This window comes from Taudactylus pleione, unplaced genomic scaffold (genome assembly GCF_031769625.1).
Source record: "Taudactylus pleione unplaced genomic scaffold, aTauple2 ptg000707l, whole genome shotgun sequence".
Classification (NCBI taxonomy): domain Eukaryota; kingdom Metazoa; phylum Chordata; class Amphibia; order Anura; family Myobatrachidae; genus Taudactylus; species Taudactylus pleione.
Window position 1 is genome coordinate 15,847,620 of NW_028285109.1, and position 125,902 is coordinate 15,973,521.

At 44.1% G+C, this 125,902-nt stretch overlaps 2 protein-coding genes across 2 annotated transcripts; one reads left to right on the top strand and one right to left on the bottom strand.

Moving 5' to 3' along the window:
- Nucleotides 1-8,150: 8,150 nt before the first annotated feature.
- SUSD6 (sushi domain containing 6) lies at nt 8,151-57,502 on the bottom strand. Its single transcript, XM_088456575.1, has 6 exons — nt 57,295-57,502; nt 33,234-33,402; nt 14,644-14,847; nt 14,393-14,531; nt 11,587-12,011; nt 8,151-11,360 (listed from the first exon to the last, which is right to left on the bottom strand). The coding sequence occupies exons 2-6, from the start codon at nt 33,343-33,345 to the stop codon at nt 11,335-11,337; spliced, it is 906 nt and encodes a 301-aa protein (XP_088312701.1). The 5' UTR covers nt 33,346-33,402; nt 57,295-57,502; the 3' UTR covers nt 8,151-11,334.
- A 62,606-nt stretch (nt 57,503-120,108) lies between these two features.
- Nucleotides 120,109-123,537, top strand: CCDC177 (coiled-coil domain containing 177). The gene has a single exon (XM_088456565.1). It carries the CDS (start codon nt 120,109-120,111, stop codon nt 122,131-122,133), a length of 2,025 nt encoding a protein of 674 aa, XP_088312691.1. The 3' UTR covers nt 122,134-123,537.
- Nucleotides 123,538-125,902: the final 2,365 nt, after the last annotated feature.

The window sequence follows — 125,902 nt, forward strand, 5'->3', positions numbered from 1 at the left end:
GAGATGTAGTCAAGAACAAGCCAGTTCATACATAGGTAACCATAGTAATAAGCAAGGCGATATCACAGACACACAAAATATTTGATCCTGTGGTTACTTTCCTGCTGCTCATGTTCCTCAGGTAGATCTTGTTCAGGTCATGGAATGTCACATTTGTGGACCTACTGATGTGGGCTAATCTGTGGTACAGGGTTCAATGAGAACTCGAGTTTGTTTGTTTTCCCTGCCCGAGAGTGATGAACTTCAACGGTGGCTAATACTATATACTGGTGAGAACCCCCAGACCAATAACCCTGTGGATATAAGCCAAGGGCAGGGCAGGCAGTACATGTTATAAATTAGAACCCTAATCAAGTTTAGGGGATGAGAGCAAAGATACAAAAAAGAACAAGGGAGAGGAGCAGGGTCATTAGAAGTCAAACGTAGTAAAGGGAAACAGGTTTGTACATAATTCAGTATGATTTGAGGTGGGGGGTGTTGACACAACTCTCCACCTTTATTGTGTGTCGTGTCAATGGTTCGCCTAGAGAAGTGTAAGCTCCCACATGTTTTCCAACCAGTCTCGACATGGATGACCAGCAGAAGAGAGGCTCCTCCAACCAATATGTCATTACACTCAAAGGACTGATCATTCATTGTTGCCTAACCCACTCCCCAGATGGGGAGTTCCATCGGTACAAACACCTGCTCAAGTACCCCTAAGGGGTGTCAAACTCGTGGCCATCTAGCTGCTGTGGGACTACATATCCCAGCATGCCCTGCCAGTTTTAGTATGCCCTAATAGCAAAACTGTGGCAGTGCATGCTGGGATGTGTAGTTCCACAGCAGCTGGAGGGCTGCAAGTTTGACACCACTGCCCCAACAGCACAACCCATGAGGTAAATTTACACCCATTGCCAGTCAGAAATGCATCACAGCAAGTGATAGTATTGTCTAGGGCAAGGCATCACGGATCATCAACAGATACCATGCTGGTTGTGTAATACCCTTTTCACACTGCCAGCAAATAACCCGGATTATTGCACATGAACAGGCAGCAACTGTGCAGTGTGAAAGGGCCCAGTTGAAATTAACCCAGGTCGAGCGACTCAGCATTTCAACTCGGGTAACGAGACAGGTTGAACACGAGTTCAACCAGCCTGGCAGTGCAGTGTGAACGGGTAACCCAGGCCCCGTTCACTGCATAGGAAAAGCCGGCGCTTGGAGATTATGGCGGCGACGTCATCGACACGGCATTATTGCAGGCTTTGGGCCGCCAGTCTGAAAGGGGTCTCAGCCGAGATCAAAGCCTGTACAAATCCCGGATGAGTCCCAGCAGTTGCAATGTGAAAGGGGCCTAAGTGTCTTGTACAAACAGCAATTTAAAAATCAATGAAATTGATAAAAACATTCACTTGATATTTTAATGGTGTTGCTTTCAAAAAATATGAGATATGGTAAGAACTTACCCTTGTTATCTCTATTTCTACGAAGTCCATAGGGTTCCACAGGATACCTTGGGGTATAGGTGTGACGTCAGTCGCAGGGCACCAAAGAGTTAAGCTTTCAGCCTCCCAGGATGCACTGGGTCCCCCTCCTATACCCCGCCCCTGAGCAAGGCACCTCAGTTAGTTACCAAGCCATAGGCCGGAGGAGGAGAAGGAAGAGAGAGAACAAAGATCTGGACACATACAAGAATCACATTCTCACCAGAGGGAGACGGAAAACCGGTGACCAGAGCAAAGCTCATCTGCAGCACAGGTGCGACAGGGCGGGAGTCCTGTGGAACCCTATGGACTTCGTAGAAATAGAGATAACAAGGGTAAGTTCTTACCATATCTCATTTTCTACTTCAGGGTCCATAGGGTATCCACAGGATACCTTGGGGATGTCCCAAAGCAGTATCCTTTAAGGGTGGGGACGCTCCTGTGCTGAAAAGAGAACCCGCCGCCCGAAGGAAGCATCCTGAGAGGCGAAGGTGTCAAACCTGTAATACCTCACGAAGGTATGGACAGAGGACCACGTAGCAGCCTTGCAGATCTGGACTGCAGAGGCACCACGTCGAGCTGCCCGCGAAGGACCCACAGACCTAGTGGAATCAGCCTTCACAGAAGGAGGAACCGGCAGGCCTTCATGAAGAGAAGCTTCAGAAATAGCCATACGGATCCAGGCTGCCAAAGTTTGCTTTGAAGCAGGCCAACCCTTTTTACGGAAGCCATAGAGGACAAACAAAGCGTCCGACTTCCTAAACGAAGAAGTGCGGTCAACATAAGTCCTTAAGGCCCGCACAACATCCAAAGAGGCCTCACCCACGGAAAGACCCGGTGAGTTAAAGGCCGGAACAACGATTTCCTCGTTAACATTAAACTGGGAAACAACTTTGGGAAGAAACTCGGGCAGAGTGCGGAGCACTGCCCTGTTCCCATGAAAAACCAAGAAAGGGGGTCTACAAGAAAGAGCCCCTAACTCAGAAACACGTCTGGCCGAAGCAATAGCCAGAAGGAAAACAGTCTTAGCTGTTAGCCATTTAAGATCCACTGAGCCCAGTGGTTCAAACGGCGGTCCTTGGAGAGCCCTCAGGACCACAGCCAAATCCCAAGGCGCCACAGGTGGAACAAAGGGCGGCTGAATGCGGACAACACCTTGCATAAAGGTGCGCACATCCGGGATTGTAGCAATCCTACGGTGAAACCAGACAGACAGGGCCGAAACCTGTACCTTCAAAGAAGCAAGGCGAAGCCCATGATCTAGTCCCGCTTGCAGGAAGGCGAGAATCCGAGACAGACGAAACTCCAGCGGTGCATAACCTCTCGGTCGACACCACTGGAAGAACGTATGCCACACGCGATGGTATATCCTCGCGGAAGACGGTTTCCGAGCTCGCAACATGGTACGCACCACAGAGCTGGAAAACTCCCGGGACCTCAGCATGGCCGTCTCAACAGCCACGCCGTCAAAGACAGCCGAGTCAGGTCCGGGTGACGACAAGGACCCTGAGACAAGAGGTCCGGTCGTAGCGGCAACCGCAGAGGACTGTCCACGGACAGACCCTGAAGGTCTGAGAACTAGTGCCGTCTGGGCCACGCGGGAGCTATCAACAGGAGCGTCCCTCCTTCCTGTTTGAATTTCCGGATTACCCGTGGAAGAAGGGAGACCGGAGGGAACAGATATGCGAACCGGAACGTCCACCGGACGGACAGAGCATCCACCAGAGACGCCCCTTCGTCTCTTGTGCGAGACCCGTACACCGGCAACTTGTTGTTGTGCCGGGACGCCATGAGGTCGATCTCTGGAAGACCCCATCTGTCCACAAGTAGTTGAAAAACGTCCGGGTGCAGGGACCATTCCCCCGGATGAACGTCCTGGCGACTTAGAAAGTCCGATCCCAATTGAGCACTCCCGGGATGAAGACCGCTGATATGGCCGGAAGATTGCGCTCCGTCCAAACCAGGATCCGAGACACCTCTACGAGAGCCGCCCGGCTTCGGGTTCCTCCTTGCCTGTTTATGTAGGCCACGGTGGTAGCGTTGTCCGACTGGACCTGTACCGGGTGACCCTGGAGAAACCGTTGTGCCTGCTGGAGAGCATTGAAGACCGCACGGAGTTCCAAGATATTGATTGGAAGCTCCGCTTCTGTCGGAGTCCACCTGCCCTGGAACAGATGTGGACCCGAAACTGCTCCCCAGCCCCGAAGACTGGCGTCCGTTGTCAACAGGACCCAATTTGGAATCCAGAACGGACGTTCCTCGCTGAGGTGGGTCGTCTGTAACCACCAAGCAAGGGACAGGCGAACCTCCGGGGTGAACACAATCGTCTGGGACTTCAGAGACTGAGGCAGCCCGTTCCACTTTGACAGGATCAGGTGCTGCAGAGGTCTGGAGTGAAACTGGGCATATTCCACCATGTCGAACACCGACACCATGGAGCCCAGTAACCTCATCGCCGAGTGTAGAGACACCTGGCGGCTGTGCAGACAACTGCGCACCCTTGACTGTAAAGCAGAGATCTTGTCCTCCGTCACGAAGATCTTTTGCTGTCCCGAGTCCAATAAGGCTCCAAGATGCAGAATCCTCCGAGACGGGATTAGAGTGGACTTCTGCCAGTTGATTAACCAGCCGTGCCGTTGCAGCAGGGCAATGGTCAGGTCTAAGTAGCGTAACAGGAGCTCTGGAGATCCCGCCACCAATAACAGGTCGTCCAAGTACGGCAACATGCGGACTCCCTGCAGCCGCAGAGAAGCCGCCATGACCGCCATCACCTTGGTGAAAACACGTGGTGCTGTCGCCAGGCCAAAAGGTAACGCCCGAAACTGGAAGTGGTCGCTGCGGATTGCAAACCTGAGGAACTGTTGATGGCGCAAAAGAATAGGGACATGCAGGTAAGCGTCCTGTATGTCCAATGACACCATGTAGTCCCCCGGTTCCAGCGCCAGAATGATGGACCGTAGGGTCTCCATCCGAAACTTTGGTACCCGCAAAGACTTGTTGAGTGCTTTGAGGTTGAGAATCGGACGATACGACCCATTGGGTTTCTGTACCAAAAAAAGATTTGAATAGAAACCCTGGCCCCTCTGGGAGAATGGAACAGGCACTATAACTCCAGCCTGGAGCATAGTGTGCAATACCTTCCGCAGCTCCGTAGCCTTGTTCCGGTCTGATGGTAGACCCGTGGTGAAGAATCGAGCCGGGGGTCTGTGCCGGAAGGAGAGGGCGTACCCGTGGGAGACCACCTCCAGAACCCAAGTGTCTGTCATAGTGACCGACCAACACTGGGCGAACTGCAGCAGGCGGCCTCCCACCCTGGGATCCCCCAAAGGGAGGCCCGGACCGTCAGGCCGCAGGCTTGTCATCTGGCTTGGGGGCCGGACGTCTGGTACTCCATGCCTGCTTCCAGGGCTTGACCGATTTCCTAGGGCCAGCCTGATGAGGAAACGACTGTGGTTTGGGCCTGCCCTGGGCCCTAGATGACCGAAAGGACGATGGTCCAGAACCAGAAGGAGCAGCGGCCGACGGGAGACAAGCCGATTTGGCTGCCGCCAGCGCGGCCACAATCTTATCCAGATCCGGACCGAAGAGAACTTCTCCGGTAAACGGCAAGGCTTCCAGACCCTTCTTGGAATCTGCGTCCGCCTTCCAGGATCGCAGCCACAAGGTGCGACGAGCAGCTACCGCTGCTGAAGAAATTCTAGACACCAGAGTACTAATGTCTAGAGCCGCCTCGTTGATGTAAGTGGCCGAATCAAGGAGATTGCCAATCAACTCCGCCTGTTCGGCCGGACAGTTGGAATCAAAAGAAGCCTCTAATGAATCCGCCCAGCGCTCCATCGCTCTGGCAACCAAGCAAATGGCCATAGCCGGCCGAGCTGCCCCCCCCCCCCCCCCCTGCAAGGGAATAAGCAGACTTCAGGCAGATTTCCACCTTGCGGTCCGTAGCATCCTTAAGGGAGGACATGGATGGCATAGGCAATGTGGCACTACGGACAAGACGGGTCACGTGAGAATCCCCCTGTGGAGGGGATTCCCACTTAGCAAAATAATTATCCGCGAACGGATAAGCCACCGCCAGGCGTCTCTGCGGCTGTATCTTTTGCCAGGCTGTTTCCACGCCTCCTCTAAATGGTCCACCAACTGACCCGAAAGAGGAAAGACTGGCATCGCCCTTCACATCTTTGAAAAAGGCATATTTAGACAGCCGCTGGGGGAACTTCGTCCTCAATCACCAAGGCTGTGCGGACCGCCCCAATAAGTCCAGGAATATATACTTTGGACTTAGCATCAGCGTCCTTAGTATGGAGAGGTTCCTGATCGTAAGGATCCAGAATCTCCCCATCATCAGACGTCCCTTCGTCATCCTCATAAGGAGCGGACAGAGACGCCACCGGCCGTTTATGAGGCCGCATCACAGACTCCCCTTGCAATACATCCGACAAGTGCTGTACAGAACTCGTCAGGGAGTTAACCCACGCTGGCTCCTGAGAAACCGGGAGCGGGGAAATATTGAGACTGTGGGGTACCACCAATTGTCGTGGGAAACCCTGCATGGGTGACGACACCACAGACTGCTGGGACAAACCCATCGGAGTAAACACGGGCTGCGTAGCTAACTGGCCCACTAAAGCTGTTAGCGCCTGAGCGAAACAAGCCCAGGGCGGCTCCTGCACCGGTGCTGTAACCGTAAGAGGCCGCGCCATGGACAAACACTGCCGGCAAAGGCCCTCCGCGCTACCCTCCCCCTCCGCTAACGGTACTTTACACGTGGTACACTGTAGCCGGAGGGGAAAATCACTTTCAGACATGATGGCACCACGTATGTGACCCCTCTCACCAATTATATATTAAATAGGCGAGAGACCACCCTGCAGCACCGCACCGCAAGGGCTTAGCAGAAAGAACAGGGACAGTAAATAAAGCTGACAGTTTAGAGAAGAAAAGTTACAGGCAGCGCTAGCACAGTCACATACAATGCAAAGAAAATCAATTCCTGCACTAACAGCGCTGATCACTCAACTACACAGACACAGGGCCTGGTAGGACACAGCGCTGCATACACAGACCTGACCACAGCGGAGGAGAGGTATGCGGGGGGACACAGACCACGATGCTTCCGTCCAGTGCTTCCAGCAGCGTTCACCATGCGTTGGAGAAGATGGCCGCCGAGGAGCAGAGAGGAGGCTGGCCTGGGGGAGGAGCGCTGACACAGGGCCAGTCAGCACAGTGCAGAGAGGGCTGTGTGCAGCGGGGGAGGCGCCGGCTGTGAGACAGGGAAGGCGCGCTCCCCTGGCATGCATTTAACCCCTGGGACGCCGCAGCGCTACCGCCCTGCTGCGGTCCGCTGTCCCAGGGGGTAGTGGAAGCGCAGGTTGGTCGCCTGGCTCCACGCTGCAGCCAGTCCCCAGGGAGCCCCCTGCCTGGGGACTTAGGACCATGTGATCAGCGGGGACCCACCGCGGGACCCTGCTGCTTACCTCTGTCCCCCTTGAATCCGGCCATGGTCCGGAACATCTGGGGTCACCGCTAGCTGTGACCCCAGATGCCCACCAGCATCCCCGGATCAGTACCGGCGTTCTGGTACCGGCGGGGTGTAGGGAAGACAGCATGGACGTCAGGACTGACTGTCCATGCTGTTCATCCAGATGTGCAGCCACAGCTGCATGAAGAAAAAGCTTCAGGGGCTCTTCTAGCCCCCACTCCAACAGGTGCACCCGATTCCGGCCGGGCACCAAACTAAACTGAGGTGCCTTGGCTCGGGGGCGGGGTATAGGAGGGGGACCCAGTGCATCCTGGGTGGCTGAAAGCTTAACTCTTTGGTGCCCTGCGACTGACGTCACACCTATACCCCAAGGTATCCTGTGGATACCCTATGGACCCTGAAGTAGAAACTGCAGTTTATCTGCACTTAAAAACAAATGGCCTGATTCAGAGTTGCACGCAATGCCGGTGTTTTGGCAAATGAAGAGATGTTTTGCCACTGCGCATACGCCAAGGAACATTACCATAGTCGCTCACTGCGACGCTTTATTCTCAGTGTGATTGACAGGTAGGGAGCGTTTGGGGGAGGCAACGGGTGGGGGCAGCTAAAAACGCAGGCGAGTCACATCCTGCGTCTGATCTCCGTTACGGCGGCCATTCTGAGTGACCATATACACACTCGAAGTCTATGTTTGCCTGATCTGTGTCGAGGCTGCGTATGTGAACGTAGTTCCGGACAGCTGCGATGGCTCTGGTGGGTGTCTCACTACAAGCCCCGGACGCTGCTGCATTAGCATATATTCGCACATCCACAGCTACGCAAATCGCAGTTGCGGGAGCATTAGCGTACAACTCCCAATCAGGTGCCTACATGATCGTGCCTTTGCATAGGTCTTAACCACTTAACTTAGTCACATGGGGACTGTGCTTCAGCTGACAAGGTGCGACCGCACCGCCCCGCTGTGTGTTTGAAGAGGAAATCTATTCTATACATGTGCAGAACGGATCCCCTCTGACTCACTGAACGCTACTACAGGCCCGCTGCTGGAGAAAACAAGCAAATCAGATTTTTCTTTTCAACCAATTCAGTTGCATGTAAACAAACGTTTATGATATATATTTAAAAAAAAAATTATAACGGGACAAAATAATTCAAGTAGTTTAATAAAAGAAACACCACATAATTTAACTTTAAAACAAACTTTTTTTTTATTATTTAGAAATGCAGTTATATACATAGAACAATTAAATTTAAATTACTTTGTACAAATATTAAAATATTATCTTCAGCCCCACAGCAATGTCCAGGGTGACAGTCAGAGCATAGGGAATAAAGCTGTGATTTATTTATAATGTATCATTCTGGCACCAGAGGGGTTAACCAGCCCTGTACACGTGCATGCAGTGCCCCATACTATACAACATTTGGTGACCGCGACACTGCCTCTAACACCTGGAAGACAGTATAGGAGGTTAGATTACCACTGTAGTGGTGATCTATTGTCATCTCTCATGCAACGTCCAGGGCAGTAACCATATTCAAACTCTAGAATAGTGGGTATAACTTCAAATCACCTGATATATGTTTGAGGGCTGCATTTACCGCCCCTATAGAAATTACAAAAAGAAAATGTTAAGACCCCACAATGTAAAGCAAAGCCTTGGTTATAGTTGCAGAGGAGTCTGTAGGTCGGTATTTACAAGGTGGTGAACGGCTGCAGGTCACACATACTTGTAATGGTACTGACAATATTGCACATCTGATTGTGGGAAAGAGGTCTAGAGACAGGTGACCAAAACAACTGTGTAAAAGGAAAGTGAATGTGGCACAATGAAAACCAGCACTTAAACTGGATGTCTCACCTACAAACAGCTGAGGCAGCCATTTTGTGTGCTACCATCAGTCTATAAATTCACTAGGTACCAGTTACATCACTGATTCATGAGGTACATTGTCAGTAGTTCTTAGTGGACAGATAGGCTGCAGTAACAGGAGTACTGATTTCTTACAAAATGGCCGACTCCGCTGTGTGTGGGTGACGTGATCACATTAACTACAGTAGTGCATCTCGTTGGTGACTTGATACATTTTGGCATAAACAATAAAACTGGTCGCTGTTGCACAACTGGATACTGGTCTGCTATGCAACAGAGCTGTCTCCGAAATGTAAACCTTTCATTTGTACATTTGTGACACACAAGAAAAACAACAAAGTCCCCCAATATACAGACAGACACAAAACATGTACACTTACATATATACACACACACTCACAAGTATACACACCTTTAGAATGTAAGCTCGTACGAGCAGGGCCCTCTACCCTCTTGTGCTTCACCTTACTTTACTTTCACCTACTTCTTACACCCACCAGGGCACCTAACACTTGGTTGCTTACGCTCTGTTGCATATCTAGATGTTATGGTCACTAATCTAGCAATGTATATTATCCATATCCCTGTCCTATATTATACTGTAAGTCACTTGTCAAATTATTTGTTTATGTACTATGTAAGGCGCTGCGGAACACTTGTGGCGCCATATAAATTAAGGATATTAATAATAATACACTCATACACAAGCACACTTGTGTAAGTGTGCATGTGACATTTGACTGATGTAGTAAATGGTATATACACACACACAAACACTAGCAAGAATCCAGTCTCCCTCCTCAGTTCCTGTTTTATATAATCCCCTTCCTCTCAACAATGGCCGCCTCTCCGCTGTTACCATTCTGCACAACTCATGGTTTCACCTATGGATTTTATGCTTAGTTCAATGACCATAAAAAGGACATTATGTTAATATTTAGGGCTAAACTTCCATATGTTTATTACCCATATTTACCACACAAACCTATACCCATTACCTGCTCCATTGCTCCCCACCTGGCATAATCCCCACATCACTTTTTCTGTATACGGCATCTCCTCTGGGTCCCTGACTACATAAAACATGGCTACAACTAAGAACAAGGATTGGGAGTTACAATCCGCAAACGGTAGGATACATTTAAGGGCTACTTGCCTAAACGATTTCCAGGCCGTAAAGGCTGAAACTGTACGTTTGTGGCTTAAAAGGTAAAAGTATATGTTTTTTTTAATTCTAAATCAAAATGGAAAGCATTTTGACAGTGATAAAACGCCACAAGCAGCAATACCGAATGATTGTAAATACAGATTTGACGCAACAGAACATTGTACAAACTATAGCCAAAACAATCTATCTAATGGTGCAAAACTACAATGTTCAATTTTTCAACTGGAAAAGTAAGGAAACATAGAATACAGGATCAGGCAGAATACTGATTTCCGGCAAAGGTTCAGGTAAACCCCTGGGAGATGGCCAGCTACATCAAAGTGTGTTCCTTGGGATTTAAGACAAAAAGTTATAACGAAAAATGACATATATGACTATATTCTTTATACCACCCCGACATTATCTAAATGAAAATCAGATTTTGGTTCATTAGGTGGCAGAATTATTTGTAAATAGAATTTAGTATCTGGGCGAATCCTACGACATGTCTGGTGCATCCTTAATAAGTGTCACAGTTTTAAGATACTTTCCCTTTAAAACTGCATTTCACAGCTTGGTATATTTAATAGAGATCATTGTTTCAAAACCTCAGTGAATCAGCATCTTTGAAAAAATAATCTTTATTAAATATACCCCTTTATTAGCAGGAACTGTAAATCCAAAGAGGAGGCTGGTCTATTTGCACAGGCTGCCCGAGCGTAGTGGCGGAACCACACACATCCAAAAAACAGTTACCATGCTACAAAGCCTCATCTCTCATCTTTCAGCCCAACAATGATAAATGGTTTTCTATATGATACCAAACGTAAAGCCATTAAGGTGACATAAGATTCCTCGTCTTGTGCGCTGTAAAGGGAGGGAATATTGCACTGGACTCCAGCTTTGTGGATCAGAGCACTTAATCTGGGGCTATCCTGAGACAAAGGTCCTCTCTTGGGGACCCTATATATTTCTGCACATAGCAGTGTAGACCTTATGGAAGCCAAGGTTTACATGTGCAAGTTGCTAAACTCACTGGAAAGAACAAGAGGCATTAATATATTTAGTAAGGAGAAGTGCCAGGCAAATTAAAATCCAACTCCCATCACTGGGATATTCATAATAGCTGTATATAGCCTATAGTATAACACATACATATTAAATATAGTTGTGCACCTCTGCAAGCAAGGCTCAGACCATCTGCTCCCAGTGCTCTGCAGATAGGCAACAGACAGTCTGTGCTCATTGGGCTGGTGGGGTTGGGGGAGGCACAATTTGTCGGCTCCAGAGCTCCCGTGAATACAGGAAGTGCAGAGCAGGAAGATTGTGGAGATCCTGCAGAGCTGAGTGAGGAGATACAAGTGTTCAAGCTTCTTTCAGCAGCGGGATATCTGAAGAGAAAATACAAAAAGGCCAAATCAGACCAGAAATGCAGTAAGCATGTGCCACTGGGGTGTGTAGGACTGAAAGAGCACATCATGTAAGGAATGGCTCCAAAATGATCAAAGTAAGAAAAGAGCAACAACTGCATAAATGCATTAGACGAAGCAGAGAAAGCAACATCCATTCTTTGTACTGTATTAGTATAGTGAAAGTATCCGAATCGTATCTACTCACCATCTGTGTAATCATCGGATGAAAGTGACAAAAGACTCTGCACATCACTGTTTTCAGAATCCACTCCTTCCCTTCCCAGAGTCCTGCCCTCTGCTCCAGACACCCACTGGGAAGAAGGCTGATGAACCAGTACAGTCTCTGAGCGCTGTGAGCTGCCGGCAGTGTATTGTGTAGGATGTGCTATAATTTGGCCGGTAACATGAGTAGTCACTATGGATTGTCCTGGGATGTCAGAGCCAGACACCTCCTGCTGGATGTCCTGCTCCTCTCCTGGTCCTTCAGACAACACAATCTGCACGCGAGAGCTGGCAGATGGAATACAGTTTCCTGCACTGCCATATACTGCTTCCTCATAGGAAGGAAGGGCAACCTGTACGCCATCAACCATGATGGACACCTGCTCCCCTGGTGCGCATGTTTCACGCCTGTAAGAGACAGAACATATCTAAAGAACTTCACAGACAGATTGGGCTATCAGGAAACGCTCATAAAGAGTTTCCATTTTCTAACAGAAAAAAATATGGTAACACATAAGCATTTATTACATTAATCAATATTACCGTAAATTAAATGTACAAAAAAATTAGGTTTCCAAAACTTAAAACGGTTTATTTGAGTAGGGTAAGGCACTCGCAGACTTCATGGATCAGGGCACTCAAGTAGTATTCTGCAAGAGCCAAACTTTACCTATAGGGGGGGCTCTACTCTCTTGCCAGTACAGCTCTTTTATTCAGAGAATTATTCTGGTTGCCCACTAAGGGACTGATTCAGATCTAAATACAGAGATTTGCCTGTATGTAGAGATCTATGCACCTATGTGGCTGCATTGCTCTAATGCTGGGGTGGGGAACCTTTTTTCTGCCGGGGACCATTTTTATACATATAACATTATTTGGTACAGACCACGCCCTTCTCCGTATGATGTCACAAGGGGCGGGGTCACAATCACCGGTGATTGCAGCAATGACCATAGCATCCTGAGGATGCTTCGGGGAGCTGTAAGGGCTGTGACCGTCTGAAGCGTCCAGATGGCACTGCTGCATAGATTCTGGCTGCAGGGTGCAATTCTAGGCACCCTGCTAGCCAGATGAGGCTAGCAGAAAAAAGCTCAGAGGGCCAGACCAAATGACTCTGAGGGCCTTATACGGCACGAGGGCCTGAGGTTCCCCATCCCTGCTCTAATATATAATTTTATTATCATGGCTGTACTGTAACAGGATTTTCTCCAAATGGGGACCTACATGATTATGAATTGCAAAGGCAGACAAAGCAAGCTAGATCCATCTTTCTGTAAAGTGCTGACACATCTGTAGATTTATGGAAGACGTTATTCACAACACTTTATTATCAGTGGAACGGGCACTGCGCTACCTATTCACGAGAATTTAGAATCAATAAAAATAAATCTATGAAACACACATCTCAAATATCAACAGATATACTGGAGGTCTCTCATGGTGGTTTCAAATAGATGTATGTACATATATCCGTCTCTGTATTTTCTTCTATATTAACACTAAGCTTCCTTTCTGTAAATGTTTATTATTTTTTGTCCTAAGAACAGCTCAGACTAACCCCATCCTCTGCCTGTTGGCGGGCAGAATGATGACAGACAGTCCTGGTATCACGGCACAAAGAAGAGTATAGGATAGTATCTTCCACTCTATATACATGCATTCTCTGTGTCTGGAGGGACAATTAATATGAATAAAAGGGATACTACAAAACAACGACAGACTCCTCAATAGGCTGTGCAGCTTTGGATTTTGGGTTGGATAATCGTAAATATTTAAGCAGTTCCTTTTCTATTCCCATAATCAAGGGATAAGATTAAATATAAAGGAGATTTCTTTTTTGCCCCCACATTAATTAGCAACACTAATGATACTTTTCCTATGGGCTGTGACACTTACACATCGGTGGCAATGAGGAGACAGCTATTACAGCAGGACAGATTTGGTTTCTGTTGTACATCAGCTGCGGCATGTGTTTGTCGCAGATCTGGATTTAATACTACTGAAGCAATTTTACTGAAACATTTGTATCTCATTTAATACATATATCACTGAAGCTCTGCCTGCCTATTGAAACACTACTTGCAACTATTTACTTTACTATAGGTAGCCTACAATGCACGTGTTTTGTGATTCAGCTCCTTGTGTCGCTCTGGGTGAACTATCTGTAGAGGTGCAACCTTAACTTACCAGTTTAGTTTAACCTATCCACTATATATAGTGTTATCCAAAAGTGGACAACCAAAAACAAACATGACCGTTTATATTATGATTTAATGATGCTAGACAACTAAAAATCTATTTTAGTGCTGGTTTAGCTAGGACTATATTCACCATTTAAGGATCTGTATCATCTCCCTATCCATCAGTCATTGAATGTTTGTGTCTCCCAGTGTTATCCCAGTTTCTAACCTTCAATATATTTATATTATAAAACCCTAATTAATGGTTCTTTATATAATAAAAATGTAAAAAAAATGAATATGAATTTCATTCCAGCTTGTCTATGAAAAAATGGTCCATAGTGTGCGTATGTATGATTATATATTATCTATACAGCGTCACGTAATATGACCGGCGCTATATAAAATAAACCAGTACTAAAAACTATAAATCACTGCCTTTGGTATTTCTGGTCTTCCAAAAACCATTAATAAACCTGGGACAAATATCCCCCGCCCCCTCCCCCCATAACTTCTGCAGGATTAACATCAATCTGTTCAAATAGAAAATTCCAAAATGATGAGAAAGTGAGAAGTTGTGAGAGTATAAGGTCCCAGTCTGGCTCTTACCTGCTGTGGTGAAATGATTTGATTTTGGGCTGTAGTAGCACAAAGAGGACAATGAGCAGCAGTATCAAGGCCACAGAGCTAGCAGTTGAGGCAACAATGGATAGTGTTGGGACCCCAATATTGGTATTTTTGTTGGTATCTGAAAGAAAATGAAAGAATTAGAACTGCACTGCTAAGCAATGCACTGGACAGAGGAATGACGCATTAGCCAGACATCCTGTCTATAAGCTCAGATCTTAGTCAGCACTCACCTTGGCTCAGTCTGCAGCTAACACCCATGGGTGGGTTCCAAGCCCTGTTCTTGCATGTTAGGAATTTGTAGTCCCCTTTCAGCATGTACCCCTCAGCACAGAAGTACTCTATGACACTGCCAGAGGTGAAGGGCTTCTCACAATGTGGGGGGTGACACATGAATCCTCCATTCTCTGGCTCCGGGGGAGGAGGACACACGGAGTCTTAGAGGGAAAAAAAAGAAAGCAATATTACATTTATGCACAAAAGGTTTGAAATGAAATATACAAATACTGCAATCCTATAGTAACTGTGTGGAGTTTGTATATTCTCCCTGTGCTTGCGTGGGTTTCCCCCGGGTACTCCGGTTTCCTCCCACACCCCAAAAATATATTAGGTTAATTGGGTCCCAACAAAATTAAGTGTGTGAGCATGTGGTAGGGAACATAGATTGTAAGCTCCACTGGGGCAGGGAGTGATGTGAATGGACAAATATTCTATGTAAAGCGCTGCGGAATATGTGTGCGCTATATAAATAACTGGAAATAAATAAATATAGGCTCTACAATATAAAATCACCTTATATCCAAAGCAAAAATCAACATTACATTTCTGTATCATTTTATTAGAAAAAAAGGGATTACATAGTCAGCAGTCACAGGATTTCCTGCCATGGGTGCTGTGAGATGGGACACTTCGAGGTCACTCTTGGGTCTGATATACTGGTCTGCATTACTATACGCTTAACTTATTGAAGGTGCCAGGACATTTTGCCTTTTCTTGCTGTGCATATTATATTGCATTACAATCTGCATCTGAGTGTTTGTTGAGATAGATGTACATGTCAACGGAAGTGTACAAACGTCTGGTATGTGTCTGAGGTGGGACACGTCTATATTACCCAAGGGCAGGAGAGATGGCCGGGCATTAGGCTGTGGCATGTTAGGTCGACAGTTATCTCCACATGCATTAGGTCGATCTGAGAATGTCGACATGGTTGGCATGTCACTGTGCTTAGTATATCGACAGTGGCCATGCCGACATTCATCATGTCTATGCAGATGACATGTCGACATGATAAAGCGTTGTCCTCAACGTCTCCAGTGGCCCAGCGGTCACTTACCTGACCCCGATGGCTGCAGTGGCTCCAGCGCAGCTTCCGGCGGTAATGTGACCGTTACTTCTGGTGCAGACATCTGATGGAGCGGCGGTTTAGGGGATTATTTTCTGCCTATCCCTAATCCCCCCTCCTAATACACCTATCTCTTACCTATGAAGTGTAACCCTAAACCTCCTGGAGGCACCACCATTTAACTGCCGGCATTCTGAAAATGTCAACATTATACATGGCGACATTTCAGATCTCCACATCGTGAACATGTCGACATTCTGAGGATGTCGATATGGTAACTGTCGACAATGTTACTGGATCCCGAGCAATAGCTGGAATTACAAGAAATACCCATCCTTATAACATGCAACATACTTCCCGGCACAAGGTGTACAGTCGTTGCTGTGAAACAGGATAAAATGATCTCTAAGAAGGCTGCATAGATGAGGAATTGTATAGTAATAAAAGGATGTGAGCAAGTCAAGACAGGAAGACTGCAACAAATCTCTCTCATTTCTCACAGCAGATGGTCTGTTCCCTCAGGACTCCATATTTAGAGTAACTGTCCACGTGGCTGAGACAACTGAAAACAGTGATCTCTACTAGAGGCTGCACAGGGCCACAGCTTCTCAGGAGAACATTTATGTGGTTCCAGCAGCTGAGGCAGAACATCAATAACGGCAGGAAACCACACATACGAAAACAAACCAGCTGAGGGGGCAGGGAGCGAGAGGCTGACAAGCTGTATGAACAGTCATATCCACCAGACATGACAGAAAGGAAGGGGGGGGATGATGTCTACATGGTGCCACAGAAGACAGTAGTCATACCAACAGCAAAAATGTACTTTCATTGCCAAACAAAAGTGTCTATGTCCTAGCCAGATTCTTGTGGTAAAAAGTGCCAGAAGTAGTGATCTTATTGCAGACTGCTCATCAGCACATGATATATAGAGGAACCTTCATTATAACCCATGCACAATTTCTATGGCCTGGAAGACAAACCGTTATCATTGTTTCGGTCCTCAAATGTGAAGGGGGAGATCTATAAAAGCTTATGCAGGGTACACGCATGAGCGACCAACAATTGTGCTGATGTCCAGGGACACCCTGCACATCAAACAAAAAGTATGGTGGTCGCTCACATCAGCTTAATGACTTTGCACAGGTGCTTGTAAAGTGCGGGGTTTACACTGAACTACAGAGAAAAAAGGGATTTGCCCTCCAGCACACTGCAGCAATATCAACAAAAATACTTGAATCCTACATAATAATAGAGATTCAGAGGTATAACTTACATACATTAGCAAATATATGAATAAGCGCCAGGCCAGCGTCAAGGCTCCTCTATACCGGCATCCATAACATTATGGGGTTCACGTCTGAGGCGCAGGGAACCCCAAAAGAATCTAGCCAAGGACCATCCCCAGGGCATCACACGAAAAAAGGTGATAGTGAAGTGTAAAGTATAGATGTGTAAAGATAAATCAATAAGTGTTAATATAATGAGAGTTAAAATTACATAAATAATAGACAAACAAATATTTAAGTGATGAAAAAATATCTGTGTGAATTAAGTGGTGATGCCCTGAAAAAAGGCCCAGCCAGAGCAACTCCGGGGGCCCCACGCCCAAACGCTCACCCCAAAATAAGTATTGCTACCAAATAGTAGCACCCACTCTTGGTCATATAAATACAAATTAATGTACTGCATGATAACAGCACATACATAAGCTGAGAACTGACTCACCTAGGAGGTACCCCAGAAACCTCCAAATGGCACTATACGGACCAGCACATCCTCCCAATGCTGGCTCCTTTCATGCCTCACAGAACTGCAAACAAAAAGTATGGTGGTCGCTCACATCAGCTTAATGACTTTGCACAGGTGCTTGTAAAGGGCGGGGTTTACACTGAACTACAGAAAAAAAAAAGGTAGCAACAATTATTTTGGGGTGAGCATTTCGGCATGGGGCCCCCGGAGTTGCTCTGGCTGGGCCTTTTTCAGGGCATCACCACTTAATTCACATGGATATTTTTTTATCACTTAAATATTTGTTTGTCTATTAGTTATGTAATTTTAACTCTCTCATTATATTAACACTTATTGATTTATATTTACACAGCTATACTTTACACTTCACTATCACCTTTTTTCGTGTGATGCCCTGGGGATGGTCCTTGGCTAGATTCTTTTGGGGTTCCCTGCGCCTCAGACGTGAACCCCATAATGTTAGGGATGCCAGTATAGAAGAGCCTTGACGCTGGCCTGGCGCTTATTCATATATTTACAAATGTATGTAAATAATACCTCTGAATTTCTATTATGTAGGATTCAAGTATTTTTGTTGATATTGCTGCAGTGTGCTGGAGAGCAAATCCCTTTTTTTCCTGTAACACCCTGTACATCGCATGCTTGCCGGTACACATTACAGCGGCGCAATGAAGAACTGAACGATCACTTATTCCTTCCTTCACTAATATGCAGGGCGCCACATGCCATATGGTCCGGTTGGCTCAGCAGCACGGCACAGAATGCGATATCGTCCCATTGGCCGAGCAGCATGGCCGACCAGACGATATCGCATGTGACCGAGGGAGCGCGCAAACCAGGAATACATGATCTACCCAAATTGGAACAACATCACTCCAGTGTGTATCCAGCGTTAGAGAGAGAAAGTAGAAGGAAATAAAGTACCAACCAATCAGCTTCTCTCATTTTTCAAACACAGCCTGTAAACTGACCGTTAGGAGCTGTTTGGTTGGTACTTTATCTTTCTCCACTTTATCCCTCTCAAAGCTTTGATAAATCTCCCCGTAAGTGAGATAGATATACACACTTTATATTTAGAACATATATATATACATGATTTGATTACTTGGCATAGATAACTAGTATGCTACTTCTCATTGAAGCTTAATTGTCAGCAGTCACTAATTGCATGTATTAGGAAACCTATTACACCAGAGTTCTGTTAAGAACAGAATTGCATAACTCTAGCAAAACACTTCCCTGACTAATCACATCATTGAGACATCGTCCCTCTCTGTGGCTATGCTACACATTGTAGGGGAGGATGTATCAAACCTTGGAGAGAGGATAAAATGGAGAAGTTAACCAAGGCAACCAATCAGCTTCTGTCAAGTATCTAGCATAGTCCATCAAATGACAGAAGCCGATTGGTTGCTATGGGCAACTTTTCCATTTTATCTCTCTCCAAGGTTTGATACATCTTCCCCTAAGTAAGGGGCAGATGACACGCTATGGGTTGTAAGAGGCTACCATATAAATAGCCTAAACTGGTGGCCCACCAATGACAAACATGAAGATCGCAATAGACGCAAATGGGGGCTGTACAACTATCTGCCCCTAGAGTGGATGGGAGCAATCATCTCTCTTACATATCAATGCTGCATAACGCATAAGTAATGATGGTTTAAGCTTATATCCACACACATTTTTATCAGCAGAAGCAGAGTTCCTGTAGTTGGAGTGGGATGTAGTCTGGAACCCGACGGTCTAAATGCCGACCGCCGGTTTCCAGATTGCTTTATCCCGACTAGGGACAAATGACAGGCGTCTAAATGTAGATGCCTGTAATTTGCCCGAAGTCGGGAGACCGGCGCCCGGCATCCCGATCGCAGCGGACAGCCGCGGGGGGGGGGGGGGGTTTAGGTTTAGGGCTCCCGGGGTGGACTTAGGGTTAGGCTCCACCCCAGGGAGGTTAGGGTTAGGCACCCCCCCGGGGGACTTAGGTTTAGGCAGCGGGGAAGGTGGGGTTAGGTTTAGGCACAGGGGGTGAGGTTAGCGTTAGGCACCCCTAAGGAGGGTTAGGGGGGTTAGGTTAGTTGATGCTTTCCTTTAGGACGATTGGGATTTCCAGCGCTGTCGGTAATACATATCACACCCATTGGAGTGAGTAGGTAGAATACTTTTTATGCAGTGTTAGAACCTATATCACTTTTCTTAAATGGAAAGTACCCAGCCTGCATCTGACACTCATGCTGCTCTGCTGCATTCCGAAGTACAGGTTATATTTCCCTATAGGTATACTGCACTCCCTGACACTACATTCCCTTACTACGTATGTGCTGACTGGAAGGGCGAGAGCAGGCATTGCGTCCTCTGCCCACCCCAATTGTAAAACTTCTTCTGCATGCCAGTAATAGTGTAACTCTGAAAGAGGCAATTTATACACTAAGGCCGGGTACACACTAGGATGATATCTGCACAATATGTTGTTTCTAGGCAAATCGTAACTACTTATTGTGCAGATTGTACAGTGTGTATGCCCGATTCAGTGCTCCCGTGGGTCGTATACGACATCTAATGATTGGCCGTGCTGCACGGCCTATCAGAAGGTATTGTTTACGATGTGGTGCAGTTTAATGAAGGACTGAACGAGATAGTGTTCCTGTGTCCATAGGATTGCAGTGTGAACGGGCAATCTCGCTTGGTTCGGGATGAAGTGAATTTGTCCCGACCATTGTGCCTGTCGTCCTAGTGTGTTACCCGGCCTGATCAGTTATTACAGTGAACATCATCAGACAATAACACCTGCTGCTATGCCAAAAGCTCTGCAACAACATTATTATAATACACTATTTAAATTATTGTTTGTGCATCTTAAAGGGACTACAATAAAGTAATGCCCTTCTTTCACAATTATTTTTTTTCCTCCATTTTAGATTAACTCCATATAGTTTATTAGAGGTGAATTCCTTGAAAATTATGGATTGCAAAAAGTCACTAATTTTTATGTATGTATGTATGTATGTATAATTTTTTTATTTCATAGTTTGAGATTTGTTCATACTATTTGCTCTGGGCTGTTCTGGACCATTCTGGATTTGTTTCCATTGAACATTTACCATTTGTCCATAAGGGTTTCATGTTGCACCCCTCATATTTCGTTATCTTTACATATTTGTCACCCAGTGACAACCTTGTCAGTGGGCTATTTCTATCGGATATACATTCATCTAATGGATATATGCCTGGTTATACTAGGGCACACAGAAAAGCATCACAACTGACTAAGAGAAAATGCAGCTACATGAAGTCATTTTCTGGATAATTACCAATTAGTCGGGGGAGGGCATGGGGTTGAGGAAGGGTCACCAAAACACTGCAGGGTAATTTATCTTTGTCACCTTGGTAAGGAGCAGTGAGAGAGAGAAAAAGAGAGGAGAGAGAGAGAGAAAGCGAAAGAGAAAGAGAGAAAAAAAAGAGAGAAAAAGAAAAAAAAGAGAAAAAGAAAAAAAAAAAAAAAGAGAAAAAGAAAAAAAAAGAGAAAAAGAAAAAAAGAGAGAAAGAGAGAGACTAGTAATCCATGCTGTATCAGTTTCTACTCTCCCTGTAGAAGATCAGATCAGGAACTTCACTGTGCTGCATTCTGCACCTTTTAAGCACAGCGGCACTGGCATGGTAAGCAGCAGGATGAAGGTCCTGAACTGATCCGTGGTTCTCAGAGTTTCTTTCCAGCTTTATGGAGGAATTAAGATTTCAGGTTGTAATGAACAATGGAATCCCACTACATAAGCAATCCCGAGAGTTGGAGAAATTAACCAGAAATCCAAAGTGTATGTAATGATTTTAAGAGGGGGAAAAAATATACAGAAAAGAAGATGAAACGAAACAAGTGACTCTCCTGCATAGCAAATATTCTGAAATGATTGACTGACAATAGATATCAACCCCTCAAGATATAAGGACAGAAAACAGTGGGAGATATTTAGAACACATGGTCAATGGAAGGCGCAGGTAGAGAAAAAAAAACTTTTAAAGGGGAGCATGTTTATCATGCAGAAATAAAATAACTACAATATTGGGGCCGATCAGGAGTAGTACTCATCTGCTGCTTGTTACCTTACGCTAATGACGGTGTTACAAAAAATTATTCTGAAACGGGCGTCCCATCTCCATCCGCACACGACATACGATCAAGGAGGTCAGCTTACATGTCCACTACAGTTCTGTGCAATCACATGGTCGCCACCCAGTTACCCCCCCTTTTCATGGAGAGTGGCCCGCACTTTCAGTCTCCATCCGTGTGCGTATGGCGCATGCGCAGTTTGCCATTGCTTTCTGCAATGCATGTGCAGTTTGCAGATATACGCAGAATGCATTCAACTCAGAATCAAGCACATTATATCTAAAAATGTTATAACGAAAAGCATTAACACTATAGCTGCACCGGGGCCCACATGGGCAGAGAAATCTAGGCTTTGAGAGCTGGTGATATACTAATGGGAGTTGTGTTGCAGTTTCATAGCTTAAAAAAAAAATAAAAAAATCAGAAAATCGACACTGCTGCTCTAAGGACTTATTAGGTCACCAGTAATATAGATTGTCGTTTTTGTTTTTTTCCTTAACCGTGTTTTTAGATGTATTAAAGGTCAACAAACTGAAAACGTAATTTTGGAGTCAAGTGTGGCTAGTGTAGGTAAGATGAGACAGGAACACAATGATTGACAAACCACATGCAGAGAATTAGAAAGGCATGGGTGGGAATAAGGCGAGATAACAATAGCACAACAGGAAAGATGATTAAAATGAAACAGAATGCAAAGTTTTACTGAAGCTTTAGTGCAAAAAGCAAATGAGTTACAAACAAGTAGGAAAAACTGGTATAACACAAGTTCTACTATCCTGATGTGTCCTCATACACCAAGGCGCCTTGTGTGACATATACGCCATGCCAGTTTTATACTTTTGCATCTTTTTTTTTGCACCACAGCCACATACCGACTGACTTGTAGTGTACTGGGGACTTCCTATTGGCACTATTTTGCAATAGTGTCAGTGTAAACCTGCATGATGCTGCGTGGCGGGGTGCATAGTGTAAACCTGCATGATGCTGCGTGGCAGGGTGCATAGTGTAACAACCTACATGATGCTGCGTGGCGGGGTGCATAGTGTAAACCTGCATGATGCTGCGTGGCGGGGTGCATAGTGTAAACCTGCATGCTGCGTGGCAGGGTGCATAGTGTAAACCTGCATAATGCTGCGTGGCAGGGTGCATAGTGTAAACCTGCATAATGCTGCGTGGCAGGGTGCATAGTGTAAACCTGCCTGATGCTGTGTGGCAGGGTGCATAGTGTAAACCTGCATGATGCTGCGTGGCAGGGTGCATAGTGTAAACCTGCATGATGCTGCGTGGCAGGGTGCATAGTGTAAACCTGCATGATGCTGCGTGGCAGGGTGCATAGTGTAAACCTGCATGATGCTGCGTGGCAGGGTGCATAGTGTAAACCTGCATGATGCTGCGTGGCAGGGTGCATAGTGTAAACCTGCATGATGCTGCGTGGCAGGGTGCATAGTGTAAACCTGAATGATGCTGCGTGGCGGGGTGCATAGTGTAAACCTGCCTGATGCTGTGTGGCGGGGTGCATGGAGTATGATCTCTTATCTTAGTGTCTTTTTCGCACAGCTATAGCATGCAAATCCACTAGCGGTGTACAGGGTAAATTTGCCTTGTGCTTTTATGGTTTGTGCTTTAAAAAAAAAAAAGAGGAATGGTGCGCCTTAGTCACATTCTTCATGGCACGCCAAACACGGGTATTTGTTGCGATTTGAGGATAGGTGTAAGTGGATACATCTGTAGGTCACGCAAACAATTAAAAGAATGAAGCACAATTAGCTTCTTCAAATGCTTGTGGCACAGTTGTTAGCAATGCTGCCTCACAGCACTGGGGTCATGAGTTCAACTGCTGATCAGGACATCTGTGTACAGTTTTTATGTCCTCCCCATGTTTGCATGGGTGTCCTAGGACAGATGTGAATGACAAAATTTCTGTTCAGCATTACATTAAATGGTGGCACTATGTAATTAGTAATTCAATGCTAAAGGGAGGGCAGAGCAGTGACTTACAAAGAATAGTACAGATGTGTCCTCATGCTGAGAACATAGAAACATAGAATTTGACGGCAGATAAGAACCACATGGCCCATCTAGTCTGCCCCTTTTCATGTATCCTTTAGGCAACTTCAACCCTATTTACTCCTTACATCTCTCAAGGATATTCTTATGCCTATCCCAAGCGTGTTTAAATTGTTCCACTGTTTTAGCTCCAACCACATCTGATGGGAGGCTATTCCACTTATCCACTACCCTTTCTGTGAAGTCCTTTTTCCTCATATTTCCTCTGAGCCGACCTCCGTCCAGTTTCAGTGCATGTCCTCGTGTTCTTGTACATCTCTTCCTTTGTAGAATGCTTCCCTCCTGTCCCTTGTTAAAACCCTTCATGTATTTGAAAGTTTCTATCAAGTCTCCCCTTTCCCTTCTCTGTTTCAAACTATACATATTAAGATCTTTTAGTCTTTCTAGGTAAATTCTGTGCTGTAGATCTTGCACCATTTTAGTTGCCCTTCTTTGTACCGTCTCTAATGTGTTTATATCCTTCTGGAGATATGGCCTCCAGAACTGAACACAGTATTCTAGATGAGGCCGTACCAATGACCTATACAGTGGCATTATCAATTCTTTTTTCCTGCTACTGATTCCTCTACTTATGCAACCAAGCAAATAAGCTTGCCTTCCTCATTGATTTGGTGCATTCCTTGCCTGCCTTCAAGTTTTCTGAAATGGTGACTCCTAAATCACTTTCCTCCTCTGTAAGTTCCAATATAGAGTCCTTGATACTATATTTAGCCTTTAGGTTATTGGGACCCAAGTGCATGATTTTGCATTTTTTTACATTAAACTGTAGTTGCCATGTTCTTGCCCATTCCTCTAGTCTACCCAGATCCTCAGTCATTTGTTTTACCTCTCCTGGTGTGTCTACCCTGTTGCATACTTTTGTGCCATCTGCAAAAAGGCATACTTTCCCTTTAATATTATTTGCAATATCACCAACATAGATATTAAAAAGCATTGGCCCAAGTACTGATCCCTGGGGTACTCCACTGGTTACCTTTCCCTCCTGTGAATACACTCCATTTACTACAACTCTCTGTTTCCTATCCTGCAACCAAAATCTTATCCATTCAACAGTCATAGAATCCAATCCCAAGCTTTCCAGTTTGTTTATCATCCTGCGATGTGGGACCGTGTCAAAAGCCTTACTGCAGCCTAGATAAGCTACATCTACGGTCCCCCCCTGATCTATTACTTTGGTCACCCAGTCAAAAACAAGTCAATGACTGATCAATTCAAACCAGTGACATCACAGAGGCACCCAATAGCTGCCACAACCGTGTGCAGACAAGTACCCTTCTACCATACCTAGCTATTATTGCTATAAAGCAGTAGAGTAACCGCAATTAATCATATTTGGGGCGATTCAATTGTTTTGTGGGCGGCAATAATTAAAGGGCGCCCAGTGTTGCAATTCAATTGTCCTGGGAGCCCATTATCGCAGTCTTCATGCAAAATTAGACCAGGTTTAGCAGCGTAAACCGGCTGGCTAGGGCGTCCAAGCTGCTGTTTGGGCACCCTAACCATGGGTTTATCACACATTTATGCTCGCACCCTCCTGAGGGTGCAAGCAGAATGCCAGCGGCTATCGTGCCCGAACGGAGCAACAACTGAATTGCTCCGTTGGGCACCCGAAAAAAAATAGCCGCCTAAAAAACAATTTAATTGCCCCCCATTGTTGGTAGTTTTTAGACCAAAACACGTTACAAATTCTTACATATGACCAATTAAGGTAGGCATTACCACATTTTCTTATCCCACTATTTGTTTATCATCAAATACAGATGTGTCCTCATACATCTAGCCTCTTTGCGCATTAAACAGTCCTTCTAGCCGTGGCATGACTCCGTAGCGCTGAGCGTCTTTTTACATTCAAATGCGTTTTATTTGCACAGATGTGAATAGGACGCACAAACAGCTTCTGCTGATTAAAATTATATGCAGCATGCCTATTTTTTCGCTGTGCGAATAAGACGCACTGGAAGGTAAAAAGTCGCACGGAGCTCGTACTTTGTGTAGCGCACGGAGGATAGATGTATGTGAACACATCTGTACGTAGTATTATTAATATGGTGTTGTCCAAGTTAACGGATGTTGACAAAGACTGCAGTATACTGCCTCACTGGCCTACCATGGAGTGTTCCACTTCCTTTATTTACTCACATGCCAAACGTCAGCTTAATTTAAAAAGTTAACTACTGGTTTCTGAAAATGCCAGGTGGATTTCCCAAGCATACCATTGGATAATGCTTTTGCATCTTTTGTACGCAAACCCCCCCCCCAAAAAAACGAGCTTGTGTCGACATCATATGCAGAGATGCATTATAAGTTATTGCATCGCTCCTACATTACGCTGCACATTTATATTGCATCTTCTTTATACAGTTAAGCAATACATGTGTGGATCCCTCACTTCTGTGTCTGTACCAGAGAGAACGATGTATCATATTTTATGTATATTGTTACATATACTCTTATGTTGTCCATTTATTCAATATTTGTATGTGATTTGTGCAGTTCTAAAATAAACCAGTTTGTTTTTTTTGTTCTTTTCTTTTTTTTTTTCACATTGTTGATAACCAGAGAACAATGTTTTAGAAACACTAGACCAAAGAGAGAGAATATACTTACTTGAGGTTTTAAAAATAATGTGATTTCATGTGAAGACTAGAAGACAACTTTGACACATTCAGGTTTGGTAGTCACGTTTAGTGAAGTGTGACACGTACGTCAACTACATTGCTTATCTAAGCGCACATTTATTAACGAGTTTTATGACTAAAACGAGTGATAAATGTCACTGTGTATGATAAATGGTGCTCCAGCCAATCAGCTCTTAACTGTCATTTTTCTAACAGCTGACAGTTGGGAGCTGATTGGCTGGAGCACCATTTATCATAGACAGTGACATTTATCACTCGTTTTAGTCATAAATGTTGAAAAGAAAGCAACTACTGCCTGATGCATAACCAGACACTGGTGAATTATCTAGGTCCCATCTGAGTGACCTTGTAATGCTGAACAGGAACTTCTAGCTTAGTTTGACTAACCTGACAGTGATATATATAATAATATTTTTTTTTACCTGAAATTCACATGACCATTCCTGAACAACAGGAATGGTCATGTGACTTTCAGGTAATACAAAAATTAAATATATATAGATAGATATATTCAATATTAACATGGCCTGTGGTGTTTTAAGCTGTAGTTACACTGTGGCCATGGCAATTCTAAGTTATTCTTTTTAACATTTCACAGACAATTCACTGACAATGCGAGTGTTGTGTTCAGGATATGTACAGTATATGTTGGAGTCTCAGAATTGAGGATTACTGCATCATGACGGCTGTACTGGGACTTTCCAACTCAGAAACCGCATGACGTTACTGACTGTTACTGTAAGCTTCCCAAACTGTTTGCTCTCTCTGTGATCTCTAGGGGATATGTAACTGGCAGTGCCGCCCAGATCACTTCACACAAGGAAACATATATCGGCAGCGTGTAAGACTACACGGGTGCATTGTTACGGAACAAAGAGTGAAATCACAGCGTGGAAGACTAAAATGATTACTGTATTGTAAGCTAATAAGCTAAGGAATTTGAGAGATACTTTATGTATGGTCATGTGTTTATTTCCTTTCTATTTTTGTTTTAACAGTTGTTATATCCACTTCTGTTCCCATCTAGCACTGCTAAGCAGAGAAGAGATGTGTGTGGGTTCCTGAGAACAGACAGGGTGTTCCTGAAGTTCACAGTTTGCAGCAGGGTGTGTACAAAACAGATTTCTGGAAGGGAATGCAAGTTGTAAAAGCAGAGGAACTTCATAAAGCTTCAAAGGCAGCCAATGCTTCGTATAAAAGTGGATTGCTGGTGTGTGTAAATGTAACAGTTTATGGTCTCAGACATCTGCTCTTCATGTCCCCCCCCCCACCCCCCTCTCCACTTGTTACCTTAGTTGAGGTCAGGCCAATGCTGTCTCAGTTCACTGCAGCTGCTGGGTACACACTTGGTGATATATCGCTCCTTCTATCGTCAAGCAATATATTGCGAGTGCATCGGCGGGTGTTGTTCACAGACATATCAGGATGGCCCTGCAGCGCATCCGGTCCATGTGTGTATTGGCAACCCGCCGACATCCCGTACACTGGCTGCAGGTACCGCCGACACTGACATCACAACTGGGCGGGCAAATTTAAATGCCATGCCCAGAGGGGATGTCAGCACAGACATATCAAGTGGCCGATTGGTAAGTGTATATAGCTTACCAATTGGCAAATTAGTCTGCCGACCAATCCTTTGTCTAAATTCATACCCAGCATTTCTCTGAGCTCCCAATAATGAATACAGAAAAGCCTCTTCCATGTGTGGTAGCATGTACTGAGCCACCTAGTCATCTGACTGAATGGGTAACAACACCCAAGCAAACCCCATGTTTTTTTAACTGTACAATATATTAAAAACTTAAATAAAATTCTAATGCCCATCTAAAGCAACCTTTATAGCATTAGCATATGTGATCTGAGCCAGCCGAAAAGGACATGAACTATTATAATCTTCTGCACAGGGCAATACACACACACATCACTTGCTCCCTTGCTAAGCTTCAATTACCAGGACAAGAAGAAAAAGTGTCCGCAACTCCTCGATCAGCTGTAGAAGAGATGGGCAACATGAGGGGCACCTCTGCCCCATATAAAGAGAATGGCCAGATTAAACAGCTCATGGCTTTCACTCTCAATTAACTGTAGGAGACCACGCTTCTGCTCCCATTAGAATGCCAATTATATCGCAGCCTGATCCCCAAATACAGAAGCCGATTGTATCCTCTATAGACAGATGGCTGAGTCATTGCAATGCCTTAGGGTCACAATAAGCATCAATCAGATCCTTAAACAGCTGCAGAAGGAATCCACACTGTGGCCCCTTGTGCATTTCACATCCAGACAAGTAGTTCACCACAACATCTATGAACATCATACGTTCTACTGTATGTCAGATGCAGAGAAAACTGACAAAACCTGAGACATGCCACAATGCTTTGCTGCACTTTACATCCACACTTATTTTTCAAACTGCTTTAATTATCAAAATGAAATAATAAAAAGGGATTTAGTCATATCTCATGTAGCACGTGTCCACTCAACTGAAAGAATTGCTCTATGAACAATCCCATATTTTAAAACCTCCTCAGTAAATAATGAATATTTGTTTTTATTATCATGTTGATCAAAAAACTCCAATGGCCGTTTGATTGAAAGACTAAATATATTTTCTATTACAATTGACCAATGAAGTGCAATTATTTTAGACCAACTTACCACAAATGTCAAAACACATCTCTCGGCCCACTATATTAGGTCACAATTCTATCAATATTACACAAAAGCAAGCACAGAAGATACAGTGGCTGGGCCACTTAAACCCTATGTTACATTTGTGCGAGCACACACACAATCTTAGAGTAGGCGTTTTATCATTGACAAATTAAAATAAAACTGTAAAACCAAAACTAACTGAAATATCAACTGGGAACCATACTGGCTGCACAGAGTCTTTACAGTAAAAAAAAGCAACAGTCTAATGCGTTCCAGTTATTCTTCAAATAGTTTGGGGGAATATGTAACTGACTTCCCGAACTAATAGCAAAAGAGGAGAGGTACTGTATGACTGAAAGAGGGACAGGCGAAAAGATTTTGCCTCTTGTTAAATAGTGAATGTGGTTTTTTGCCTTACAAGTCTATTAATATGCAGGTTTTGTTTCAATATAATTACTAATGAAATGAACATTATGGGACATTAGGAGTCGGGTGCGGATGTGTCCAAACTTTAGGCTCTCATAAATTGCATGTCCAAATAGCAGATTTATGGCTATATGTGGAGGCATACACACTCATGTGTCCAGCTCCGGCATATACACCAAGTCTATGCCAGAAATACATGCGGCCAGATACACGAATACATAACCAGGTCATAAGTGTTTTAATCGTGAAAAACGTATTTGCTGTTTGATTTCATTGGGATAAAAACAATCTATAATCCATAAAATATAATATTCCTAAAACACACCCATAAAACCATATAATTTAGGCATGATCAATGAAGCAAGCACAATATGACCTTCTGAGGTGAATTCACAATCAGGAGCGGCTAGCTAGTACTGGTAACTGTCACCACCAGCGTGTAGTGCACGGGTTGGGTATGAGCTACAGATGTGTAGAATGCCAGCTGTCAATAGACTGACAGCGGTATGCCCATGGCTACAACCCTAACAGGGGAACAGTAAGTAATGTTCCCCGTCCTATGTACCCCCTAACCCTCCTTTCCTGCACCCTAACCCTAACCCTTCCGGTAAGTTCCTAAACCAAACCCTCACCCTTAGTGCCCAACCCTAACCTCCCCCATTCCGCAGCCCAAGCCCCCCCAGGGAACCTAAACCTAACCCCCCCCCTCCCCGCGGCTAACAGCTACCCGGCCCCGCTGTAGTTACAATCTGGATGCCGGCTGTTGGGATTGTGGCGTCGGCATCTCCAGCCATGTCTGGATTCTGTCGCTGGTCTTCCCACGCTGATCTAGATTCCGGCACCTGGATTTTGGCAGTCGGCATCCCGGCCGTCGGTCAATTGACCGCATACCGTAGTGCACAAGCACTCAGGAATAAGCTATGGAAACAGCTACTAACAGGTTTATCTGTGTCTTCATGTGTGTTTGCCTCTCTTCACAAATACACAAACACAACCTTACTGTAGTGGGCCTATGCCAGTCTGCCTGGTCCCTCCTAGGCGTCGGTGTCAGATAAATGTAACTCTGCATGCACATATATGGGCACGGCTTACAAATGGCCGTACTTCCAACTCCGCATCAGGCCATAAGAATCAGAAATATGTAAATACAAAGTTATAATATAGTAACATGATACAAAGGTTGACACTTAAGATTTAGTTAAGATAGCAGGTCGCTTCTCTAAGCGAAAAATATAAAAACACTCCCAAGGCATACTAGAAAAATAGAGGGATAACTGGTTTATCTTGTAACAGACATATCAATGACGCACCTTACAGGCACTGAAACCTCAAACTCTTCCTTACTTCGTTGTACCTAATATGTATAGTACAATGTTAGATCTAGGATTTGCACACTCCATCTGAACAGGCTTCCATATCTTTTGACCTGACGGCATCACACACTGACGTTACCAAGCCACTATGCAAATTCTGACATTATGAGAGAATTGCCACATGTGAATGAAGGAGATTCTCATCCATGGTGTTATTATACATCTAAATTCCCCTCCCTGTCTGCTGCCAATTGCGCCATGTGGTCTGTCCTAAGCAGCGATTGGTCAGAGCTCTAGACACATTTCAAGCTGGCATGAGAAGCATTTCACAGTTCTCCTGACAGAAGAATCAGCTGTCAGACAATGCAGCAGGACAGCGGGCACTGGAAACCAGCTCTGACACCTGTGGGAGGGGATATTACCTAGTAAAATATGGGTGAACATCTCCTTCAAGATTTACAGGAGTGCTTTGGGAGGAGGTGGAGGGATTAACAGGACAAACACTGTGGCTAATACTTTCCCAATTATACAGATACAGGGGTTGCTTGCTTATAAAGTTTCAGAAAGTTAAAGATTATGGAGAGAGGAAGCTACGCTGACACCATAAACTGAAAGACATTGCGTTACATTCCACCACTTTGTACTGCACACAAGCTTTTCTTTAAAACTAATTATATTTTCCTTACTAATCGAGTTTAGGGGGCAATAAGTCCCTACCTCACATTACACTATGCCACTTAGTTACTTTAATGTAATTGTGTAGGCTTCAAAGTCATCGCCTAAGAGGAGAATCATTATCTAGTAGAGATAACTGCCTAGAATTCCAGGATGGGCAGCCAGAACAAAAACAATGAGGGTTCTAAGGAGTCATCTTCATGTGTTCCTAATGTCACAGATAACGAGGAGATTTCATGAACAAGATGGCTGCCTCACTTGGTACTCTTGTGTATATTGTGTCAGCAATACATTGTTCTGATCAATTTGTAAGGATCGTGCATCTCACCTATTATTTTGTAATAATAGGTGATTATTTTGTATAACTGGATCCTTTGTGTTTAGGGTTAATAATCCATGTAATTGATGACCCAAAATGGCTGCTGCACCTCTCTATTGTGTTCATGTTTTCTGTAATTTGAGCAAATATAAACCGCTATGTTATATTCATGGTTTATGTAAAGAGCCTTGAGTCTATTAGAAAAAAATGCTATATAAATATAATTGTTATTATTATGGAGCAGCATTGCTGAGCACCTCCCAGTGCCACAAACTGTTATGTGCACCTCAGACAACCAACCAGAAGCAGATAACATTTCATGGCTTAATATCAGTGCCCTCACCCTCTTATTCCATTAATTTCCAAGAAATGAATTAGGTCATTCTGCACTAACTCAATGTTGGATCAGCAGATAGAAAGTCCAGATGTTAGTCCTGACCATGGAACTGCATCTGCATCCGGTTCGGCTATACATATGGGTGCTAGATCAGACCAGTCGTTCCACAGTTGGGCTGAAGATTACAAAAGTGTAGACAACCAGCAAATAGAGCGTGCAAGCGCGGTCATCAGCCCAGTGTTTTTCATATTTGCTCTGTAATCAGTGGATTACCAGTTATTATTATAATTTTCATCATCATCTATATAGTGCTGCTAATTTATACAGCACTGTACAGATAATATGGGACATTCATTTAATTCCCTGCCCCATTGGAGCTTATAGGATAAAGTCTCTAACATACAAACACATACACACAAGTTTTTATTTTGCCAGAAGCCAATTAACCTACCAGTATATATTGTTTTAAGTTTGCAAAGAAACCAAGCTCCCGGCGAAACCAACACAAACTCAGGTAGATCATACAAACTCCACACAGAAGGGCCATGGCCAGGAATTGAAGTCATGACCTTAGTACTGTGAAGGCCCCTACACACACTAGACGATATCTTGAACGATTTGGCCGATTCTGACGCATCAGAACTACAAATCGTTCATATCGTCCAGTGTGTATGCACGATCCCGCGGGTCGTCCATCGCATCCTCAGATCTTTTGTACATGCAGAAAAATCTGAGGATGTAGCTAGTGATGCCGAATGCAGCATGGCCCCCGCTAGCGCCCCCCATCGTCGCTGCCAGCATCGGCAAGTGTGTATGCCCAATCGTCTGATGTGTACCTAGCTTGACACAGTAATGCTATCCGGGATGCCGTTCATTAGCACAGGGATTTAGGTTTGGTGAATTTGGTAGAAAACTACCAGATTTCCTGAAATCATCTTCGGGTGTGTGGCCAGCTGTACCCCAAAGGGACTCCATTCCATCATCTGTATTTATGAGCACAGAGCTGACTGAAATAAATAAGGATTCCTCTTGGGAGTTAAAATATAGAAAGCTAGAACTTCCTCAATGCAAGTGTCAGATCTCTTCACAACAGCACTGGAAAATCATGGATGAAAACCTGGTCACCAAATGTAATTATTTCACTGATGTGGGCAACACTGGATAAGTGTTGAGTCCAGCAAATAGGTCCTTACCTGAACTAGAAGTATATGGCAGAAAGGATAGCAGTAGTAATAGGAATCCACTTTTTCTGCAGGACCAAACCTTACACCACAGGCTTCTCCCTGCCGATACTCTGTGGCACATCTTCCTGGTCCTGGATCTTGGAGAGCCAAGGAACAGGTATGACAACCGGCAGCTGATCTGAAGACAAGAAATGACATGTCATGACAAAGAAAACTAAAGTGGGTTGCTTAATGTATTTTTAACCAGCAAAAGGCGCTACTGATAGTTGAGTCACACCATTACAAACCTCCCTTTGTACTAAACTGACAGAAACAAACCCACTAATTTAAACCCTGAAATGATGGAAGTAATAATAAAACTATTAATTGCATAATCTGGAAACTAAACAGAGACTTAACTAAATCCAATCTGGACTGCCCTGACGTCTCATTACATTGACCAGCATCCGCTTACATGGACTGTTTTGCCAGCTAGTTTTCTTAGGGCTCCAAAATCAGAAAGTCTTCAAAACTTGCCATGTATGTAGTCTATGCTGCTGAGCGTACAGTTATGAGCCCATGCTGCGGGAAGCAATCGGGAAGCTGACTGCCTATATACCGGCAGCCGGCTTCCCGACTGTCTTATCCCGGCAAGGGTGAAATGCCGGGCGTCTAGATGTAGACGCCCGCATTTCCCCGACGCCGGGAGACCGGCGCCCGGCATCACGATCGTAGTGATGCCGAGCGCCGCGAGCGGACAGCCGCGGGGGGGGGGGGGGGGGGGGGAGGGTTAGGTTTAGGGCTCCCGGGAGGGACAGGGTTAGGCACCCCCCGGGAGGGTTAGGGTTAGGCTAGGGGGAGGGAGGGTTAGGGTTAGGCACCCCCGGGGGGGGACTTAGGTTTAGGTAGCGGGGAAGGGGGTGGTTAGGGTTAGGCACTTAGAGGGGGGATTAGGGTTTGGCACTTGGGGGGGAAGTTAGGTTAGGCACCCCTAAGGAGGGTTAGGGGGGTTAGGTTAGTGGATACTTACCTATCCACGATCGGGATTTCCAGCACTGTCGGGCTTCCGCTGCGTTGCACTCTGCTCCTGTCGGGCTGCCGCTGACGGGAATCATACCCATTCCCATGCTGCATAAAGGAGTCACAGCTCGACCCTTTGCTTGGCCTACAGCCATCTGAAGAGCATGCTGGGACTTGTATTTCCACAGCTGCAACACAACGTTTTTCCTATCTCCGATGACAAATCTTTCCTGTGACTTATTCCCACAGCTATGCTCACAGAACATAGGCATGCTGCATATCATTTTAATCTGCAGAAGCTGCTTGTGCTATTTATTCACATCACTGTGCGAATAGGACGCATTTGAAAATAAAGGGGGACACAAAAGATGCATGGTGCTAGCGAGTCATGCCACGGCATGGCGAGACTAGAAGGGCTGTTTAACGTGCAAGAAGGCTAGATGTATGAGGACACATCTGTATATCATCCATCTGCTGTGCTGCAGAGCAGATCCGATATGTCTGTGAGCGATGTCGTTCGCAGACATATTGGTGGTAGAAAACCTGCCGACAAGCTCATGATATATTGGCAGTTCGATTGAAGGTCCAATATATCCCCCAGTGTGTACCCAGCTTTAGACTATGGAGCTGCTGGCCCACTAAGAAGGTAATAATGGTCCTTCTACAAAAGTTATTCTGTCCTTTAACATAAACTACATGGAAGTTCACTATGGGGAAATCCAACGAGTCATAGCGGCAAAAGCCACACTTTGCGTCAGCTCGACCTCGCTCAAAAGCTCCATAGCGCTGCAAGCAAAACTGAGTGAATTTGGGCTGGGAGCGGGCCACAGGGGGTGCGAGATGAGGTGCCGTTGCCAACGTTTCAACCCCGTATCAATGGCAACTCTCACTATTTGGAGATTGTATTCTTTTAAACACAGGACGGGGGGGCAGGTGGTAAAAAAAAAGTTCCTATCAAGCTTAAAATATCTGGAAATTATATTCAGACAGAACTACTGAATGTTTCTCAAGGATGAATGAGTCACTGTAAAAAGCAGCATTTAGCTGATCAAAACGTCATATCAAATGCCAAAAATGATCACATACTGCATCAATTCAAGGCTGCACATCCGTGTCAACAAGCTCTTCCTCTCCATTTATAGCAGAGGATTTTTTTTCTATTAGGTTATCTTTATTGCCTAAAATGTTTCATGGCTCTAGATGTTGTGGGACTACAACTCCCAGCATGCTTTCATGCTTGGTTAGAACATGTTACGTCATAGCCCACTTTATATATCTTATCTACGAAGTAAAAGTATTCTGGGAAAATTAAGTCTTTACAAGCAGGCATGCTTAAAAAAATATTTTGGGGGAGGGGTTATTAAGATTTAAAAAGACAAAATCCAGTTGTTTTAAAAAATCGTAATGATTTTACATACGCGGAGTTAGAGCATAAACAGACAATATTTTGAACGATTTGGACGATTCTGATGCATCGGAACGATAAATCGTTCAAATCCTCAAGTGTGTATGTACTATGCGTGCTCCCACGGCGTTGTTCGTCGCATCTTCAGATCTTTTGTACTTTGCAGGAGGACCTGTCAATCTCGTTAACGATTCCCCTCAGATTGTGCAGTGTGTATGCACTACCGGATGATCAGGCGATAGGATTACATTATATAGTCAACGATATAACCACCAAACGATGCAAGATATCTCGTTTGCACTAGATAGTTTGTCCGGGAGTTCAGGGTAAATCGCTGACGACATTGCATCGTTTTCAAGTCTAGTGTGTACCTAGCTTCAGCAAAGATTGCTGATGCTGTTCCTCCCTCTATAATGGTGGGAGAATATGTAACCATCACCCAAATGTTTGAGTGAAGTTAAACACTAAAGCTGTCATACACTAGACCAACTTACATCCAACCAGCCAACTTGTTGATTGGTTGGAATGAAAACCTGGTAAGGAATGAAAGCAAATGACAATCAGCAATTTGCTCCCAAATGCTGGAAAATGGACAAAAACTGTTGTTTGAACAAATTGTTTAGATCAAACATTTAACAAACTTGTCTGATGACCATTTTCATCTGTTTTCTGGCATTTAGGAGCAAATTGCTGATCATCAGTTACTCCCATACATTACCAGATTTTCATTCCAACCAATCAACTGGTTGGCTGGTTGGATGTAAGTTGGTCTAGTGTGTGGCCAGCTTAAGGCATTAGATATAAGTGCACCATTAATGATGGTAATGCATACCTACAATGAAATACTTCTTTCAGACTAGCAGCTAAAACCAGGGATGATGCTAGGTGTAAAAGGGGACAGGGATGGATTCCCAGGTCGAGTGACCCAGCAATCCAACCCGGGTAGCTTGCAAAGTTTAACACGGGAATGACTTGTGCAACCCTGCAGAGTAAACAGTTTACAGCATGGAGAGTTCCAGATTGTCAGGCGTTTGGAGATGACATAATCCCCAAGCGCCAGCAGACCAGTTCCACTGCACCCTTGTGCAGTGCGAACTGCGCCGACCCGAAAATAACCCGGATCAGCGCCGCAGTCTGAAGGGGGCATGTCTCAGGTCTGACCCAGTTTAGAATCTAGTGTAAAAACAGGATTTTGGTACTTACCGATAAATCCCTTTATCCGATTCCACAGGGGAGTCTCAGTACAGTGGGTATAGATGTGTGATAACCGGGAGTTGGCACTTTAATAAATCTGAATAGTAGCTAGCTCCTCCCCCTCTATATACACCTACAGGTCAGTCTTAAGAAACTGTGCCCGAGGAGAGCTGGAAAATAGAATAATAGAGGAGTAGAGAAGCTAGGACATACATGAACAAACAAGCAAATATGCAAACAAATCAAGCAGACCTTGAAGAACAACGACTGTCCAAACCAGGAAGAACAATAACCAATGCAAGAGGAACAGCGCCGGGTGGGCGTCCAGTGTCCCCCGTGGAATCGGAGAAAGGAATTTATCGGTAAGTACCAAAATCCTGCTGTTTTCTCCTTCATCCACTAGGGGACACTGGAGTCTCAGTACAGTGGGGATGTCCCAGAGCTCCCATCCCGGGCGGGAGAGTGCTGAGAACCCTGCAAAGCAGCACGGCCATACTGTGAAGCGGATGTCGCAAATGTGTCAAAACGGTAAAACTTTGCAAAAGAATGCCGGCCTGACCAAGTGGCCGCCCGACAAAGCTGGGCCAGGGAAACACAGCGGGCAGCAGCCCACGAAGGACCCACCAAGCGCGTAGAATGCGCTGTGATTGAAGTAGGATGTTTTGATGCAGCCAGATAGGCTTGTCTGATTGTCAGACAAATCCATCTAGAAATAGTTGCCTTAGAAGCCGGACGCACCATATCATATCGAACAGCCAGCATATCCGACTTCCGGAGAGATGCAGTCCTAACAGCATAAATCCGAAGAGCCTGGACAAAAGTCTAGGTATCTGGAACTCGAAGAATTGTCTTTAAACGCCGGAACCACAATCGGTTGGTTGATGTGAAACGCAGACACTACATTAGGCAAAAAAAGATAACTGCGTACGTAGCTCAGCCCTATCCTCATGAAAAATGATGTAAGGTGGACAACAAGAAAGCGCCCCTAGCTCCAACACACGCCTAGCAGAGGCGAGCGCCAAAAGGAGAACCACATTCCATGATAAAAATTTTAATTCCACAGTCTGTAAAGGTTCAAATAGGGAAGACCAAATCCAAATCCCATGGGGCCGTTGGAAGTACAAACTGAGGCTGTAACCCGACAACCCCTTGTAGAAATGTTTGGACATCCGGCAATAATGCTAGTTTCTTCTGAAAGAAAATCGACAGAGCCGATATTTGAACCTTCAAAGATCCCAGATGAAGACCTGCTGATAAATCAGAATTCATTTTAGCCAGGCTGCTTCTTTTTCTACAGGCTGAAGGTGGCGCACCCTTACGTTCACACCAAGAGACATATTCCTTCCATATACGATGATAGTGCTTTGAGGTAACTTCCTTTCTAGCCCTTAACATAGTAGGAATCACCCTGGAAGGGATACCCTTTCTTCTTAAGATAGCCCTTTCAACAGCCACGCCATCAAACAAAGCCGCTTTAAGTCCTGATAGATAAACGGACCCTGTTGCAGTAGATCTTCTTGCAGATGAAGAGGCCAAGGAGTTGTTAGAGCATCCACTGCCACCGCCTGTGGATCTCTTGTCCGTGAGCAGTAAAGTGGCAGTTGATGGTCCAACCTCGACGTCATTAGATCTACCTAAGGGAGACCACAACGCTACATTAGTTGTTGAAACACCTGTGGATTGAGCATCCATTCTCCCGGATGAATGTCTTGTCGACTGAGGTAGTCGGCCTCCAAATTTTCTACCACTGAGATGAAAATTGCTGATATCGCCACAGCAAATTCCTCTGCCCATAGAAGAATGCAGCTTACCTCCCTCATGGCAGACCGACTCTTGGTGCCGCCTTGTCTGTTGATGTACGCCACAGCCATGGCGTTGTCGGACTGCACTCTGATATCACGGCCCTTCAACAGAGGATGTGCTACCTGAAGAGCATAGAATACGGCCCTTAGCTCCAGAATGTTTAAGGGCAGTACCGCCTCCAGTCGAGTCCAGCGGCCCTGAAAGCGTCTTCCCCAAGTCACTGCACCCCATCCTCTTAGACTGGCATCTGTGGTGAGGAGAATCCATTCCCACATTGCAAACTGCTTGCCTGTCAATAGGGGAGAGGAATTCAGCCACCAAAGGAGAGATGTTCGAGTCCTGGGTGACAGTTGAACTCGCTGGTGAAGAAAAAGGTAGGACCCTGACCACTGAGAGAGGAGGTCCAGTTGGGATGGACGGGCATGGAACCTCCAGTATTGGATGGACTTGAAGGTCGCAACCATCTTCCCAAGAAGGCGAATACACAGGTGTACTGACACCCTGCGATGACGCAGTATCAATCGCACCATGTGTTGGATGGAGGTGACCTTTTCCTGCGGAAGAAATACCTTCTGCTCCATAGTGTCCAAAATCATCCCTAGGAAAGGCAGACGCTGAATAGGCTATAGATTAGATTTTTGGTAATTCAGGATCCATGCGTGTTGTAACAGAAGACTCTGTTACCCGGATGTCCTACAGTAATTGAGTGACTGACGGAGCCTAGAGAAGCAGGTCGTCCAAGTACGGGATGATAGTAACCCCCTGAATCCGAAGAAGGGCCATCATTACTGCCATGACCTTTGTGAACACTCCTGGTGCTGATGAAAGACCAAAAGGTAAGGCATAAAATTGAAAATGAGAGGCCCGTACTGCGAACCGAAGGAATGCCTGATGAGGAAGCCAAATGGGAATGTGGAGATAGGCATCCTTTATGTCCAAGGATACGAGAAGCTCGTCCCTCTCGAGCCCTGCAATGACAGACTGCAGGGACTCCATTCTGAACTTGAAGGTCCGCAGGTTTGAGATGTTTCAAGTTCAGAATGGGTCTCACTGAGCCGTCCGGCTTGGGAACTACAAACAAGCTGGAATAAAAGCCTTGACCCTCCTGATGGATAGGGACATGCACTAAAACTCGAGAAGACCGTAGCTTTTCTATTGCTTCCTGTATTATAACCCATTTGTCCGCTGATAAAAAAAGAGGAGGTGGTTGGATCTGAAAATCCAACTTCAACCCCTGAATAATGATGTCCTGGACCCACGCGTCCAGACAAGACTTGATCCAAACTTCTTTGAAATTGCGAAGGCGAGCTCCCACCAGGAGAGAAGGAAGCGCCTCATGCCGGAGGCTTAACTGAAGACTTATCCTGCTAGGAGGAGGATGCAGTGGCTCTACCCCTGCCTCTGGAACCACGGAAGATAGTGGGAGCTCCTCTTCCACGACCCCTGAATCTCCCTGGGATACGAAAGGACCGAAAAGGACGGTCCAGCAAAGGGTTTCCTAGGAGGAGGAGCAGCAGATGGGAGATAAGTGGACTTACCACCTGTGGCTTGAGATATCCACTTGTCCAGTTCCGTTCCAAACAGAGCTTCCCCTGTGAAAGGAAGCGCTTCCACGGCTCTCTTAGATTCCTCATCCGCCTGCCATTGTCTCAGCCACAGGGCTCTGCGGGCTGAGACAGCCAAAACCGAGGATCTAGAGGAAAGACTACAAATATCTCTTTTAAAGCCTCTCCAAGAAAAGAAGCAAACTCTGCAATCTTTTTTCCGCTAGATGAACCAGATCCTCCGCCGGAACACCAGTCTTAAGGCCCTCAGCAAGCTGATTAGCCCATGCTTCCTCCGCCTTGCTGGCCCAACAGCTGACTAACGCAGGTCGAAGGGACACCCCCCTACAGTGTACATAGACTTTACGACAGTTTCTAACTTCCTGTCAGAAGACTCGTTTAAAGAAACTGCTTCTGGAACAGGGAGCACCGTCTTTTTAGACAGACGTGACACTGAAGGGTCCACTGAAGAAGGTGTTTCGCGTAATTTCCTGCTCTCTGCAGGAAAGGGATAGTAGGATAAAAGTTTATGTGAGATCTGAAACTTTTTATCTGGGTGTTTCCACGCTGAGGTAAGGATCTTGTCCAATTCCTCAGACACTGGAAAGGAGGCTGCTAGTCTTTGTTTCTTATTAAAGATAGACGGCCTAACTTCCACAGGGTCCATGTCCGTAACAACTGGCGTATAGCTGCAATTAGCGCCTCTACACCCTGAGATACAGGCACCGCTTCCTCTGGCGCCTGTTCCTCTATAGGGTCCTGTACCTCCACTTCCTCTGTATCAGGCATGTCGTCCTCTTCCGGATCATCCCACATAAGGGGAATCGGTATTAGTCTCCTAGCAGGGACACTTAAGGACAATGCCACGGAAGGAACCTAGGCTGACATAACCCTTGTGAGCCCTTCTACAGAGCTGGCTAAAGACCGCGCCCAGTCTGGTTCAGAGAAGGCAGATCTCTGAGATCTTTCAACCTCTCTCTTCCTGGGAACTGGATGATTTGGATGATAGTCCCTGTGTAAACTTCTCTGCACAATTCTTACAGGAGAAAGCTTTTTGTGCAGCCTTAGACCCCTTTGAAGTCATGTTACCAATTCACTGTACACACACACACACACACACACACACACACACACACACACACACAGTCTGTTTAGAAAGAGAAATTAAAGGCACAGAGGGAGGTTATGCTATTAACCCAGCCCAACCAGCGCTGATGCAGAGACCAGTGCTGTGTAACACAATATAATGGTCTGTAATCGCTGTGTAAGCACAGTCTAACCTGCGCTTCACAAGTCTAACCCCACTGTGCAGTCACAATCTGGGCAGACAGGTCTCTCTTCTGCGTTTGGCAGCAGCCTGTGTCTTCTAAAATGGCCACCAGCCTCCTTCTGGGAGCGCTGGGCCAGCTGGGAGGCAGGAACAGAACTGTGTGTTATGCTCCGCCCCCTCCATTCTGGCACCTTTCAGCGCTGTTGCTGCTTTTTAATGCCAGTCTCATTTTCTCCTGGCTACCCTGCTACTCAGGGTGTAGAGTCACTAACCTTCTTGCTGCCAAATGCTGCCGGCGGCGGGCTAAGCTAATGGGGAAACGCGACAAGTGCCGCTAGCAGCGCATCTGGGTACCCACCAGAGACAGTGGTCTCTGTAGCTGAAGACCTCAGTGCATGCCGCAAGCAGTGGCAGTGAGGTCTCCCCGGCAGCTCCAACGAAGCAGACAGGCAGGGGCAGTGACTGCCTGTCTGATCCTCTTGCTGATCGAGGATCCTTGATTTTTTAGAAGACAGCTCTTTGTATGTGACCAGCTCCCTTGGCACAAAATTAAGACTGGCCTGTAGGGGGGTATAGAGGGGGAGGAGATAGCTACTATTCAGATTTATTAAAGTGCCAGCTCCCGGTTATCGCACATCCATACCCCCACTGTACTGAGACTCCAATGTCCCCTAGTGGATGAAGGAGAAAGGGGTATTACTTGTTATCACTCCATATTCCAATTAAACCATTTCTATGGCCACTTTTTATTTTGATATGGGTTGTTATTGAATGTATCAATAGCTGCCCATGCCTGCTCATGGAGAGGGTCGCCATGCAGCACATAACCGCCATGTAAGCCTTTGCTGCCCAGCAACACCTTCTAGGTGCTATGTGAGGAGAGTGCACAAAGGGGAAGCTATGAGAGACCCTAGAGAGGTCCCCTAGAGACACCTAGAGTGTGGTCATCAACTGCCAGACTAACACCTCCTTGAAGAAGGCACCTGTGCCGAAACGCGTTGGAGTCCCTCACATCAAACCCGGCACCGATCCAGGCTGACCTCCACTAAAGATTCCCATCCCCACCAGGGACCACCAGTGCAGAAAGCTCTCAGCCCACCCGCCTGCTGGTCCGCACCGCTCACACCTCCAGTGACCGGCTCCACCCCGGACCAGCCTCTCTCCCTCCCTGCTCCCAGCCGTGCTCAGCAACTCACTCCTGGCCAGGGTTGTCTCCACCGTCGATCCCCATTTCCATGAGGGACAGTCAGTGATAAGAGCACCCCGCACATCTGGCCGCAAGTCCGCCCAGCCAACATAGCCAGTGACCAGCGCCATCCCGGTCACACTTTCCACATCCCCCCTCCTCCCTGGCTTTTTTTTTAATCAGTATCCTGGGCAGACCACCCCCCAGTGGTGGTCCCAGCACACACGCTGCAACCCAGCCTCCCAGCGGCTCTCCCATCCACACCTCTGGCTCCGCACCACCAGCGGCACGACCAAGAGCCAACTTCAGCTGCATACTGCGGTAGCTGACCTCCGCAGACCAATCAGAACAGCCGTGCACCTGCAGCACACCAGCAACACGCTGATCCAGCTCACCAACAAACCTGCAGCTTCCAACCTATCTGCAATGGCCGCAACGTCGACTTACATCACCATAACAAAAAACCTACCGGTAGGCAAGTACTGCCAAGACTCACACCAACACGCGGGATGCCGCACAGGTGTTCGAACCCACTCTGCAAATCCCCCCACCCCCAGCAGGGGTGACGTGCAAGGTGACTGAACCGCACGGGAAGGAGCCCCCTAAAAGGGTCCACCTACCTCCCCAGTCTCATCACCACTCATCACTGAACCCCACCCACCTGCCCGGGATCTTAACAGAGCAGCATTGTGACTACTCAATAAAAGATTTTGCCCAAAATTACTGTGCCTCGCTGGCCTCATTTTGATCCTATTTCATTCCCCTTTTCACATTATTCCAACTACACTCCATACCCAATCACACCCTCCTTCTCACTCCCAAAACACCACCACCACCAGAAGAAACATTCCAATTAACACCACTCACAAACACACACAAGTCATCACCATCACCACTACAAGCAGGAAGAGCACACCTTACCCCCCCTACTGCCAGACTTACCCACCTGCCTCCTAGGCTCTCATTTAAGCATACTGGTTCAATTTTGGGTACACACTAGATGTGTGTACCTGGAAATGCACGATGCAATGAACGATATTATTGTGTGGTTGTTTGACACTGCACGGTATGTCATCCACCAGCTGCTTGTACGAGCATGGGGTCGATCATCAAATTGACGTCAACTCGATCTGACTATGCGATGAACGACCCTGTGGGAGCGTGCATGGTTGGTCATAGTGCAAACACACTTGCCGACATGGATGCTATGTCAGCCCGATCCACTGGGTTGAGTGACTTATCGCCTAATCTATAACACAATTTAACAGCTTGGAATAACTTCTGGGAAAATAGCTTGGACAACTCCATTAAGGACACACAGTACTTTATATAAAGGTGTGTTAGTAGCATAGTTTATTGTTTTATGACTATTTTCACTGTGAACACTCCCATTGAAAGTCAATACCAATCAGTTTTATTGCAATGAGGCTCTATATAAAGACAAAGATCTTACTGCATGAATGTAGATTTAGAGTCCGATTCAGCTTTAGGGATAGAGTAAGATATAAGCAAGTAAATGTGAACCAGGAAAACCATGTTGCAATGCAAGGGGTGCAATTACATACATTTTTTTGCATGCAATTGCTGATCATCATTTACTCCCATACGTTACCAGATTTTCATTCCAACCAGCCAACTAGTTGGATGAAAGTTGGTCTAGTGTGTGGCCAGCTTAACTTGCTATATCTTACTCTATTCCCAAAGCTGAATCAGGCCCTTAGTTTGTATGATCAAGTGCTATATGGTAACAGAATATTGCCAGCATAGGCTGAAATAATCTACCTTTAGACACATTACATAGCCCAAAGATAGTATTATTAGTGTTTGGATCCACCGCGTGACGACTGAGGAGTGCGTTTGTTTAATGCCCCATTTTTGAAGCGCTGACAATTTTGGGATTGAAACTCCAGAGCACCCACCTCACACTTCTTTTTAGGTCCCAAATAAAGCAACAATTCTAAGATATTATTACAACTTGCACTGTTCATTTTGGGTCGTGAGCAGTTTAAATTATGATGACAAAAGAATTTTTAGTATAAAAAAAAAAAAAAGAAAAAAAAAAAATGAGACTGTCCTTGAAAAACAGGGACAAATGTGAGTCCTACTCATGTTTCACACAACGTTCTTTTTCTACCACAGACCTGCCTCTTCCATACAGTCCCTGCTCACCGTTTTACGTTGGTGTATTCAAGAACAACTGCCTCATGCTTCATCATTAGGGAACCAACATTGCTGCTAAAAAGCTAAACCTCACAGGGAGGACGGTGCAGTCCTTTCATAGTACACGGAGTAAGATTTGTATAGGAAAGGAAAAGGGTGATATACCACTGTTTAAAAAGTGTCTTATTTACAGCAGGGTTTCTAGGTGTTGCTTTGTCTGCAGTGATGTACACACGGTGACACAAAGTTGTATGAGTAATGCAGGTTACTTAGTACTTATTGTCTGCACTTACGTTAGTTGAGGATAATCTAACTAGTAAAATGGCACATCCTGACTGGCTGAATTCGCTTTTATACGAGGGCTGATTGAAAAGTAATGAGACTGCCTTTGTCTTTCTGTCCCATAGGTAGACGTGGCAATGCTACGCTGGTTATTGTGAAGCTCATACATCCATGTGTCTGCACCTGCGGTTGCACTGCCGTAGTCTTTGTTTGGTCACAGCGAGTGGAAGATCTTCGTATGTTTCATGTTGGCGGATGAGGAAGACGTGTCTGAGATTACGTCAGAGATGTGTGATTGAATTTTGTGTTAAACTTGGAAAAAGTGGAAATGAAACTCATGAAATGTTACGGCAAGCATACGGTGGAGAAACAATTAGCCGCGCTGCAGTATTTCAGTGGTGTAAGCACTTCAAAGAGGGTAATACGCGAGTGACTGATGAAGCGCGTTCTGGGAGACCATCCATCACGGTTACAGATGTCAACATTGTCAAAGCTGCAGAGATGTTGCAAAATGACATAAGGTTATCTTTATGCAAACTTTCGGCTTCACTTGCAATCTCATTCGGAGGGGTTCAGTTTATTGTGACAAAGGAACTGAAAATGCATAGCGTGTGTGCCAGGTGGGTACCCCAAAATATATTTCACAGAATAGCAGATGTGACGACGAGTTGAACACCGTTCAAATGTCGGAGCAGTTACCAGATTTCCTGACATCAATTGTGACGTGTGATGTATTGTGGCTTCGTCATTATGATCCGGAATCAAAACAATGGTCCAGTGTATGTAAACATGCAAAGTCGCCTCAGCCCAAAAGATTCCATGTGATTCCTTTGGCGTGTAAAGTCATGCTGCTGCTGTTCTTTGATGCACACGGTATGATCCTACAGCACTGGAACGTCCTGAGAACCCATTTGGAGGAGCCATGAGGAAGAAAAGACATTTGCTGAAGAAACAGTTTAAGGTGGTTTTTGCACCAAGACAATGCCCGACCACGTGTTGCTGCTGTTGCATTGGCAGCACTGACTGACATTAATGGGACAGCACTGGAACAGCCTCCATATAGCCCGGACTTAGCGCCCTGTGATTTCTGGGCATTCCCAACCCTGAAAAAACAATAACTGCGCAGAAAGAAGTTCTCAACAGAAGATGAAGTGAAAAATGACACATCTGTAACACTAACAGTGATGTCACAAAACAGCTACTGCACGTCTTTGTATCATTGTTGAAACACTGCAAAAAATGTATTGAATGTGAAAGACGCTACTTTGAAAAAGAAAAATGTTCAGATCCTGTGGAGTCATCGGGTTCTGAATAAAAAAATCAGTCTCATTACTTTTCAATCAGCCCTCGTATATATTAATAAACCATTTGCTGAAAATATAGGCAATACGTTATAAATGATGCTCTAGTCAGCCTGAAGAGTGACTACGAAGAGGGTATTAATATATTAAATCCAGTCATCGCAATATGTCTTTTGCATCTGCTTTATTTTGCGACAAGTGTGACCGGCTATTTGTTTTAACACCCATTTATGTACTTCATACCCCAAACCATTGTGCTGCACTCAGTGTGACGTAGTGTCAGCAGGATGTTGTATATTTACAGATCTGTTTTATGTTGCATTTAATGCCACACAAACACACACTAATGGTCACCAATATTAAAATCTGATCACTAGCTATCATTATCTAGCACAGTTTAAAAAAAAGACAGAACTTTATATCGCTCTTGAAGGTTTGATACATCTCCCCTTTAGACTCCACTATCAGCCAGTCCCAGTCACAGAATATCCTTCGTTACCTTCTACACAGAAATTCACTCCATTACCTGCAGTACACAACCTTTATCTATCAGTGAGGATATACATGTTCCATGATCTCTCCCATACATGGCCACTTTCTCTTCTTGTATTTATATTATTAAATTACCAGTTATTTATATAGCGCACACATATTCCGCAGCGCTTTTACAGAGAATATTTAGTCATTCACATCCAGTCCCTGCCCCAGTGGAGATTACAATCTATGTTCTCTATTACTTGAACATACACATCCACAGCTACTGTCAATTTTTCTTTATCATTGAGAGCCAAATAACCTACCAGTATATTTTTGGAGTGTGGGAGGAAACCGGAGTACCTGGGAGAAACACAAGCACGGGGAGAATATACAAACTCAACACACTTATTCAATTAGGTGCGAGAATACCAAAAATCACGCACCTGCGGCTTTTTCCTGCAGAACTTTATATCTCTCTTGAAGGTTTGATATGCAATACAATTAGATACAGGGTTTCAGACTTTGAGCGCCGGGAGGTTTTTTCCCTCACACCGTCAGATCAAGTCTGATTTTTCCTAAAATCGTTAACTTTAGGAAAAATCAGCTGGACTTGCTCTGGACCTCCGGCGGCACCCCCAGAGGACTAATTAAGCATTTGGAAGTTTCCAATTAGCTTAATTTGTCCTTACTCGCCTTCCGAAGCGTTGTCTTCTTACTCCAGCTTTGAGACTCGGTCTCCTGTAGCAGCAGTGAGTATGTCAGTGTGTGTGTACGTGTGCGTGTGTTACCCCCCCCCCCCCGTGTGTCGTCCCTCCTTGTAACCGGAGCTGGGAGAACTACATCTCCCAGCAGCTCTTGCAGCTCCCAGCAGCCCCCTCCTCAGTGGCAATATGGAGGGGAGGCCACCGGGAGCTGGGGAGACCCCTGGACAAGTATCTTATTTATTTTTATTTTTTTCCAGCTCTGAAAACTCAGCGACCACTTTTTTTTTCAATTGGATATCGCAGGTATCAGGAGCGAGCATACCTGTGGTAATCCAAAATGGGTTCAAGGTTTTTTACCTCACTAAACCGCGCACCCAATTGGATATGATCCATAGGGCCATGATGGGAATCAAACCCAAGACCTCAGTACTGTGAGGCAGTAATTCTAACCATTATACCATCAGTGATAGCCACAAGACCTCGTTCCACTCTGCAGACAAGAAAATTATGTTCCGGTCTTTGCCTGGAGCTCAATGTTTTCTACTCTAAGGGGTCCTTAATCTTTGTCTTTGGGGACCAAAATTTATTAAATAATACACTTACTTTTACAAATGTCTCTAAATTAAATGTACTATTAACATAAATAAGGAATATTAATATGCAGGCTTGGAAATAACCACTAAAACATGATTAAAAACCAAAGACTATTAGGGCGGTATTCAATTGATATAGCGCGCCCGATCTCCAGTCTAAAGTGATGGAAGATCGCGGGGTGCTATTCAATTGTTGCTGTTTTTCGCGGATATCACGCCCAAAGTGGACAGGTTTAGCCACATAAAACAGCTACCCCCGACCAAAGTGCTGGGCGCGATCGCAAAAATTGATGTTTGGGCGTCCAAACATGTCACTTTTCGCCCATTTCAGCTCGCACCCCCTTGGGGTTGCGAGATGAGATGGTGCGCTGGCACCTGATCGCGCCCCAAGGACAAACAATTGAATAGCTCCTGTCGGGCGCATACAGGAGTGCAACAATTGAAGAATGCCCTTAGTTGGCAGTACAAAATAAATTTGAAGCTCCAGGAAAACACCCTGACTGCCATGGATACACCTGCTCTAGGTAACATTGTAGTGCAGATTCAGGTGTGAAATGTTATGAAATAGCATGCACTGCTGATACTAATACAGCTATATAATATGTAACACTGCCTAAACACATGCAAATCGTACATAATCAGGACTGTATTACCACAGGAGATAGTAGCTGAAGTGATACATTCCAGCCAGCTGCTGCACAGCTCTGCGAGGGAGGCAATTCAGTTGATCGCGATGCTGGCTATGTGCAGTCATAACGCTGATTACAGCGGCACGTCATCACTCGTATTGCCTCACACCCCCCTAGGGGAGCACAGTAAAATGAGCCATGTGCTCTCCCATTATTATACATGATGTGCGCAGCTGCTGCACATCGCGGATAACTTACAGTGGGTATCGAGTGATCGGCAGATATATCTGTAGATCATGGTCGTTCATGTACACTGAACGACCATCATCTTCCAGGCAGCTGCGGGACCCGCTGGCCAGGGGCGGGTCCGCCCCCCTCCCCGCAGCTGCATGTGTACGACGGGCACCAGATATATTGGCCGATCAATTGATCAGCCAATATATCTGTCAGTGTGTACCCAGCTTTACTCACACCTAAATGTCATTACATCTATGTATGCACAATGCCCCTAGTGCCTATTAGTCCAGCAGGCACATCTCAAGCTGCATGCCTACTTCAATGTCTTTGGTAACAATGCAATCTTTGCAGGTTGATCCATGCTCCAGAAAACATGCTGAGTAGACGCAGTAAAACAGTCAAGTCCAATTCTACCGTACAATGACTAAAGCTGGCCATACACCAAACCAAATCTGATAAGCAAATGACAATCAGCAATTTGCTCCCAAATACCAGAAAACACAAAAAAAGGTCATTCAGGCAACTCGGTTAAATCTGTGTGATTTAAAAAAAAGAAACTTGTCTGAACAACAGATTTCGTCCGTTTTCCAGTGTTTAGGAGCAAATGGCTGATTGTCATTTGCTCCCATGCATTTCGGGATTTTCATTCCAACCAACTAACTAGTTGGATGGTTGGAGGAAAATTGGTCTGGTGTATGGCCAGCTTTACACCAGTCCCTTTATCCACTGAAAATTTGTGGATGATGCAACTTATGTTCCATAAAAAGTACAATGCCTGGGACTTCTTCAGAGGCTGAGCGTTCAAGTCCTTTTGCAGGGAAGAGGAAGAAAAACAAATCAACTGTACTGTGTGTCAATGTAATCTTTGCACCCTTACAGATAGTCTTGGTTGTGGGTAGGGTCCGTGCCACTCCTCTAAACAGAGGTAGACTAGTCCATTTTACCTCTACTGCGAGTTGTAAGGGGAATCCAAAATCCCCTTGGGGTAACACACATATATATATATAAAAAAAAAAAAAGAATGAACTCTTGGGCACAGGTTGGCTAAAGGTAGTGTTCATTCTACGGGGGAATGGCCACCTGTCCATCACTCTGGGAGGCATGCCCAGGACTCATGGAGACGCTGGGCTGCCCACAAGAAAGAGAAATATGTGGATTGCATAAGGGGATTTAAAGCTGGGTACAAACCATACGATAGCACTACCCATCGACGAGATGTAATATACAATGGAGTGCACAGTACACACTGCGCGATCCGGTTTATAACGGCGCAATGCATCATATTATATACTGCATGTAAATACACATGGTCATTCATTGCACCGTCCCATCTGACATGCAGGACAGCAGATGGGACAATGCGATGAACGACTGTCGTGAGCAACAGATCGGGCATACACACTATATGATGTGTACAATATATTGTCCTGATCCGCGTTGCAACATAGATTGTATGATACATAATATAGTTTGTACCCAGCTTTAGATTCTGTGGCAACAACTTTTTGACTAGTTGCTGGAGCTGCCTTTATCACTCCAGAGGTCCCCTGGCAGATTGGATAATTCATAAAGTGTACATGGCTTAAGGCTGCAATCCCCTAATGCTGGGTACACACTGTGCCGACAGATCCACCTACAGGCGGATCCACAGACACAGCAGCCAATCAGGTAAGCTCTACAGATTTTTCGATCGGCCACTCGATGTGTGTTTCTTGACATCGCAACTGGGCAGGCATTTGAATTTGCCCCTGCAAAAAGAATGTCTGCGCTGGTGTTCACCAAAAATTGCAATCAAATGGTCAAATTTTAATAAATGCAACAATTTATTATAAAATACATGAAGATTAGAACTGCAGTTCCTAAACTATAAGATATAAACACCACCCAGTGCATTTATGTTAAAACTAAAACATATTCCCCACAAAGGGATAAAGATACATGAATAATATATTCCTCCAGTGAACATGAATGTCCGTGGAAGAACCAATCAGAAAATATTAAAATATAATTGCATACTTGGCTTTCCCAATATCCAAAAGGGACAACAGCCGGCAGAGAGTGTCTAATATTGTAAAGCACTCACCGCTTCACCATAGATGGTTAATTTAGGTTCCAGGGGAATGTCCCATATAGTTCCTAACGGATGAGTGAAGTCAAGCTGACTGTTGAAAAAAGACACAGCGTGGTTTGCTCCAGCAATATTTGATACAAAGTATTTGGATTTGCCCACCCAGTTAAGCTGTCAGTCACCGGCAGTCCCTTGCAGCAAGTGTACTGGCAGCCGGCCGACCATGCACATAGCCAGATGCGTGTGTATAATATATATATATATATATCTGCAGATATATATCGGCCAGCAGAGCAGATGCGATATGTCTGTGAACGACGCAGTTCATAGACATATCGGGGGTACACACCCGCCTACGCACTCGCGATTGATCGGCCATTCGTTGAAATGGCAGATATATCGCCCAGTGTGTACCCAGCTTAATGTAACAACAGTGTAGCGGTCATTGTAATTTTATCAAAGAAACACAGATACCTCAGATATACTATCCAATACATCTAACAATAGGATAGAGTCCTATTCGGTTAACACTTCTCACTAATCAGAATGTTAGACTGAATAGAGAAAGATAGAAATTCCATAAGAAAGGCCGACAGTATCATTATACTACAACCTACTCTGTGGAAGTTCACAAAGCATACAGCACATACAAATAGGAGTAGAGACCAGACAGATTTTTAAAACACTTCAGACTGAACATAGAACAGCTGCAATTAAACGCTTTGGGGAGAATTCAATTAGAACTGTGGTGATGTAGCTCCCAGGGCCATTCAATTAACTCCATCATGGCCAACATTTAACCCAGGAGACACACTTAACCGCGACTAACGGTGAGCTGCATCTCCCAAGTTAAGTTCTGGGTGCGATGCTGTTAACGTATGTAATAAGACGGCAACCCTGGAGCACTAGTTAGCCGGGATTTTTGCTCGCACCCTCGGAGGGTACAAGCAGAAATTCGATAGTCGTGGGCAATTGAATAGCATCGGGCACTTAACCCGGGAGCTAAATCTCCACGTTGCTAAATGATTTCCCCCCACAGATGTCTAGGTTGCGTTAAGATGAGAAGATTAAAGAATTACCTTCCTGAGGGTTTAGTTATAATAAAGGTAAAATATGAAGTGTTGGAGAATCTGCTGCTTGCTATGACCATGATATCCTGTAGATCCAAAGTGTTTGCCAATTACTATGCTAGCCTATATAAAGGTGTTGAACCACCTTTTCCCTAAATGCCCCTTAAAAGTTATCAAGCTTTAAATTACATTTTACAAAGCTGAAGACCTGTTATTCTGTATTTATCCTAATTGGAAATGCTCAATTCACCAACTGAGGAAGAGGAACTGGTAAATTGTAAAAAATAGTTTTTTGCCTACAAGATGCCATTTGAGCAGTTATGTGCATTATTTCTATGATTTAGGGTAAATTCACCAAAATACCTGAAGACCCGACAGCCAAACATAGATTAATGCTGAAGTAGGAGGTTTAAATTGAATGGAAACTACCAATTAAGCTCTGGTTTACAATTTGGCATGAGACAGCCAATAATTTATCTGCAGATGTGTAAACAAAGGCTACAACGCTATTTGTAAATGGCTTAATAATACCCCTTTTCCACCAAAATTACGGGTCTGACCCGGAGTTGGAACAGGGTTCCTATACAGGATCAGACTCAGAACTTAGCAGGCGCCAACTCGGGATATTCCCGAGTCGGTGCCGCTCACACCGCAGTCGGGTCTGCATAGACCCGGCTTGAAAGTGGAGATCACATCATCTCCAAGCGCCGCTGAAGCCGGACCAATCAGCCAGCTTGCGGCGCACTGCAGGTCATCAAGACCCGGAGTGCGCCGTACACACAGCAGGGTTTCACGGGTTACTCCCGTGTTAAACCTTGCTATTTACCTGGGTTATATTGCTGGGTCACTCGACCCGGCGATCCAACCCTCACCCCTTTTACACCAAGGAGCTGCCTGGGTTAACCCTGCAATAACCCGGGTTTTAGCTCCGGTGTAAGAGGGGTATAATATATACCCTATAACACCCATCCCATGTCTGTTGGTCTGGGCACTTTACATCACATACCCTGATTAAAGTCCATTAATAGTTCCAATCTGGCAATCAGCAGATGATCAATTAATAAACATAAGGGCACTAACAGTTATGACAGATCCAGTTATATATTTCGAGTCTATTAAGCCCTATTATTTCAAACGTAACAAGAAAGATAGCATCTCCTATACCAGTCGCAGCCAGGTACATAGCAGCAACTAAATGAAAGCAAACAACTATATCCTCTCCGTGCTCTATCCTATTATACACTCTGGCCATGCATATCAAATGCAGTCATATTGAACACTATTTTCAAAGAGCATGTTATGGTATGTGCTGCTTCCTATTTCCAGAAAAAGAATCCCTTATGCAGCTTTCTCCCGACACCTAACATTATTGGGAGAAGCTTTATTAGATCGGGAGCTTAGTGTTGACAAATTGGGAGATGCATTGATCAGTCTCATTCAGATTAAAAACAGCAACAATAATAGGAAAACAATCTAATTAAAAATTAATTTTACATTTTGAATTGCATACATATAAACACTAGTTCCTGTGAGCTAGTTGATTATATTATTTAAATGAAAATAATAAAAGTTCACATGAAGTTTAGAAAACAAGGAATACTTTTCCCATGCTTAAAGCAATGTGAGAGCACATAGAGCACAGCCATGTACTGCCTAGAGCACAGTTGTATACTGCCTAGAGCACATAGAGCAGCTGGATACTGCAGAGCACTGTGATAGCACAGCTATAGAGCACTTTGAGCTTAGTTGTGTACTGCACAGAGCACAGCTGTGTACTGCATAGAGCACTTTGAGCTTAGTTGTGTACTGCACAGAGCACAGCTGTGTACTGCCTGGAGCACTGTGAACACAGAGCAACTTTGTACTGTCTAGAGCGCTGTGAGCACACGGAGCTGTGCAGTGCCTAGAGCAGGCCTGGCCAACTAGTGGCTCTCCAGCTGTTGTGATACTACAAGTCCCAGCATGCTTTTCCAGCGTATCAGAGGGAGGGTATACTGGGATTTGTAGTTTCACAACAGCTGGAGTGCCACAGGTTGGCCAGGCCTGGCATGGCCTAGAGCACAGATATGTACTGCATAGAGGACTGTGAGCTCACAGAGCAACTTTGTACTGCCTAGAGCGCTGTAAGCACAGAGCACACAGCTGTGTACTGCCTAAAGCAGGGGTTCCCAACCACAGTCCTCAAGGCACACTAACAGTCCAGGTTTTAAGGATAGCCATACTTAAGCACAGGTGACTTAATTAGTACCTTAGTTATTTTGATTTAACCATCTGTGCTCCAGCATGGATATCACTAAAACCGGGACTGTTAAGTGTGCCTTGAGCACCGAGGTTGGGAATCACTGGCCTGGAGCGCTGTGAGCATATAGCACACAGCTGTGTACTGCCTAGAGCGCTGTAAGCACATAGCTGTGCACTGCCTGGAGCGCTGTGTGCACATAGCTGTGTACTGCCTAGAGCTCTGTGTGCACATAGCTGTGTACTGCCTAGAGCGCTGTAAGCACATAGCTGTGTACTGCTTACAGCGCTGTAAGCACATAGCTGTGTACTGCCTAGAGCACTGTGAGCATATAGCACACAGCTGTGTACTGCCTACAGCACTGTGAGCACATAGCTGTGTACTGCCTACAGCATTGTGAGCACATAGCTGTGTACTGCCTAGAGAGCTGTGAGCACATAGCTGTGTACTGCCTAGAGCGCTGTGAGCACATAGCTGCGTACTGCCTACAGCGCTGTGAGCACATAGCTGCGTACTGCCTAGAGCGCTGTGAGCACATAGCTGCGTACTGCCTAGAGCGCTGTGAGCACATAGCTGCGTACTGCCTAGAGCGCTGTGAGCACATAGCTGCGTACTGCCTACAGCGCTGTGAGCACATAGCTGCGTACTGCCTACAGCGCTGTGAGCACATAGCTGCGTACTGCCTACAGCGCTGTGAGCACATAGCTGCGTACTGCCTACAGCGCTGTGAGCACATAGCTGCGTACTGCCTACAGCGCTGTGAGCACATAGCTGCGTACTGCCTACAGCGCTGTGAGCACATAGCTGCGTACTGCCTACAGCGCTGTGAGCACATAGCTGCGTACTGCCTACAGCGCTGTGAGCACATAGCTGCGTACTGCCTACAGCGCTGTGAGCACATAGCTGCGTACTGCCTACAGCGCTGTGAGCACATAGCTGCGTACTGCCTACAGCGCTGTGAGCACATAGCTGCGTACTGCCTACAGCGCTGTGAGCACATAGCTGCGTACTGCCTACAGCGCTGTAAGCACATAGCTGTGCACTGCCTGGAGCGCTGTGTGCACATAGCTGTGTACTGCCTAGAGCTCTGTGTGCACATAGCTGTGTACTGCCTAGAGCGCTGTAAGCACATAGCTGTGTACTGCCTACAGCGCTGTGAGCATATAGCACACAGCTGTGTACTGCCTACAGCACTGTGAGCACATAGCTGTGTACTGCCTACAGCATTGTGAGCACATAGCTGCGTACTGCCTAGAGAGCTGTGAGCACATAGCTGCGTACTGCCTAGAGCGCTGTGAGCACATAGCTGCGTACTGCCTACAGCGCTGTGAGCACATAGCTGCGTACTGCCTACAGCGCTGTGAGCACATAGCTGCGTACTGCCTACAGCGCTGTGAGCACATAGCTGCGTACTGCCTACAGCGCTGTGAGCACATAGCTGCGTACTGCCTACAGCGCTGTGAGCACATAGCTGCGTACTGCCTACAGCGCTGTGAGCACATAGCTGCGTACTGCCTACAGCGCTGTGAGCACATAGCTGCGTACTGCCTACAGCGCTGTGAGCACATAGCTGCGTACTGCCTACAGCGCTGTGAGCACATAGCTGCGTACTGCCTACAGCGCTGTGAGCACATAGCTGCGTACTGCCTACAGCGCTGTGAGCACATAGCTGCGTACTGCCTACAGCGCTGTGAGCACATAGCTGCGTACTGCCTACAGCGCTGTGAGCACATAGCTGCGTACTGCCTACAGCGCTGTGAGCACATAGCTGCGTACTGCCTAGAGCGCTGTGAGCACATAGCTGCGTACTGCCTAGAGCGCTGTGAGCACATAGCTGCGTACTGCCTAGAGCGCTGTGAGCACATAGCTGCGTACTGCCTAGAGCGCTGTGAGCACATAGCTGCGTACTGCCTAGAGCGCTGTGAGCACATAGCTGCGTACTGCCTAGAGCGCTGTGAGCACATAGCTGCGTACTGCCTAGAGCGCTGTGAGCACATAGCTGCGTACTGCCTAGAGCACTGTGAGCACATAGCTGCGTACTGCCTAGAGCACTGTGAGCACATAGCTGCGTACTGCCTAGAGCACATAGCTGTGTACTGCCTAGAGCACTGTGAGCACATAGCTGTGTACTGCCTACAGCGCTGTGAGCACATAGCTGTGTACTGCCTACAGCGTGCCTGGCCAACCTATGGCTCTCCAGCTGTTGTAATACTACAAGTCCCAGAATGCTTTTCCAGCTGATCAGTAGTTTCATAACAGTTGGAGAATGGAGAGCCACAGGTTGGCCAGGCCTGGCCTAGAGCACAGCTGTGTACTGCATGTAGCGCAGTTGTGTGATGTTTAAAGCAGTTATCTACAGCTTAAAGCACTGTGAACATATAGGGTGGAATTTAATTGTTTTTGCATGCCCAAATCATCTGTCTAAACTGACGGGAGGGGAATATTCAATTGATACGCGGGTTTTCACGCAGGTTGTGCCCAAATAGACCGGGATTAGTCGCATAAAGCAACTAAACCCGTCTAAAGTCCAGCTTAGTGCGCCCAATCGATATTTTGGGCACCCAAAAAAGGGACTTTTTCGCCTGTCTGGAGAAACAATTGAATAGCTGACAGTAGCGCAAAAACCCTGTGTTGAGCAAAAACAATTGAATTCCCCCCCTAGAGCACTGAGTACATATAGCACAGCTCTGTGCAGAATAATTCACAGTACATACATACAAAATGTCGCCAAGCACAGCCTACACTAGCCTGTATACAAGCAGAGCTGAGCATTGCACTTTGTACAGACAATACACAGCTGTATAGGAGGCAGCAGCGCTTCCTGTTCCTGAGTCACATACCTGTGTGTGTATATACACCCCCTCCCCCACCATACACTGCGGGGGGACACACAATGGCCCGTGACTCACCGCCTGGTCCCGGGACTCCGAGCTGCTCACCCTGCGGATCAGAGCCGGTGTCAGTGTGTACAGCCAGCTCCCGGGGACTCACTCAGCTCTCTCTCTCCGTGGTTGCTGCTGCTGTACCCGGAGGTGACGTCTCAGGGCTGCGGCGGGGGGAGCTGGGACCGCTCCTCCCTCTGACGCCACATTCCTTTCAGGGAAGTTTCGTGTCATAGCCTGGCATCCATGTTCTCGTCTCCCACCACCGTCTGTGTCATGGGCAGTCATAGCCATGACCACAGTGAGGGATTCATCACTTCATCACTGTTAGCTCTGCTACAGAACCCATGATCCTAATATAAGGAGCAGCACAGCCCGATTCAAATTTTGACACTGAAATTGTTATTACTCACAAATTACCCTATTTTTTTTTTGTACAGTCCGATTTCCCCTAATCAGTATATTGAATGCAGATAGCACTATAGTTTTTTATGTTTTAATGTTCTTTTTTTCAGTGCCAAATGCAAAGAATACTCTATAACCATGTAACAAACACCTTAAGATTCGGCTGCATATTACTCATCATTTTAGTAGTGATTAAAATTATATTTAGTCCACGATAGAGACGGCAGGGGCATTTCAATTGTTTTATTGCACCCTATCTTTCGCCTAAAGTGACGGGAGATCGAGGGTAGTGCCCATGTGTTATCACGCGTGTCGCACCCAAAGAGACAGGGTTTAGCCACGTAAAGCGGCTAAACCCATCTAAAGTCCTGGTTAGGGTGACAAACAGCAGTCAGGAGGATGCAAGCAGAAATGCAGACGGCTATTGAGTCCGAACAGAGGCCCTCATTCAGACCCGCTCGCAAGCGGGTCAATGCCGGTCCACTGGGCACGCGCTGCATGCGCAAGCCCCAGGGGCTCTCTACAAAAGGGGCGGGAGGAGCAGACAGCGGCAGGCGCATGGATTCAGGTAAGTGCTTTGTGTATGTCTGTGTGTGTGTTATGTAAGAGGCACTGTATAGGGGGCTCCGTATCACTATTGGGGGCACTGAATAGGGAGGACCACTACTGGGGGCAATGCATAGGGGTGCATCACTACTGGGGGCCTGCATAAGAGGGACCACTACTGGGGGCACTGCATACTGGGGGTACTGTATGAGGGGGACCAATACTGGTGGAACTGCATAGGGGGGCTGTATAAGGGGCACAGTATAAGGGAGCACTGTATAAGGGTGCACCACAGGAAGCACTGTATACAGGGCACTACAACATGGGGCACTGCTACTGGGGACATTGCATAAGTGGCACTACTACAGTGTGCATTGCAAGAGGGGCACTACTACTGGGGGCATTAAGGTGCATATGGAATGGAAAGGAATGTTCCCAAAAAGGGTGAGGGGTTGGCATGTTCACAAGCCCCATTTTCAGTGGCCGCGCCCCTCGTGCCATGTGACCATGCTCACTTTCCGGCGTACGCACATAGGGAGGGGGTATCTCCATTTTTCATCTTGCCCTGGGCTCCAGATACACTAGTTACTAGTCACATGTACTGTAACTATCAGATCACATACCAAAACACACCTAGGATAGGGATGGCCTTTGAATAGTGGTGACATTGCCGCTATTGCAATTTGTCATCACAAGGTAACCTTTTCCTGGTCTAATTATCGATAGTTGTTTAGTGCATATGGAAGTTTGCACTAGGGATGGCCATCGACGATTCATAATCATCGATGGTTTATGGCCGATGTTGAATGCTTTTACCATTGATGGGAGAGATGATTTCCCTCCATTGATGTTAAAGAATAACCAAATAGTTTTTTTTTTGTTTGCAAGGTGCCGGGACACGGAGCATAGCTCAGCCCCCGACACCTGTGAAGCCTTGTCCCTGGTTCTGATTGGTCCACGGGATGACCATCGGTTGGTGAAACCATCGATGGACATTCATTGCATAGTTGGTCACCATCAATGGCTACTTGCAAAAATGCCATCAATGGTAACCACACCGACAGCCATCCCTAGTTTGCACATTTGGAGCAGTGTGGCCTTATCAACCATTGCAATCGCAGCATCATATGGAAAAACGTGTATGATCTCCCACATCTTGGCTTTTGCAGAATCAGGGACACCCCCGTCTGACTTCCCTCTTTTAAACAATATGTCCCCCTAATAGTTGTTATCTGGTGATCTCTACACTACAGAAAATGCTAGGGAGGTCCAGAGATGGGAGGAGTTTAATACCGAGATCTTCCTCATCCTGCAATCAATAAATACAGGGATCACCTCATAAATGAGATATGTTGTCTTTTTTTCACGATATGCCTTGTTGGGCTTCCATATTATTCTTACACATTTTATGCATTTTCATTCAAACACATAAAAAGGAAAATGTGCTTTATTTTCTAGTACAGACTTTATTCTGAGAAGCTTTATGTAGCATTCATATTTGTTTTGCTGTTTTGAAAAGATGAATTGCTTCCGATGCAAGAACCACAGTATTTCTTGGTGGTGGTTAAAAAAACAACCATGATAGAGGTATATTCCAACTTAAAAAAATTCAGCTCTTTATAAGTTATGCATTCGGATATTATGCATTTCAGTAATAGCCATTTCATCATTCATTCATAAATAGTTTCAAACAATTGTATGTACAAGTATAGCTGATTTTGGGCCTGATTCAGACCCACTCGCGAGCGGTGGGTCGATGGTGTGCACTGCGCATGCGCACGACGGAGGGAGCTCCGTCGTGCGCATGCGTGAGACGCGACGAGCGAAGGACTTTCCTTCGCTCGTTGTGTCTGATCAAAGGGGGCATGCTGTCGATGTTGATTGACAGCACGCCCCCTTTGGTGGGCGTGCCGGGGGCGTGCCTCCCAGACGGAGGCGTTCCAAAGGGAACGCCTACCGTCAGAAGCCGGCCCCACTGACATCATTCAGAAGCCGGCCCCACTGACATCACTAGTGATGTCAGTGGGAGTGATTTTGGCTCTGATAGAAACTCAACCGCAGGCTTCGGCTCGCAGTGGTGATGGTCGCGATGGTCAAAGACCATCGCGACCATCCTGCACGCTCGTATAGGCTGTGGGTGGTGACCCACAGCTATACGAGCGTCCAGGAGGACGCTCCATAATTATGGAGGTGGGCCCTGATTCAGAGCGAGCGCTCTGGTCAGAGCGTCCGGCTCTGAATCAGGGCCTTTGTTTTCACAGGAAAAATAAACAATGGATAGTATGTTCATTTATTTTTACAGATTTTGGGACGTATCACTATTTTGTGGTCTTGTTAATTAATGTTAAGTTTAGTGAATAAAAAATACTGTGTGTAAATGTGCATTTGCCTGTATAAGAGATCTGTACTGCAGCAATGTCAAAGTCTGAATTTCCTTATATCCACCAATTGTGTCAAGTTAGATTGTTAACTTGCACTGACACTTTGCATTTATTGATAATAAAGGCTTCAAAGACTCTTATTTATTCCTATTTTAAGAGTATTGTTTTTATAAAGTACATAGCATCTATGTCCTTGCTGATGTGTTACTTTCCAACTGGAATAAATGTTATTTGTGAAAATACAACAACCATCTACTGTACTGTACCGTTTATAAGTTTCACATTTACTTTTTAAGGTAATTTAAAAGACTAAGTAGCGCCATCTGCTGGCAGTAAACAGCATTCATGGAATGAAAGCATTCTAGTTTTAATGTAACTTTTGGGGGCCTGAGCTCATGAAGAGTCCGAGGCAGATTGGGATGGAAAACACGCCCAGGAAATTTCTGAAGCAGCCTTAAATAGGAGGTGAGGTGAAGTCTTTGGTGGAGACGGGATCTGATGGCATATCTAAATGGGTCTAATGTTATATAAGAGAAATGTGGAAGAGTATGATGGCATATAAAGGCATTTCAGGACCTCTGATGGCATATAAGAATGTGTTAAAAAGGGAGGGGCACCAAGCTGAAACCTTGCCCTGGGTGTCACACTCTGTTCGAATTGCGTGACTTTCCTTGTGAATTGCCGCAGGACAGAATTTCTGCCTGACCTTGTTTGAGAACCATGCACTGGCATCACCATCATGCAGTATGTAAGCTGATAGCATTCTTCCAATGGGAGTGCTCCTGCCTCAGCTGACCATAGCAGCCTATCAGTGACTTGCAGCGGATTCATTCATATTCTCTGTGAGAAATCCCAGAGCAATGTGTTGCTTCCTTGTGTTACCTGCTATTCTGTGGCTCCTTTGTGCAGTAACCATTACTGTTATCTGGCCCCATATCTGCAGTTGCTGTATCCTCCTGTGTCCTGTGCTGCTAAATTGCAGTTAGAGGAATATCAAGTCTTCCCAGAGTACTCACTCAGCAAACGTCTCACTTGCTTCCTATTCTCCAGCCCAGTGCAATCATCAGCTGCACTGATTAGAGGATTCCCGGGTGAACTTATACTCTCTGCCTGCTGTAGTCATCTCCCGCAAGTCTGTTCACTGCAGTCACCTCCAGCACGACTATAAGCAAACTATTTGTGTAGAAGTGCCAGTTTCTACAGCAAGCTCTTACTAGGGTATGCAGTCGTGGAGCCGGCGGACCTAATCCCGACAGCTGGCTTCCCGACTGCTTAATCTCAACGAGGGTGAAATGACATACCGATCGAAGGGACGCCGAGTGCGGATAGCCGCGGGGGGGGGGGGAGGGTTAGGTATAGGGCTCCGGGTGAGGGGACTTAGGGTTACCGGAATGACGTGTGATGCGAACGGCAAAGGGGCGTCTTTACAAAATAGCGAGCGCATTTTTCGACAGCTTGCTCAGACATAGAGGCGTCAACACACCGCAAAGAGCGAGCGCTGAATTTAAATATGCGGCCCCTTTTTTAGAACGACCATCCGCAAATACCGTCCAGCTCTGAATCAGGGCCTCTGTTCCCAGTTCAGTTCAATGCTGCAGAACAATAACCTGTCTCAATAATTGTTCCCGTCTAGAGTTACCTGCTCCTTCACACCACTGTACCTTGAAATACCCAGCATGAAGTTATTCCAGCTCCAGCCAGGTTTTGCCCATTCCGGTTTCAGTCTGGTTCAAGTATTCTTACCAACCTTCGGTGTATACCAGCTCCTGTACTGGGAACCCAGGCAGAGGGCTGCGACCTGCGTATTGAGTGTAGCGAAGTCTATACCTCCTTGCGGGGATCCCTGGCAAACACCACCAATACATTAGATTCTGCGCCTCTGCACTGGGTTAAGCCTCCCAGTACAGGTTTGTCCATATTTCATCCGAGATTCGTGACACCGGGTGACAGAAGCATAGTATAGTCTCTATCACCATCCTCCTTCCCTCACACCCCGGCTCCATCCTATCCTCCATCACCCTCCTCCTTCCCTCACACCCCGGCTCCATCCTATCCTCCATCACCCCCCTCCTTCCCTCACACTCCCGGCTTCATCCTTTCCTCCATCACCCTCCTCCTTCCCTCACACCCTTGCCATATCCTCTCCATCATCCTCCTTCCCTCACAGCCTGGCTCCATCCTATCCTCCATCACCCTGCTCCTTGCCTCACACCCTGGCTCCATCCTTTGCTCCATTACCCTGCTCCTTCCCTCACACCCTGGCTCCTTCCTATCCTCCATCACCCTCCTCCTTCCCTCACACCCCGGCTCCATCCTATCCTCCATCACCCTGTTCCTTCCCTCACACTCTGGCTCCATCCTATCCTCCATCACCCTGCTCCTTCCCTCACACTCTGTCCTGTCCTCTGCCATCACCCTCCTCCTTCCCTCACAGCCCGGCTCCATCCTATCCTCCATCACCCTCCTCCTTCCCTCACACCCTTGCCATATCCTCTCCATCATCCTCCTTCCCTCACAACCCGGCTCCATCCTATCCTCCATCACCCTCCTCCTTCCCTCACACCCCGGCTCCATCCTATCCTCCATCACCCCCCTCCTTCCCTCACACTCCCGGCTTCATCCTTTCCTCCATCACCCTCCTCCTTCCCTCACACCCTTGCCATATCCTCTCCATCATCCTCCTTCCCTCACAGCCTGGCTCCATCCTATCCTCCATCACCCTGCTCCTTGCCTCACACCCTGGCTCCATTCTTTGCTCCATTACCCTGCTCCTTCCCTCACACCCTGGCTCCTTCCTATCCTCCATCACCCTCCTCCTTCCCTCACACCCCGGCTCCATCCTATCCTCCATCACCCTGTTCCTTCCCTCACACTCTGGCTCCATCCTATCCTCCATCACCCTGCTCCTTCCCTCACAATCTGTCCTGTCCTCTGCCATCACCCTCCTCCTTCCCTCACAGCCCGGCTCCATCCTATCCTCCATCACCCTCCTCCTTCCCTCACACCCTTGCCATATCCTCTCCATCATCCTCCTTCCCTCACAACCCGGCTCCATCCTATCCTCCATCACCCTCCTCCTTCCTTCACACCCTGGCTCCATCCTATCCTCCATCACCCTCCTCCTTCCCTCACACCCCGGCTCCATCCTATCCTCCATCACCCTCCTCCTTCCCTCACACCCCGGCTCCATCCTATCCTCCATCACCCCCCTCCTTCCCTCACACCCCGGCTCCATCCTATCCTCCATCACCCTCCTCCTTCCCTCACACTCCCGGCTTCATCCTTTCCTCCATCACCCTCCTCCTTCCCTCACACCCTTGCCATATCCTCTCCATCATCCTCCTTCCCTCACAGCCTGGCTCCATCCTATCCTCCATCACCCTGCTCCTTCCCTCACACCCCGGCTCCATCCTTTCCTCCATTACCCTGCTCCTTCCCTCACACCCTGGCTCCATCCTATCCTCCATCACTCTCCTTCCCTCACACCCCGACTCCATCCTATCCTCCATCACCCTGCTCCTTCCCTCACACTCTGTCCTGTCCTCTCTGCCATCACCCTCCTCCTTCCCTCACACCCCAGCTCTATCATATCCTCCATCACCCTCCTCCTTCCCTCAGACCCCGGCTTCATCCTATCCTCCATCACCCTCCTCCTTCCCTCATACCCCGGCTCCATCCTATCCTCCATCACCCTCCTCCTTCCCTCACACCCCGGCTCCATCCTATCCTCCATCACCCTCCTCCTTCCCTCACACCCCGGCTCCATCCTAATCTCCATCACCCTGTTCCTTCCCTCACACTCTGGCTCCATCCTATCCTCCATCACCCTGCTCCTTCCCTAACACTCTGTCCTGTCCTGTCCTCTCTACCATCACCCTCCTCCTTCCCTCACACCCCGGCTCCATCCTGTCCTCCATCACCCTCCTCCTTCCCTCACAGCCTGGCTTCATCCTAACCTCCATCACCCTCCTCCTTCCCTCATACCCCGGCTCCATCCTATCCTCCATCACCCTCCTTCCTTCACACCCCGGCTCCATCCTATCGTCCAACACCCTCCTCCTTCCCTCACACCACGGCTCCATCCTATCCTCCATTACCCTGCTCCTTCCCTCACCCCCCGGCTCCATCCTATCCTCCATCACCCTCCTCCTTCCCTCACACCCCGGCTCCATCCTATCCTCCATCACCCTACTCCTTCCCTCACACCCTTGCCATATCCTCTCCATCATCCTCCTTCCCTGGCTCCATCCTCTTCTCCATCACCTTCTCCTTCCCTCACACTCTGTCCCGTCCTCTCCGCCATCACCCTGCTCCTTCCCTCACAGCCTGGCTCCATCCTCTTCTCCATCACCCTGCTCCTTCCCTCCTCTCCGCCATCACTCTCCTTATCTTACAGTTGCGGCTCAGTAAATGTGAGAGAGAGTGGGTCTGTAGTGTTCCAGTCAATCAGTGCCTCCATGCTTCCCCTACAGCCTGCGCAGCAAGTGTGTGTGAGCCTGCCTACCACTGCTCTGATGATCGGCCGCAGACACAGCTCAGAGCGTGGAATATATTTGCCTACTTTTGAAAAATAATTTCAGGGAAATTACCTGAATGGCCACTGACAGCACCACACCGTCAAGGGGGTGTGTCCTGCTCTGCCCCAGGTCTACTCATGGGGCATTTCTAGTGTCACCCGGGGAATGGTGAAATTATGACCCTCCAGCGAGATTGTTATAATATGTATATGTTACAATGAGTGCAATGTAACAGTACAAAAACAAAGGTTTTGCGAAGTGACTGGGCCCGATTCAGATCCGGACGCATGCTATGGACGATTGTTGCCGGTCTGCGCATGCGTATGCATCGCAGTGCGTGTGCGCGAACCAGTCATTACGATCGGAAATTGTGCGCTCTTAGCACAAAGACTGAGCGCTACTATGAGTGACAGTGCTGTTTGTGGGTGGTAGCAGGGGAAGGTGCTTGTGAACAGGGGAGTGGTGCTGCGAACGCAGGCGTGTCTGGGCGTCAAAACTGAGTTTTATGGGTGTGCATAATTAGCATGGAAGCGTCATTGTACATGTCACTTGGTTGTATTTCAGCCTGCAGTGATCACAGTGCTTGCGGTGGGGTAGGGTCAACCTCAAGCGATGCATACAGCTCCGATGGTTCTGATTAATCATACACTTCCTGGAGATGACGTGTGCTAAGAAAGAAAAGTGGGCGACTTTATACCGGTGTGCTCTCACTCTGCCGTCGCTCTCTAAGACATAGGGGGCGTCCTTACACCAGACAGTGCGATTGTGGAATTTGCATACCCGGCCCCTTTTGGCAGCGAGAGAGCGCAGCTTAGCGTCCGGGTCTGAATCGACCCCTGTCTCTTTCTTTCCAATCAAGGGAAAGTCCTCACTCATTAAAGGTTGCATTAAACAGTTTATTTATATAATATCTATAAATATAGGGCCGCGATTCAGGGTGCTTTCCTGCCCTAGCAACTCTCATATAACAACATTAACACTGAAAGGATGCCACACACACTATATATATATATATAAACACATACTGTATGTGTGTGTATCCACGTTTCAGATGCATGGGAGCAGATTGGATGATGTGCTTAGTCGTGCCTGCTCTGTACTTTTCTTGCACATAAAAATGTTTCCCACTCGTCTTTGCTGCAGTCGCGCCAAACAGCCCCTCTTGGCGTGCCTGGTCCTGTGAGATTCTGCTTGCACCGGGCTTCTTTTTTGCATCTTTTTTGCCAAAAATACATCTAAGTCGAGGTGACTAGGACACACCAGGAGACTGCGCTGATTAATTTGATATGCAACACTTGTATATCTGTGTGTGAATGAAGGTGCGTACACACTAGACAATATTTTACATGCTTCAACGACAAATAGTGTAAAATATGTTCAAATCTAGTACACGATCCGACAGCATATCGTACAGGGGGCCTGATTCAGACCAGGTCGCAAGCACTGAGCGCTCGCAACTGGGTCGATGTTTGCCCACTGGGCATGCGCACGACGGAGCCGGCTCCGTCGTGCGCATGCGCGAGACCCGGCTAGCGACGGGTGCTCCGTTGCTCCGGGTCTTGCACCAAAGGGGGTGAGCTGTCGATGGTGATTGACAGCTCGCCCCATTTGGTAGGTGTGGCCGGGGGGTGGCTTCACAAACGGAGGCGTTCCCAAGCGAACACCTGCCGTTTGTGGGCAGCCCCACTGACATCACAAGTGATGTCAGTGAGAGAGCTTCCGGCTCTATTTAAGCCAGAAGCTCTCTGGGGCTTGCGGCCACGAGACCCTACCACAAGGGTCTCGTCGCAAGCCCGATGGTCGCAATGTCCTCCATCATCCTGGCCGCTCGCAATAGCTGTGGGTGGTCACTCACAGCTATGTGAGCGGCCAGGAGGCCGCACAAAAAAAATAATGCCCAGATTCAGAGCGAGCACTCTTTCAGAGCGTCCGGTTCTGAATCAGGGCCAGTGTTAATGCCTGTACGATATGTCGTTCGGATCCGCATACGATGCTTGCAGGCATGGATCAGGTAGATCTGTGCTGCAAGCATGAAGACACAGATGCATGGACGGATCTTTGTCTGTACATCTGTGTCTTCTAAAATGATTAACCTGTGGGAAAAAAAACGGTGCCCCCCCCCCCAAAAGAGCAACCTGCCCCGGGCTTAGTGACCCGGTGCTAGTTGTGCAAAATATAGGGAACAAATGATGAAGGGGTCCCCCTGTATTTAAGCACAACCAGCACCAGGTTATGATCCAGAACCAGCATCTGACTTTTTCTAGTGGGGGGATAATGCCACAGCCAGAGAAACCCTTTCACCGGGTCCCCCAGCCGAAATATCAACTCTGATCGCTAGTCAGCCCAGGTCGGGGATCCCTGGGGAGCTGGGGACCCCCCAATAAAGGGTCTCTTTCTCCAGGGCACCCCAGGCCTAGACTGATAGCCCAGGGCTGTCCCCAGCACCTCTTGAGTGGTGGGTGCCAGGTTGATAGTGTAGTGTGATGTAAAAAAATAGATGAGATAATATTGTCTTTGATATTGTCTTTGCTGTGGATCTACAGGTCCCAGCAAGCCTCCCCCGCATGCTGTTACTTGGGGAACCACAAGTACCAGCATGCAGTGCATTACGGGCCCGTTGGTACCTGTAGTTCCACAGCAAAAGAAATATTAAAATAAACGCAGGACACACACATACAAAGTAAAAGTTTATTAAACAAAAATGTACACACACTATCTCACATAGTCGCGTGTTTTTTTATTTTTTTTTATTTCACCAAGGCTTTTATTTAGTTTTTTAAACACAGCAGCACAGACGGATCTCACTGATCTGTCCGTGCATCTGTGTTTATTTTTTTACAGACTGATGCATGCATCATGGATGTCCCTGATCCGTGCAAGCATCTGTCTGCTATCCTGCACGATCCAAGATTGGCAAATCTTTAGATCATTCACAATGGAGCTTTTGCTGCACATAATGTCTAGGAGTGCCAGGGAGCTGCCGGGGAGAGTTCAAGGGAAATAGCTCACGATATCGCATTGTGAGCACATCGTCAATGTTAAGTCTCTCAATTAGCATGCGTAATGCTACAATACAGCGATCACAACTTTTTCTCACACCAAGTTTCGTGTACACACTCAATTGCACACAGGTATACAAATGTTGCATATCAATTTAGCAGTGGCGGCTCAAGGCACGGGCTAACAGGGCAGTCACCCGGGCACAGTCCTGCTCCCTGCCTGAAGTTTACTGCACTCACAGCTGGCCGGCTCTGGAAAATCCTCCCACCGCTGGCATTATTGGTATATGCTCAGGGGGAGGGAGTGGGTGAGAAAAGTGGTGGCAGCACGGACGGTGCTGAAAAAGCTAGCGCCAGCCCTGTTAATTAGCACAGACTCCTGGTGCATCCTAGACACGTAAGCTGGGTACACACGGGTTGATATATCAGCCATTTAATCGAACATCGATATATTGAGAGCTCGATGATAGGTAAGTACCCCTGATATGTTTGTGATCAACGTTGTTCACAGACATATCGGATCAGCTGTGCAGCACAGCAGATGGCCGATATATATCTGCAGATATATTTGTGCATCTGCTGGTGTGTACAGGTGACCTGCCAATCACCAGTACACATGCTGCAGGGGACCCAGCAGTGAGTGACAACTCAACTAGGCAGGTAAATTTAAATGCCCGCCCAGTTGTGATGTCAGGCCCGACAGATCTGGCAGATGATAGGTAAGTGTATATGCACTTAAAAATCGTCCGGTTGAGCTATTGTGTACCCAGGGGATGTAGTTTATAAACCGGTGGACTAAATGCCGCCGATCTATATCCCGACAGTAGAAGCCTGACAAGGGACTTAAGATATGCGTCGAAATACTGACACCAATCTTAATCCTGACACCGAAATGCCAAAGGATGCCTGACCGATCGAGATAAATCTGGCCGTCCTTAGCAGCGGGGGTGGGTTGGGTTTAGGCACTCCCGGGGGGACTTAGGGTTAGGCTAGGGGAAGGGGTGGTTAGGGTTTGGCACCGCTGGGGTGTGGTAAGGGTTAGGCACCCCACCGGTAGGGTTAAGTTTATGGTGCGGGGGGGAGGGTTAGGTTTTGGCACCCCCGGGGGACTTAGGGTTCTGCACCCCCAGGAAAGGTTACGGTTAGGCTAGGGGAAGGGTGGATTATGCTTAGGTGCCACTGTGGGGAGGTTAGGGTTAGGCACCCCTAAGGGAAGAATTAAGGAAAAGGGTAAAAGAGAGACCCTAAGCACTGGTACCAATATTAGTTCAATATGTTATATTGAAAGCAGAAAAAACTCCATAATCAGAACTGGGTAATGATGCCCAATACCGATCGAAAGTTGGAGGTGCACCCAAAAGAGTAAGTTAAATAGCAAAAGAGAAAAGAGGAAAGTACTCTCTATTATAGGGGCACAAATCTCTGCTTATAGTAGAAATAAAACTTAACATTTATTAGAAAATATCAATAAAATATGCCTCAGGACAGACAAAATGGACAGACAACATGTAAACAAATATGCAGGATACTAAATGGGGATAAGCTGGATAAATCTGAAAGTAATATTACTATACACTCCATTTTCAATCATTTCACGTAAAGGGATAGTGCGCTGATACATTGTGTTTGTGTTTACCTGTTATCGAGGGAGGGCAGACACCCCCCCCCAAATCAGCAGCACATCCCACCTCACAGTTGTAACTCCAGTGCGCAGTGTTTTACTTGTTGTAAACTGTACTTAGTGTCTTTAACACCAGCTGCAAGGACTCACAATTGTTACAAATAAATGGGGATACTCAACATCAAAAACACCAGAATACACAGAGCTGAGACTCTATTCTCACAATTAGCAGGGAACAAGACTCACACAACAGACACCCACAGCTTCTTTACCGCGTACACCCTATTTGAGAAAACAATTACCAAGCAAAACAAATTATGGTGGGACACAGAAACTCTCAAATGGTATCTACAAAACAAAGTCATCCCCAAGGGCCTTAAAATCAAGAAGGCACCTGCACACCATCAAGATAACAGTAAGTTCATGAACCAATGGGATCAAATCCTATTGGATTGCTCTCTACAGCTATTAAATTTACTAGTGAACACACAAACGCAGGAACTCATCATACTAGATCAAGGAATAGAACAACTCAATATTCAATTAGCACCTCATGAAACGGAACAAGAATACAAAGCACTCATAGAACTAACCCTAAATAAATTACGCAAAGGGGAAGACAAACTCATATCCACAAAGAAAGACAAAATATTAAGGGACAAGTACCATATCTCCAAAAAAACACGCAAGCCACCTAAAGTACTAGACAAACATACCAGGTTTGATATAAGAAAGAATCATTTAACACCCGTTAAAAGAATCAAACACTTAGGTGGTTTGACCAACAACACTCCCATCTACAGAAAACTAAACCTTACATACTAGGAATATATGACCAAAATTCATTCCAACAAATCATTTAACAATAGCGACAATAACTATAATTCACCAACAACATCTGAAGATCATAATACCACCACAGATAGTGATTATTCATTTTCTATACATGACATCGAGGAAGAAGAGGGAAATCTAGATCTGGCCAGACAATCATTGGAACAAGGTTGGTTCGATACAGTACCAGTACTCCTGAACATTAGTAACACGACAGTAGTATACATGAACACAACAGCTCCAAATCACAGATACTCAATTTAGATACAGAACAACGGGACGATAACATCAGCCTACCTACCAGCACTAACAAGGAGATCGCAACTACAAATCTAGATATATGTCCAGATCATTTTTTAGACCCGAGCCACCCACCAATATCAACCACAATATGGAACAAATCACAAAAAAGAAAATTAGACGGGGCTGCAGAGGAGGAGAGGGTAGCAAAAAGACACGACCCAAGAAAGTAGAACAGATCAAAGGGCTAGGGATATTCAATTTGAGCAGTACCCCACTTAACGAAGACCATATAGCAGTACTAGATAAAGGCCTCAAATTCACTCCTACCACCAGAATGAACAAATTCAATACATACTTGGACATTCACAATTTTGCTAGGAAACTAACACTTAAGAAATATTTCCAGAAAACACCCACACTACAACACAAACCCGTGAATGACAAATACCACCATACGGATCTAAAGGCAAAATCTAAGTTCTATCCGACGTACATGTCAGGCAATTGCATCACCTCTTACACCAGAATGGTTGAAAAAGATTTAGACAGACTGAGTAAACAAAAAATCAAGCATTTGCAGCGCAACATGACAAAGAAACAATTGCAGGCATTACAGGATCTTAAAGAAAATAGGAATATAATAATCAAGCCTGCAGACAAAGGGGGGGGCATAGTGATCATGAACAAGGATGCCTATATCATCGAGGCCAATAGAATCCTACAGGACACTACTACATACCAACAATTGAAACATGACCCAACACAAGAATTCCAGTCAACATTAAGGACTCTCCTTCAGGAAGGGCTCAATAAAGGTATTCTGACCACCCAAGAATACACATATTTAAATATTCCACATCCAGTCATTCCGGTCTTTTACCATTTGCCAAAAGTTCATAAAAATTCCATCCATCCACCAGGCAGACCTATTGTATCAGGCATCCAATCACTCACATCCAACTTATCGAAATATGTAGACACCTTCCTCCAGCCCCTTGTCAAGACACAACGGTCATACCTCAAAGACACCATCAGCATTCTAAACAAACTACAGGACATACATTGGGATAGTAACTGCTGGCTCGTCACCAGTGACGTCACTTCTCTATATTCAATCATCAAACACGAAACAGGGATAGACAGCAAAAAACATTATCTCACCAAAGATTCAGAGATGGAACCAGATCAAATCAATTTCATTACAGATAGCATTTTACATATATTGACACATAATTATCTATGGTTTGAGAACAAGTTCTACCTTCAAACCACTGGTACTGCGATGGGGACAAGGTTTGCGCTGAGTTATGCCAATTTGGTTATGAGCCATTGGGAAGATCTGTGCATATGGGCCAATCGCGAGCTCGACGCAAACCTCGTCCTCTGGTCGTGCTACATAGATGACATTTTCTTCATTTGGCGAGGGGATGAACAATCACTTATCAAATTTACAGAATATATGAACATCAACAACTTCAATCTAGACTTTACTACCAAATTTAGCAAGACACAGGTAGAATTTCTTGAATTAAACATTTTCATATCAGATAACCAAATTCATACCAATACATATCACAAGACGGTTGATGTCAATAGTTTTATTCTGGCCTCCAGTGGACATCACCAGCACTGGTTGGACAGTATTCCAACAAGTCAATTTCAGAGAATCCAACGTAATTGTACCAAACAGTGACTACATCACACAAGGCAACCTCTTGAAGAATCAACTTCTTGAGAAACAATATCCACCACAGAAAATTGAAGCAGCATATCATAAATTCAGTGCTACAGATAGGGAACCACTATTGCAGTAGAGAGATAAGACCAGTACAACCAAGGAGTCCAAGGACATCTACTTTGTCACTAATTACAATAGTCAAGCCAGACAAATCAAAAACATAATCATTAAACACTGGCCTATACTACTACAGGACAATGCTTTAGCAGCCTCGTTACCAATTGTTCCCAAGGTTGTATTCAGAAAAGCACCTGACATCAGCACCAAGCTAGTCAAAAACCACCTAGCCCTCATGGATCCCAAACAAACCCCTTTGACCGACATATGGACCACCACAACAAACAGACATAAAGGGGGGTTCTACCATTGCGGCCAATGCACAGCTTGCACCACCACTGGGGTAAGAACTATCCAACCCACAATGTCTATAACATCCACCTCCAATCAATTAGAATGGAAGATCACAGATCACATGACTTGCCACACAAAGGGAGTGGTATATATATTGCAGTGTCCTTGCAGGAAACAATACATAGGCAGGACTATTTGGCCATTCAAACAGAGAGTAGGGGAGCATATCCGTAACATAAGGAAAGGGAATGAAGATCATCCCATTTCAATACACTACAAACAATTCCACCAGTCTGACCCTGCCAAAATAACATTCTGTGCCCTCAAATTGGTCAAACCCAATTGGAGAGTGGGGAACTACACCGCACAGATAAATAAAGAAGAATTGAAATTAATAATAACTTTGGATACCCTGACTAGGGATTAAATATTGACAATGCAGTCAAGTCCATTATTTGTGATTAAAATGACATGGACACCCATCTGTTAATAACAGATACTTATATTCCTCAGCACATAATTCTAATATGCACCCTGCCAAGTAACACACCCGATTTGGACTAGATCTAAATTACATACAGACACACAAACAAAAAAATAAGTGTACCACTCATTATCCCTACATGTTTATATATATACACCAAGCAGCAACATGTTTTATAATCTGGTACAACCGAGTCCATTCCAGACACATTGATTTACTTTATGTTCACAAATGGGCCTCGCCTTGATTATAACTACCTCCTTCCAACTACAGATTGACAGGCACACCTGCCATACAGGCTCACCAGTACCCATCTATCACAATTAGAGGCGGGGACATAATAGCCTATTTAACTCCACAGGAGGGATACACACACATACCTATCTCCCAGAGGAAGACCCCAAGGGGTAGAAACGCGTTGGAGCACTCATTCTTATTCCAGACCCTTTCATGCCTTTACCTATTGGACTTGCCGTTCCACCCCAGAGTTGACACATCGCAGCGCTAACTCCCATCAGCCTGCCAAAGAAGATACCAGTCACGTGACAGCATCACTTGATGCGGAAGTAGCAGCACGAGGACGGAGATCAGACACACCAGCCACACAGCCAGAGAACATCCAGCAGGACGCGTGGACAAAGAGGACAGGTCCGGGAGGGATCAGCCACATCAGGCGGCGAGTGAGAGGTGAGGCATCTGAAGTGACCAGCTTTCCCCTCCCCACAGACGGCAGCTACAGGCTACACACTGCGACCCCGGTGTCTCCTCTCTCACCAGAGGACGCCTGGGTCCGGATCTAGCTCTGACCTACTGGTCCGGACGCCTAGCTCCACGGCCCCAGTGGTCTCCCACCTGCACTGAAGACCACCCGGGCACCGACCCATCCAGCCACCCAGTTACCACATTGACTCAGACAACAGCGGGACGCCGCGTTGTCTACCAAAGACAGTCCCATCTACACCAACCTCCCATTTACCTTGTGGACAGCAAGCCCGCCACAGGCCATATTTTTTCTCACCCACCCAGGGAGAATCAACAGCCTAGCTCCATTTTTATTCATGCATGCCATTTAACAGTGTTTTACAATAAATGACAATTTTTTTGACTATACTATACACTCCATTTTCAATCATTTCACGTAAAGGGATAGTGCACTGATACATTGTGTTTGTGTTTACCTGTTATCGAGGGAGGGCGGACACCCCCCCCAATTCAGCAGCACATCCCACCTCACAGTTGTAACTCCAGTGCGCAGTGTTTTACTTGTTGGAAAGTAATATTACCCTCCGATGGTAACCTTCAAGCAAAGCATAAATGTATAAGTATGTACAAAGGATCTACATTAATCAAGAGACGAGACCATACAATGAAGTAAGTATGTACAAAGGATCTACATTAATCAAGAGACGAGACCATACAATGAAGTAAGTATGGATCTCATACAAGAATATTCAAATCATAGAGATCATAGGGAATCAAAATAAATCACAGTACTCTTGGTACGCAGTAGATCTCTATAGCGTCCTGGTGGTCTCTAATAATGACATCCCATCATAAATAAATACATACTCATGTTGATAATAGCCTAGGTGAAAAAATCTAAGCCTGGATGAGAGAAACCTCAATAGGTACAATTATGTGACAATCAAAATGATATATATCAAATAAAGATGCTGAGAAACAACGCTGCTACAGCTATGCACTGAGGTAGAATGTATCTACCAAACAGATTCCCTTTGTGTGCCAAAATGTCCAGAAACATTTGTTGCCCAAAGCAATTGTAACATATAATATCCTAACACATCATACAGTATCAGGGTAAATGGTCTGTGCACACAATAGTTTTATCAGAAAACCACATAACATGTAATATCAGAGTATTATAAACGTGAATATGAAAAACTCTGTAGTGGTTTGAGATAGAAAAGAAACATATGGTACATCAGGTATTAAATTGAAGTAGATAAAATAATGAAAATAAAGTAACCGCTCACTTAACAGTAAGGGGTAGGTGGCTGCTGTGTTCCATGTACAAGATGTAGTGAATGGAACATGAGCGGACCTACCACATATACCATGAGGGTAAGAAATATAGTTTAGTAGGTATCCTGAAACTCCCTTATCTAGAAGAAAAAGGAGGAAAAACAGCACCGGGTCTGCAAATGACATAACTCACCCCTCTGATGTGAAATCACAGTGCAGGGGGAACATTGTATGAGGCGGTGCAGCCCGGGTGTCCCTCGAAATCATAGATACCTGATACAGTGATTAGTGGTATGGCAGCAGTAGTGTCCAGACAGCGGGAGTCTCCACGTGCACTCTGGAGACTAACCGGTAGCAAGACGCGTGTTTCACCTGACTCGGCTTCGTCATTTAGGCTCCGTGATGTCACGGAGGCTGGCCATCTATATAGGTAATGACAGCCAATCAAATGCACATCAGTGTGTTCAGTAAACCAATCTTAAAGTATAGTAGGCGGGTTTAAGATTGCCTAGGTGATCGGTCTCTGGTATAGTAAAAAGGAAACGTAATGTCACCAAACTTAGTAAGGAGCGTGGTGGTAGAGGAATTACTAATAGTATATTTAAACACAAATAGGGAAAGCGATATTAAAGCAAATAACTAAATAAATAAAGTAGACATTATATTTGGATAAAACATCATAATTAATAATTAAATATCAATAAAATAAATATGCAATAGAGTTAAAGAAAAGTGTATTGAAAAAAGTGTTTGATAATATATTTAATATATAGTATTGGTGAGTCAGTGAAAGTGCAAATTGATAAGAAGGTGAGAAAGAAATATAAATGATTAAAGTTATTAATTATATAATTAATGTGAACAAAGGATCTAGAGTACACAAGATTATTGGATGTAATTTGATAAAAACTCAAGTGTGATAAAGTATAATAATATAAAGTACATTGACAGTATAGGTGTCATGAAAAAATAGATAGAAATTTAGATATGAAAAAATACAAAAATAAATAAATAAAAATATAAAGTAATAATGTGAGATCTAAAAACAAACATAAAAAAATATATGAAGAAAAAAGAACAAACGCAATAGTGTCAAATGAATAGAAGACAAATATAAATATGAGATTGTAGAAAAGCAAATTGTGTTCCTGATGAGATTATAAGAAAATGAAACATGAAAACATTGATGTCCTAATATAAATGCCACAAAGGATCTTAGATGCAGAAATAAAATTGGTTACCCAAGAAAGCTGTATAGTTGATGTATTCATTAAGACCAAAAGGGTTCACAGTTTGAAGTCTAAAAGTCCACTGACTCTCCTTCTCTAGGAGAACCCTGGTCAGGTCTCCTCCTCTAATCCCCAATCTCAAATGTTCTAGGCCGAAGGCTTTGAGATTCATAGGGGAACCCCCATGTTTCTCCAGAAAGTGTCTGGCCACTGATGTGAGTTTCTTCATTTTTTGAGAATCACTTGAGGCATTTCTGATGTTGCCCACATGTTCAAGTAGTCTATGTTTGAATTGTCTTGTGGTCATCCCCACATATATTTTGTTACATGGGCATTCCAAACAATAAACTATCCCTATGGCATTACAATTAAAGAATTGTCTAAATTCCAGGGTATTGTGATATCTATCCTTTATTGTGTGCATCCTGGTCATATATTGATAGGCCTTGCACTTCCCACAAGGGAAGGTGCCCTGAATTTTACTAGTCTTCCTGGGATTAGAATTGAAATGACTCATAGTCAGGTTATCCTTCAGGTTTGCTGATCTCCGCCAATTGAAGGATGCTTGTTGTTCCAGTTCATCCTTCAAATCTGAGTCTAATAATAGAACGTGCCAGTGTCTATTCACAATTTCTTGTAACTGTCGCCATTCATGGCAGAAGTTCCCCACAAATCGTATCTTGTTAGTATTGGTGGCAAATCTTTTTAGTGGCGAAAATAAGATTTTCCCTCTCCATCTTGGATACCTGAAATTGGGTATGTTTAATGGAACGCTTACTATAGCCTCTGCTGATAAGTCTTTGGGATAACTCCACACTTTTCTCTGTACGTATTTCTGTTAGAGCAATTCCTCCGTAGTCTTAAAAATTCTCCCTGGGGATGTTCCTCACAGTTGGAGGAAAATGTGAGCTGTTGTGGTGGAGGACACTATTTGTGGATGTGTCTTTCCGATAGAGTTCAGTCACAATGCAACCCTCATCGTCGATGATGATATTAAGATCTAAAAAATGTACCATTTTTTTGCTGATATTTCTTGTCAGTTTTAAATTGAGATTGTTATGATTTAAAATATCAATGAATAGATGTAAATCCGCTTCGGTCCCCTGCCAGATCATGAAGATATCATCGATATATCGTTGCCAAGTTTTTATATGGCGTGTGTAAATCTAATTTTTATCATTGAAGACATGCTCCTCCTCCCACCATCCTAAGAATAAATTGGCGTACGTGGGCGCACAAGTTGCACCCATTGCAGTACCATGTGTCTGCAGGAAAAATTTGTCATTGAACGTGAAGTAATTTCTATTGAGAATAAACTCTAGAAGTACCAATAAAATTTATGAAATGGATTGAAACCTTCCATTTTAAGGAAATATTTCACAGCTTCTATGCCCTGTAGGTGGTCTATACTGGTGTATAGTGATTCCACATCCAGTGTAACAAGGTAGTTGTTATCCTCAAATTGGGCATCGTTGAGTTTTCTCAATAAATCTGATGTATCTTGAAGATATGATGGGAGACTGGTAATATGATGTCTTAGATGTTTGTCCAAAAATATACTTCCTTGCTCAAGTAAGCTGGAAATTCCTGAGACTATGGGTCTCCCTGGCAGCTTGACTTTATTCTTATGTATCTTAGATAACAAATAAAAGGTGGGTATTTTAGGGTGCTCCACCTGTAAGAAGATATTCTCATCCTTTGTAATGGTTCCTTTGTCATACACCTCTTTAATCATCCTATTGTAGAAATATAAGTAATTGTCAGTAGGATTAAACAGGAGTTGTTTGTAGCATGTTTTGTCATATAGTTGTCTGTAGGCTTCTTGTAGATACATTTCAACAGGCCAAATGACAATATTACCCCCTTTGTCGGATGGTTTAATGACAACCTCGTTCCATTCTCTCAATTGTTTCAGGGCTCTTCTTTCATCTTGATTAAAGTTGTTATTATGTAAAAAGTTTGCTTTTTTATTAGAGTCAATTTGATCCATATCTTTCGATACTAGATCCATAAAGATTTTTACTTCTGGGCATATTGTTTCCTGAGGGGAAAAGGTGGACTTTTTCTTACAGAGATGTCTTCTCATCATTGGAGTCTGACATGAATCGGGCTCATTTTCTTTAAGGAGATCCTCCAAGGCATCCAAGGCCTGTAATTCATCCTCTGTTTGAGGGATTGATGTAGGATTATCCAATCTCATTGTATTGTCCTCTTTTTTCTTATTAGCAAAGAATTTTTTTAGAAATAGTTTCCTGCCAAAGAGTCGCAGGTCCTTCTCCCAATCAAATCTATTAAATGATGCAGTCGGGGAAAAGGACAATCCCTTACTAAGTAGACTAATTTCTGTATCTGAGAGATTTCTATCTGATAAGTTTATGACTTTCAGATTGTCCTCAAGTACTAGTACTTTTTGTGTGTTCTCGAGGACTGACGTTGAGGTTGTGGGGAAAGCCAGGATCTCGGATCTCCCCCTCTTTTTCTTACTCCTCCGCGTCCTCCTTTTGGATTCTGGTTTATTCCTCTGGTTGTTGTACTTTCTTCTAAAAAAGTCAACTGAGATTTAGAAGGTGGTGAGGAAGGATCTTCAGTCCCAGAGGACTCCGCTTCTGAGGAGCTAAATGAGGTTTTATGTGATCTTACTTGTTCCCTCCTAGTGGTGTTCCACTTAAAAATGGTTCCTGTAGAAAAGTCCCGTTTGTCTCTTAAAAATTTGCCTCTTTCTTTCTATAATTGTTTGTTCATAGATGAGGAGATCCTCTTTGTGTTTCTCAAAACACTTTTGGAAGTTTACATCCTTTTCCCAATCCTCTAATCTTTTACCCAACTGTTCATTTTCTCTTTCCACCTCTTCAAGAATTAACAGATCATGTTTGTTCAATATATTCAGGAGATCATTAGAGCATTTGAGGAGAGCAGTTCCCCATTCTTCCTTGAGATTATGTGTAGCCAACTCAAAGGTAGGGAATACCTTTGGCCTGAGGCCTCTCGGTACTATTTTGTGTTTAATATAATTCTCAATTGTGGTGGCATCCCACCTTACTCTTACTTGTCTTTGTAATAGGGATTTAAATTTCCTAAAATCCTCCTCCCAGTTTGTGTTATGTGAATAATCAGAGACCTCACTAGGGAACATGTCATCCAATTCTTCTGCTGTCCTACGTTTGGATATTAATTCATTTTTCAGGCTAAATGCCATACTTATAGGAAATGTGAATTCTTAATATAGTACCTGATAATGGTATGAATTCCGTGCGTCAGGGTAAAAGAAATCTGGAAAATCCAGATTGTATCATAGCAATAATTAAGGAAAAGGGTAAAAGGGAGACCCTAAGCACTGGTACCAATATTAGTTCAATATGTTATATTGAAAGCAGAAAAAACTCCATAATCAGATAATCAAAATTGGGTAATGATGCCCAATACCAATCGAAAGTTGGAGGTGCACCCAAAAGAGTAAGTTAAATAGCAAAAGAGAAAAGAGGAAAGTACTCTCTATTATAGGGGCACAAATCTCTGCTTATAGTAGAAATAAAACTTAACATTTATTAGAAAATATCAATAAAATATGCCTCAGGACAGACAAAATGGACAAACAACATGTAAACAAATATGCAGGATACTAAATGGGGATAAGCTGGATAAATCAGTAAGTTTTTCATGACACCTATACTGTCAATGTACTTTATATTATTATACTTTATCACACTTGAGTTTTTATCAAATTACATCCAATAATCTTGTGTACTCTAGATCCTTTGTTCACATTAATTATATAATTAATAACTTTAATCATTTATATTTCTTTCTCACCTTCTTATCAATTTGCACCTTCACTGACTCACCAATACTATATATTAAATATATTATCAAACACTATTTTTCAATACACTTTTCTTTAACTCTATTGCATATTTATTTTATTGATATTTAATTATTAATTATGATGTTTTATCCAAATATAATGTCTACTTTATTTATTTAGTTATTTGCTTTAATATCACTTTCCCTATTTGTGTTTAAATATACTATTAGTAATTCCTCTACCACCACGCTCCTTACAAAGTTTGGTGACATTACGTATCCTTTTTACTATACCACAGACCGATCACCTAGGCAATCTTAAACCCGCCTACTGTACTTTAAGATTGGTTTACTGAACACACTGATGTGCATTTGATTGGCTGTCATTACCTATATAGATGGCCAGCCTCCGTGATGTCACGGAGCCTAACTGACGAAGCCGAGTCAGGTGAAACAAGCGTCTTGCTCCCGGGTAGTCTCCGGAGTGCACGTGGAGACTCCCGCTGTCTGGACACTACTGCTGCCATACCGCTAATCACTGTATCAGGTATCTATGATTTCAAGGGACACCCGGGCTGCACCGCCTCATACAATGTTCCCCCTGCACTGTGATTTCACATCAGAGGGGTGAGTTATGTCATTTGCAGACCCGGTGCTGTTTTTCCTCCCTTTTCTTCTATTTCCTGGTTATATGCAGGAGTTCTTGCTACTGGGGAGCTTATAATGGGGAGATTCCTCTCACGATTCTGACACCAGGAGTGCCACATTACTCTGCCATTACCATTGGTTACTAGATCTCTACTCAGCTTTTCACACTCCCTCACTGTCCCACCTAGTAGCCTGCATTTTACACACCAGACTATTTCTAGATTAGACAAGGGAGTTTCAGGATACCTACTAAACTATATTTCTTACCCTCATGGTATATGTGGTAGGTCCGCTCATGTTCCATTCACTACATCTCGTACATGGAACACAGCAGCCACCTACCCCTTACTGTTAAGTGAGCGGTTACTTTATTTTCATTATTTTATCTACTTCAATTTAATACCTGATGTACCATATGTTTCTTTTCTATCTCAAGCCACTACAGAGTTTTTCATATTCACGTTTATAATACTCTGATATTACATGTTATGTGGTTTTCTGACAAAACTATTGTGTGCACAGACCATTTACCCTGATACTGTATGATGTGTTAGGATATTATGTTACAATTGCTTTGGGCAACAAATGTTTCTGGACATTTTGGCACACAAAGGGAATCTGTTTGGTAGATACATTCTACCTCAGTGCATAGCTGTAGCAGCGTTGTGTCTCAGCATCTTTATTTGATATATATCATTTTGATTGTCACATAATTGTACCTATTGAGGTTTCTCTCATCCAGGCTTAGATTTTTTCACCTAGGCTATTATCAATATGAGTATGTATTTATTTATGATGGGATGTCATTATTAGAGACCACCAGGACGCTATAGAGATCTACTGCGTACCAAGAGTACTGTGATTTATTTTGATTCCCTATGATCTCTATGATTTGAATATTCTTGTATGAGATCCATACTTACTTCATTGGATGGTCTCGTCTCTTGATTAATGTAGATCCTTTGTACATACTTATACGTTTATGCTTTGCTTGCAGGTTACCATCGGAGGGTAATATTACTTTCCGATTTATCCAGCTTATCCCCATTTAGTATCCTGCATATTTGTTTACATGTTGTCTGTCCATTTTGTCTGTCCTGAGGCATATTTTATTGATATTTTCTAATAAATGTTAAGTTTTATTTCTACTATAAGCAGAGATTTGTGCCCCTATAATAGAGAGTACTTTCCTCTTTTCTCTTTTACCCCTAAGGGAAGGTTAGGGTGCTTACATGCTCCGTCGGGATTCTCCTCTGTTGGCCTTCCGGTGTCGGCATTTCATACCCAACCCGTACCCAACATTAGAAGCATTTTTGTAAAAAAAAAAAAGGTGCCAGGTATATCGCGCTACATGGCATATTGAGGCTGTGAATAATTTACACACTGAGGATTATTTGCTGATTGCGTGCGATAGTTTAAGTGCAGATATGCACCATGCCGCAATGAGTTACTCTCAGGGAACATTTAAAGTCACTTAATTCAAAGTTTTGTTTGTCAAATTTACACATTTATATGATTTTAAATGATTGGCTTCTGCTTATTTACTAGTAATTACTGATCATTTTCCTTCTACCTACCACCTATGCTTTGTTCCATGTACAGTATTTATACCATCAGGTAGAGTTTATTGGCATTAAACTGGGATACAACACAGGTGACCTGTGTTCCCTTTCACCATATATAATTTTAAACAAACAACAGCAAACATCTTTTGAATAAATGCCATGGCTACAAAGACATATCTGGAAGGCGTTCGATATATACCCATCAATGTGGCACAGTGAAGCGGAAAGGTTTCATTGGATTCCCATCGGGTTAAACTGACATTTCACTTTCACATCTTGCCTGCAGCATTCGGCTACTGGTAAATAGGAAAATCTCACCAACTGTGGGGAGGTTTACACCAGTGCTCCCGTAGCAGCCCCAGTATGATATAGCAGCATTAGAGCATTCCAAATATAGTTGTCAGATGCCTACAGTACTTCTTTTGTAGTCAATCAACATATCTCAAAAAAATGACAGGTGATTCCTAATTAAAAAAAATGCCCCTTTGTGTCTGACTCAGTCTTGTTTTATATTTATTTTTATCTCCAGTTTTTGTACATTATTTTTCTTAGTATCTTGCCTTTTATGGGTGTCAACTCAGCAGTGTACATCTCTAGCTGGAATCTGGACAAGCAGCAGTGAGCTTTAGCCAGGTCTGTTTCTGGTCTCCTCAGACTCCTCCCCCACCGAACACACTACTGCAGGTTAGGGATGGCCATCGGTGGGGTGTCCACTGGTTCTCTGCCATCAATAGCAAAACTAGTTAACATCGGCCAGCAACCATCAATGTCTTGAAAACATCGATGGCCGTTGACCATCCCTACTGCAGGCACACTTTCTGCTGCTGTGCTGCTGCTCCGGAATCCACTCAGTTTCCCGCACTTCCTGCATGGTGGTCTCACTCTCCTCCCGGTCGGCCCCACAAGCTAAAATGTCAGGCACTGTAGTATATATACTGCCTGAATATCTGTCACTCTGCCAGAGCCGTAGCTAGACTTTTTGGTGCCCTGTGCCAGAAAGAGCATTGGCGCCCCCCTCATTTTTCAAAGGGACATGATGCACCCAAAAAAGGGGAATTGCCTCATGGGGACGGGCCGGGAGATGCTGGGGATGAAATAAGAGAAAGTTATAAGAGAGAATGATAATAAACAGAAATTTGACAGGCCCAAACAGTGCCCCCTGACCTGTGGTGCTCTGTGCGATGGCACCGGCCGCACTACCCTAGCTACGGCCCTGCACTCTGCCATCCCACTGCTGCTGTGCAGTAGAAAAACCTACCTTCCAGTGAGTGCGTCATTCCTGAAGGGTAGGCATCCCTGGCATGGCCTTGGCGCTATCACTGTGTGACAGTGCTTCTGGTGCAGGAGGGGGACTGACCCAGCAGGAAGAGGCCCGATCCGTCATTGTGCAGAGTTGACGGATAAATTAACATAATTTACTTTAAACCCCCCCCCACACAAAAGCAAAAATGGCGTATTTTCACCCATATACAGAGCTAAACATACCTCAGTAACATATTTGCCACATTTATTCCAAGTGCAAAGTACTTCCGACTCTCGCGTACAGGTGGAAATCTATATTGGTAGCAAACGCATTATGTTTCCGACAGGTGCATTTTCTCCAAACAACAACAGAAATACGAGACTACTCTTAATTAGGTTCATTAGCTATTGTACACTACTAGCTCTTACTAATTAAATCATGTACAAACTTTTACATGAACACTGTTAATCCAGGGGGGGGATTTACAGCCGTCACGTGTGATTACTTAAGGGATTTAAGCACAAACAGTAGTCTGAGATAGAAGTGTAATTTTTGATCTGCAAAACTCACAACTGCACCAGCTATTGTTTCATCTTTCATTAAGCACTAATATGTAATAAGCCTTATTCTCAGGGATCACTACGGTATTAGGGTTCCTGCAGTGATCATGGCATGGCTTTTTACTCACAGTGTGATTGATAGTTAGGGAGCATTTGCTGGAGGTAACGGAAAGTGGGGGCAAAGAACGCAGGTGTGTCATGACCATTTTTGGGGCGTGTCACAGGCTGCGTCTTCGATCCCATACGCAGTAAAAATGGCTCTAGCAGCTCAGTTCCCGCGGCCAGTCTGAGTAGCCTTAGGGTTACTCAGAACTACGATAATTGAATGATCTACGACCGATGCAGCGACCTTGTACCCAGATACTTGGATTGGCTAAGCCGCAGGTGGGCGTCTCAACACAATCCTCTGTTTTTGCAGAGCAGCTGCGTACACAGATGCATCAGTGGCAGCATTAGGGAACATCTCTAAAACTGGCCCTATGTTCCTCTATGTATGGACCACTGCACATGCTACAGTATGTCACTGCCTCATTTACTGTACATCCAATAAACACTTTTGCAACTTCACAACAAATATCTATATACTGTAAGTATCAGGAGAAAACAATGAAGGCACTCGCCCATACTGTAGATGCAGCTATCAGTATATTTAATTGCTCATTCCATGCTTACAGTTAGCAGCAGCGATGTTTCGGTCCCTATCGAGACCTTTATCAAGCATCTCAGCATGTATAAAAATTGTCAGAAGTACAGCACAATTACAGGTCCAGCTCACAGGATACTGATCCAACGGGAGTCCTGGGAGGTGCAGCAGAGGCGGAGATCTGGACAGAGGTTGTTAAGCCAGCCTGGCTGTTGTGAGCCGGCTCCTGTTGACGCAGGGGCCCAAGTCAGTTGGAGTTAGGTGGAGGCATCTGGGGCTGAAGCGATAGCATTGTGAGTACAAGCGGAGCTTAGACCTCTCACAGAACTATAGTTTATCACCTCGGTGCAGTGAGGTAGAGACAGTAAACCGCATTACTCAGTGATCCCCAACCATTTACATCTGTTAAGAGCCAAACAGGATAATCAGTGTAAATACAGCGCCCTTGTAGAATAGCCACAGAAGAGAAAGACAGGACTGACTCATAAATGAGATAGCGTCACACTGCCAACCATCATTGATGTTTAGCCTACTGAGTAGTTGACATTTGGAAGTAACCAAGTTTCAGTGACAAGGGACCTAATACCTACTATATTGAGAAAGTGAGGAAATTGCATAAGGATACGGTCTGCTGAATAGATACAGTTGATCTATGTTGGGCCTTGTATTAAAGTACTGTTGTAAATGTTGCAGAGTTCTAGAGTTTTATGAAAGGTTTTATCAGAGTTGTAGAGCAGGCAAGATGTATATTCCATGCGGCCGGCGGTAATTTATATCGCACCCCAACCATCAGACACACCAACATCCTATAACAGTGTACTGTAGGGAACAGATAAGGACCAATCCGGTTCAAAAGAGATATACATAATAATAAATGCAAAACAAACTGTACATATACACCTCATCAATCCCAATCCAAACTAGCCCCCATTGGTATGGGATTCGCACCCAATACAAAACAAATCTAATATTTTTAAAATACAGTCATAAGTATTTTTATATACATTTTTTTAAATAATTTAAAAAAAAAGAAACAAATGTTATTAAATCACTATTACATACAAACATATAGAAGAAAGAAGAAAATCTATTCAGAGAAAACTATAATAAATGGAGTGTTATATGACAAAAAAAAGTCCAGTCAAGTAACAGGGAGTCCAAGAAAATTATATTGTGAATCAGATAATCCAATGTCTCATACAAAAGTATAAGGGTACAAACACACATAACACATTCTGCTCATTTAATTAGTGGTCACACTAATTGAGAAACTAGCCAACAGCAAATATTTATCATCCTTCCATTTGACAGAAATTCCCCTCTCGAAAGCAGCTAAACCAAAGACTGCATTCAGCTCTGCCTTCCTACTGTACCACCTTCAAGAGGACCATTAACAGGCTGTTGATGACTCACAAGGCTAATGCTGCTGCATATTTAGACATTGTACTTCTGGGATTTGGAGTCACATATGCCCAAGGAGGAAGTTGTATTAAGATCAATGAGAACTGCATGGGTGACCACAAAACTACCTAAGGGCGTGATGTATTAGGGCTGAAGTTTGCAAACTTCTGAGTTTGCTGATTCTGCTGCGGATTTGAAGTGGTAACTTTTTATGGGCTTTGGCAAGAATAAAATGGCACTTTAAATCCTGCAGAAAAATTGGAACCAGGTCAGCTCCAAACTCAGTTAGATGTGGGAAAACACTGGTTTAGTCCTGAAAGGAAAGGCCAACTACTCACTTTTCTGGGTTAGTGGCTACAGAAAGGTTATCAACCATTAACTGAGATCTTAATACAAAAACTGAGCCTTCAAAGCCTTAGTGGAAAGACTAGGAAGATGTTATTAAATGAGGACCAGAATAACAAATAAAAAGTTGAATGCATGGTGCAAAGGGATTTGTATATTTTTATTAAAAACTAACAACAAAAGACATCAACAAAATAGAATGAAAATGGGTTAACAGGAAATATGTAAAATTAGGGATGTTAAGATGTTGCATTACTCTAAATATTGATGTATGTTGGGCCTTGTATTAAAGTACTGTTATAAATGTTCCAGAGTTCTAGAGTTTTATGAAATGTTTTATCAGAGTTGTAGAGCAGGCAAGATGTATATTCCATTGAGGCAATGTCTATTTATAACCGTGTCTTTACAAGGTAGATTTTTTTTTACATCCAATCTTTGGCTAATTTAAATTTGTGGCGTTACATAAATGACTGATAAGAATAGCTAGTAGTGTGCTCTTATTATAGTACTGCTCAACAACAGTATTTTTAGGGTATTCATCAATTGCTAACCTGATCAATTAAGCCCTGAATATTCTTCTGGTATTAGAAACTTACTGAACAAATCCATCAGACAGAGTTGGTCTTGGCTGGGCCATATAGGCGAATGCCTAGGTTGCCAATGATACAGGAGGGGACCAAGCAGTTACGATGGCCCTCCCATTGTTCATATAAGGGGCACCAAATTAGGCCGGACCGGTTCTGCCATCAGATATGTCAAAAAGTTTCCTGCATTAATTATCATTTTATTAATCCCATCAAACACAAATAGTACAGATTTTGGATTTATAAGACACCATTATTAAAAGTGATAAAGGGAAAGTACTAATTTTGAGGGTGAAGGGAGGGGATGCCAGCTTTGCAGCTGGGTGCACAGTCTTTTTAACCTTGCAGAAGCATCAGATTTGTCTTAAGATGCAAGAGACTGGGACTTGTCCTTTGCTTGTTCACCGTTCAGTTGCACCGTGGGAAAGTGCATTTCTAGGTGCCCTTTGACCAATGTACTATGAAACTTTAGACATTCAAAAGGTCATAAAGACGTCCCTTAACTATAATATCACAAGCAGCAAACAAAGCAGTATTTCAGTAGAAAAATGTAATACTAGGTCTCTCTTAAGATAAAAGTTATTTTGGACCCAAGGTAAAGTTGCCAGTACTCACCTAGTTTTCCATTGAATACACTTAGGGGGAGATGTATCTAGTCTTCTAAATGGGACAAATTAAGAAGTTTCCCATAGAAACCAATCAGATTCTATGTATCATTTTATATGTTGTATTAGGTAAATGATAGCTAGAAGTTGATTGGCTGCAATGAACAATTTCTCCACTTGTCCTCTTTAGATGGTTTGATACATCTCCCCCATAATGTAAAAGGCTTAAGTTTTGTCCTGTGTGTTCTGGTGACCCTAAATGAATGTATCATGGAATAGCAGGGAATGGATTTTGCTGATGGTGGTCAGGAGAAGAGTTCACTCTTAAGAAACCTCTATTGGTACTGTACTCAGACACATGAAGAAACTGATTCGTTCAAAGCTCGCCCTGTGGTTTCAAGTCTTGTTGCTTCTTTCTAGTCTTCATCTCGCCCCAATGATTGTCTTATATACACCAGATCATTGCGCTTCAACTTGGTGACCTCAGACATCCTATTGTACACTTGTTGTAGCAGATCATTTTGTTAATGTTGTGCAGCTATTGGCAAACCAGACTGCAAATCAGCTTCTGAGTTTCACTACTAACAGAGAAATCCTGAGGACTGCCCCACATTCACATTGTGCACTGGCCCATTGACCTGATATAACAATATATAGATCCCTTACATTTTGGAAGGTGATGACCAGCATTAATATAACAACACACAGTGCATGTGTGCCCGCTGCCTCTGTTACAAGCTTAGGGTATGTTTTGAAAAACTTTCTTTGTAATAATCATTTAAAAAAAAAAAATCTAATTATGTAATCCACAATACATATAGTGGGCAAACAATAACAAATAGGTCAATTATTTAGCGAAACAAATAAAGAAGAGTGGTGATAAAGGAGGGGCAGGGACAGGCTTCCCTCCTCCAAACTGATCTGGATATTTACTAAAAAAAAAGCATTTATATAAATGGTACATATGTTGTCAATATAGAATATGGGAAGTGGTGAAAAAAATCACATAGAGCAAGAGTACACCTGTTATGTTCTGGGTTGTTTGTGGACCCGGGGTGGTAGCAGGAGCAATCACAGAAGCGGATTTGAAAATGAAACTAGGATTTTTAATAAGTGCTTGAGTAGACATATAATGTGGCAGTAAACAAAAGTCCAGGAACATATAAATGTGCACAAGAGTTCTGTGGTGGGAGTAATGGGTTAATGTCCAAGAAAAGCAATTAGAGCTGTCCAGGTGTGCAGGTAGTGAAACTGAAAATAATCAAGCCAGGTATGCAGGTAGTGAACTGAAGCAATGAGCAGGATGTCAGCAGACTCAGGCACTCAGGTATGGGCAAGGGTGATGGAGGAAGCGGGGTAGTCCAGTGGGAGCTAGGAGCTGACAGGCAGACTGGCAGACAGTGAATTCACAGGAACAGGATAAGCACAGAGAACTCCCTCTCAGCTAGGCTGAGATACACGTTGCACTGGCAAAGAAGGAAGGCACTGACCCTTCCTAAATACCCCATGCCGTGCTGTTACTGGCCGGAGGGAACATGTGACTCACCAGGATTGGCCAGCCGCATCACATGGCCAGAAGGCAAGATGGCGGCGGACAAGCCAAACGGAATGGAGACGCTGCCAGGCCTTACCAGCGCAGAGTGACAACAGGCCCGCACAACAACGCGCACAGCCAAAGCCCCCCGCCAGACACCAGCTCCGTCACCAGACAGCCCGCGCCACAATGACCTCACAGGTAACACTCGCCTAGCGCCATGCTGCAATACCCTGGCCGTGACAGTACCCCCCCCTTTTGGGGTGGCCTCAGGACACTCACCAGGCTTCTCCGGATGGGCAGAATGGAATCTCCTGATGAGCATGGGAGCATGGACATCACGAGCATCGGTCCAGCAACGTTCCTCTGGACCGTAACCTCTCCAGTCCAGCAAATACTGTAGGTGACCTCTGTGTAGACGAGAGTCCAAGATCTGGGCACCTCAAACTCAACTCCTCTCTCCGTCTGGACTCGAGGAGAAGCAGGTAGAGCACTATGGAACTTATTCAGGACTAGGGGCTTCAATAAGGAAATATGGAAGGAATTAGGGATTTTTAGGTATGGGGGTAACTGTAGACGATAGGCCACTGGATTAATGACTTCTGTTATGGAGAAGGGACCAATGAAGCGTGGTGCAAATTTCATAGAAGGAACCCTCAGACGAAGATTCCGGGTGGACAACCAGACCTGGCTTCCAACTTGCATGCGTGGAACTATTCTACGCTTTTGTATCAGCCTGGGTCTTATAGCGAGAGGATGCCTTCAACAAATCAGAACGTACTTGAGTCCAGATGGCAGCAAAATTCCGCACCGTGTCCTCCACGGCCGGAACATCAAAAACAGGCAGACTTCGGAATTCGGGAACACGAGGATGAAGGCCATATACAACCTGAAATGGCGTTTGGTTAGTTGACAAGTGGTAGGAAGCATTATGTGCAAACTCAGCCCACGGCAGCAAGGCAGCCCAATTGTCCTGGGAAGATGACATAAAAATTCTTAAGAAAGTCTCTAGATCTTGATTAACTCTCTCGGTGGAGCCGTTGCTTTGCGGATGGTAGGCCGTGGAAAAGTTTAACTTCACTTGAAGAACAGAACACAAAGCCCTCCAGAATTTTGCAGTAAACTGCACACCACGGTCAGAGACAATTTCAGCAGGAAGGCCATGTAGACGAAATATGTGTTGGACAAACAACTGTGCCAGGTCAGGGGCAGAAGGTAACTTCTTTGATGGTATATAGTGGACCATCTTAGAAAATCAGTCTATTACAACCCAGATAGTGTTGAAACCTTGAGAGACTGGCAGGTCTGTGACGAAATCCATGGAGAGATGCGTCCATGGACGTGATGGAGTAGGTAATGGAAGCAATTCCCCAGCTGGAGCTTGTCGTGATGATTTATGCTGGGCACAGGAGGAGCAGGAAGAGATGAACTCCATTATATCTGCCTTCATAGAAGGCCACCAATAGTGTCTTTTCAGGAATTCCAAGGTCTTCCGAGTGCCTGAGTGCCCTGCGAAGCGAGAGGAATGTGCCCAAGTGAGAAGCTGCTTCCTTAATTCCGGGGCCACAAATGATTTTCCCGTAGGAGGCTGAACTTGCGGCGAAAACTCTTGATTCCAAGACAGGGGTATTGCTTTGATTTTCAGATTGATCATCACAGAGGAGAGATCTCGATAAGGCATCAGCCTTCTGATTAAGTGCTCCAGACCGGAAGGTCAGGGTGAACTGAAACCTGGCAAAGAATATTGCCCAGCGGGCCAAACGAGGACTCACACATTGGAGGTTTTTGAGAAATAGGAGATTTCTATGATCCGTAAATACAGTAAATGGAAACTTGGCGCCTTCTAGCAAATATCTCCATTCCTTCAACGCCAACTTTACCGCTAGTAGTTCTTGCTCACCTATGGTGTAGTTCCTTTCGGCAGGTGAGAATTTTTAGAAAAGAACCCACACGGATGGACTCGGTTGTCCTCATAACGTTGAGACAAGACTGCTCCCACAGCTTCAGATGATGTGTCTACTTCCAACAAAAAAGGCCTGTCCAGATCTGGTTGTCGAAGAACTGGTGCTGAGATAAAGGCCTGTTTTAGAAGATGAAAGGCAGACTCTGCCTCAGGTGACCCTTGGGCAGGATTAGCACCGTTGCGGGTCAAGGCTGTAATGGGAGCCAGCAGTGTAGAAAATCCCTTAATGAAGCGTCTATAATAATTGGCGAAGCCCAACAATCTCTGGATGGCCTTCAGTGTCTGAGGTCGGGTCCAATCTAGAATTGCTTGTACCTTCTTGGGGTCCATTTCTAAACTGGAGCCAGATATTAAATAGCCGAGAAAAGGTACACTGGGCACCCCAAAGACGCACTTCTCCAGTTTGCAGTAAAGGTGGTTTTCTCTCAAACGGGTCAGAACTTCTTTAACATGTTCTTGATGTTTAGCCACAGAGGGTGAAAAAAATCAGTATGTCATTCAGATAGACAACAACCGAAACATATACAAAATTCTTTTGATGCAAAGAGCAAAAAAAGAGAAAGACAAATATGTCTTTGTGGGGGTACTCTTATTCAAAAATTAATTAAGAATCGTGATGTATACAGTATTAGAGTGAAAATAAAATGTAACATTTAATGATCTGCTTATAAAAAAGGAGAATTCCCATCTGGGGCTGAAAATGTATATCAATAAATTGATATAAATAATTAGGAGGTCAACACATATTCATAAATCAATATATATCTCACAGATTATTGTAAATATACAAAGTATTCTGCTGTGTATTAGGGTGACCTTATAGTAGATCTAAAAATGATTTCAGATGTACATAAATGGCAAAATATATCAATAACAAGCCCTGAAGGAAGCAAAAACACAATTCATATTGAGAACATTATAAATCCTTCAGGGATTAATATCCACTCCAGAAAAATTGTTTGTATGAAATCATACAGCCTCCAATCATACGCACATGTAAATAATAACAGTATTAGCTGTTGGGAAAGAAAACTCTTGGTATAAGAGGTTCAAAGGTAAGTAAGTGTAATCAAAGGACTTATAAGAGATGGTACGTAAAGTACTCCCCAATATAGGTGGGTTATTGGTTCCACACAACCTGCAATGGGGAAAGAAATCTCCAAATGTCTAAGGAGGAATAGTTGAAAATTGTATGTGGAATACAAGAACTGAAATGTACATATAAATCTCAAAACACATGGAAACGACATATATACATATACATAAACCTTATGAACCTCTATTGCTGAGGATAATGTAATGAGTAAAAATTAGTGAGTTGTATAGGATCAAAAATAGCGACATGTATGTCATGAATAAGGGAAAGAAGTAAGATCCAGGGAAATGAGAAAAGCAGCACACCAATTCTGCTTTCCCCTGTCTATGGTTCCAACAGGGGATGAGAGAGAGGAGGTGCTATCCCCGGAGGAAACAACAGAAGTGCTTCGACTGTCTGGGGAATCCGCCGTATCTAGCTCCTGTTACCGCTGGGCATTGCAGGAGAAGTCACCGGCTTCCTCCCAAATGAGAGAGCACTGTGAGAGAAAGAAAGGGGAGTACCTTGTAAATCCGTGTGCGTGAGGCTGCTGGAGTGGTGTATGAGGATATTGCTGCTTGTGCAGCGAGGACGCGCGTTTCGCCTAGAGGCTTGATCACCTGATCATCAATGCAGACTCTGGCTTCCTGCCTTTTACATTACTTTCGTCCAATCGAGGGACTGAATTCAAGAGTGACTGCGTTGTCATCCAATGATCTGGATGATTAAAACGGCCACTGGCATTAGTACTAGAAAGAAACAAGGGAGTGTCCGGAATCCCTCATTACCATATGTAAACAGAACGGAGTTTCTGTGACTGCAGGAGCACCTTTCAATCACATTGAGGAGGAAGACATGGGAAAAATTTCTCTTAGGTCATATAAGTGACAGATAAGGTCTCCATAGAGCCTAATAAGATAAGTGAAGATAAAATCTTATAACACAAATATACACATATATATACATATGTGTATACACACATATACATACATGCATATAACCACATCCATACATGCCAAACACATATATTCTCAATAAAGTGAGTCTAAAATTAAGATTGAAAAAATCCCAATAAGGATATGATAATTGCCAGGAAACCAAGAAGTAGTGTATACAAATTGTGTATATATAAAAAAAATGTATTATATGCTAAATTATTAACTTATTTAATAATAGAATAATTATATATAAACAAGGATAGTGGTAATAAATAAAATAAATAATTAAATAAAAGGAAAAACATAAATAAAAAATAAGTCGTGATATCAGAAAATAAGTATTGTATTAACGCATCCTACCTGAAAAATGCCATAATACAAATGATGAAAAATTGTGTAGATAATGTGAAGTGTTGGAGGTTAAGAAGAGTTGAGAATAGATAAAAACAAACAAAGAAGTAATATAAGGAAAAATTATTGATTAATAGGTGTGATCTAAGTGTTAGTAATGTGAGGTGTTAAGAGTTTTAGACTACAGATATAGATTAAGTGTGAGAGGAGACTGGAAAACCAGGTCTATGTGAAAAGTGTCCAGGACTGGTGAAAATGGGATTGACTCGTAACAATTTACAGGGAAAAAGATAATAAATATGTGGAAACAAAATGAGGGGAATAGAAAGTGAAAAGATTGTGTGGTCAGTTATAGGTGAAAAATATAAAATGATACCAAGGGAATGAATGGAAAAGATGATGCACAAAAATACAAGAAAAAATTAAAAAACCTGTGATAGATAATTAAATTGAAATAATATTAAGATTGCACATCATTAAATTCATATGTATTTAAACATAATATTTAAATATTGGAGTAAGACCATTTGACCGTGAGAAGTGAGAATTGGATGCATAAATAAGAGAAAAGAAAAGAGGTTTGGAGGAAGACAGGAAAGAAGGCACAGAATTTTTATTCAGCCAAAAAGACACTGTAATTAATATTTTCATTGAGGCCTCCAGGTATCAATGTCCCTAAGTGAAAAATCCATTCACTTTCCTTTCTCTGGAGGGCTCTAGTCATATCCCCTCCTCTGAGGCCAAGTTTGATTTTCTCTAGACAGAATACTTTGAGATCTTTTGTCCTTCCAGAATGTACAGAATGAAAGTGCTTCGCCACTGTTGTTAGTTGTTTCATTTTAATAATATCCGTGGCGGCATTTCAGACAAAGTATTCTGTCTAGAGAAAATCAAACTTGGCCTCAGAGCGGACACTCCCTTGTTTCTTTCTAGTACTAATGCCAGTGGCCGTTTTAATCATCCAGATCATTGGATGACAACGCAGTCACTCTTGAATTCAGTCCCTCGATTGGACGAAAGTAATGTAAAAGGCAGGAAGCCAGAGTCTGCATTGATGATCAGGTGATCAAGCCTCTAGGCGAAATGCGCTTCCTCGCTGCACAAGCAGCAATATCCTCATACACCACTCCAGCAGCCTCACGCACACGGACTTACAAGGTACTCCCCTTTCTTTCTCTCACAGTGCTCTCTCATTTGGGAGGAAGCCGGTGACTTCTCCTGCAATGCCCAGTGGTAACAGGAGATAGACACGGCGGATTCCCCAGACAGTCGAAGCACTTCTGTTGTTTCCTCCAGGGATAGCGCCTCCTCTCTCTCATCCCCTGTTGGAACCATAGACAGGGGAAAGCAGAATTGGTGTGCTGCTTTTCTCATCTCCCTGGATCTTACTTCTTTCCCTTATTCATGACATACATGTCGCTATTTTTGATCCTATACAACTCACTAATTTTTGCTCATTACATTATCCTCAGCAATAGAGGTTCATAAGGTTTATGTATATGTATATATGTCGTTTCCATGTGTTTTGAGATTTATATGTACATTTCAGTTCTTGTAGTCCACATACAATTTTCAACTATTCCTCCTTAGACATTTGGAGATTTCTTTCCCCATTGCAGGTTGTGTGGAACCAATAACCCACCTATATTGGGGAGTACTTTACGTACCATCTCTTATAAGTCCTTCGATTACACCTACTTACCTTTGAACCTCTTATACCAAGAGTTTTCTTTCCCAACAGCTAATACTGTTATTATTTACATGTGCGTATGATTGGAGGCTGTATGATTTCATACAAACAATTTTTCTGGAGTGGGTATTAATCCCTGAAGGATTTATAATGTTTTCAATATGAATTGTGTTTTTGCTTCCTTCAGGGCTTGTTATTGATATATTTTGCCATTTATGTACATCTGAAATAATTTTTAGATCTACTATAAGGTCACCCTAATACACAGCAGAATACTTTGTATATTTACAATAATCTGTGAGATATATATTGATTTATGAATATGTGTTGACCTTCTAATTATTTATATCAATTTATTGATATACATTTTCAGCCCCAGATGGGAATTCTCCTTTTTTATAAGCAGATCATTAAATGTTACATTTTATTTTCACTCTAATACTGTATACATCACGATTCTTAATTAATTTTTGAATAAGAGTGCCCCCACAAAGACATATTTGTCTTTCTCTTTTTTTGCTCTTTGCATCAAAAGAATTTTGTATATGTGTTCAGCACAAATCTTCGGGAGGCACCACCAACCTAGAGCTAATTGAAATAAATTTTGTTCTCATTATCCAAATGTTGGTATTCTAATTGTGTTATAGTGACTCTTCAAAGAGTCGCCGGAATTTAATTACTGGTGCGGACTCATCCTCTTGTTTCTATATAGTACATTTCCTGAGTCTCTCTCAGATCCTTAGTCCTGCACAGCAATCAGTTTTCTCTTGAAATATTGACACAATATTTTGACTTTTATATTATCCTTGCTTTGTCTGAATTCCCTCTGTGATCAAAATTTCTGACTCTCTACCTCTGCCTTAATAACACATAGTCTGACTAGTGATAAATTGTTTTCTTTTACATATATCCTTGTCATCATCACTTTCTTTGAAATCCCTTTTTTTGAATTTATTATAAACCCTGTAGTTTTTATCATGACCAATTTCAGTCTAAGAACTGAATTACACAATAGATGTCGTGTAGAAGATTCAGAGGGTATTTTCTCTCAAGAATCTAATATTTCAGAGACTAACTCAGATTGGGAAGAGGAACTTTTCAAACTGAAACGTGCCCTACAGCGACAAACGAGGACTAATTGGGACTTAATTAGTCTTGACAATTATTGTAAACAGAAGATCACCCCAAGGGGTTTACATCCTAAACTTTTTCCCACATTTGAACTTTGTAGCAAAAATTTGCGCAAACAGTGGGAAAGCAGCTTATTAAAATGCTCTTATGAGTTGATGGGGATTTTAATAAAACATGACCATCTGGTCCTAGAGGAATGTACTAGAGAAGTTGACAGACTAGGCCAGACCCTAGAACATTGGGAGCAAAATCCTGCTTTCCAAAACTCCTTTATCAAAATTAAAAAAGACCTTGAAGATTATGATAAAACGATAATTGATCGCAAACGGAACAAGTTCAATAGAGATAAACGTGATTTCTCCTCAGGTAATATCTTCTTTCGCTGGAGTAGACCCCAAAGAAGGAAACATTTGGATCCTTTAGATCGTATACCCTCGTCTTCAGAAACGGATGTTTCTGATATAGACGAGCCAAGTGAATAAAATCCACATCCAAAGGATTTGCTAACTAAAAGAAATATTAATTCCTCACAGTTCACTTCTTTTTTAGAGGATACCAGGGGTACCGGCGGACGCCCCGCAAATCAAAAACAAGGCGGGGGGGCCAAAGGAAGAAACAGATGGGAACATCAATCACCAAGTCGCTATTCAACCAGGACCAACAAGAGGTAACTATGCCAACTACAAAACTTAAAATTATTAATTTATCTGAACACATCCTCACTGAAGATCAGACCGAGGTCTTGAGTAAAGGTCTCTCATTTTCACCTACTTACCGGTTCAATAGATTTAAATGGGAAACCAATTTAAAGCTTTTTGGATGGAAACTTTTACTCAATAAATTTCACAATATCAGATCTACTGATACCAACATCAATACCAATTTGGAAGACATTTCACAATTGGAAATTGAGGCACTGGCTGCTCTAGAGGAACTAGCTCAAGACACTGAATCAGAATCCATGATCTCAAGACCAGTATGTAAGAAACGTTCAACCTTTTTCCCTTCGGAAAACATATGTCCAGAAGTCGGTGTCTTTTTAAGACTAGTTTCTAAAGACTTTGACAACATTTATAAACAACAGAGACATCGTAAACTAAATGATAATTTGAAAGTGCCACTTAGGAAAGCCTTGGAAGAGATTAGAAAATGGCATGACGTAATAATTAAACCATCTGATAAAGGTGGTAATATCGTTATTTGGCCTGTGAATATGTACCTGAAAGAAGCCAACAAACAACTTCAAGACGTTTCATGTTACTTTACAACTTTATTTGATCCCACTGACAACTTTAAAACTTTATATCTTAGGATCATAGATAAGGCTTTTTTCAATGGCACGATAACTAAATCAGAATATGACTATCTATGGGTATCTCATCCTAGAACACCGACGTTTTATCTTCTGCCGAAGATTCATAAAAACCTATCAAACCCACCTGGTAGACCCATAATGTCGGGCAATGGAGGACTTCTTGAAAAATCCAGCTGTTTTCTTGACGTGCATCTCAGACATCATGTCCTTAGTCTTCCATCTTATACTAAGGACACAACTGATGTTCTGAGAAAATTACATGATATCACTCTGGAGGATAATTATCTTCTCGTCAGCCTTGACGTTGAATCCCTCTATACGTCCATCATTCACAAACTAGGGATGCAAGCAGTAAAATACTTTCTTTCCATGGAAGGACTAGGGGACTTCCAAGAATTTCTCTTGGAACTTTTGGATTTCGTTCTACATCATAACTACTTTATCTTTAATAATCACTTCCACGTCCAAAAGAGAGGCACTGCGATGGGAGCGGCATGTGCTCCCACGTATGCCAACCTCTTTTTGGGATGGTGGGAAAGAGAACATGTGTTTCAAGAACCCAATGAATCTCATACCCAGCATATAATAATCTGGATGCGTTACATCGATGACATCTTGATGATATGGGATGGATCACAGAAACAACTTGAGAATTTCATTGGGTATCTTAACAAGAACAATATCAATCTGAAATTAACACATGAAAGTAGTAGAACCAGCATTTCATTCTTAGATCTCAGAATACTCATAGGAGAAAACAACAAAATCCATACTGAAATTTACAGGAAAGAAACATCTACAATATAGTTTATTACATAATGACAGCTCCCACTTCCCACCAACCATAAAGAATATCCCTAAGGGGGAATTTCTGAGACTACGAAGGAATTGTTCTGATGATAAAATATTTGAAATCCAAAGTAAAGCCCTTATCATGAGACTGCATGACAGAGGATACAGCAAGAGATTGATAAAAAAGCAAGAAATGAAGTCTCAAGAACATCAGGAGATTCGCTAATTTTCAATGAGAAATCTCAAAGAGAAAAAAACAAGAATATCAGGTTTATAGGGGATTTCTGTAACAGCTGGCAAGAAGTTAAAAATACGTTACAAAAACATTGGCATATCTTACTATCGGACAGTGACCTAGCCAAAAATCTAGAGGATAGAGTTAATATGAGTTGGCGAAGGGCACCGAACCTTAAAGATCAATTAGTAAGGAGTCATTTTACCCTACAACCCAGAAAAATCTCTTCCAATGTAGGCAGTTATCCATGTGGCAATTGTAAAGTATGTCCGCACATACTGAATACTACAATAATTAAAGACAAATATGGACAGGTGATGAAGATCAATGATTTCCATAACTGTAATACCACAAATGTCATTTATTGTATAACCTGTACATGTGAGAAAAAATATGTTGGCATGATATCAAGAATGTTAAAGACTAGAATCCTTGAACATATAGGCAATGTCCGAAATGCCGCCATGGATATTATTAAAATTAAACAACTAACAACAGTGGCGAAGCACTTTCATTCTGTACATTCTGGAAGGACAAAAGATCTCAAAGTATTCTGTCTAGAGAAAATCAAACTTGGCCTCAGAGGAGGGGATATGACTAGAGCCCTCCAGAGAAAGGAAAGTGAATGGATTTTTCACTTAGGGACATTGATACCTGGAGGCCTCAATGAAAATATTAATTACAGTGTCTTTTTGGCTGAATAAAAATTCTGTGCCTTCTTTCCTGTCTTCCTCCAAACCTCTTTTCTTTTCTCTTATTTATGCATCCAATTCTCACTTCTCACGGTCAAATGTTCTTACCCCAATATTTAAATATTACGTTTAAATACATATGAATTTAATGATGTGCAATCTTTATATTATTTCAATTTAATTATCTATCACAGGTTTTTTCATTTTTTCTTGTATTTTTGTGCATCATCTTTTCCATTCATTCCCTTGGTATCATTTTATATTTTTCACCTATAACTGACCACACAATCTTTTCACTTTCTATTCCCCTCATTTTGTTTCCACATATTTATTATCTTTTTCCCTGTAAATTGTTACGAGTCAATCCCATTTTCACCAGTCCTGGACACTTTTCACATAGACCTAGTTTTCCAGTCTCCTCTCACACTTAATCTATATCTGTAATCTAAAACTCTTAACATTACTAACACTTAGATCACACCTATTAATCAATAATTTTTCCTTATATTACTTCTTTGTTTGTTTTTATCTATTCTCAACTCTTCTTAACCTCCAACACTTCACATTATCTACACAATTTTTCATCATTTGTATTATGGCACTTTTCAGGTAGGATGCGTTATCAGGACTTATTTTTTATTTATGTTTTTCCTTTTATTTAATTAGTTATTTTATTTATTACCACTGTCCTTGTTTATATATAATTATTGTATTATTAAATAAGTTAATAATTTAGCATATAATATTTTTATATATATATATATATATATATGTATACACAATTTGTATACACTACTTCTTGGTTTCCTAGCAATTATCATATCCTTATTGGGATTTTTTCAATCTTAATTTTAGACTCACTTTATTGAGAATATATGTGTTTGGCATGTATGGATGTGGTTATATGCGTGTATGTATATGTGTGTATACACATATGTATATATATGTGTATATTTGTGTTATAAGATTTTATCTTCACTTATCTTATTATTATTATTAGGCTCTATGGAGACCTTATCTGTCACTTATATGACCTAAGAGAAATTTTTCCCATGTCTTCCTCCTCAATGTGATTGAAAGGTGCTCCTGCAGTCACAGAAACTCCGTTCTGTTTACATATGGTAATGAGGGATTCCGGACACTCCCTTGTTTCTTTCTAGTACTAATGCCAGTGGCCGTTTTAATCATCCAGATCATTGGATGACAACGCAGTCACTCTTGAATTCAGTCCCTCGATTGGACGAAAGTAATGTAAAAGGCAGGAAGCCAGAGTCTGCATTGATGATCAGGTGATCAAGCCTCTAGGCAAAACGCGCTTCCTCGCTGCACAAGCAGCAATATCCTCATACACCACTCCAGCAGCCTCACGCACACGGACTTACAAGGTACTCCCCTTTCTTTCACAGTGCTCTCTCATTTGGGAGGAAGCCGGTGACTTCTCCTGCAATGCCCAGCGGTAACAGGAGATAGACACGGCGGATTCCCCAGACAGTAGAAGCACTTCTGTTGTTTCCTCCAGGGATAGCGCCTCCTCTCTCTCATCCCCTGTTGGAACCATAGACAGGGGAAAGCAGAATTGGTGTGCTGCTTTTCTCATCTCCCTGGATCTTACTTCTTTCCCTTATTCATGACATACATGTCGCTATTTTTGATCCTATACAACTCACTAATTTTTGCTCATTACATTATCCTCAGCAATAGAGGTTCATAAGGTTTATGTATATGTATATATGTCGTTTCCATGTGTTTTGAGATTTATATGTATATTTCAGTTCTTGTATTCCACATACAATTTTCAACTATTCCTCCTTAGACATTTGGAGATTTCTTTCCCCATTGCAGGTTGTGTGGAACCAATAACCCACCTATATTGGGGAGTACTTTACGTACCATCTCTTATAAGTCCTTCGATTACACTTACTTACCTTTGAACCTCTTATACCAAGAGTTTTCTTTCCCAACTGCTAATACTGTTATTATTTACATGTGCGTATGATTGGAGGCTGTATGATTTCATACAAACAATTTTTCCGGAGTGGGTATTAATCCCTGAAGGATTTATAATGTTTTCAATATGAATTGTGTTTTTGCTTCCTTCAGGGCTTGTTATTGATATATTTTGCCATTTATGTACATCTGAAATCATTTTTAGATCTACTATAAGGTCACCCTAATACACAGCAGAATACTTTGTATATTTACAATAATCTGTGAGATATATATTGATTTATGAATATGTGTTGACCTTCTAATTATTTATATCAATTTAATGATATACATTTTCACCCCAAGATGGGAATTGTCCTTTTTTATAAGCAGATCATTAAATGTTACGTTTTATTTTCACTCTAATACTGTATACATCACGATTCTTAATTAATTTTTGAATAAGAGTGCCCCCACAAAGACATATTTGTCTTTCTCTTTTTTTTGCTCTTTGCATCAAAAGAATTTTGTATATGTGTTCAGCACAAATCTTCGGGAGGCACCACCAACCTAGAGCTAATTGAAATAAATTTTGTTCTCATTATCCAAATGTTGGTATTCTAATTGTGTTATAGTGACTCTTCAAAGAGTCGCCGGAATTTAATTACTGGTGCGGACTCATCCTCTTGTTTCTATAAACAACCGAAACATATAACAGATCACGGAAAATCTCATTAACAAAACTTTGAAAGACAGCAGGGGTGTTACACAATCCAAAAGGCATTACTAAATATTCGAAATGTCCATCGCTGGTATTAAAAGCGGTCTTCCATTCATCGCCAGCTCGGATACGAATGAGGTTGTAAGCCCCTCTCAGATCTAATTTAGAAAAAATGACAGAGCCCTTGACCCTATCAAACAACTCAGTAATCAGGGGAAGAGGATATCGATTCTTTACAGTAATGTCATTAAGGCCTCGATAATTGATACATGGTCTTAGACCACCGTCCTTCTTGCCAACGAAGAAAAACCCAGCTCTGGCAGGTGAAGTAGAGGGGCGAATGAACCCCTTTGCCAGGTTGTCCCGGATGTACTCGGTCATGGCTTGAGTCTCAGGCAAGGACAGCAGATAGGTACGACCACGAGGTGGTATCTTATCAGGTATCAATTCAATTGGACAGTCCCATTCCCTATGAGGGGGTAAGATATTTGCTTGTTGCTCAGAGAATACGTTGGCGAACATCTGATATTCCTTGGGAATGGCAGAAGAAACTAATGGAACTGTCTTTCTCACAGGTCGAATTTTTGGAATACAGGATTTCTGACAGTCCATACCCCATGACAGAATCTGCATAGAACTCCAATCAATCCTGGGATTATGTTGACGTAACCAGGGTAGACCAAGAACAATTTCTTGAGAGGCCTCTGATATTACCAGGAATTTTAAGGACTCAGAATGAAGTGCCCCAATTCGGACCAATAGTGGTTAAGTATCTTTGGTGACTATCCCGTTAGTTAGAGGGCGTCCGTCTATAGAGGTCAGAGAGATGGCATGGTTGAGAGACAAACAAGGAATCTGAAATTTATCTATGAAACTAGACGTTATGAAATTTCCGGGTGCTCCCGAGTCAAGTAGAGCAGTAGCAAAGACAGGTTTGGGTTTAAGATCCAAAGCTAGGGTAATCGTGAAATGTTTAATTTTTGGAGACAGGCTCATAACTCCTAACTTGATGTCTCCAGGGTCAGTTAGGATTTGGCATTTCCCGGTTTACGGGGGCAGGAGATCAGCAGGTGACCGGACTCCGCAGTACAGACAGAGGTTCTTTTGCATTCTTCTCTGACGTTCTTCTATGGAGAGGTGTGTATGATTCACCTGCATAGGCTCCTCTTCAGTAGGAGAAGGAATGGGACGGGTAGAAATGGAGGGGATAAATGACCTTTGCCGGTCAGTTCTGTGTTTTTCAGCCTGACGTTCCCTAAAGCGTAGGTCAACTTTGATACACAACGAAATCATGTCATTCAGATTAGTAGGAAGCTCTCAAGTGACTAGATCATCCTTTAGTCAGTCTGACAACCCACGCTAGAAGGCCGAGGTGAGGGTTTCCTCATTCCATTTGAGCTCTGATGCTAAAATTTGAAATTGCACGGCATATTGACTGACAGGACGGACCCCTTGTCTCAGTGTCATGATGTTTGATGATGCTGATACAGTACGCCCAGGTTCATCGAAAAGTCCTCCTGAAGGATGACACAAAGCCTGCGTAATTATCCAGCAGCGGATCTGAGCGCTCCCAGAGTGGGGAAGCCCATTCCAAGGCCTGGCCGGATAACAAAGAGACTATATAAGCCACTTTAGTTCTTGCAGTTAGAAAGTTGTCAGGCTGCAGGGTAAAATGTATGTCACACTGATTTAGGAATCCTCGGCAGAGTTTAGAGTTGCCGTCAAATTTACTTGGTAAAGGAAGATGTAAGCGGGGAGATGATCTGCCTCCTGTATTCCCAGACGCTGAAGCGGATGTAGATGCTGGTACTCCAGGGGTAGAAAAGGAAGTTTGCAAACTATCCTGACGCTTGGACATCTCTTGCAGAAATTGAGCCATCTGATGCTGCATGTTTTCCAGATTCTCTAAACGACCAGAAATGCACCGGAACAAATCCACTCCTGACTCCTGATCCGTGACCGGCTCCATGGGGCCAGTGCAAACTGTTATGTTCTGGGTTGTTTGTGGACCCGGGGTGGTAGCAGGAGCAATCACAGAAGCGGATTTGAAAATGAAACTAGGATTTTTAATAAGTGCTTGAGTAGACATATAATGTGGCAGTAAACAAAAGTCCAGGAACATATAAATGTGCACAAGAGTTCTGTGGTGGGAGTAATGGGTTAATGTCCAAGAAAAGCAATTAGAGCTGTCCAGGTGTGCAGGTAGTGAAACTGAAAATAATCAAGCCAGGTATGCAGGTAGTGAACTGAAGCAATGAGCAGGATGTCAGCCGGCTCAGGCACTCAGGTATGGGCAAGGGTGATGGAGGAAGCGGGGTAGTCCAGTGGGAGCTAGGAGCTGACAGGCAGACTGGCAGACAGCGAATTCACAGGAACTGGATAAGCACAGAGAATTCCCTCTCAGCTAGGCTGAGATACACATTGCACTGGCAAAGAAGGAAGGCACTGACCCTTCCTAAATACCCCATGCCGTGCTGTTACTGGCCGGAGGGAACATGTGACTCACCAGGATTGGCCAGCCGCATCACATGGCCAGAAGGCAAGATGGCAGCACCCATGCCAAACGGAATGGAGACGCCGCCAGGCCTTACCAGCGCAGAGTGACAACAGGCCCGCACAACAACGCGCGCAGCCAAAGCCCCCCGCCAGACACCAGCTCCGCCACCAGACAGCCCGCGCCACAATGACCTCACAGGTAACACTCGCCTAGCGCCATGCTGAAATACCCTGGCCGTGACAACACCTATATCATAATGTATTTTTCTTCCATGTCATAAATCTAGCCAAGGAAAAATGTCATAGTGTAATCTGCTGAGAGATCCATAGTTGTCGGGGTAAATGCCTAATGTCCTTAATGCTTAAATTCCATTGTCTTACCCTAAGAGCCAAACTTTTCATTGCATTTAAAAGGTGAATAAGCAAAGATTTTGGATGGATCAGAAAAAAATCACTATGTGTGCTACGCTGTATGATGGTGGGCTAATCCACCACACGAGTAATTGCCGCAATGGTCACAAATCGTACAAGGGTGAGCGCAGCCGCTGACTTTGGAGAACCATCTCTGTACAGCTTGGGATTGTTGCGGCTATCACTTGTGTGGTGGATCAGCTTACCATACAGTGTAGCCTCTGACTTTGGAGACCCACTTGGGAGAGAACTTTGTTTTGTTTTTTTGCACCGCTGAAAGACGGGACGTCCAAATACAGTAGCGGCTGCGGTCCCCATTGGAGGTCGCACTTCCAGGCAGGAGATCACCCAGACACGGCGTACAGCTGCACTCCGCTGAGTCTCCCACTACTACTGTGTTCCTTACATCTGTAAGGCTATTTGCAAGGTTAAATCTATGGATAAAAGTACTGACAACTAAACAGTGAGTTGTATCAAAGGCTTTGTCTTATGCCGAGTGGGAGAAATAGCTATTATCTACTACACAGTGCGAGACTATTTTGTCCTTTCTTTGAGAGAGATATACATCATTGTCACTATAGACTTTGGATTGCTTTTATTATAGGAGATATCTATAGGTGGCGGATTCTACAATAAATAGCTGCTAATTACAAGTGGTATCACCTTATAAGGAATTTGAGACATTTTAATGTAGAACTAACCACATCACTGGATACAATTAATACAACAACACTTTGAATAGTTGGATCAATCAGTTTATTTTTTGTGGTTATAACAATGAAGCTATACTGAGGGAAAATGATTATTACCCATTATTAACATAAATATTGTTTTGTTGTTTTTTATCAGCCGGACGCGGCTGCATTATATTTAGCAAGGTACTTTTTTGATTTGATTTTTATAACTGATATTTTATTGTTGCTTATGAGTTTATAAGCGCTCTAAATGAAATAATTCTCTACTGTCATATGTGATATTGTGTTTTATCTGTATGTAATTTATGTGATATATACCTTTTTGATTAAAATATTTTTGCTTTTTATTATTTCTTTATTATATTTAATTGGCATTTACTTCTGATAACCTGTTGAATAATATTGTAATTGGGTAATCCTTAAAGTGCAGTAAAATTTTCATTTACTTCTGTTAGGAGACAGAGGGCCTGATTCAGACCCGCTCGCGAGCGCTGAGCTCTCGCAAGCGGATCGATGTTGCCCAAGTGCGCATGCGCACGAGGGAGCCGGCTCGGTCGTGCGCATACGCGAGACCCGAATAACGATGGCCAAGCCGTCGTTATGGGTCTCACAGCAAAGGGGGCGTGCTGTCGATGGTGATTGACAGCACGCCCCCTTTGGTGGATGTGCTGGGGGCGTGGCTGCCCAGACGGAGGTATTCCCATGGGAACGCCTACCGTCTGGGGCCGGCCCCACTGACATTACAAGTGATGTCAGTGGGAGTGCCTTTGGCTCTGATAGAGCCAAAAGCACTCCAGGGTTTGCGGCCGCGAGACCCTTCCGCAAGGGTCTTGTCGCAAGCCCGATGGTCGCGATGGTCTTGACCATCACGACCATCATTTTGGCCGCTCGCTATAGCTGTGGGTGGACACCCACAGCTATGTGAGCGGACCGGAGGCCGCTCCAAAAAGGAGCAGGGACGGCCCTGGTTCAGAGCGAGCGCTCTATCAGAGCGTCCGGCTCTGAATCAGGGCCAGAGTGAAAGTGATAAGGTGCCAGCCAATCAGCTCCTAACTGTCATCTCACAGGCTGTGCTTGAAAAATGACAGTTGGGAGCTGATTGGCTGGCACCTTATCACTTTTCACTCTGTCTCCTAACACTGCTTAGTAAATAGACCCCTTAATATGGTACATACTGTCTTGCAATATATAGTTTACATTCGGCTACAACTTATCCAAATCAGGTGAAAACATAAGGAACGGTTACAATCCAATTACAAATCTGTTCAAGTTTAACCAGCTTCATATCAATCGTGAAAATGTTCTTTTTTTAGAGGACAATGCAATTCAGCACAATGAATGCAATGGGGGGAATTCAATTAACTTGTAGCTGCATATGAGGGGGATGAGTTGCTGTTGTGAAGGCATGTAAACACCGGCAATGGCATGGGAACTCGACCCCCTTGGACTCACACATTTTTGCTTGTATGGGGCTGCAAGAAAAGAATCTATGAGTTCGGAGGTACCGTAATATAGCCGCACTTACTTGCGGGTGCGAGATAGAGCCGGCCCTAGGCATAGGCATTCTAAGCAAATGCCTAGGGCATCTGGAATCCCTAGGGGCATTCCACAGCTCTGCAGTTCTCACCCCCCTCACCCCCACTGCCATGATCGTAGCTCAGCACCGATCGGGCAGTGCAGCAGCCAGGTGACTGTGGTGAGAGCCCGGTCAGAATGAGCTTCTGCACAGAAGCTCATTCTGGCTACACGATCGTCAGACCAGCTGCAGGGCAGACAGTGCTCGAAGCCCCACCTACTGAGACAGGCCTTCTTGAAACTCCACCTCCGGGCATTCCGGATTCATGATAAGCTCCGTCCCTAATTCGCGCGAAGCTCTGATTCCAATTCACATTAAGCCCCACCCCAAAGCAGTGATCCCTGGGATGCCTGAATCTTCACCCATTCACCTGGGCCCCTCACCTCCGCCACCCCCTCCATCAACACTGCAGCAGCCGGGCACTAGTCCAAATAATCAGAGGAGGGTGTAATGTATGTCTCAATATATAAAGTAATCAAATTGGTGTTTGTATTAATGCAAATACATCACATAGTAAAGAGTCACAGCTCTTGGAGGATTATTATATATATTCTATAATTTGGGAAGGCACCCTCACATATTCATTTATTAACTTCAGAGTGCCTATCTTCACCTACTGTGTGCAGGGGCGGATTGGGCCGGCAGGAAAGTGGGAAAGTTCCCGCTGGGCCGGTCCCATGAACCCCTTTGCTAGGTGGGCTGACACTGCCAGCCGGCCGGTCAACGCTGGATGCCGCGCTTTCATGGTTTTTGTGTAGCTCCCTGCTCCGCAATCCCCTCCCTCTGCCACCCGCTTTCAGGTCCCATGTCTCTGTGAGGTGGTCGGGGACGGGCAATCCCCTGGGTCTGCGGGAGGTGAGCTGGACCAAGTAAGCAGGTGCTTGAGCCTGCTGTATAGCTAGGACAGAGTAGGAGCTGCCGCCGGAGGAACCGGACACTGGTGGGAGAAGCTTTCACTGACTGGCTGTGTGCAGTGTACAAACTGGCTGCTGCTATCAGCGCGAGAGAGGGACGGCAGTCGGGACCCATGCAGAGAGCTGTTGACCCCGGAGAGGAGGGGATTCATGTTATTTCTTCCCAGCGATTCCCTTCCACTCTCAGCCTGCTTATTCCCACCACTACTCCCACCCTGCCCCCTGCTCCAAACTACTACTATTCCCAGCCTGCCCCCTGCTTAGCAATACTACTACTCCAAGTCTGCCTGCATTACTACTACTCTCACTTCCCACTACTACTCCCACCCTGCTCCACACTACTGCTCCCAACCTGCACCCTGATTGACTAGCTAGACTACCCCCTGGCCTCACAATACAGTACCCACCCTAAATACTATCCCTGCCTCTGGAACATACTATAACCCTCCCTACCTCCAGCCTCCATATCATATCCTACTCTCTGGCCCCCTAGACATACAGTACTCCCCAGGCCCCGGACATCCACTACCCACCATACCCCACAAATTTGGTTTAATTTTTTTCCTGCGGATGAACAATGTGTTGTTTTTTTTCTGGTGGTGTCAATGCATGTATTTGTTTTTTACCTGACAGGGGTCAATGTGTTGTTGTTTTTTTTCTGTGAGAGCCAATGTCTTTTATTGTTTTCTGTAGGGACCAATGTGTTTATTTTTTATGTGGGGGCTAATGTGCTTTTTTTTTTCCTGTCGGGGGTCAGTGTGTTTGTTTTATTTTCCTATGGGAGCCAATATATTTTATTGTTTTCTGTTGGGGCCAATGTGTTTTATTTTGTTCCTGTGGGGGCTAATGTGTGTGTTAGTTTTTTTTCCTGTGGGGGTGCAAAGTGTGTGTTTCTTCCTGTGGGGGCCAATGTGGTTTCTTTTTTGTGCATTGTTTTTAATCTGCGCATGTGTCCCCCTCAACAGACTCTGGGGGTCATTCAGACCCGCTCGCGAGCGGCAGGACGCTCACAAGCGGGTCGATGTTCCCCACTGCGCATGCGCACGATGGAGGGAGCTCCGTCGTGCGCATGCGCGAGACCCGGCGAGCGACGGGCTCACCATCGCTCCGGGTCTCGCACCAAAGGGGGCGTGCTGTCGATGTTGATTGACAGCACGCCCCCTTTGGTGGGCGTGCCGGGGGCGTGCCTGCCAGACGGAGGCGTTCCCATGGGAACGCCTACCGTCTCAAGCCGGCCCCACTGACATCACTAGTGATGTCAGTGGGAGTGATTTTGGCTCTGATAGAGCCAAAATCACTCCTGGGCTTGCGGCAGCGAGACCCTACCGCAGGGTCTCGACGCAAGCACGATGGTCGCGATGGTCAACGACCATTGCGACCATCTTTTTGGCCGCTCGCATATGCTGTGGGTGGTCACCCACAGCTATGCGAGCGGCCAGGAGGCCGCTCCATTTTCAGGTAGGAGGGCCCTGATTCAGAGCGAGTGCTCTGGTCAGAGCGTTCAGCTCTGAATCAGGCCCAGTGTCAGCACACACAGGCAGATCGGCAGGGCCTGGATTAAGGGTAATGGGGAGCACAGTCATTTGGCATGTGGGGGGCACCTACAATCATCCCCCCTTCCCTGTGCTTACCATCCCATCCTCTCTGTTGTCCTCCAGTTTCCACTGTGCTGTGCAGTTCTGTGTCATTTGCTGCACTGCACTGTAGGCCTGCTTCAGACCCGCTCGCAAGCGCTTGAGCGCTCACGAGCGGGTCGATGGTGTGCTCTGCGCACGTGCAGCGGCCGCAGTGCACGTGCGCAGGCCCCGGAGCGAGAGAAATTCTCTCGCTCCGTGGCTCACTACAAAAGGGGCGGCTGTTGATGTTGATCGACAGCTCGCCCTGTTTTGTAGGTGTGGCTGGGGGGTGGCTTCACAAACAGAGTCGTTCCCATGCGAACACCTGCCGTTTGTGGGCGGCCCCAATGACATCACCAGTGATGTCAGTAGTGAGCTTCCTGCTCTATTAGAGCCAGAAGCTCTCTTGGGTTTGCGGCCACGAGACCCTACCACAATGGTCTCGTTGCAAGCCCCGATGGTCGCGATGGTCTTGACCATCGCGACCATCACCCTGTCCACTCGCAATAGCTGTGGGTGGACACCCACAGCTATGCGAGTGGCCAGGAGGCCGCACAAAAAAAAACGCCCTGATTCAGAGCGAGCGCTCTTTCAGAGTGTCCTTCTCTGAATCAGGCCCTGTATGCATAGTCTCGGAGCCAGTGTGCTGCAGTAGGGAGCTGCGGGCATAGACAGGAGACACTGGGGACACAGGCTGTGAGCTTGGAGAGGAGACAGCGGGGACAGAGGCTGCTTCCGGGGAGAGGAGACACTGGGCAGAGAATATGCCCGCTGGTGCTTGCTCCCTTCATTCCTTCTCCTAAAATACAGTATACTTAAAATAAATATATATTTATAAACTATAGCAATATAGAATCTTCTGCTGAGACAGTGCTGCAGGAGAATATGATCACTTTTTCGAAAAGTTATTTCCGCAAAGCAGGCAGTCTTTTGGAAGTGATCATTTTACAAGAGTCTAATGATGAATAAAAATAATATTATGTAGAAAAAAAAGAGAATTGAAAACTAAATTATCACAGATGAGATTTATCTCATGATGGATATGGTCCATAATGTATATATATATATATATATATATATATATATGTTTTGGCATCTGCGTATAAACACTAAGGGCCAAATTAAATTCAATGTGATGTTGAATAGCCGCGGGAGGGAGCTCCAGCAGTTATACAATTCTGTGTGCCTTGTCGGGAATTGGTTAAGTCAGAGAATGGTTCTCACAACTTAACCTGGGTGCCAGGTGCGCGGCTGTTAGCGCCGCGCTAAGCCGTCAAAAACAGCTGCACACCTGGCACTTTTGTCAGATTTCTCCTTGCATCCCCAGGGGGGTGCGAGAAGAAATCCTTTAGCCCGTCCAAACGGCGCAGTGAATTGAATAGCTCCCTCCCGCAGCTATTCAACATCGCATTGAATTTAATTGGGCCTCATGATTGGTGGTGGGATTATAGGCTAGGGGGCATCAGTCAAAATGTTGCCTAAGGCACCAAATTGGCTAGGGCCGGCTCTGGTGCGAGATAATCGCACCTAAATGTATTCCATCTCAGCCATCAACATCACAAGTAACCTACCATAAATGTTTGAATATGCGCAGCTGAACATCGTGGTGATACTCTACAGGTCATCAAATTGATCTGACCCCTAAATTTGAAATAGGACATACACTCTGGTTTTGCAAGTCATCATCAATACTCGTGCACATATTTTTGTCATTATTTAAGCTGTGATATTCTCTGGAATGCGCTTTGTAATATGGTGGCACTATATAAATAAGCAATAATAATATACTGTACACACAGTAACCTTTCCTCTGTCCCTGTTTTAATTATTCGTCATCGCATCTGGCTGTGCTAATCAATGTTTCACCCTCCCTCCTGTTTAGACTAGCTGCTCAGCTGCCTCCCTCCCACCATTCTGTGCTTGTGTGTTTTTCTGCAAGCTTCCACTCCTTCAGATCTGCCTATTCCTGCTAGAGCTTTCCCACCAGCTCTTCTGTAGCGTAGCCTCCTCCCTCATCTGCTGATCGCTGGCTGTTCTGTGCAGCTGCCTCTTCCTGCTATCAGCTTGCTGTCCATTGCTGTGGTGCTGAAATCTCTCTCTCTCCTAAACACACCCGACAGTTGTGCTTGAATTGGGAAATGAAGGTAAATGGTGATGATTTATTATATGATTGAAAAACATATGCATAATATTACTGTACCCTCTCTGTGCATATAATGTTACGTTTCATATATGCAGCTTGTATCCTTCACACCAATGTGCATGCATTCGTTTTTTCACATACATTCTGATTTGTGGTATTAAAATCTTGCCAACAACAATATAAATAAATATATGGTATGGAATGCTATGTTATGTTTTAGATATTTTCCATGGCATCTTTTATTTGTATTATATATTACATTGATTGTGGTGTAATGTTACTACACTAGCAGTCATTGGCTCTCTGTGCTCTCCTCCTTAATTCCCACATCTAGTCTGCATTGATCTCTCCCTCTCAGAACTCGTGGGGATTAATCAAGCATCTGGCAGAGGTGCTGAAATTGGAATGGGTCTGAGGATACAATGAGATGTACAGGAACAGAGCATGTAGACCAGAAATGACTTTTAGACTGTCGCATAATGCCTCATTTGGTAGTCCAAGGGATGACCAACTCCTGCTTAGTTTTCTTACCCACTTCTCAACAATACAATGTGCCAGCTGACCAGAATGAATTAACTTTCATTTTGTACCTCATTCCTTGTTACCAATAAATGTCCTCACAATATAGATTGTTATAAGCAATACTTTAAGTTTTTATAATCAATCAAACCATGTTTGTTCCTTTTTCTTTACAGGTAATATTATTTAATTAAAAGTTCATAGTTCATTTTACTTACAGTATGAGACGCTGTGATCACTAGAGGGGGGAAACAAAAAATATAAGTAACTTTACACGATTGTTGTATGGCCACCCTGAAAATTTTTATTATTTATTTGTATATCACCAACATATGATGTATCACTGCCCAATGAGGGAATAAGGATATGAATGAATAAACAGCAATAAAAATAAAAATAAGAATAATAATAATAGAACAGAAGGTAATGATAGCTCTGCCGTAATAAAGTTAAAATCTACAACGTCTGATAAAAATAATGATGCATAAGGTAGTACATTACAACTGTAGTTGATAGAAGGTAAAGAATGTGAAGCAGAAACTTTATCAAACTGCAATATTAAAGCCCCTGTTGGCGACTGGTATGTCTGTAGAGCTACTGGTGGTGTGGTATGGTTGGAAGGAGAGGAGAGAGTGGACACATAATAGATGAACAAATCTTTAGATTGATTAATGACCTGGGGGTAGATTTTCTAAAGTTTCTAAAAATAAAAAATGGTGGTATCCATAGCAACCAATCAGATCCTAGCTATCATTTCTCTGTTATATTCTAGAAATGACTTACTGTTATATGTTTTCTATTTGTTGAAAACCCAAAATGAATAAATATCACAAACAGTCAGCTGCTGGCAACCATGACTGTCTTACACCATTTTTATTGCTAAATCTTTCATATTTTGATTCTGGGAAAGGCCAACTGTGATCATCTGCCAGATTGGAGTAGCTGTGTGCCATGTATTTTCTTTGGCATCATGCACATTGTTGGACGTGGAACCAGAAAACATGCTCCCCAAGTCTACAGATGTGTTGTGAGACAGAGGGGGAGATATAGCTTTGAAGAGAGATAAGACGGAGAAGTTGTCCAGAGCAGCCAATCAGCTCCTGTCATTTATACAGCACATTCCATGTAATGACAATAAGAACCTGATTGGTTGTTTCAGGCAACTTCTCCAATTTATATCTCCCCGAGACTTGATATATCTCCCCTTAAGCACCACACGTGTGTGTGTATATATATATATATATATATATAAAATTTGTATTTATTTAATTATATATTTATTTAATTATTTATATGAATGTAATGAAAGAACATTTTTCAAATAAAAAACCTGAATAAAATTAAATATTCAGATTCTAAATGATTGAGATAATTTTATTTATCAGTCCCTCAGGGAGAAAGGATCACAATCAAATGTACAATAAGCTTCCCTTTGGCATTGCTTTTTGAGTAATGATGTTATGTCTGTGGCTCCAAAGTGTAGCTAGGTTTGCCGTTAGTCTACAGTATATGGTTATGCTTCTGTTTTGTGTTGCATTTGCCGTCAATCTACACAGTTTTATGAACAAAGACAAAAAACACATAAAAACATGCAGATATCATTTAAATACCTTGCTGTAGGGGGAAGAATTGTCCTGGATTTGTGGAAATCATTTGTGAGTATCCTATCCACACAAGTATCAAAATTCTATTTGCATTTTTTTTCACATTCAAACAGGTAATTTGTTAGGCCAGCGGTTCCCAACCTCGGTCCTCAAGGCACCCTAACCTTCCAAGTTTTAAGTATATCCATGCTTGACCACTGACTTAATTAGTACGTCAATCAATTTGATTTAGCCCTAACCACCATTTCTACCATGGATATCTCTAAAACCTGAACTGTTAGGGTGCCCTGAGGACCACGTTTGGAAACCTGCATTAGGCCAACAATGTGGGCATAAGCAGCCACAGGGAAAAAAGTGTTATGTAACTAAACTTAGCTGCACACTGGCTGGAGAGGGGCGAATCAGCAGGGCAGTACTGCACACACTTATTGTGCTGCTGTCAATTAAAAGCTCATTTGAAATCCAGAGTTTGCTGGTTAGAGATCCTGTGTTGCACCAAATACACTGCATTAACTGAAATATGACTCTCTGAGCAAGTTCCCTACTACAGTAACCAGGATGTGTCGCAGTTACTGATCAAGAACACATCTCAGTTCCTGGCCTCAAAGAGTTTAACTGTCATTGTAGTCAACTGACATTGCTGTTGCCTTCACTATTCCTCTGTTGTTGATATCCTTGGTGAGAGCAGCTACGCCCTCATCATGGGAGGCAACTTTCTAGCAGCAAGCGTGATACTAAATGTGGGCATAACAGGGCGCAAGGCTGAGGGAGCAGCATGGTCGCTGACCCTACAGCACCCATGTCCATCTATTGGGGTTTCTGACGAGGCACCCCGCTACATACAAAGGCACCCATATTCCTGCTCCTGTGGTATAGTGGTGCCTTGCTACAGCACTGATAGTATAGAAGAACCCCTGGCTACACACAGTTACTCCAAATGCATAGATAACCACAAGGATGTAAGTACAGCGTGAAAGCAGAAGCCTGCTGTAGAACCACTTAGGATAAATGGTGAGTGACAGTTATGGGTTGCCAGCTGGGTTCAGTATGTTATTCATAATGTCAATACCATAATATTGACATGGTCAGAATGTCAACACTGACAAAATGTCGACACTCCTCTATTTTTCTATATATCCAAGGGATGGGGGGGAGGGGGACAACTTTAAGCACAGACTAATATAAATGATAGGTATGTCCAGAAGTCTCATAGAAACTGACACTCAAAAGAGTACTAAATAATAACAAGATGGAGGTGCTCCCGTGAGAGTAAAAATAAGGTATTTGAAGAAAAAAAAGAAAGGCGAAGTACTCAAGGTGCCTACACACTAGACAATGTGCTCACGATGCCATATATTTCCCTTGAACCCCCTCCGGCAGCTCCTCGGCACTCCAGGACACCATATGCACCAAAAACTGCACAATGTGACACAAGACGTACTGTGACCAATCTAACGATTTGCCAATCTTTAGATCATGCGCCATACAAGAGACATAGATGCTTGCATGGATCAGGGAGATCCATGATGCATGCAGCTGTGCAAAAAAAAATTAAGCACAGATGCATGGACGGATCAGTGAGATCTGTCTATGCATCTGTGTTAAAAAAAATAATACAAAGTGGAAAAAAAAAACGTCCGCCACGCTGTTTTTTATTTTTTCACTTTGTATTCTTTTTTTTTAATACAGCATCTTATACAGATCCAAACGACATATCGTTCAGGCATAAACACTAAATGATATGCTGCTGGATCGTATACGAGATTGGCAGATTTTGCCTGCTGTAGACAAGATCTGAAGATACGATGTACGACCCGCGGGTACACGCATTGGCATTGTGATCCTGAGTGGACACTCATGATTTAGACATATTTTACACGATTTTTCATTCCGATGCGTTGAAATCGGGCAAATCATGCAAAATATCGTCTAGTGTGTACGCACCTTTATTTTGTAGCCTAATCCTAACCTTAATTGCAGCGAAACCATTACCATAATAGTGGCCAAACCCTAACTGCAGCCTAGCCCTGACCCTAATCTTAATCTCATGTGTCAACATTCTAAAGCTAGGTACACACTAGATGACTTGCAAAAGATGCGATGTCGTCAACGATTTCCCCTGAACTCCCGGGCAAATCATCTAGTGCATACACCCTGTGCAATCTAACAAATGACCAAACGAGATAGTGTGCATCGTTTGGTGGTTAGATCATTAACTATATAATGTAACCATTTTTTCTTGCCAGCTGAATATTGTTTTAGGAATTCTAAATGATTGGTCTATGTTTTGTGTCTCTGCCTCCCACTATCTCTCCTTGTTCAAACCATACTATAGTAGTTGACCAGAAATGCCAGCTGACAATAACTGCCATTCATTGCTGCAACCTAACAATAGCCACCAGCATTTTACCTGCCCAGGGCTTTCAGGTGCAGGCACAAGAGACTCCTGCTGAGCTTAGTGATAGCAGCCTCCCTGGATCCACCGTAGCCCAGCGCATAGCATAGCAGCATGTGCAGGGCTGGGAAGAGAGGCTGCTGCCACTGACAGGTAAGATGGGGCAGTGGGCATCGGACCATTGTCTTCCACCAGGCCACTCCAACCAGCACAAGCCTGGGTAATTAGTACCCGCCTACCACCAACTGTAATTCATCTACCTTGTGTATTAGGTGTCCCCTACATCTTTTAAATTGTAGGATTCATTATTACTTTCTGTTTTATGTTATTGTATGTTATTTGTTTGTGTCATGTCATGATCCCCTCAATGCAGTACTGGTGACTATATAGCACTATGGGATCAGGACTTGCTATAGGTGAAGGCCTTATAAAGATTGGTTGTAGAAGTGATGTATCGAGTTTGGTTAGTTTTGTGGCAGCTGGAAAGTATTTTATAACAAGTGAAGAGATGTATGTTGGTGCTGCTTTGGTTTTTTGCCAATATGTGAGTAAAATTATTTTATATTGAATTTAGTAAAATACAGGTAACCTTACTAGGGGGTTTCCTGAGCCATTGTTCTGAGGCTAGGATGACAACTAGGCAGCGATCTTGGGGTGGGGCTAAGATTTATTATCATCTTGACAACAAACTTAGAGATTCTGGTAAATAGCTTCTTTTGGCTGGTGGGAATATTTAGCTGTTTTTGAAAGATTGAGTTTCAGATGGCAAGAGTACTTCCAAGATGGAATTGTGCAAAGACAATGAATAACGTGGACCAACACAGAGGGCAAGAAATCCGGAGAGGATAGAAAAGTCTGGGTGTCATCTGCATAGAGGTGATACTAAAACCCCAAAACACTTATTAGTTTGTGTTATAGACACAGGAGAGTAGAGGGCCTAGGGCTTGTATTTGTGGTACTCCATCTATTACAGGAAACAGAGAGGAGTGGATTCAGAGAAACAAACACTGAAGCGAGATTTGATAAGTAGAATGAGAACCTGGATAAGGCAGTGTCCTGAAGGCAGTGGCATATTAACAATGGGTGCAGTGCACAACGGCCCGAGCCCTGTGCCGTCCACCTTGCACCCTCCATATGGTGCACGGTTGCACAAATATATAATTCAGAAGAGAGACTGAGACATAGTAAAGTTGAATATTTGTCCAAATACATACTGCATTGGTGCAGATTTTGGCTCTGCCTCCCTCACATCCCATGCTACAATAGGTTGTGTGAGAAGGAAATAAAGCATGTGGGGTGAGGTTATCAAGCCTCTCAGGAAGCTTTGAAGGGCATGGGAGCTGAGAAATGGGGCAATAATAAGACAGACAGTTAGGGTCAAAATTAGATTTTTTTTTTCCAGAATAGGAGTAATCACCACATGCTTGAATCATGGTGGAAAATACCAGTGAAGAGAGCGAGAGATGTTAGCTAAGGCTGGGATGAGCAACTGATTAGCGAGGTTATGGAGTCAATGGTCCCCCATTGCTGTGTATAGTTAATGCTATCTCATCTTAAACTGAGGTTAGCTGCTATCCCTATAAGTGTCAGTTATTTTGTACACAATTTAAATCTTCATAAATTGCTTACACACCAGAGAAAGGAGTTATCACTGAAGGAGAACGTGTAAGAGCTGTGCCAAGCCTATATTACCTTGTACACATGTGCTCATGTGCCATTATCCTGAATATCATGGAGAGGAAGGACCTGCTTGCTGGCAACAGGTAGAATTTGAAGGAGCAGGGTCCCGCTGCATAACGGCCCCCTAAAGCATTAATATGCCCCTTGTAAGAGCATGTAGCTTACAGTCATTTGTCACTGAAAAATCCCTTACTGTATAAAACATGTATTACAAAATAAAATGCATGACTGAAAATCAATTTCAAACATTTCTTGAGATTAGACATTGTACTTTGCATAATGTTTGTGGGACAGATATAATAAACATTTATGTGTGCTGTTGAAGAATAAAATATATTAGTGGAACTTTATTTTTCAATGTAAGAAAATGTATGTAGAAGAACAATACATAGGAAATACAGTATGTTTTTATCACAAATATTGGAAAGATCAATGTCGCCCAAGTAGTGTTTAAGTAGCTGTTGGAGCAGATCACTAGATGAGATGATGACTAAAATACATTTTTAGTGATAAGAGAAATACCTTGATTCAAAATGATAATGCCTTCTGAATTAACAGGGTAATGAGACTGAGGCCCTGGTGGTCATTGAGATAGTTAGGAGACAACTCATTGGCAATATAATGAGATACTAAGAAAAATATATATAAGAGAAGACTAAGGTGTATATTTACTAAAGCGAGAGTTTTTAGAAGTGGAGATGTTGCCCATAGCACCCAACCAGATTCTACTTAACATTTAACTAGCACTTTCTAGAAGATAATAGCTAGAATCTGATTGGTTGTTATGGGCAACATCACCATTTCTAAAAACTCTCACTTTAGTAAATTTACCCCTAAATGACAAAGGAAGAAGTTTAGTTTCTGCAATAAAGATCAAGGTAGTCATCCAAAATTGGTATTATTTCCCCAAAGTTTTATCCCACATACCAATGATATATTGGCTGCTCTCTGATTTGGCTCTGGTGCATATGTGTGTGACTGCGTAGATGAAATAGGATGTAAAACACATCAGTACAAGGAAGGGGATGTAGTTATGAGACCAGCGTCCGCGATGCTGACGGTCTCAATCCCAACGCTGAAAGTCTGACACGGGATTTAAGATAGTGTGTCGAAATACCGACGCCTATCTTAATCCAGACACCGGAACACAGAAGGACACCAGCCCGAACAAGGTAAGTCCGGGGCACCCTTAGTGTTAGCCACGGGGAAGGGAGGGTTAGGTTTAGATAGCATAGTGGGGTTAGCATTAGGTTTTAGGGGGGGTTAGAGTTAGGCACCACTGGGGGGGGTTAGGGTTAGGTACCACTGGGGGGGGTTAGGGTTAGGCACTAAGGGGGGACTGTTAGACACTAACCGAGAGGGTGCGGGGTGGGGGGAGGGTTAGGGTTAGGCTACAAAAAGGGAGGGTTAGGGGGAGAAGGGGGGAAGGATAAGTATACTTACTTGACCCCTGTCGGGATACCAACCATCAGGATGCTGGTGTCGCTATTTTGACAGGAGGCATCCTGAGAGCTGGCTCTACATACCGATTCCCAAGGAAGGATGTGGCTGAATTTTGTGATGGCAAGAGCTATGTAATAATAATAATAGCATAATTACAGTTTAGCCTTAAGAATATATGTAATGTCTATTTGTAAAGTATACAAATACTTAATTTTAGGATTATTTGGAAAATCTAAACTATTCTCTTTATGACAGGTATAATGATGGCTGAACCCACAGATGATCCAGGAGGGGAGGAGGCCACAGGGGGAGCATCTGTACGTCAGAGAGAGCATTCTCCAATGTTGCACCTGGACCTTTATAACTTTGAGTCACCAGATGCAGAAGGAAGCCGTTATGTGCTTACTAGTCCCCGCTCACTGGAGGCCTGTGCTCGCTGTATGGTGAAACCTGTAGAATTACTATCTAGAAGTCTAGCTGATCTAGTTAGAGAGGCTCCAGGGCGATCCATGCGGGTAGCAACTGGTCTTTGTGAGGTGTATGAGATAGAGAGACAGAGAAAGATAAAGATGTGCAGGGAGGAAAGGGAGCGCATTATACGGCAAGAGAAGAGGAGAATTCTACCCTTGGTGCTGAGCAGCAACCTGGGCTCACCATCAAGCTCAAAAGGGCCCTCTCGGGCTGAACCATCATCTGCTGCAGAACCTAAGAGACCTGATACTCTACCTTACTCCGAACCTCAAAGACGTAAAAAAACTATTTCTAAGGATGCTGATAGCTACCAATCCCTACCTTCCAAAATCACCCAAAGACGCAATCCTCCTATCTCCAAAAAGCAACATGCCTCAGTGTTCAAGGCTCAAAAATGCTCCCGATCTGAAGATGCTCAGGGCACTGGTGATGCAATGATAACAGACTCTACTCTTCCTGTCCAAAGAAAGAATAAAAGTCAGTCTTTGGACTCCCTGCAGAAGATGAGAAATGGTGCCTCTGGCAGAACCTCCTCAGAGTCCATAACATCTTCCTACAGTGGAGACAGTTCTCGTGGCAGGACCGGACAGTTCATCCCAAAGTCCAGAACCCTAGACACAGTTAATTCTCTCTTGGGTAGGAGCTTTAGTCTTGGAGATCTCAGTCAATCACCACAGACAACTAAGAAGGTTGAGAGAATGGTAAAGGAGGTGAAGAAGAAAGGGATTCAAGAATTGCCTCAGAGAGATAAGAAAATTGCAGCAATTATGATTGCCAAACACGAAGAGGAAAACATCAGGAATGAGCAGCGTTACTGGGCTCACCTACAGTGGGAAACCCAGAGAAGGACTTCAAATATAAGAAAAGAGTATGAGGAAAAGGATAGGCAAAGAGCTATACTACAAGGACAAAGAATATTGGAATCTCAAGTCAGGAACAGGCGTAGCAAAATATCAACAGAGAATTTGCTCCATGAGCAGTTGGAAGGAGAAGTGGAAAAACTCAAACGAGAGAAGATGGTGAGAGGCAAACTGGAAGATAAGCAAAAAAACACCAACCAGGTGAAAAGTCAAAAGTCCAAACAGCAGAAAAAAAATTATGCTCTGGAGCAAAATGATGAGATACTGCAAGATAAGTTGCTTTTAGCCCAGAGTAAGAAACAAGAGAAGGCTCAGCAGCTACAGGTTAACAAAATACTACAGAACAAAATGGAGAAAATTAAACACCAGGCACTTCTTCAGGACTTAGCCCAAAGAGAGGAGTCTGATAATGAGGAGCGCAGAAGGACACTTGAGAAAAACCTTCATAGAACACAGGAAAATGTGGAGTTGCTGCTTGGGAAAAGAAACCAAGAACTGAAAAACAGGGCAGAGCGGGATGAACTCCAAACCCAGAAAGCAAGACAGATAGCAGAACAGAGAGAGAAGGAGCGTGCAGAGCATTTGGTTGAACTGGCCAGGGCTGCTGAAAGGAAACTGCAGCACGCTGCTCAGGTAGCAGATGAAGTAGTGCAGCACAAAGCAAGGAAAGCTGTGGAAAGCAGATTGGAAAAGGAGAAGATCCAGAGGGAAAATCGTCAAAAAGTACTGAAGAGCGAGGACATGAAGAGACAGGAACTGCTTATGTCCATAGAAAAGAAGCTAGAGCGCAGTGAACAGATCTTCAGGGAGAAGAAGTCTGTGCTGGAAAATGCACGGTCTGTAGCCAGAGCTTCTTTCAATATTCGAGATAGAGTGCGATCTGAAACAAACACTCGTACTTTTGATAAAATGGCTCTGGAAGCAGAACTATATGCTAGCATTGATAAAAAATGAGGTTTTCAGGGTCAGTAGGAAACATGCATTTACATCTATGATACGATCTCTTTTTGCAGTATCTAGGGTATGACTTGTCCACAGAGAATTATCTCAGACATCTTCTAAACCACCAGGCCAGTGCAGCAGTAATGTGTTAATAATATGTTAGAGACAAAAACCAAAGACCTTCCTAAAGGTCTGCATCATATACATCAGGGGCAGAACTTTTTTTATTTGATGCCCACATCTGTCAAGTATATGGCTATCCTTAATGGTAAAAGGAAATTATGCCTAAATGTATACTCATTAACACCTTATCTAAACATATAAAATTAAGTGGTTGAAAAATTGGGCCAAGAAAGTTTCCTCAAAAGGCATTTACCAATGCCCATACACTTCTAGCTAGAACTGTGTATGTACTGTTTAGTATGTGCAAAACAAGTTGACACATGACAACTATGGCACTCAGAAAGTGTAATAAGTCTATACATGTCAGAGGTTTGTGTTGTTTTATAGGGTGACTATTAACAAGTATTTCATAACTGTACAGGACAGGTTGATAAACTATCAGAGTTGAGTGCAATGGCTCAAACTAATACATTAAACCATTGCAGATTACTGAGTAACCAGGAGGCTGGGGAAACCAACAACAGCAATATATTGATTATGTTGTGAATGGATATTTCTTTGAATGTTAAGTCATCCTGTTTTCAGCATTGTCATCTTTATTTTATTTTCACATAACAGATTCGTTTTGAAACATATAGGTAATATTTTACATGTTAGGCACGGGTGGTGCACTTGTAACTTCATAAACCATGGCTTTCGTTTAGTTCTACTGCAGCGTTAGCTAGCATTTAAACATTTTTATGGGCTGGGCTGCTGTTGTGTATACGTCGCACTCACATGGCAGCTCCTGTTTATAATACAAATTCTTTGGTTTTAACATGAATTGATAGATGATCATATATTATGAATGCTGCTTTTCGAGTGCTTAGAACATTCCAGTTGTGGCAAATTCACAAAGAACACAAGAGCTCATATGAGAAATATAGATTGTAACTTTAATAGCTATTTTCTGCTTTTCATAGGTCCCAAAAGCAAATAATAAACATTTAACCAACAGATTTCTTTTACACAATTTCCATGATTAGAAATGTAAAGCACATCACATTTAAATGCATAGGGCCTGATTCTGAGTCGAACACAAAGTGAACATTTGCGCCAGATTTACTTCCCTATACTAATGCGGGCAACCGTAGGGCTAATGTTGGGATCTATATGGATTCATGCAGGAAACCACGCCGCCCACTGATTTTCCATCCACAGCTGCAACCGTCATCAAAGGTATCGGCACTTGCACCTGCCCTATGCTGGGTGCAAGATATCTGTCAGAAACAGGCTTCCCTTCCATGCACGTGCAACTCAGAATAGCATGGATGCATAGCTACATGTCCATGGCACTCCCACAACCCAGATCTCTTGCGTGCGACCGCAGCATTGTTGCCCAGAAACGGCCATTTCACGCAGAGGGAGGTCCAGCCCACTCAAAATAGGCCGTAGATATGCACAAATGCGTAACTTCACTTCTGCACATGAGCACTTTGCTAAAACTCGCTATTTGCGGTCATATAACGAGCTGCGATTGGCTCAGAATCAGGGCCCATAGTAGCAACTTTAATTTTGCAATGATACTGTTATTTTCTGGGTGTTTTAAACACTGGTAGGTTTGTGACTGTGACCACACTGAATGATGAAGGGATTGTGCAGATGCCGGTCTGGATTTCATAAGGCGGCTCTTTTTCTGCACAATACTTACGTCGAGCTTGTTTTCTTTTACCAACAAACAAAAGTGTAGTGATAACATCCAAGATAATATACTGATGAAAGTAAACCTGAGGAGGGGATGAACTGTGCCCCTATGTATTGCTCTGCAACAGAACTAGTGGAGCTACAGTATGGAATGTTCTATATGAAACGTGTGAGCAGGGCCGTAACTAGGGTAGTGTGACCTGTGCCATGGCACAGGGCACCGCAGGGGAGGGGGCGCTGTTTGGGTATGTAAATTTTCTGTTTATTATCATTCTCACTTGTAGCTTCCTCTTCTTCTTTTATCTCCAGCAGCTCATGGCCTCCCCTGGCTCTTCCCCATGAGGCCGTGGCCCTATTTCGGGTGCATTTCTAATGGGGTGTGAGTGATAGGTACGAGATGTATAATGTAACTCCAGCATTGCCCAGATATCCCTTATATGGATAGATCCAGGGACACAAATGTAATTCTGTAGATCAGTCCTCTCTTAACTTTTATTTATTGTGTTCGACAAGGTGTCCACAGTGCTGTACAGTGATAAGAATGCAATTGTATTCAAATTACATATATACATAAGATAACCATAAATACAATGATAAAACCAAAGACTGCAAAGAGGTAGGGGGTAAGTAAGGTAGAGAGACTCACTATAGCCTGTAGAGGCAAGCAGTAATAGCTCACAGAGAGGGAAGTAGGGAGCTAACAGCACTCAATAAGGGTAATACAGTTTGAGGCGATGGCCATTAGTTGCCGGTGTTTCAGCCCATTAGTGCTGTATAGCTATAAGAGCGCAATTCTTGTGACACCACCACCTATGGAAATATTCTCCGTAATTCTAACAAGCAGATATTCAGCTTTTTTCTCAAATTGACATGTAAAACGTGTCTTTTTGTGCATTTTTCAAACCAAACACTGCACATCAAGCCGCATTTTTCTTTTTAAACTGGCAGATCGCAAACCGCTATGCTGGTTTTGTACCTGGGATCCATATTATTGGTGCAATGTATCAAGTGTCAGTTTATTAAACCACATTGAAAACTGTACATATATTTAGAGGTGGTTCCCATTGATGAGCTGAATATGAATCTTATACAAGGATTCCTGACTTACAGTTGATTGCTAAATTGCTGCCACAAATCTTGTGATCTATGTACAACCTTACATGTAGCTTACAGATGCATTCATAGTACAGATGTGTCAGCCTATTGGAGGCACAAACATAGGCCTTATCACATTGCAATCGGTTCACTTGCTTTTTTGCAGGATTTCAGTTTGCAAGTCAGAAATCCTGGGGGAGGACCTGGGGCGACGTAGCTCCTCGGACGTGCTAGGCATGCCTCCAAGGGACGTGACAGGCGGTGCCCCTAACTTGGCAGGATCTCAACCACATCTGTTGGTGCTGACCTGCATGAAGGGTGTATCTTCTAAAACTGCCACATGATGTTACGCACTCCATTAAATAATACATACTCTGCTCTGTGTCTGAGAACAGCATCTGATAGAATAGTGCAATAAACTCCCTTTCATACATCATCCCATCTTAGGGGCTGATTCTGAGCTGGATGCAAAGTGACTCTGCCAGATTTACTACCTCATGCTAATGTGAGCAAGCAGGAAGCCTCCTCCCCCGTTATCATTAGGATCGGCAATTGCAACTCCATGCTAGGTGAAACAGTGGGTCTGATTCAGAGCCGCTCGTAAGTGGCCGCTCGTTCGTTCCGAGCGATGTTCGCACATCTGCGCATGCGTATGGGTTTTAGTACGCATGCGCGAACCAGTCAGTGCGGTCAGAAATCGTGTGCTCGCAAAATAGCGAGTGCCTGCTAATTTGAGTGACAGGATGAGGCGTTTGTGGGTGGTAACAGGGAAAGGTGCGTGAAAACGGGGAGTGGAGATCCGAACGCAGGCGTGCCAAACGGTCAAAACGGGCGTTTTAAGGGTGTGCATAATTAACAAAGAAGCGTCATCGACAACGTC

Bases quoted from the DNA above. Each gene is read 5' to 3' on its own strand.
- CCDC177 (XM_088456565.1), top strand. From the start codon at position 120,109: ATGATGGCTGAACCCACAGATGATCCAGGAGGGGAGGAGGCCACAGGG.
- SUSD6 (XM_088456575.1), bottom strand. From the start codon at position 33,345: ATGTGCCACAGAGTATCGGCAGGGAGAAGCCTGTGGTGTAAGGTTTGG. The intron at 14,532-14,643 runs GTGAGTGCTGAC...ATTTTCTTTCAG, and splicing joins TAGCTGCAGACTGAGCCAAG to ATACCAACAAAAATACCAAT. The intron at 12,012-14,392 runs GTAAGAGCCAGA...TGTCTCTTACAG, and splicing joins AAATCATTTCACCACAGCAG to GCGTGAAACATGCGCACCAG.